This window comes from Aythya fuligula, chromosome 5, assembly GCF_009819795.1.
Source record: "Aythya fuligula isolate bAytFul2 chromosome 5, bAytFul2.pri, whole genome shotgun sequence".
Taxonomy (NCBI): domain Eukaryota; kingdom Metazoa; phylum Chordata; class Aves; order Anseriformes; family Anatidae; genus Aythya; species Aythya fuligula.
This window is the reverse complement of record NC_045563.1, coordinates 61,871,088-61,991,012: the sequence shown is the minus strand read 5'-3', so window position 1 is coordinate 61,991,012 and position 119,925 is coordinate 61,871,088. Positions and strand designations below refer to the sequence as shown.

At 41.2% G+C, this 119,925-nt stretch overlaps 2 protein-coding genes across 7 annotated transcripts; one reads left to right on the top strand and one right to left on the bottom strand.

Annotated features, from left to right (window-relative positions):
- Positions 1-28,951: 28,951 nt before the first annotated feature.
- On the top strand, positions 28,952-42,159 carry RIC3 (RIC3 acetylcholine receptor chaperone). Of its 2 annotated transcripts, none has more exons than XM_032189191.1 (6): positions 28,952-29,086; positions 32,563-32,786; positions 34,093-34,171; positions 36,032-36,125; positions 40,107-40,252; positions 41,358-42,159. In XM_032189191.1, exons 1-6 carry the CDS (start codon positions 28,954-28,956, stop codon positions 41,849-41,851), a joined length of 1,170 nt encoding a protein of 389 aa, XP_032045082.1. In that variant the 5' UTR covers positions 28,952-28,953; the 3' UTR covers positions 41,852-42,159. The 2 variants fall into 2 exon arrangements, with proteins under 2 accessions (XP_032045082.1, XP_032045083.1); XM_032189192.1 differs by lacking the exon at positions 28,952-29,086 and adding an exon at positions 29,925-29,932.
- Positions 42,160-52,499: 10,340 nt separating this feature from the next.
- TUB (TUB bipartite transcription factor) lies at positions 52,500-115,454 on the bottom strand. Of its 5 annotated transcripts, XM_032187694.1 has the most exons (13): positions 115,349-115,454; positions 93,837-93,888; positions 92,170-92,332; positions 82,310-82,444; positions 72,200-72,367; positions 68,591-68,662; positions 67,562-67,683; positions 66,500-66,691; positions 65,847-65,959; positions 64,624-64,738; positions 59,859-59,957; positions 59,282-59,453; positions 52,500-58,034 (listed from the first exon to the last, which is right to left on the bottom strand). In XM_032187694.1, the coding sequence occupies exons 1-13, from the start codon at positions 115,384-115,386 to the stop codon at positions 57,901-57,903; spliced, it is 1,575 nt and encodes a 524-aa protein (XP_032043585.1). In that variant the 5' UTR covers positions 115,387-115,454; the 3' UTR covers positions 52,500-57,900. The 5 variants fall into 5 exon arrangements, with proteins under 5 accessions (XP_032043585.1, XP_032043586.1, XP_032043587.1 ...); XM_032187695.1 differs by lacking the exon at positions 68,591-68,662 and having other exon boundaries at positions 82,310-82,447; XM_032187696.1 differs by lacking the exon at positions 68,591-68,662.
- Positions 115,455-119,925: the final 4,471 nt, after the last annotated feature.

The window sequence follows — 119,925 nt, the reverse complement described above, 5'->3', positions numbered from 1 at the left end:
ACAATGATTTCAAGGCTTGGACATGCAGTGAGGTTTTTCCTGTGGGGCAATGCTTGTCCAGGTCTGTCCAAGGGCTGATGTCCAGGCTGAACGCAGCCCGGCACGGCTGCGGCATTCCCTGCCCCGCAGCACTCCTCGCTTACTCCCTGCTGGAGGCTTTGACCTCAGGCAGAACAAAAGCGGGCGGCTTTGAAACATCTCCCGCAGAAAAGCTCTGACCTGTGTTCCTGCTGCGATGCTTTGTGCAGTGATTTTTAAGGTTATGCAGCTCGTGTGCAGGGCCCTGGGCTATACCAAACAAATTTCTTCATACGGCAAGTGTCACTTCAGTGCAGTGCACCAGGAGCTGTAAAAGGTGGCTGCAATCCCATCCACTTTGTTGTCTTGCTTTTTCTTTGTGTTTTCCTCCTTCCCTCAAATAAATAGACACCGACAGAGAGCTGAGCGAGCCCTCCTCATGCAGAGGTTTCCACAGCTGGCCGTGCTGGGGCCGCAGCAGGAGCAGCAGCCGGGTGCCCAGGGCTCGAGCACCCTGCTGGGAGCAGCCTGCTGGCCCCTCGCCATCTGCGCACCCTAATGCTGGCTAACAGCTCCTCAGCTGCCACATTTCCCTCACACAGCTGGAGGAGGCACAGCGACATTATCCCAAAGCCAGGCACCTGCTGGAGAAGGGGGTCACATAAGCAGGAAATCCCAATTCTGAGCCACTGGATGAGTGCAAATGGTCCTGGTGTGTGTGAGCAGGGCCTTGGTACATCCACAAGTCCCCAGATGGACCTGGGCTGGCTGGGGTGTCATCCAGTGACCCAAGGGGCTATGATTCTGGCTGGCATCGACACAGCAAGCACATAAGCAAAGTGAAGGCATTTTCTTTGAGAGTTTTTCCTCCCTGGACTTTTTTCCCACTGAAATTTTTATTTTATTGACAGCATAGTGGCAAAGCTTTAAGATCAAAGTAAGGGGATCTACAGCTTGCTGGTCAAAACTGCTCCAGGCACAGGTTTCATGGTCATAATGTTAAGGATAACATGTTTTTTTTTCCCTTTGCCATAAAGCAAAAACAGGAGCAGGGAGTGGAGCAGGCACCTTTCCCCAGCCCCTCCTAGACCCCAAGTTTTGGTTAAATCCTGGGTGGGTTCACACAAAATGCAAGGCAGAAATTGTGCAGCATCTGTGTCACCCTCTCCCGTGTCTGTGCCGCAGACACAACCCACCTCTGGCAGTGTGTGCCCTTGGGAGTGTTGGAAGTACAAGTTCTTTAAAAATAAAAATCCCAGGAGGGTGATGCAATTGTGATTTTTTTTTTTTTTTGTCTGAACACTGCAAATTTGCTTAATAGAAACAAGTGCTGGAGTGCAGACCTGCTGTTGAATAATCACTTCCACTCTAAAGAACAGAGCAGGAAAACCTTTTGATGGTGTTAGAGTCATCACTTGGCATAAATATTCATTCAAGGAATCAGAGCAGAGTAAATGGCATTTTAGACCCTAATCATTTAGTATTAGCAGATCGCCTTTTTACTGCTAAAGATAACCACTGCTTAATCAGTTTAGTGACCACTGGCATACACTGTGACATTAAAGCTTTTGCCTCGGTCCCCACGTTGCAGCTGTGGGTGAGCCCTCTGCCCAAGCCTCTGTCACTCCAAAGTCATCCCGGAGCACATGCAGCTGGCTCTAACTTCTGAATTATCTGCCATTTGCCTCCTTATCTCAGATCAAAGAGGTATCTTATGTCCCTACTGCAAATGTTGGAATCTGGGATCTTTTTCTCTGTCTCTCTTTTTCAGTTAGGCCTAATGGCTGATCACAGCACAGTCTGATTTTAAGATTAAAACAAGCCAGTATTTAAAGGCAATCAAAAATCTCAACCCTCTTCTCTATTCATCTTTAATGCTGGTGTAATTGCTGTACTGATTCTGGCTCTTCCTCCAGTCTTAATTTTTTTTGTGCATGCATCTGTACTTCAGAGGGATGTCATACTTCCCTGAACAGCATTAGCGTTATTGAACGCTCGGCTATCAACAATTCAGCTCCCCCGATTTCACATCTTGCCAAACAAGTTAATCTAATATTAACAGCGCTTTGTTACCACATTGTTAGCTTAATTTACCTCACAAGAAACACTGTATTTGCATTTCAGCCCTCTTTTACGGCCTTACCAGCTGTGTGTCCCAACGCCAAGCAGCGCTTGCTCATGCCATGCTCTGCATGGCTTTGCTGCAGGCTGATGGGCACGGCCCTAATAGCCACGGAGACAGGCCTGTGCTGTATGAGGGAGTGTTTCAAAAAACATATAGCAGGTCCTGGAAATGCAACAATCAGAGCAGCACAAACACAGTTGCTGCTCTTCCAGTAATGTAGCTGAGCCGTAGACAGCGGTTTTCCCCAGTGGCCGACCCGTACAGTAAATGGCTTCAGTACGGAGAGCAGCAGACATAGGGCCGGCAGTGGGCCCCTCTGACACCAGCAGCTTCCCCGGCCCCTCTGCAGGCACAGGGATGGCAGCAGGGTGCTGCTGCTTGTCCCCATTCCATCTGCCTCCCGTTTTATCCCCCAGCCCTCCTGCTGTCCCCAGGGATCAGGGGGCCAAGCCCTCCTTGTGGCTGCAGCCCCATGTGGTGCCTGACAGGGGATCCTCCCCAGGGACCCCCAGCACCTGCTGCCCCTCGTGTCTGTGTGGTGTGGGGGGGACTGCTCAGGGCTGGTCTCTGAAGGTCTTGGCACCCCTGCAGAGACCGCAGGAGCTGGCGGTGATATTTCACAAAAACCTCGCTGTTTAAAGATGGCCTGGCTGGGCAGCTGCCTCGTGTCTGCCTTCAGCACAGAAGCAGGCAAAGTGCTTGGTCCCTTGGGGCCTGCCCAGGCTGTCTCTCCCTGCTTTTTCACCCCATAAAACATTTTTCTGTGTGCTTTCCATGAGTGTCTATCCCCAGCCTTCATCAGCAGTATAGTTATTAGGGTGTGAATGGGAAAAAGCTCAGAAATGGGTTTCCACCTTCCAAGGCCAGACCACGGGGCTGCCTCCACTGACAGATCGGTGCCCTGGTGATGCTCAACGCTCAGGTCCTCCTGTGTTCCTGTCAGTGCCGAAATTTAACTGAAGGCAAAAGCCATGGTGGGATGCCTCTGCTTGTGCTGTGTTTTTGTCTGGAAAGAGCAGCACGCCTTTGCCATAACTTTCTTCTTCTTACTCTTATTTCTTAATATTGTTTTGTCCTGTAGGGGGGAAGGTCTCACAGGAGTGCAGACGGGCACACAAAGGGCCAGGACACAGCATCCTTCAAAGCAGGGTGCCCTGCCTGTGGGCCCTAGAGGAGGCTCTGGAGAACCCCAGCCTTTTCCCAGAAGAAATGCCAAAATGCCTGCTGGGCTGCGGCGGCTCCAGCCGGCCCGCGGGCTGCTGCGTAACCTCACCCCACCGGGGAACAGCAGCTTCATAAATAATTCCTTGGTGTAATGGCTGTGTTGTAAAACATGAATATTTAGTGCGTGCGTAACACTTGTTTATTCATACTTAAATGTCAGCTGGTGAAAACATATTTAGAAGCCCTCGTTCCCTGCGACAAAGCAAGCTGCTGGAGGAGATAGGCTGCAGCGACAGCCCTGGGAAGGGGACCTGGTGCCATGGAGGCTCCCACCCATCCACCCATGCTCACTGGTGCCAGTTGGCGTCGTGGGACCACGGCCATTGGACGGGGCCATTGCGATGCCAAGCATGGACAAGGGATCCCACACGGGCTCTGGCTCACCAGCACTTGGGAAGGGGGAAAAGTAAAATAAAAGGAGAGAGGGAATGAGAAATAAATTAGTGGTGAAGTAAAGCAATGCAAAGTTATGAAGGACAATCTTTTTTTTTTTTTTTTTTTTTTTTTTTTTCTGTCAATACACACAAAGGGGGAAAAATTGGAAGCTTTTGAGGAAAAGAAATGCGTCTGAACTTCTGAGTAAATGAGAAAGTATTGAAAAGCCCTGTATTTCTGAGCTCCTCTGAGGTAACTTCTGTGCTCCGAGAGAATATTTCAGAAGACATTTTATTCTTTAGAAGATGCCAAAAATGCAAGACTTGGCACTTTAACAAAACAGAAAAAGGAAAACACATAATCTTCTTAACTAGTAAGTCTTTGAGCCCAGGATCACATTGTTGCCATATAATAAAAAGGAATGTTATGCAGTAATTTGGGCAGTTAAGGATTCTGTGCATACTCAAAATCATGACATTTCAAGGACAATAAAGTTGGCTGGCTCTTGGCCATTGGCCATACGAAGAGAAAACACAAAACTGGATTGTCAGCTGGTTATTCATACCGCATTACAAAACAAGCCTCCCAACAGGCAAACACTCTTTATTGCTTGTGTTTTTGCTCTAGAAATATATTTTTTAATTAAAAAAAAAAGTTCTTACAGCATTCATCTTACAAATGTTAACCCCTTAACAGACAATTCTGACATACTTTGCCGCTGGCTTCTTCACTTTATAAATGTTCAACAGACAATGAGAAAAAATCAGAAGGAAAAAAATTATTTCTCACACGGCACAAGCTGGCTGCTTCTTTTTGAGAAAGAAAAAAAAAAAAAAAAAAAAAGAAGTCAAGGCATGCAAGGCAACTTTTACACAATTAACCTTGGGCGATGCTTTGCTTGTGGGGATGTCTGACTTGAAATAACATCTCGGGAGGGTGTTTCCCAGGAGCACTGCTCCCCGCAGCCCCTCTGGGACCACCCCAGTTTTGCAGTGCCCCACACAGGGGACGTGGGCTTGGTCTTGCCTTGCAGTGCACAGTTGAGAGGCAGAGATCAGGTATGGGAGTCACAGGGCATCTTCCCCACCTTACCAGTCCCTGCACTTCCCCCTCACCTCCCAAACATTTGACCATCTTTATCCAGTGATATTTGCTCAACCTCTTCTCTGGTTTGTGTCCCTAACCTCCACTGGTCTCCCCTGTGGGTCTGCCTGTGCTTGGTCCCCATATTTACCCTGTCCCGACTGCCAGCTCTCCCAGGCAAAGCCTAATTAGCCCCTTCTGCGGGTAATTACACGTGCTGAGCTGCACGGCAGCCAGCGGGACGACCCTCGCTGCTATAAACTTGCTGGATATGAAGTGCTCGGATTTGCATGCGGAGGCTGTAATTTGTTGTGAATCACTTCGCCATGCTTTTGCCTGAGAGAAGCTGTTTAAAAATAAATTGTATTGTATTAGAGTAATGGAGGACAATAAATTTTGTTGGCCTTTTAGCTTAAAATTCATCACTGTTGGGACTTGGGGGGAGCTAGAGGACATCGAGCCCCTGGAAGCAAGTGGCCGGGAACGCAGCACTCACGGGGCAGCTCAAGCACCCAGCCCTTTCTGAGAATATAAAATGAACAAATCAGTTCACCAAATATCCCTTCCCCAAAACCTGCTCTAATTTGCTCTGTGCAAAGCGGTTACTGCCAGATCAAAAGCCTCTGAGCTATTGAAGCCTCTCAGCCTTGATGGTGTTTCCTGCTCCCTGCACTATGGCAGCAAGAGACCCCTTTTTTGGCTGTAATTCCCCCAAGACTGGGACACAGTGGCTCTGCTCTGGTTTTGGCAAGCAGTGTGGGACAGAGGCACCAGGATCAAGACTGAAGCAGGCTGTGAGTCACCTCTGCATGGCTTGCCATGTCCTGACAGTGCTCCTGGGCAGGTGCCACCTCACAGCCCCCAACAGCATGTGTGTAGGGGTACGACGGGAAAGGTTTGAGATCTGTAGGGCAGGATTGGGTACAAGCTTTGAGACAGCGCTTCTGATGGCAAGGCCCTGGAAAGGCAAAGCCCTTATTGCTGGCAGTGTGGTTGAGCTGCACTCCTGCCGGCCACCTTCCCCAAGCCCCAGAGCACTGCAATTAGAGAAAGATAAATGCTGTGGTTAGATAAGGGCCATAAGAAAGTCGCAAGTATAGCGATGGCTTGGTGTGAGCTGCTGCTGTCTCTCCTTGCACACTGCTCTAAGCACAGTCAGCAGGAGTTGACGCTGCCCATTGATGCAAACCCTGTCCCAAAACAGGGGCCAAACCTGGACAGGCACTTCTTCAGCAGGGAGCTTTGATGAGCGACATACACCTGACGAGATGGCCATGTCCCCGCCACAGCTGCAGGGTGTTTGGGAGCAGGGGGGCTGTTCCCTCTGTCCTGCCCTGCAGCCACCCTCCCCATCACCTCGTCCCTCCCTTGGATTCTGCACAGCTTTCTTGCTGCTGCCATCCAGCTCCCATAAGCAGCGCCTCTGCACGTCTGCATCTAGACGCGTGTGTGCAGAGAAAGAAATACCTCGAGTTTTGTTCAGCACTGTGCAGCGGATAAATCTGTGCCCTTGGCAGCAGGGACAGACATAGGTATCGCTGCCATGCTAAATCCTGCTGCTCAGCAGTTCCGCAGATTAACTTTTAGTCATCCCAGGTCTTTTGAAGGGCCCTGCTTTTCTTTACCTAATTAACTATACATGCTAATAAGAAATTTTCTTATAAAACCAAGAAATTTTCCTTCTGTGCCTCCAGTGACATAAATAGCCCTTTTCATGTACAGCTTCAGTGTCCTGGGACTGACTCATGGATATATATTGCTGCTTAGAAAGATTATAATTTACAGGTGATTGTTTGGAGGGCTTCAAATTACCACCACTCATATATATGGATATATAAATAAAAAATGAAGCTTCTCAGGAGATTCTGCATAAACAATTTTCTTGGGAAGAAAAAGGATTCTCAATAAAAAAAAAAAAAAAAAAAAAAGTATTTCTTATATCTATGCCACTGCATAAAGTATGGGTAGATTATTTCAGTCCTTCATTTCTATTTCAGCATTTCTGGGCCATTTCCTCTAACATTTTATCTTTTTTCTTCCATCGTATAAATCCTCATATATTCCACTCCCGGCGGAGGCGAGCAAGTTTGCAGTCTCCAGGCAGAGGGAGTCCTGGTGCCCGAGCCCTGCCTCGTGCAGCCGCTGTGTGAGTGCCAGAGAAATGGGAGCGGACAGGATCAGCGCCAGCGGCCTGGGTGAAATACCATTTGAGTTCCCGAGTCTCTCCCAGCCTGGGGACTGGACGCTCAACAGTCCTTGTTTCACTTTGGAAGATGGTTATATAAAGTTTTTGGCACCTTTTTAATCTACTGAAACCTTTTTATTTTTATTTTTTCATTGTCTACAAGTCCTGGCCCACTACAGGGACATGGCTTATCCACACCAAGACCATGGGCTGGAGCAGCGCGGTGTGTCCCCGGTGTTGTCTGTGTCTCCATGGTGGTTTTTCCAGCCTCCAGTAACCTGTGCTTTGGCGACAGCTATGAAGGGCAGTCCCAGCATAGCCTTTGAGTGAACATTTCTGCCACAACTCTGTCCCATCACTTTTTTGAACTCCCATGAACTTTCAGGAATCTTCCATGCTTTTACAAGATTATTTTCAGTTATATATACTTCAATGCAATCTTAGAGTGCTTCACGTGACCTGAAAATTGATCATTTGGTGGTACTTAACACTCCTTCCTGCTCATCAGAAAACAGTATTTTTTCTAGTCCTTTTATTAAAGCTAGTGGTGAAGTCTGTCTTGAGCTACTAGCCTGCATTTTCGATATAATTAAGGGGTTTAAGAATCAGCATAACTTGTGTGGAGGAAAAGGGATATCTACATAAGAAGAACACGCTTTTAATTGAGATTAGTTGATGCATATTCCATTAACAAAATGCTGTCCGCTACCTACGTTCCCCTTGCAGCATCGCAGGATTTATGCAGAGCCTCTTGTGCTGCGAAGGGCAATTGCTGGGCTGCTGCTCGCCAGGTAGCAGCAGGAGAGCGGGATGAGCTGCTGTATATCACTGATCTCCTGCTCTCCAAATGATGATTCAGATCCACACAGAGATCTATAAAAGTCAATGGTTTATTACTGTCTTGTATTTCTGTATTAACCACCTCATTATCATCCCAAATGGAGTATAAATCCGACGGTATCCAGTTGTTCAAACCTGCGTGCTAGCGCTTAGCCCCCTTGCCGCGTAAATCTTCTGCTACGCAACGTCAGGGACCGTATGATTTCTGAGTTTGTGAGCGGGAGACATCTGCAAAGGACAAGTTGAACCCGAATGGTTTGTCGTTGGGTTTGGGGGCTTTCCATGTGCATGGTGTGGGCTTGCTGGTTGGTTTTGTCATGAAGACAGCAGAGGGGATACATCAGCCGGGGTGCTGTCAGTACACTGTCATTGGCACAGTGGCAGCTTCCAAATGGTTGCAAACCCACAGAGCTGTGCTCAGTGGCCTCACAGCACTCTTCCTGCTCCAGGCACATGGTATCCTGCTGCTGTGATGAAGAAAGCCTAAATTAAATTGATAGGCAGGGCTAGGTTGTATTAGATAACATCACAAGCGATGGCAAACGTCCATGGCTAAAACAGGGACCTCTGCAGGGTGCCCTGGGGGATGCACAGGGGCATTTGCTGCTTGGGGGGACCCTGAAGATGTGCAGTCAGGGCAGGCAACAATGAGATGGCCAAGCAGGGCACTGACTTGTTCACCATGATGTCCACATCCCTGAGTGTGCTCAGGTGACCAGGTACAAAATCGAGCCCTCCTGGGCAGCTAGCCTTGGGCTGGCCACCAGGTGACATGGTGTTCCCTGACTGTTTTAGGGTTAAGAAAGAAGGGTAAAAAAAAGGATCAAGACCCTATTATGCATTGAAAAGAGCTTTTATGCCATGTCCATAGTTCACTGTTAGTCAGAGTCAAATTATTGCCAAAAGAGGCTTATGATCATCTGAGTTTTGCCACGTTCATGAGGTCTCATCCCTAGGCACACGTGCCACTAGCAGGAGCTGGTTTCTCGAATTCCAGCCTAACAAACATGCTTTTAAGCAGTGTTACTCTTAACAATGAGTTACCATTTACCTAAATGCAGAAATTAAGTCAAAAAAAAAAAAAAAAAAAAAAAAAAAGCAACCTTTTGACCAAGGTCTCCCAGACACAGAGGCTCTGCTGGCCTCAGTACGGTGACATAGATGAGCATCAGCCAGGGTGCTGGTCCCACAGATCATGTCTTGCATTTATGACTTAGCTACAGACTTTGTAAGGACAGTCCAGTTTAGACTATTATGAATTTGGGTGGCTCAGATGGAGTTAATGCAGACTGGCATCACTGTTTTGTATTTTGTTTGTGTCTGGGCTCAACAGCAATTCCCTGCATTTTACTAAACAAATTGTTTTTTTCTATCCTGTTTTCATTATGAAAGAATGAGCTCATTACTTAATGTCTCCAAAGTACTTCAACAGAGCCATCCTAACTCTGATGCAAATCTTAAAATTGCTTTTAAAAAATCCCCCTCTTCTCCGTGAAATGTGTAGCTTTTCCCTTTGCATTAGTGCTAACTGCTGAGAAACGTGTGTATGAGCAGAAGCCTGGTTGTTGTCCCTCTGCCCACCCGTCTGCCCAATGTCTGCACTACCACAGTGCTACGTGGAAGAAGTTCCTCCAGGGTTACGGATGGAGAATAAAAGCTGAGAAGAGTGGGGAGATTTTTAGAGCAACATGGATGTTTGAATGTTAATGCCAATTTTTGAAAATAAGAGACTAAAATTGCTGGCATTAAAATTATAATAATCTATATGATTCTCTACATAAATATTGGGCCAAGCCATGTTGCTTTTGTCAAAAAGCTTGCCTTTTTTATTTGTCTAGTTCTAGCGGGAAGAGACCAAATGAATGCTGAGGAGAGCAAACTTACAATATCTAGGCATGTAAGGCAACACTATTAATGATGGGGGACACTTTGCCTTTGGGGGCATCTGAATTGATATAATGTCTGGGGAGCCAGCACATGGTGTAACCACATAACTTTAGCCTCCTGAAGCCAGTTCAGCATAGATAAAGGGATAATCTAAAGGGATCAATAAAGGGATGTAATCAGAAATGAAGAAATTTTTTCACCGTGTTCGCCGATCTTTTGGGCATATGTTTGCTGGAGGGTCCCTGCCAGCATACTCAGCTTTGGTATGGTCACTGAAGGCTCTTCTAGATGAAGACGGCTTACCCCAACTTTGAAGCTGTAGCAAACGAAAGGCACTTAACAAATGCTTCTGCAACAAGAAAACCTCTGTACTCCTCTCCTTGTCATTCATTTCCAAATTGATAAGTTAAATACTGTACTCCAGCATAAACATTTCTCAGGGACAAAGTATAAACATTTCTAGTGGAGTGCACTTAATACAATTTTGTTTGCCAAGTGGCGCTGTCTCCTCCCCAGCTATGACTATGAGAGGGCTTTATTTAAATGGAGATATAAATTAATTGCACTCAGCACAGCCTCTCATCCCAGCACTCTTCTGCATCCATACCATCGGACTACTGGAAGGAAAGGGCAGGTCAGAACTGCTGGAGCATTCTTGCTGAAATGCTGGCAGGACACCACCGCAGCCACTCCTCTGGCTGCTCAGTCCTGAATCTCTCTTAGATAAATATATATTTTTTTTACATCGGAAGAGATGTGACTGGATTTGCTTTAATTAGATGGATGCATATGCAACCATATTAAGAGACCTTTATGTTTGTCTAGGCACTTTTCACAGCTTGACATTTGCAATTGTACAGGTGCCTGGTATCAGAAGTAGGTTTGAACTGATCTTTTCAGTATTGGGGTGCAACAGTGGGGGCAGTGGCATGTCCTACAAACACCTCTTGTGATACACTGAAGGCATCCCTGGCCACCAAACTGCCCTCCCACCCTTCTCCTGCAGGGATGCCTCTTACTACATGACCTTCTCCCTTTTTGTCATCCTGGAAAGATGTGAGCTGTTGCCAAGATGACTATTACTGCATGGGGTTTTGTAGGCTAACATTTTTATTCTTTCAAATGTTTCTGAGACCTGACCATAGTGTAGCCTCCTTATTCCCAAGGGAAGGGCTAACACAATGTTTTGCCACTTGCCAATTTGGTGTGGAAGCTACGAAGTCTTGAAGAGCTGGATTAGATTAATATACATTGAATATTCTCATTCAAGAGAAGAAAGCCTAATTTTAGGCTTTGATTGAAAGTCCATCTTCATAACAGCACAGCTAATTTCCTTTCAAAATTGGCAAAATTTGTGTTGACGTCTTAAACTGGTCCCAGCTACTAACAAGTCTCCTCATGTCTGTTCATCTCTGTGTCTTTTCTTTAGCTGAATTCCATAGTTTACATGGAAATTGTGCAAAATCTGGTGAAACCTGGCTTACCCCAGGTTCATTTTCAGTTATATATTTTGCTTATCCCTGAAATATTTTGGAAGAAAATGAAGTGAAGTGACCTCCTTTCTGTGAATAGAAATCAATTCTGCCCGTTGACTAAAATTTATGTGTTTCCCAAAGAACTTTTTACTATCAAACCCTAAGTCAGGTGCAGCATGCCACAACAAAGCCTTTCTTCCTAGGCTGCTGCCAAAGGAAGGAAAGCAGTTCTGCAGTCACTGACGGTATTGGGGTAGGTTTTTTGTTTACTGCGAGATGCTGAAATTCCTACGTGGATGATGTTGATAGAAAGGCTTCCTCCACAGCACTTTGATCTGCTCATCATGACAGACACGGGGCGGGAGGCTGAGGGTGGCCTGGTGGGATGGGGACTAGGCCAAGCACTGGAGGCTGCGGCCATGCCCGGCCTACTCGCAGCCATGCCCGGCGCCAGCTTCACTCCTCCCTGCGAGGCAATGCAATTTGTCAGGTCTGCAGGAGCAAACTTCTCCTCATAAAACATGCAGTAGTGATTTAGTGGTGCGAGAGAAGAGAGATACAGCCAGGGTCTGGCTGCGCATCAGAAAATGGCAGCTACCTCGCGTCTGACTACTGTGTTCTTTCAGGTTTTTTTCTTTTTTGTTTCCTTCCTTTTTTTTTTTTTTTTTTTTCTTAACCTTTAAGATTAAAAACCTGAAGAAGGCTCACAAAGTTTATGGCAGAGGTATACAAGAAGCAAATTAAAATTCCATAAATATATTTGCTGGCTAAAATTTATATATCCTGTATTCCTTGGGTATCTAATTAGAACCAGAAGAAAATAGCCCTGCAAAGGATACACATTTTGTTCAAATAATTTTAAAAAATTGAGCTAAATAATGGCCATTTTATACTGCACACAATATAATTGTTCTTCTTGTATTGGGGAGCAGTTATAAATTATCTAGTATCCCATTCAGTCCTGTTGCCATGCCGAGTACCAAACAATTGTGAATGTAGTTACTGGGCACGTAAATTCACGGCTTTCTGACAGCTATACCGTTATTGCTGCTCCTAACTAACCTTCTGCATAAAAAATGCAATCCCTAGGAAAGAACGAGCATTTATCCAAGTGCTGACATTGAAACATTCTGAATAACTCTTTGAATCATTTGTACTATTATGGGTAGAAAATGTAATTATTGTAATCAGCCTTGAGTCTGAGGCCACGTTGTTTCAAAAAAAAAAAAAAAAAAAAAAAAAAAAAAAAAAGAAAGAGAGAGGGGGAAACCAGATCTGAACAACGAAAATGAACCTTGATAATGGAGCAGCCTTGAATTCCACTTCATTTATCACACTAATGGATGTCAAGATGACCTCAATCAAACATTTTGTTTTCCAGTTTTAAGCAATAGAAAATGCTTTTTTTTTTTTTTTGGAAAAAAAAAAAAAGTAAGTTATTTAAATTGTTCCTAGTAATTACATTAGAGTAGAAGGTCAAAGTCAATATGAAATAATATCCACCAACCTTTTGATGAGTCTAGTACAGGCTCTTTACTGACACAGTTCACATATCTCTATAATCCTAGTGCAAGCTTTATGCTTCTCCTTGCCTATTCCTTATATTTTTATATGTAAGTAGAAATCACATCTCTCGGTGATTTGCTTATTTTCGTTTGGAGCCCAAGTAATATTTCATCTAGCATTTTAAAGTAAAAGATTGGGTGGTTTAAATACTGTCTTCCTGACTAGCATGTTTCAGAACAGGATACAGCTGTGAAAAAGGTGCAAAAACAAATAAAAAGAAGCTTGTGCCAGCAGCACTTCATTAAAATGTCTTGATTCACCCAGGCCAATCTTGAGAACATTGCATAGGACTCAAGGTATTTCACTGAGATCTTGTGTAGGTACCCACGTACAACAGTATCATCTGAGGTAGGTCCCAGCCAACACATTGTGAGTAAGGAACCCAAATCCAGATTTGAATATTTTGGCTCAGTTTTCTCTCTGTGATGAACAAAAACATCTGTATACAAACACTTTTGCTCTCTGTAATTGGTAAAATAATTGTAGTCAGGGCTCAGATTTGACTCTGGTGGCTTTTCTTCTTCAAGTTAGTTCTGGACACTGAGTGAAGCAATGCATATCTACCCCTCATAAATGTGGGATGTGAAGAAATGCTATTATTTCTTTGTCATTGTGCAGTATTTTCTAGAGTCTGGGCCAGTATCACCTGTAACACTTGAAAGAGATTCTTGATGGATGTATTTTGACTTGTTTAATTTCACAGAACAGCATTTCTGTGACTCCACGTTGGCTTAAGTCATTGAGAAACTTTTTCACAGGTCTCCAAACACAACTGTGAGCTGTAGAAATCGGAATTGTTTGGAAGCTACTGATGAATTATTTGATGGAACATCTGCAGATTGGTTATAAAGAAAAAGAAAAATAACAAAAAATCAACAGTCTGAGGGGAAAACCAAGGAGGAACTCTGTGAGCATTCATGGGCCTTAATTTAGATTGAACACACCTGTAGCTGTGGTAGGTACAAGAAGGAGACCTCTTGCAGTCAGTCTCCTCTGTCTGTGGAGGAACAGGTGAGTGGAGCTTCACTTCTGCAGACACCAGAGTTTTTTTGAGGGTCTGTTTACTACAGCGTGAAGCTCTTCAGAAAGTTTGCACAAAACACACTTATTTGAAATTGTCAGAAATCATCCATACAGTAAAATAGCATCTGGTCTCTCTTTACCAATCGTTCAGCATTTTGAAAAATGCTTTGCTTTCTTAGGAGTCACCTGTGGAGACAAAAATGTGCTGAGGGAAAAAATATGGTTCACGCAAGAGGCCCTGCTGCAAGGAGGATGGAGACTGGCAGAAAGCCCCTTGCCCTCCCCAGCTGGGCAGAAAACAGTTTCATGGTGGAAAAGCCCCAGAATAAACAGGTAAGAAGAGAAGCAAGATGCACAATATTTAAAAGGATGTATAAAGAGAGGCGGGGAACAGACTTCAGTCGCTTTGCTGGGAATAATAGTGCACTTGTAGTCACCTCAGGCTAAAAGATAGACCAGTGAATCATAACAGGAATTAAAAAAAAAGTGTGGACATTTTTAAGTTAAGCTTTTAAGAATAAATCTCTAGACTGTGACATAAATCAGCTGCCTCTTTCCCACTCCCTCCCACCCCAAGCACTAACTAAAGCGATTGGAAACATTTGGGTCTGGAAAAAAAGGGAAAGCTATAAGTGCTTTTTCTTTCTTTTTTTTGCCAAATCATGCAGAAGATGCTGGCAGCTGCAAAGATTCAATTATACACAATGCAAAAAATAATTTAAAAAAATAATGGCACTTGAAAAAAAATTGCCTCTCCAGAAATTGCGTGGAACAATAAATCTGTTAATTAGCTAATTAATATTCAATTGGGGTCAGTGGGCTTAATAGAACCTTTTTCTGAGACCCAAGAAATTTTCAAATCACAATGTTAAGTCTGCCCACTTTCATTATCATCTAAGTGCAGGCAGCCCTTATCTCGCCGCCAGGCGCCCAGGAACAATGCGGCACCATTATCACCCCGGCGCAGTGGGTGCGGATACTACATGTGGATGTTGCAGGCTGTGAAGTAAAAATGCTTGAGCATTTAGGGTAATTGATATATGGTTTCTGCTGTATTGTTTAGGGCTGTTTGTTTGCTCTACTGGTATTTAAGGCAGCCGAGCATCAGAAGATTGATTTTCATTGGTTGCCATTTTTTTATTTTATTTTATTATTTATTTTTTTTTTTTTTTTTTACAAAGTCGCCGACAAGTTGTCAGTGTGGAGCCCTGACCAACAGGCTCCGCCAAGTCATCCTGACGGTGCAAGGTTTGCTTTGCAAAGCCGCTGGCAGAGGTGGTGGGGCCACACGCTCCTTTTGCCTTCATCTGGACTTACCACAGAAATGCTCGCCTCTCTTAGCCAGATATTTAAACCAACATCACTAAAAGGGACAAAATGCAAGACCTGCGTCAGCAATGGTGGTAGCTGCTTTTATTTATTTTCCAAGGATTGCAGCTTTCTTGCTGTAAGACCTCCTACCCATTTTGTCCTTTAATATCAAAGTATGGGATTGGGGGCTGTTGTGTTTGGGTCCTCCTGTTCCCCCCACGTAAATAAAAATCTGTAGATTGCAACTCCTGGAGTCCACTGGACTGAAAACAGCTGCCTATGGTATTCCACATTTTTATAAAATAGCTTGTGATCAAAATTACATTTTTTTTTTGCTTATCTGGTAGTAAATCCTCCAAGTTAGCTAAGAAAGGCCACCCAGGTCCAAGTGGTTTGACACAGACTCATTAAATCATCATCATGGGCCCCTGACACGTGCTATACTCTTCTGATGATTAGATTGTAAGTGAAAAATACAGTTAGCGTTCACACCACAGCACGTGGATGGGACCTACATGCCCATCTGCTTCTTCATTGTGCTTCATCTCCACGCAGGGCTATAAACGACACCCAAAAGTGGAACAGTTGCCTGAATACTTCGCGGTTGCCTGGTTCAGCTGGTAAAAGTTTTTCCAAGGAGTTCTCCATGGAGGAGCAATTATTTCCCCTCTCTACATGGCTCCCTAAGCTGGTCTGAGAGAGAATCTTGGCCAGCTGAAGAGCTGGGAAAGAGCTTTTCACTGAAAGTGAAGCAGCGGGTAAGTGACTTACAGGTGTTGGCTTTTTGTGGCTCCTCTGTCTTGTGCACCCCAAGGACATTTTCTTCCTGAACTGCTATAAGCGTATGGGTGTTCCTCGGACTGGGACATTTCTAAAAGATGTTTTGTGGGGGTGGCTCTGTGAGCCATCCTAAAGCTGGGAACCGGATGCTTGTATTTTTATTTTGTTTGCTGTGTTCCTTAGCTGTTTTTTTCATCCCAATGTCATAGAGCTCATTTACTTTATTTTAGTGGCATGGGTGGAAAATTGGATGGAAAATCCTTTTTTTTTTTTTTTTTTTCCTCCTTCAACTTTCTTGCAAGTCACTGGACTTGTGCATTTATTTTCTGCGTAGCCTATGTGCAATTCTTCTGATTAGATCCCAGCTGCCACCCCTCTGCTGTAGCGCACGCGTACCCTGAACCTTAAAGCAAAATAAAAGCTGCAATTTCATAATTCCATAAATGAAAAGATGCTTCAAGTATTGGGAAACACTGAAAGAAATTCTGCAGTTTGAAGATACTTCAACTTAACTACTAATTGCAGAGGACCAGTGGGCGTAATTTTGGCACTATATTAGCTTTGCCACTCCATGAATAATTTGCATACAAAATGCTTTATTTTGGCAATCTATTAAAGAGCTATACAGTATTTGTGGCTTATCGCATTCACGCAGGAAGCAGGATCCTTGGCCATCTCGTTAAATTCTGTTGATGCATAACAATTTAAAGCATGGCACAAGCTGGTATGACATTTAAAGATGCCTTCACTTAATTATATTACACAAATATTGGGTTGTTTATCCTTGGGAATAAAGTCTTTTTGAAGTCAAAGTTGGCATGTGTATAAAGGAGTAAATTTTAACTGATCCCTCAAGTGGGCCTCCTAGCTGCAAATTGGGGTTCTTGCATTTTTTAAATTATTTGTGATAAGAAGCATTACACTTTGAATACAGCCACTGGAGTTTGTTTGGTACTCCTCCCACCTCCCCCTCCTTTGCTATAATGGAAAATATGTTGTTTAGTAATAAATCATCACACAAAACTAGAGGGGTAAGTGTAGGTTGTGGGGAGAAATGGGACAAAAAATGCCATTTGTGGCTGCAAAAATTCCTCACTATGATCTTCATGAAGAGGAAGAAATCATATAATGGTATCTAGGGAATATCTTCATAGACCAGGGGAAATAAATGTAAAAGAAAAATTGACGGGTTTTGTGGTTCTCTTTTTTTTTTTTTTTGGTTGTTTGTTTTTATCCACTAGAAGGACAATTGGCATGAAGCAAAAAAAGGAGTTTGAGTTTCACTGTAAAAAAAATAAATAGGAAAACTGCAAATCTAAAATTTACATTGTTCACTTCTAGTGGGGTGATTCAATTTTCTCAGTGGTCAAAATAATTTTATACAGCACATGCAGAGGCTGAAAGGGAAAAGACCAGGGATGGGTTGGCCAGAGGGTTTCCATCCCATTGAAAGTCACATTCAAGGAGGTGGTAAATGAGGAAAATGAAACCATCTGTTTCCTATTCTTGGGAAGAAAGTCTGATAATTTTGCTCTGTAGATGATGTTAGAGAGAATAGATCAAATTCTGGGTCACCGAACAGTTAAAGGGAAGATCAGTGTATAAAAAAAATACTGGATTGGAGCATGAGCTTCTCCTGTTTCCTGCCCCACTTAGATCAGAAACAAAAAACACAAACAGAAAAAAACAACAGATCCCAATCCTATATAGCCTTACTTTGAAATAAATAGGATGACTGGGATGACCTCCAGGTATGGACTTAGCAGGCCTTGCACATCAGTGGAGCTGCGTTAAGTGGCCTTGTGTCCTTTTCTGGGCTTATTTTGGAAGCACAATGGTGCTTAGGCCTAGGCCTCTGTTTTAGAAGCAGTCGTGTGAAATACCTTTGCGTTTGTTGGGCTGAGTAGTCCAAAACATTCAGTTCACTTGATTCCTGCATACGGTAGGAAAAGTATTTGGTATTTCATTCTTACTGAAAACTGACATACGGAGTGAGCATTCACTAAGTGCAACTCCGAGAGCTTGTTTGGGTAGTTAGAAATAATTTTCCTCCTGGTTCTCATCATAAAATTGCTTCGTATCCCCTTTCTTAGTACACTCACTCAGCTAGTTAGTGGTGGTGGTTGTTTCTGTTGCCTTTTTAAGGCTGAGATGTATGTTAGTTTTAATCTTATAGTTTCTCTTATCCTGCTGTCCACTGTAGATCTGCAGCACCAGAGGTCTCACCAAACCTGCAGCGGTAACAACAGCTCCGCGATGCGGTTTATCTGGGAACTCCTTTGCTCCTAAAGTTCAAAAAAGAACAAAAGGAAGGCTGATCCTAGAGTGGTGGCCTAATTTCCCTCTAAGTTGTATTTCACAAAGCTGCACTGCTGCAAATAAATAACCCCAAAAACATGTAGGCCAGCTGGGGCTGCTCCTTTCACTCAGGGAGAAGCTTGGGTCCTCCATCTGCTTTTGGCTTCATTCTTTTTCTTTCTCCCCATGTAATTAATCAACTAATGAGCTGATATGGAGTAATTTTATTTATCATGGACTATTGATAACATCAGTGTTCAATATATTAGCAATTAGGAAAGTAAGAGGATGTTAGGAAGCCTTGTGTCCAATTAGGTACCATGATCTACGTTACCGCCCACCCGCTACCTCCTGTTTCAATCCATAAAGTGTCCCATATTGATGAGGGATGTGAATTGTCCTGGTGGTGCTGGAGAAACAGCATCGTGGCTTGGAACATCTACCAGATTAGTTGGCCAGACCCGTGCATCTGGCGACAAGGCTGTGGTCCTCAGCGTGGCGTGGCACCTGCCTTGCTGACTGTTTCTACGAAGTGCAGCCCTAATATCTGCGTTATACTTCCTACTGATCGTGAGATGCGGTTGAATGGATTTTAGCTCCATAATAAGAATCTCTAGGAGTTAATGGACCAGCAGAGGCTGCTGAGCTCCAAGTCCCACCAGCAACGCCAAGGGCTCCCGTGGAATTATTTGCAGGTGCAGACACTGGACAATGCCCGGCCTTTGCCAAATTCATGCAGCAACGACCGGAATAAAAAGTTTGGCGGCTGCCTTAGAATAACTGGGCTGGCAGCAAGGGCAGGGCTCTCTCTCTCTCTTTTTGTTTTAGAAAAAAAAAATGTGAAATTGAGATCACCAGCACATTGTGAGCTGGGTCAGGAGCTGCGTGGGGCTGGTAGGACACGCGTGACTTTTGGGGGGTTGGCTATGCAGGGAAGAGAAGCGTGGCACAAATTGGTTTTCTTTCCTGGCTCAATCAACGCCTGCTTCGTGCCCGAGTCCCCCACCCAACAAACTCAGATTTATTCATGGCTTCTCTGAATCTGCTCTCACACTGTTTAGGGCTCTTCAATTTCAGCAGACGATGCCTGATTTGGAGGTAGAGTTTGGGCCTTTGGGCTAATTTTATTTAGTCTTACAAGATCTCTTGAGAGATTTTTAATGGGAATTCTGCATTAACTGTCCCCACAGCAGCACTGCCAAAGATTATTTAATCTTGAATGCCTTTTCAGTATTTTTCATCGAAGATCACGAGCCACGCTTTCTACCCAAGCCCTTGATTCTGCCTTCATCTGTATGCTGCCGTGTGCTCCATGAGCTTGGTGGATGTTCTCCTCTTTGGTCTTCCTGATTTGTGTCGATCACGGCTAGCTGGTGCCACAGAGCTGCCCAGGAAGATGTGCTGCATGCAGCTGGGCCATCCACGCATCCCTTACATGAGGAGAAAGGCATCTGAATAACATATAGCAGGCTGCGCCGAGCTTACCTGGGATGGGCACATCTCTTCAGAGGCGTAGGGCTTGACTTCTGAAACGTAATTTCATGATAAAGAATGACTACTAAGATGCTAATAATCTTACAGATTGCATTGAGCTTCTTTTTTCTTTCCTTTTTTCCTTTTTTAATTAATTAATTTATTTATTTATTTTTGCCTTTAGGGGGAATGGTTTCAATGGGCTCTTGTTGGAGTTGTATGCTCTGTGCGTTTGCACGCTGCCACGTTTTTTTTTTTCATGAGAAGTGTTTTACTCCTGATACTTGGCTGCTCCTCATGTTGTGCTCCTTTTTCCTGTTTCTGATGCCTCACACCTCACCTACACCTGGCCTGCTCAGTTTTCACACTGAGATGTGCTCTGGTATTAGCGTGCTGTTGCTCACGTGTGTAGAGTCACGTCTCTGAACAAGAAGCACAAACGTGTAATTAATGCAAACGGTATAGGTTTTGTCCTGTTGGGTACAATTCCCTGGTGTTGAAATCACTAGGATGGCATAGGTGAGGGTTTTGCAGGTGTAAATGAGAACAGCTTTTGGTCCACTGCATATTCCAGCCATGTTGACAAAATGCATGAAGGTTTCTCAGCACAATTTCCCCTGCTGAAGCACTTGGAAGAAATACAACTTTCCCTGTGTGCTCGCCTGCTCTGGGCAGAGCTGCTGGTCCAGGCTCTGTGCTCCTCCTGGTTTCCACCTCTGTTGACCAGCCACTTATATTATATTATATTACCACTGACAATGAAAGAAGGATCTAATCCAAATCTCACTGATGCTAATGAACACTTTTATATTGACTTCAAAAGGTGCTGCTGGATTAAGCAGCAAATTATTTTCCTCCAGGGTGTTTAAATCTTGATTGTCCCCCACAAAACTGGAATCTCAAAGGTACAGTGAGCAGTACGTAAGTTTTGCCCTATTGCAAGGGAAATGTGGAGGCTAACACTGGTGCAACAAGGTGATCCTTTCCTTCTGCTGGCTATTTGACAGCTGCAACAATTTGTCTTCTGTCATGAGTTCCTGCAAGCGACTCAGCTGTTGGTATGGAGGGCAGGGTCAGCACTAAAATCTTTCAGAGCTTCAAAAAAAAAAATAAAAAAAAAATCACAAGGTGTTTCTGTAAAGCATGCATTTCTGGCCTACTTGAATCCAGCTGTGTGACTTTCAGGTCAGGAAGAGGAATTATAATACAATCTTCACTAACTTTTGATTCTCCACAAAAGGTCTTAACAAAATTGGATGAGTTTTCTGTGAATATGTTAGCAGGGTGTAGAATAACTCTTTGCTTGCCTTCTTCTCACTGAACTGGTAGGTAGCCTTTCTAGTGTGAATAGACTCTTTTTTTTTTTTTCAATGAAAGACTCACGAAAATATAATAAATGAATGGAAAGAGAAGCACAGTAAGCTCTGCATCTTTTCATTGATCTGTTATTTTTAGTAAATCACCTGTAATCATAACACAAAATCCCCGAAATACGATGTAATGAAAACAATCAGGAATCAAGCTCAACCCGAGAATTAAAGGCATCAGCTCACGCAGTTCATGAAAGCATGAATCTATTGTAGATGGCCTGGCTATCATAGTGCAATCTATTTAGCAATGTAGTCAGCATACCGCTGCATCTGGTGCAGTGCTGTGATCCTTATTAATTCTCCATACATCTATTTGCCTCTTTTATTCTTCAGGTCTTGTGGGTGCTGCCAGATGTGCTGGGATTGAAGGCGGTGTTTAATATCTACCTCCTTGCCACTGCAACACCTGTGACTGCCCCAGGTAGGAGCACAAGAGGTGGATGTTAGGAGGGCAGTTCAACATCCAGCGTGAACGCGTGTGGCCAAAAATAATTATAGCGTACACGACATGTGATGGAAATGAGTTACTGCCTAATTACGTCTCCTGTATCCATTCGGATAAATTAACGTTTGTTGTGAGCCCTTGGGAAGCCAGACACACTTTAAAGTTGTAATGAGTGCTATCATTATTGCTTTTGACAGTCATTGAAGTATAATTATCTGATCATCTATTTAAGAAAAAAAAAAAATCAAAACTTGCTATATATGTGTTCTGAGCTGGCAAATTACAGAGCAGTCACCTTCGGAGCGCAACCGCTCTGCTATTTTCTGTAGTGGCACTGCCATCTTCTGGAAAAACCGAAGTTGTGCTTCCAAATTTTTCACCTTGAGATGAAAAACTTTTCCAGAGCAAGAGGTTAAGTGCAAAAGCCAACTATCCCTTAGATGGAGGGAGTTCAGAGTTGCTGAAATATTGGGTTTTAATGTTAGAAAAGGCAGTTTTCCAAGGATTTTTAGGATACGTACATGCCAAGGTCAGTGACTTTGCAGTCTCTTCCTGCAACCTGTATGCCTGAAGGATCAGGCACATCTGTATCTCTGCAAGTAGATGAGGCAACAGACTTTTTAATTTTCCATCTTTTTCTGAACATATTTATTCCCTTCATAAGCCAATGCGTTTCTCTCATGCTTAGGACAACGTTTGATATCAGTTTCCCAATAAGCCTGTCTGGATCAAACATCAGCAATGCAGAGTTCTTGCCCAAGACAGATGGCAAAACCAAATTGTTTCTGTTTTTCTAAGTATTCACACAGGCATCTGCCAAGATTCCTTAGTCATGAGCTACTGCGAGAGGCGTAGCTTGAACCAACCTCGTAACTGGAGCCAGGAGTTCCTACAACAGTTCTAAAATTCATTTTCAGAGAACTTGGATTTTCCTAGCAAGCCATTATCCTCTCATTTTTCCTGTATTCAGAAGCCACTGGTGGCCCCACGGCAAAAACACTAACCAGAACGATCTTCAGCTCTGAAACTACGACAGTTCATGCCGCCGACCATTACAGCAGCTCCTTTCTCTCTTTCCAAAGCCTTTCTGAAGACTGCCAATCCTAAAAATGTGTTTTCTGTAATAGCAACAGAATCCAGCCAAATTCAGATTTCCGTGAGTCTCAGGTACAGGCTACTTACCTATTAATTTACTTTTTTTGGCACTAGAAGTTTTCCCTGGTGTATGGATCACTGTTGCCTCCATGTTTAGTTCCAATTCAGGAGCTTGAAGCTTAGTGAAGGCTGTCAGACAGTATTGTTATTTCTCAAACCAATACTCTATCTTGCACAAAGATAACACTCTGATAAAACAAAATGATGGCACATGGCATCTTTTTCAAAATTAAATTTGTTGATATAGCAAATTTCTTAAGAAGCTGAAAGTTTCAGTCCTAGACCACCACTACTTTTCAAATCAAGCTAGAGGTTTTCCTGTATAATTTTGGCATTGAACTTTTTTTCACTCATTGCACCCTCAATACCTGTCTTCACTTGAAATTTTTCTTTTCCTTACTGCTAATTTCTCTCCAAATTAATGATTTTTCTTTAACGCATAAATTGCATGAGTTGTCTTAGCAGCCTCTTTTCTATCACGTATACATATATCGAGAGATTGATGCTGGAATACATTGCAGATGGTTATCCTTCTTTGTAAACAATGTTCCTCAGTGAAATATCTGTCTTCAGTCCTGAAGACACACCGGCCTGTGAGGGACACACTCTGCTGGCAAGCTGGGCAAGCTGAGCCTACAAAACAGCTGATTGATTTTCTTAGAAGCTCTTTCTCTCTTTCCTGGCTTCCAGTAATGCTTTTTTTTTTTTTTTTTTTTTTTTCCTGGAAGCAAAGACCCTGAAAGGTGTGGCAGCTTTATAATGGACCTGCTTGCAGATACAGCAGCCTGAAGTTGTGTTCTCCAAGTCTCGGTGGCAGTTGTGCTCTGGTAAGTTCAGCCTGGTGGCTAGACCGAGCCATACGTCAAGAGCTCGTGCTAATCAAGTGACAAACTACCTCTGCCAGCAGTGCCATCTCTGAGACACCAACAGAAGGGTCAGACATGCTTGCTCTCAGGAATTACCTTTTCTGTTATTTTGCCAGATTGTCATTTGTTGAGCTTATTGAGGAATTTCCATTTCCATTCCTTTCTCTATTTTTTGTTTGTTTGTTTGTTTGTTTTTGTTGTTTGTTTGATTGATTGATTGCTATTATTATTATTATTATTACTATTATTATTATTGTTATCTTTTAACACAACATTCAGCTGGTTTTCTGGATTTTCAGACATCCAGAAAAGCAAAACTTAGATTCTCAACTGGCTAATAATACTGCTATTATCTTTTCCACTTCCTAAGTAAATCAATGTGCTCCATGTTGGTGGCATTCATCTAAGTCAGTATTCTCTTCTACAGGGTGCCCATCTATCTCTGGGCAAGGCACCCTGTGCACCCTTTATCATTAAGGGGAGGAAATATGGTGTGATCCATCATGTCTGAGAGCAGATTTCCACCTATGATCAGACGAATTACTCCTTAAAACTACCTATTTCCCACAACACAACAAAAACGTGTCTCAGATGTAAGCGTCTATGTCACAGGTGTCTGAAACTAACAACACTACTTCTCCAGTCTTACACAACCCCTAGCTTTTCCATTGTTTTGTTCTCTTTGACTTCCCATTCAACAGCACGAGAAGACAATGTTTTTGAATTTACCTGTACCCCAAGCATAATTAACTCCTAAATGAACTCTGTCTGAGCCACAACGAAATCAAGACGCAGAATGCAGAACTTTTATTTATAAGTAAAGTGAAAGTTTTGCCCAGCGATGGACAAAATTACCATCTAACTAGCTCTAAAGGTGGCAGGCATGTAGCAAAGAGGCCATGTTCTCTGGTTCCTACTGTACTAAAAGCATCCTCAAGCTGAAAGAAAACACTGATTATCAGAAAGTCAATTGTCATTCTGCCTCTTTAGAAAAATTCCCATTAAAGATAAAGCCAATTTTAATTAGATTAAGTATCCAATTACTGTAATTACATTTTTTAAAAATTCACATCATGAGGATGACCCTTTTAAAAAGGGTTACAAGAATAATTAGTGTATTCATATTAACCAAAATGTATTGGATAATATTTATACCCAGAAGGCAAAGTACATTACACGTATTTCACCTTTGGGGAAAGCTTGCAAATGTTTTGGCAGTGGTATGAATATTTATAGGCAAGAGCGTGCTTTAGCAAGATTATATGAGAAAGCATTTATATGCTCACAAATTTTTACCCAAGGGTAAAGTATACATAAAATGTAGTGCAGAGATTACGGATATGCAAAGTACGGTTTAAGCGGGGAATTTATATCAGTTTGTTTAATTAATTGGAGCAGAAGACTACTTCCTTTATATTTTTTTTTTGTGACAGGATGGCCCAAAGAATTCAAGTTTGAGCTTTCTTTCTGCTGATTAATGACAGCGAGAAGGATGCAGAGAAAGGGTCTTCCCTCTGTAAGGCATCACCTGGACTACGGGTTTAGCCATCCCCTCTAACGCGTTCCTGATCACAAGGGTTGACGGTTAAGGTGGAAGCCACTTCATCTGTCACCTTGTGAGACCATAAATACACCACGGAGTTGGAAAACATGTAGCCAGCCTCTAGTTTTAGCCACTCCTCATTTACGGGCCACTTTTGAGCCACTCCTCATTTAGGGGCAAACCCTCCAGTTGTCAGCATGTGGAAGACTTGGAGGTATGCCTCATGCGACGAAGACAAGACACCACAGCCTTGCTCCAGGCTACCTGGGAAGCACCAACACTGCCACATAGGATGTGAGCCATATTTCACTGCTTAGAATCAGAGAATCGTTAAGGTCGGAAAAGACCTCCAAGAACATCTGGTCCAGCCATCACCTATGGCCAAAATCACCTACTAGACCGTGTCCCTTAGCACCACATCCAACCTTTCCTTAAGCGCCCCCAGGGATGGTGATGCCACTACTTCCCTGAGCAACCCATTCCAATGCCTGACTGCTCTTTCTGAGAAGAAAATTATCTTAATTTCCAACCTAAACCTCCTCTGGCGCAACTTGAGGCCATTCCCTCTGGTCCTATCACTAATTATCTGTGAGAAGAGGCCGACCCCCCCACCTTCCTTTCAGGCAGTTGTAGAGAGCAATAAGGCCTTCCCTTCCCCCAGACTAAGCTGCTCCTCACAGGACTCACAGGACACAGGGGGCTCTCCTGGTCCCCCTGAAGGCATAGCACTGACAGTGCACTGTAAAAGTCTACCAGCTACACCCTCGAGCAGTGCACAAAAATCTTCTCTCAAGACTAGCATGTGCGATATACCATGGAGGTCTTCCCAGCCAACAGTGCAGATGTAGCGTAACTATTAATTCGTGTTCGCTTCACAGTGAACCTACAGATTTGGGAACTACATGGGTATCACAGTCTTCCTCAGAAAAAAGCTCCCAGGCTTTCCGCTGGTGTTTGAATTTACCTAATACAGCAGCATTTGGGCTTTACTACTACGATACTCTGCAATGAGAAGCAAGCACATAAACACCTTCCAAAGCTAGGGGAGAGAGGCAGTGATGGCACATATTTTGGCAAGGGCTAGATATATGAGGAGGCTTTTAAGTAATTTGTTAGTTTGATTAAGAAACTGGTTCCTAATTTATATTTATATCAAGGATTGTTCATTTTACAGCAATTTATGTGTCCACTCAAGAATGAGTTTAAAAAGGCTTAAAATGATTCATTCATCTTCTTTCACATTACTTTTCCCATGATAAGGAGAAACTGGGAGAGGTGGTAAGCATGGTATAACAAAGAGAGATAGTAGATAAGTGGAAGAATATCAGGGTAAAATAAATAAGGAGAAAATGAAATTCTTTTCCAATGCTCCTTTCCAGAAGTTCAAAATAAATCATTTGTAGGAGATTGTTATCAATACCTGCTGAATACCTATTATACTACCTAGAAAGTATTTTGCTATGTACGTGTTGTTTCTGAATACTGTAAAGTCTGTGTTTATATCAGTTTGGAACTATAAATCAAACCACATATTTATGAACACTACCATGTATGCAGACATCATTCTGTGAAAACATAACTTTCTATGTGACAGCAAACAAAACTCAAGGCAACCCAACCAGCGCAAAGTCCGCTTCATGAGGCTGGCCTTTTTGAGGTCAGAACACATTTATGGTATTTTACTTAAACAGAAGGTTAAATTATCTAAAACATGCTCTTGATCTTCTTTGGGAGGTTCTGTTTTTATAGTGTTTTGTTGTTGTTTGTGGTTTTTTTTTTTTTTGTTTGTTTGTGTTTGTTTTTTTTTTTTTTTTTTGTGTTTGTTTTTTGTTTGTTTATATGAGTACAGTTAAATTCCACGGCAACCTAAATCAGAAGGATTTCACCTGTGACTTCCACAAAGGACACGACTCATGGTTTTTGTGAAGTCCAAGACCCATGCCTCAGTCTTTCACTGCAGGAACTCTATGTTTGGCTGGAGAAGAAAAATGGACTTTATGAAGTCCTTTTATTTTTTCCCATATATCTCTTGATGACTGAATACCTCACAAAGAGCCATTGCATTTATGCTGTCTCTACATACAATCCCAGAATCAAATTTGTTGCTTTGCCTTTGAGCTCCTGTCAGCCTCTTGAGGGGCCATGGACCGGCTGCCATACTGACGTTAGAAAGCTGGTAATTACATGTGGAAAGTTAGTTTTCAAGCATTGATCTCTCTATTCTTCCTTGGTTTTGAATGGCATGGGGAAAACGCTCAGAAATAGCTATAAGTGTTTCTTTCTTCCAGTGACCTTCCTAGGAACAAGGTAGGGCAATCTACTCCATCCAGACCTCATCACCGAAGAAGCCTCCAAACATCATTGTTTTGGATCAACTGCCTTGACAACACTCACAGCATTTCTATGGTGAAATCACTCTTTGAGGCCTAAAAGACTCCAGTGGTGCTGCTGGTCTCTTAGTTGTTCTCTGTCCTTTTTGTGCTTCCCAAGAGTTAAAATGGAAACAGAAGTGATCCACGAGTGCTCTGACAGGCCAGTCATGTTCTCCCTGGTGGTAACCAGAGAACAACGACAACATATTGAGTGAATTATTTGTTTTTAGTGGATTCAACCACATTTCTGGTCAGGGCGAGGCTCGTTTTGATGCTCCTACCTGCTAACTTTGCCACATCGGGCATCAAGAGCTGGTGGAAAGCTTAGGAGAGAGACCTAATTGGACACTGAACAGATGGTACCCACAACTCTTATTTTCGGGAGCAGTGGTGAGGAGTGCCAGAAGTACTCCTGTGAGGAACCCGAGAGCTGGTGAATGACTGATGGGCAAAGGAACTGTGTAAGGAGACGGTCCAGCCAGGTTAATCCGATAATGGCTGGTGGGAACGTGGCCAAGGGCTGCCACGTCCCTAGGGCTGAGGTATTCAATAAGAACAATTACTGGAATCGTCAGTCCAGTTCCAGCTGTCCAGACAGTGGATATCTCTTCTGTAGTAATTTTAGAGCCTGTGGTATTCTGCTGCTGTAGTAGTCTGCAGTGCTAGTCAAAGTAATTCTTTTCCCAGCTCAAGTCTAATTAAGGGGAACTCTTGCGTAAAGTGAGTTAAATTCGGTAGTCACAGCCCAGGCCCCATGGAAAATAGTCTAATTCAACTACAGTAATATACTGTAATATAAATATAATGGAAATACAAAACCATATAATTTAATTTGACATGACTGGCAGTTTTTTGCTAAAGTCGGTGAAAATGAACGAGTACAAACAATGAACTTCCCTCTTTGCTTTGATCTTTTATTCTCCGTACGGCGGGAAGGTGGTTTCTGGATGACTTTGTGCCGCAGCGCCCTAAACAAATGCACTGACAACATGCAAATTCCGAGCTCTCTCTTGAAACTGTAATTTTTAAATTTCAGAGGATAGTTGTAGCACACCGAAGCAATTTTAAATACGTTCTGGACTTTCCCACACCCACCCTTTGTGCTCCAAGGTGGATGAGCCCATCCGGGGAACCCAAGCTGCTCAGGGCCTAGAAAGGCTATTTCTGGTATGACTTTTTTCTAACCCTAGGAGCCCAACAGCCCGAACAACAGCAGCAGCCCTACTGCAGGAGGAGGGACACCCATTTACAGCCACCGCCCTGCTGGGATGCCACAGAGGGCTGCGGGCTCCTTCCTCCCTTCACCACCACCCGCACAGGCGGTGCGAAAAAAAAAACCTCCGGGGGAGGAAAAAAGGGGCAGTGTACGGTTCTTTTATTCGTTTTATGTTTGTTTGGGGTTGTTTTTCCCCTGTGGTAAGCGCGTACTTCGCTGTGACGGGCTCACGGCGGCCCTGTGGGCAGCCCCACCGCCTCCCGCCCAGCGCACGCGCGGCCGCCGGCGCCTGCGCGGAGCCCCGCGGCCGCCTCAGGGCCGCCATGGCGCCGGCGGCGGGCTGCGGGCGGGTGGCGGCCGTGTCGTGCCTGGTGCTCTGCGCCTCCCTCCTGCTGCCGCGGGCCCTGCTGCCAAGGGGCGGCGGGAGGACGGAGCCCGGGGCCGCGCCGCCCGACGGTAAGAGCCCGATGAGGGCCGCCGGGGCGAGAACGGGGCTGCCCGGGGCTACCCGGGGCTGCCGGGGGCTGCCCGGGGCTGCAGGGGGCTGAGGGGCCGCCCGCTGAGGGAGCCGAGCGGGGCTGAGCGTTTCGTGCCTCCCCCGGCCCTGCCCCCGGTTTTCTCGGCCCTTCTCTCTCTCAGAAGCTTGTTCGCGGTGTTGGGGTCGCGTTTTGTTTCTCCTCTCCCTCAGCGTGCTGCCAGCGTTGCCGAAAGCCAACGTTTTCCTGCGGCGTTTCGTTTCAAGGCTTCATCCTTCTGTCGCTGGAGCGCTGCCGGTGTTTTCGTAAGAAATAAAAGCTCGGTGAAACCATCCTCGTCGCTCAGTTTCCCAGTGCCGTGTCCACGCACCACGCTCCTGTGGTCAGCGTGCCCCCCGTCCTCCCGCCTGCATGGCCTCAGCTCTGAAGGTGTCCAAAATCCTCCGAAAAACAAGCTGCCACCGGTTTTAAAAGCGCTTCTAATGTCAGCCCTCACACACAGATGTCATGCGTTTCATAAAACCACGTTGGCAGTTCACGAAGCCTTACGGATGACGGCACCAGATCTGCGGTCAGTTTGCACTGTCACAAGGAATAAAGCTCCTACAAGGAAAGCACACGGGTGCTCAGGCGGCTCCTTTGCCCAGCTGGGCGTTGTGCAGGGCACGCTTTGGCTGCTGGCAGGTGTCCTTACGTGAAGGAAAGTGAGATGGCCCCGTTTTGGGTGGTCTGTGTGGTTTCCTCCTTCACCTCCGCCTGCAAAAATCAATGAAAATGTTAAAGCTTTTGATTGTGCCCCTTAAAAACAGCTGTGTGGTGATACAAAGTAAGCATTCCAAAATTATTTATAAAATCATTCTTCCTGACCTTTTTTGAGCAGGTTTCTAACGCTGTGACTTCTAGGAACGCAGCTAGAGCCATTTTGTAAATGCCAGCAGGAATGCACGATGTTTGTCCAGCTCATCCTGATGTCACACTGCCAGGTTCAGAAGTATTCATTTATAAAAAAAAGAGTCAGAACAGAAAAATACAAATGACTACGTGCGGAAAATAAATCTAAAATACATGTCTAGTGATAGGTTTTAATAGAAATGGAGTGATCTCAACAACAAACTGGATGTGAGTTTGTAGTGTTATAAAAAGGACTAATTGGGGAGTTAGAAGGTGTTAAAGAAAAGCACCAGTGTGACATTGTCTTGAAAAAGAATAGGTTAACTGTGAAGAAAACATTTCTTTATAAATTATTCTAAACTATCATACCAAACACGTAGGCTATGCAAGAATATCTAGAAGGCAGATACTTCTAGTTTAGGGAAGATAATTAAGAAGATCGTGGAGTCCATGTGTCTTTCCATCTGTTAATATTTCCAGCCTGAGAACCCTTTACCCAAGTCATCTCTTTGACAGAAAGAAAAAAGTTTTATGAAAATAGGCTGCTAAGAGCAAAAGATTTTATTTTTTTTATTTATTTTTTGAAGCCCAAGATGGAGAATTCAGTGTTAACACCTTGCTGGTTGTCAGAGGGAAATCTCACATGTCCTGCTTAGCATGAGCTTTGCTTCGAGCCCGTCTCTTCTTCAAATAAAGTCCAGCAGAGCACAGGAGAAAAATGTATAAAACTCTTGAGTTTTGGTTCTCACAGCAGCTCTTTCAATTTGAATTCCCACGACGGTCGGAAAAAGAGGTTGCTTTTTCATTCACTCAGCACACAAGCACCTAACACGTGCCTGTCTGTGGTCAGATGGAGGCGTCGCTTGATTTTTTCGATGAAGGGTGTGCCACCCGCTCCATCTGGGAGTGGTTCGTACCTGGAAATGCAGAATCTGGACAAACATCACCTACCAGCGTGTTAGGGTATTAGTATTTTTTTAAGTAGCACCAGTTAGGCTGTTTAATGGGCAGTGGCATCCACATCTCTGCACGTTTCCATTTATGTACCATGTATTCGACAGCTGTTCTGCACATCTGACTTGCCTCTGCTGTTTGTGTGGGCTCAACAGGGAAGGTTTAGCACCAGAAGCCGTGAAACTCCAACATTCCTTGGATGACGAAATGACTTGCACGTGTCCCCTTGGCCTGATTATTTTTGGCTGAATTGAATCTTTTAAAGCAGAAAGGAAGCCTCATGAAAAATGAGAAAACGAATCCCTTTAAATACAGCATCGCCTTTGCCGGTTGTTTTCTGTGCTCTTCCCTTTCTTTTTAATTAATAAAGAATGGCTGCACGAATGTAAAATGCTTTACAAAGGCCTACAAGACATTGCTACTGTAGCAATGGGACTTTCTTGTAAATAAGATGCTCTTATTTCCATCACAGGCCTTGAATAATTCACTAAATTAAAATGCTCAATAACAGCTTCCTCAAAGTTAAGCCTGAGCTCGCCTGAGAGCATTTTTGGTCGGAGGGGCATTCCTGCTCAGTGTCATTAAAGCCTACAGCAGTCAAAAAATCCATGTCATCACCTACAAGAAAAATGTTTTAGTAGCAGGCCTTCACAAATTATTGATACAGCTTCCTAATATGTTTACTGTAATTTTCTGTGCTCGGGAATTTAGCTGTGATGGTGTTTCCTAGCAAGAGCAAATGCTAATTTAATCTAATCTTCTGTTGTCTCGCTTCCAATAAAGGTACCTGCAGCCGGGTGCTTCCAGGGGTTAGCTGGTTATTTGCTGCGTGGTTCCAGACCTGCTTTCTGCTTTCCTGGCAGAGGTGGCCACTCAGCAGCCGGCCTGGGGCAGCGTGGCCACGGGCTCACTTCTGCCCCCTTAGCGGACAGAGGTGGAGAGCAGGATGTCAAGTACAGCGGGCAGTAACACTGTGAATTTCAGAGAAAAATTGGTGAACTGGTGGCAGCGAGCAGATTTAATAACTGTGTGAGCTTCAGTGAGATTCTGCCACCTCTGTGTTGAGTGAAGCCAATTTTAACAACAATAGCTGAAAATCTGTACTGGGCTAGCACTGCAGTCACGTATCAGTACTGCAGCTGGGTTTATGCGTTAGCACACCTTTGCATCCTAGTGAAAAAAAAAAAAAAAGAAAAAAAAAAAAAACAAAAACAGGCTGTTGTGGTGATTTTTTGAGCAGAGGAGCAGAAGTACAAATGTTGGTGGTCACCCTGCTAGGGGTGGTGATCCGTGGTGTCTTTGGACAGGTACATATGCTTGGTAAACTCTGTGCTTTGTTAATTGCCCTGCCAGCTTCTTCTCTTCCTAAAATAACAGATTAATTGTGCTCACCTAACTCCTAGCACATAGTAAATGACTGAGGACTGACTCTGCAGACTTAGTAATGGTCCAGTGGGTTGCCTTTTTCATCAGCGGTGGTGCATTTAAAATTAGAGAAGAGAGACCAGCTGTACCTGCTCCAGTTTTAGGCTGCGTGTAAACGGGTGAAAATTATTAGTAGAAAAATAATTGCTGTGTTTCTGTTTTGTTTTGTGTTGTTTTTTTTTTCAGGGAAGCCTGGTCGCTTTCCACCCAGGATGCATTACCAGGCGACCCCCGACAGCCGAGCTACCCCTCATTTCCCAAGGTCTCACCTCGCCGAAGCAGTTGCCAAAGCCAAGGCCGGTGGAGGTGGTGGCGGAAGCACTGGTGGAACTGGGAGAGGTCTTGTGGGGCAAATTATCCCTATATATGGATTTGGCATCTTCTTATATATCTTGTACATTTTATTTAAGGTAAGACCAACATACATTGAAAAGTCAAGGATATATCAACTGAAAAAAAAAATGTTAGTCCCATTTCTGTACCAGATTTCATCTCAGCTTTGCTCAAAAAAAATGTTTAAGCTGGACCTTTGACTGCTACTTGAAAGATTGGCGTATCCTGTGCTTTTTGCCATTTAAATACTGTAACTGAGTGCAGCAAAGGGTTGCTGTGATCCTGCATTGGCCTCTGAGCTGTGAAAATTTTAAAGGATTTATTTTTCCTACTGGAAAATCCAGATGTCTTTTCTTATGTTAGATTGATTTTGAATACACACATAGTATTCTTTTATATCATGGATTATTACACATTCCTTATACTGTATATGTCATGAATTTTGTTATGCATTTAAAGTGGGGGAGATGGAGTACCATTATGGGATACCTTGTGGAAGAAAAGCACCATGTTGGTGGAAAGGGGGAGTTTGTAAGGTTGCTGTGACCACTGGAACCAGCAAGGAGCTGGCTGAGGAATAAAAGTACAGCCCAAGTCCCACTCAAATATTTCACACGTATTTTGAACTTCTAGCTTTCTGTGGCACAGATGTGACATATATGATTACAGAGAGCTGCTGTGGAAGGAAGGAGAAAGGGACAAGCTCTTGCAGATTTTTATTTTTTTTTCCCTGTTTGAGCTGGGGCTTAAGGCAGACTGACCAATGTCCAAATAGTTGAGCCTGCTCTGGAGAGAGAGTTCCAGGCTGACTCAAGGAAACATGGTAAATTGGGTAAACTGATCAAATAGAGAGAAAAGGAAAGAAATAGGGAGCCTGCAGCTTCTATACAGAGCCAGCAGTATAGAGCCACATTTCCTGCAAGTACAAAGTTGGTAAGGAATAGATGGCAGAAAACGTTGCAAGAGAGACAAGTGGGGTCACATATAAGTCCTTCAGAACCTTTCACTTTCTTTCACAATTATTTCAGAATAATAATTTCTTGCCTCCTATACACAGAATAATTACAAGATCAGGCCATTTGATGTTACAGATAAATGTTCTAAAATTAAGTTATTATTAGTGAGTTATACTTTCATTATGTTTCAATATAAAATTCCAGGTAACCTCAGGTAACATATTCCGAGTATCTTTTAGGAGTTTTCAGATGGGAAGATTCTAGGTCTCATTCACAGTTGCCTGTTTTTGCTGCTGGGGATATTATTCTGTGATTAGTTCCTAGCAGAATTTTAGCTTTCTGTCCTTTTCTTTACTCTTTTGCCCTGGGGCCTTACATGTTGCTATTGCTGTAACTCATACAGGGGTCAACTTTTTTCACTTAACAGCTGGCTTCCAAGGGAAAAACTACAGCTGGAGAACGGAAATGCCCTACTGCTGCACCTGGAAACATGAAGAGGAAAATCAGTAAGTGCTGTTTCTAAGTTGTATCTGAGTAGCTGTTCACTGTAGAGCCCCAGTCTCACTGGGGTCTTCACGTTCTGGACACATTGTAAAGCTGCTGTTGCACTGTGTTAGCAGCAAGCCAGGACTCTGTGCTGGAAGGAACAAGTGTTAAAGTGAATTACTGCACCATTACGTTCTAATCTTATTTTGCTAATAAGAATGTACAATAGCAGCTTGGAAGACCCCTTGGAAGCAGTGTGTTTTCATGAGGTTTTCTGAATTAACTGCACCTATGTGTTGAAAAGCAAATATAACTTATAATTAACAAATGGCCAATAGGATGCCCATCTGTAATTATTCTATAATCTGTAGTATTCTAGTAACGGTACATAAAGATATTGTTAAAAGCTAGCTTCATTATTACTTTTTTTTTAATTTATAAATTCTTAGCCATCAGCAGGCTTGTGCCCATTTTTTAATTTCCTGTTTGCAATGTTCAAAGTTTTGATGAGCACAATGTAAAGAAAGCAGACAGTATCTGAAATGTTACTGTGATTTTAGCTAAACATCACTGAGTTAAGAGATTTATCTATTTGTAGGCATTTATTAGATAAATTAATAAACTTACTTTTAAAGATTGTATTAGTTACCGTATTGGTATTTAAATGTGTTGTGTTTAGCTGGCTAAATTGTGATAGGAAAGAAAAGCACTTCAGGTTTTATAGAAAGTGCTCGCAGCAAGGTAATGCTCTTAACATAGCTGTAATTATCTTGACATGAAGGTGTGTATTAGCAATACCTAACACACTCAGTACTATGCATTGTATTTTCAGTGCGCTTGTGCTGCGCTGTGCCTGCCAGTTTTGTGCAATTAGCAGCAGCAATTGTAATTTTTTCTCTAATGCTTGGTAAGAGAAATGAGCTGTGCAGTAGGTTAAACATTTACCACCATGACAGCTCAGAGAACTAGTGATGAAAACGGTTCTGCCTTTTTCTAGAGCTCTTCATTTGTATTCCAGAAGCATTCGCTGCGGTCAGCAGCAGAGCAGGGGACCCATTGCTAGACTAGGAACCTAAGACAGTCACTACTTAGTTACTTGGACAGAGTAATTTCCTTTCTCTTTGCCAAGTTCCCTTCACCTATTTTTAAAGTCTTTGGAATCCAAAATAATAACCGCATTCTTCGCAGAACAAAGATCTCTGCAAAATCAGGATGTTTGTGGATGGTTTTCTCCATTGCTACCATGTCAGAGTTTCACTGTGCCTTTGTGCTGCTTAACTAGGTGTGTCTGTAGCATCTGAATCGTTAACCTACCCAGCATTTGTTTTGCAGCCAGTAACAATGGCATCTCAGCTACAGGATTTTCAGCATAAGCTACGCATGCCAAAAAGGAGCTCGAGCTCAAGCATTTTTGTTGAAGTCCATGCTGTGGTATCTTTACAGTTAACCCTGTAGACTAGAATAAAGCCAGTGCACACTATTGTACTACGGACACATGTTTAGAAAAAGGTGCAACCACAAAAAAATGGTGCTTTGCTCTCCATAGTCATGTGGCTAGTTGATAAGCAGCCCAGTAAGCCTGACCAACGTTTAGCCCTTGCTGCCTACCCTGGAAAACCTTTACAGAGTCAGATGCCACCAAGCCCGTGAACATTACTCTATTTGACAAAGATGTGATTTCTCAAACTTTAGGCTCATTAAAAAATGCTCAAGTGACCTCTGTTCCCAAAGACTTTACAGGTAAATTCCACAAGAACTATTGATTTTGCACCACTTAGCTGACCTACCTTTGGTTGCCTTAGAAAAAAAAAATACATATATATACATGTACATTTTGAAAGCTCCTACTGACAGATCTTGGGACTTTCTTTGTTTTACAGCTGACTATGAGCTCACCCAGCTCCAGGAAAAACTGAGAGAGACCGAAGAAGCTATGGAAAAATTAATCAACAGAGTAGGCCCTAACTGTGACAGGTATGTTTCAAAATACAGCGTATTAAGGTACAATTCTTCCCTGACTTAAAATTGAACTTTCTTACATTGGCTATATTAAAATAGCATTATTATTTCTGCTTCAAACTGTAGAAAATTGATTTTAAACATCATGCATTTTTGTTCAGCAGTCTTTCTCTTTTCAGGGCCTATATTTATAATAAATCATTCTTTCCAACTACACTTTCCTTAAGCAGAAGAGCAACCATCTCTCTCCTCCCACTTTTGTATACGGCAGTATTTGGAAAATAATGATAGCTACGTCTAAACAGAAAATGAAATGTCTGTATTTGAGGTGCAAAAAACAACCTGTTTTATCTGGCCAATGTAATTTTCTGAATGATACCCAAGAGAGCCATTTGTTTTAGGGTATTTTCCAGTGCAATGGATTACTATTTTTTTTTTATAAATAGAAATGATGTGATAATCTATATAAATGTCTGTTAATATCTCCATAAAATATTTGTTTAGGGTCGGAATTGTGTAATAACCTGATTTCATAACCAGTAAATCCATGCATTTCCTTAGAAATACAGAAGAGTTGTAAAATCGGGATTTAAACATTTGTTTATTCTTGTTTGCCATAAATCTGAGATCACTAGCCAACATTATAAAGAAGCACTGAGAGCAAATTGACCACGTTCTTTGGATCAGTCAATGCCTCTATTTTAAACCATTCTGTAGAAACAATTCTGTGCTGAACTTGTACGTTATATCCATTTTGCTTCAAAAAATGACCTCCGTGAGCACGTAGTTTCGTCCACGTTGCATCTTGAGCTCTGTTGTGGCTGTAGTAATTTCAGCACGGCGAGGTGCCAAACTTGCCTGGTTTAGGCAAAGTTGCAGTGGGAGAACCCCTAAACCAGCAAGTGAAACACAAGGACGCTGTTTCCACTATCCTTACTCAGCTCTGTTTTGAAGAGCTAATGCAGGGCTTTATGCTTACCTTTAAGCTGCCAGAAAGGCTTATGTTCTGCCCAGATATAGGGGCATATAGCTCAGTATAGGACATTTTTTACTGATAAAATGGGTTTAGGGCCTGATCCAGTATTTGTTCCTCTCCGTGCAATTGGCCGAGAGCCTTTATTTAGTAGAACTTCCCTTCTTTGTTCACCCGAACTATTTATATACACGGATCTAGAGAACTCAGGGAAAATCAGAAACTGAACCTAATAGTGAATTTTGTGTATAGCCTCCCTTTAAAAGAGGGGGGCAAGCACCTCTAAATGGAGCTGTTTTTCAAATACAGCCAAGCTTTGAAGCTTTTGAGAGAGAAAGATCGTATTCTGTAGGATGCAATTTTGGGTGCCATTTTAAAATGCAATATAGTGCATTTTAATAATGATTATTTGAAGATCATGAAGAAAGATAAAACAAAAACCCATGAAACAGTTGACATGTCTGAGATAGCACCTTAGATTGTGGATATTCACTACAGTCATAAGAGCTCCATAGGAAATGCTCTGTTTCAGTGTAAGAATAAGAGAACTTTACCTGCTAGTGAGTACTTTGGGATTCAGTGTAAGCACTGACACTATGAAAACAGCTTTGCTGGAGATACAAAGGGCAAAAACGACGGCCTTTTCTTAAGCTGTAAACGTTGTGCATCTGTCCTGTTAGTTTTTAAGAGTACATCATATCCTGGTAAATCTCCTGCATGCAGGCAGCCAGATGTCTTACACGTTGCCAGCATCCTCCAGTTCCTGAAGACTTTAACTGAAGTAGAAATACTGCACGGGCTTTGGTTTTCCCTATCTACAGGGAAATTCTTCTTTTAAGCAAGGTATCTGGAGTCGGAATGGAGCTGTGACGTACTCACAGAGACCTTGTGTTGCAGAAAGCAAGCAGGGCTTTCTGGTGGGAATATCCAGCTTGTTACGAATTCCTGCATGAAATGCCCCTGTTAGGCAGCTGCATTGATTGAGCCTATTATTTGAGCTAGTGCCAAACAGACAGATCTGTCTGTCTTTATGCAGGTGATATATATTCAAATTACATACACTTTTGTCTAGGAAAGGAGGAGAAGTTTGGCAGTTCTATTACAGCTTCTGTCAGAGGCAGCTAGCTGATGAAACCACTTCTTTTCATGTGCCAGTTAATTCACATCTCAGATTCTTCATCTGCATAACCCAGGCTTTTGGGAAGATGCCATCTCACACCGCTGCTTGTTCTGCGCCAGGAACTGCCACACACCTTGATGGGACTCAGGGCAGCCTCCATACAGCGCCGGGACTGCGTCACCTTCACAAACTGGGAGGCAACCCCCTCGGGGGAAGCACGGAGAGGTGGCAAGAACCAGATTTCTGGCATTTCAGCCTTGCTCTGCCTCAAACAAATGTCTGGATAGCTGCTAGTGATACAAGAGAGCCGGCTCCCGAGCTACAGTCTGTTACCAGACAAGGGTGGGTGGGACTGCACAAAAACCAGCCCATGCTCCACACGTGGATCACCACTGCACAAACCAGCAGCACGATGCTAATGTCTTTGGCTTTACACCAGAATGGCACTACTGCCTCCAGCGGAGCAACTATTGTGTGTCATCATCATTCCTGTGTATGCAGAGTAGCATGAATACCTGTTAAGGTGCTGCTCTATTCTAACAAGAGGAAAAACTGAATATGGATGCTGCAGGTTTTCAAGTTTAGGAGAATTTTGGCACCTGACACAAGGTTTACATAGAAATTTGTACCTAAATCCAAAATCATTTATCAGTTTCCACGTCCACCTCCCCATCTCACCCCTAAGATTCACTAAGCAGCTGTCTACTCTAGATAAAATCATCTTGGAGATTATCTGTCCGGTCTGGAGATCATCAGAAATCATCTGTCCACCCTCACATACCACCTACAGCTGAACACTGTGCGTGTCCAAAGCCAGCCCTTCTGAACTTCCCCCTATAGGGGCTATATGGATCCTGCCTAAAACACAGCAGGATTCAGAAAAGAGCTCGAGCAACGTCTCGGTTCCATGATGGGTTTGAGTTAGTACTTACAGAGAGATCAAACACCCTCTCAAGAACAACATGAAACACAAGATGAAACAAGCAAAACAGTCAGAACCATTTTCTCCCCAAAGTACAGCCACTGATCTTTCTTACTGTAACCTCCTGAGGGCTTGGTAGAGCTCAGGCCTACTACCCTCCAAATCTTTTTTTGCCTGTAAGATTTTCATGAGATTTTTGCTTTTCAGTGAAAACAGGATGTAATAACTACATAATCTTACCTGTTGGAATCATTTTGTTATAACAGTGATTGTATTGCCTATCATTTTGGAATCATTTTGTTATGACTCGTAGTAATCACTAGGATCATCCGTGTAAAACCAGTCAAAATTATACTTTGCTTTTAATCTGATAAAAAACCTCCCTCTGATTCTTAAGGGCAAGTTAAAACTAAGTGTAACACACTCTTAGCATTTTTAAACCTGCTCCTCCAAATCAGGCATTATTGTTGAATCTGTTTGATTTAACGTCTATCTAATCTTCGGGTCTATCTGTAACAACTGGCTTATTTCTCAGTGAGGCCTTGCAAATTTAATCCCTTTAATGGTCATAATTAGGGCAGCGTTAGACTCTTCAGACTAATGTTTGTGTGAGACATTTTGATTAGGCCCACATTCTATGATTTTATTTAAAATGTTGCTTAGGTTCTGATTTACATTTTCCTACAACGCTTCAAACGTCTCTAATTCTCACTTAAAGACCAGGAATTTCTGTAGTGTCTTCTGTATCATAACTCTTGAATAATTTCTTCCAAGTTGCTTATCTAAATCTACCCTTTTTTAGTTTAAAACCATTCCCCCTTGTCCTACCACAGCACTCCCTGATAAAGAGTCAGGGAGTCCCAGCTTTCCTGTAGGCCCCCTTTAAGCACTGGCAGGCCCCTGTAAGGTGCCCCCAAGGCCTTCTCTTCTCCAGGCTGAATAACAGCAGTCTGAATTCTCTTGTCTGATGTTTTCTACCAGGACCCAAAATGTTACAACAGAGCAGGAAAAAAGGTTACTTCAGCAACTGCGAGAAATTACTAGAGTGATGAAAGAAGGCAAATTCGTAGATGGCACCTCTCCGGAGAAAGAAGCTGAAGAAGCTCCTTACATGGAGGACTGGGAAGGTAAGCAAGAGGCTTTCTAACCACTACCCCGATGAGAAAAACTGAGCAAATTTTACTTTTTTACTTTAAATCCAAAATCCTTTCAAAATCTAGCTTCATTCTTCCTATTCAGAAAGTGCTTCTCAGAACTTTGCAAGAGGTGATTTGTTTTCCCAACCACAATAGAAAAAAGGAAAAAAAAAGAAAAAAAGAAAAAAAAAAAGCTTCTGAGTCAGCCAGCGTTTTCTTTAGTGTAAAGACTACACTGTCTGCTGTCAAAAGTGGCATGTGAATATTCACATATGCTTCATTTGCTGCTGAGTCTTGGCTGCTGTGGGTTTATCTTTCCCTTTATTTGATAGATTTCACAGAAAATCCTAAAACCCTTGGAAATTTGAACCAATATGTTTTGGATAACTTACAATTTTTATTTTCGATTTGTTTGCTCCAGTATTGTAAAAGTCACCTCCAGGAAGCCTGTCTTTTAAAGATTCCTCATTGTAACGTCCTTTCTGTTCCTTGCTGTTTACTTGTCACATGAATGTGTTTTCAAGACATCCTAGCTGAGCTGTTTGCTTTCCGAATTCTAAATGCATCTTTATGCAGACTTAATTCTGTGCTCCTTAGGAAGCTTTCAAAAATGATTCAAAGTATAAAGCATAAACAGCTGCCTCAAGCGCTGTTTTCTTAAATCAAGTTCATGATCCATTCTATAAAATGAAATGCACAAAGGCATTGACTCATATCTGGTTTCCAACTTTATAAATAATATGCCATTTATTGCAAGAGTCTTAAAAATCTGTAGACGGGAAAAACAACAAAAAAAGAATATATTTAAAGATCTAAACCACAATTTTCACCTGTTAGCTGCCACAGCTTTCATCAAAGCTCGGATAGTCATTCCTGAAAAACTGGGTTGAAATCCTGGCTCCCTACAAGTCAGCGGGGTTTTGTCATCATCTTCCAAGGAGTCACGTTTCGCACGTTCTTGCCATGCAATTAAATAGATGCCACTTATACTGTCAGTGCTAAAAACAATTGGTATAACACTTCGGCATCCATCACTGAAATCAGTACTATTGTAAAACTCTGTTAATGTTTCAAACCACGTCACTTTATTCCTCAGGTTACCCAGAAGAGACCTATCCCATCTACGATCATTCCGATTGCTTCAAGCGCAAGCGGGAAACAATCCTGGTAGATTATCCCGATCTCAGCCAGCCCTCTGCAGAAGAACTGGCCGAAAGAATGGAGGGCATGGAAGATGAGGATTACCTGTGCCATGAAACCCTACTCTCTGGCCTCACCGTGGGGAGGGACAGCCATGATTTAACGCAGAAAAAGGATGAGGGAACTGGCATCAGTGAAGAGGAGAGGGACCATCCTGACAGCCAGAGCACTGAGGAGTGTTGTTACTGCTACGAGGAGGAGGAGGATCCTGCTGTTATAGCGGAGAATGCTGTATTCCACTCAGAGAGCTGCAGTGAAGCAGAAGAGCCAGCCTCAGAGGACCTGTTCATGGAGTCTGACAATGAAAATGCAGCACTGAAAAAGCAAAAAGCTGGCGATTCAGGTGAAACAGGCATGCTGAGAAAGCGCAACACAAAAGGACATGAGTAACAGTGACAATATGTGAATGTCATCCAGGTGGTGACACTAAAGGTCATAAACTGTCAGTTTGTGTGATTTTTGCTTCTGAAGAAGAGAATTCTTTATTCATCTCTGTGTACGAATTCGATTCCCACAGTAACAATCACATCATCCACCCCAACTGCAAGCCAACACCCTTTTTCATGCAGTCGTGTCAACTTAATACTACCTTGCCAGGAGCACTTTGTCCTTCCTTTTGGAAACTGATACCTCGAAGAAGATTATTCCATTCCTATATTTGTGTGGTTTTGTTTTTTTTTTTTCTGATTTCTGAACAAGCAGGGTTTGTGTTTTTTTGTTTGTTTGTTTTTGTTTTTGTTTTTGTTTTTTTGTTTTTTGTTTTTTTGCCAAGAGTAAATCAGATATCTTTTTCCTAAAAAAAAGTTACTTTTAGCTGCTGGAAGCCCAAGAAACTGCTGTTACTATGATTTATAAAACTTAAATGCTACCACAACCCACAGCCCGTTTCCCAGTCTATTTAATGCTGTAAGACCAGTAGCGTAACGTTTTTCGCGTCCCAAGAAAAGCATAAGCAAGACTGAAGCATAATGTGTTTTCTTTGTCTTCGCCACAGCCATGGTGAAATGACTTGCTGAAACTCCCAGATGGGCACAGGAATCAGCCCGTGCATCGTGTTACAGAACATTTAAAATATCCCTGGTGATTTGCTCTTCAACTTTGGAAGTACTGGAAGTACACTGAGCGGCTCATTTGAATCCGTGCATATCTACGTTTAACAAAACACGCGTGTACCACGTGTACCACTATGTGCCAGCTGTACCCCCAGATCACCAGGGCGTATCTGGAGTATAAAAAAAGCATTTTGCCCTGCACACTCAGATTGGGTTTGTTGTTCGGTGGATGTCTGCCTTTGAGGCATCTCTTTTGGTTTTGTTAGCACTGATTTGTTTTCCAGGTAACAACTGTGGCCTGATGTCTACATCGTATTGTCTTATTCGTAAAGAATTCCTGCTTAGAGAATTAAGGAATAAAGACCAAAAATATGTTCATAGTAATGGAAGACTGAAAATAGAGGAAATATATTGAGTACTCTGTTTTACTAGGAGTGTATGTCTTTTAAAATCATTCTGTAGACCAACTTTTATTTTTTGTTTCCTGGAGCCCCTCAACACTGTCCTTCTCTCTTCACTGTGTCAGTAGTTCGAGCCCTGTCTCTGAGCTGAGCTCGTGTCGCTGGGAATCCCTGCTGGGCCTTCACAACACCCATGAGTGCAGTGCTTCTGTCCAAACCAGAATCTCTGCAGGTGAGAATAGCAATTGATAATTTTTCTGCCCTAGTCAGTGCCCTTGAGATAGAGCACTAACATCGACCGATACCGGGCACTGGCAGGGACGGCTATTTTCACAGTCCTTGCCTGCTAATAGAGTCATATACTTTGCAAAAGATGACTTTTATCACCATCTTGTCCAGCCAAATACATGCACTGGCAAGGGACCTTGTCCTCATTTGAAAACCACATTTCATTTAGAAAATCCATTCATACCAAAGACAGCTGTTAAAGGACTGTATTCATTCCACTGCAAGTAACAGTGTCTGTCTGTCCTATGAACAACTCTCTCACCGTATAAACACTCCTAGGAGTTGCATGAGTGAAGAGACAGAGTGCAAATGCTAAGATAATGGACATTTCTACTCTTCTGTAGAGGCAGTCAAGCTGGATGACTTGCCAGCATACAGCCTTTATTTGTTACTTACAGTTGTTAAGAGAGAGACGTTTGTGCAGGCTGCTGTGGGCGTAGCAGTAGCCCAACCCCTTGCCCTGAGAAACAAGGGTGCCACCTTAACTCTGCTGCAGCTCATAGAAATACGGACTTAGAAGATTTTACCTGTCTATATAAATATGTGCTCATGTCGTGCTTCAAATGCCAACAGCTTATAAAGGTATATGAAATTTTAACAAGTCATTGCTTCCTTTAAATTTGTCCATTTAACTTTGTGCAATATATTGTAAACACGTGAAAAAGTGGTGTGACACATAAAGCGTAGGGTAGAATTTTTAGCTGTTTTCATACTTTAAGAAGCTAAAACATGGTAAATTGTTGTGAACAACAAAGCCCGCACTCCAAAGTGCGTTAATTGTGAAACTCCTGCCGACTGCATCCAAATGCTCCTGCTCCTAAGGACAGTTCAACTCCGGACAATATCCAGCGAGTCACTATTTGTGTGCATTGTGCTGGATTATGCACACTCATGTGGGATACAGCTAAGTAGTCCCGTGGCCTTCTGATGGCCAGTGTTTCTGCTACCACAACCCACAGCCCATTTCCCAGTCTATTTAATGCTGTAAGACCAGTAGCGTAACCTTTTTCATGTCCCAAGAAAAGCATAAGAAAGACTGAAGCATAGTGAGGCCCCTGCTGCCACACACAGCCTGGCTAAGCAGAGAGCTGCTTTGGCCAAACACCAGGAATGCCAAAGGGAAGACTTGCCCCTAGAACAATTAATTCTAGACTTGGAGGTCACTCAGTTTATAAATGTCAGTAGGAATTCGTCAAGCACTTTCAGGGCTGTCCCAGCCTTTCCTTGTAGAAGCTAGGGATAAAGGCGGCCTGTGATAATGACACTCACTACAGTAGTGGGAGGCATTTATAAATCCTCACACTGACCTGGAGCAAGGACCATGAACCTCAGCCGTCCCCCAGGGGTGGCCTAACCAAGTCATACATCCTTTGGAGCTGTTCCACTTTGCCCTGGTAGTTAAATTATCCTTGTATTGGCAGCATAAATATCAAGAAACTGACGTGTGACATACTAATCTTTGAAACTAATAAAAAAACATTTAACTCCTACATCCAGTCTGGTTTTTGACCTTGGTCCTTCCACCCTCCCACAGTCCTTGCTGACAGAGGCGGGCCAGCAGCTCTCTGCAGGCCCCTTACCACGGGTAACAGCAGAACTCCGACCTCTCCTGGGCACTACTCCGGCAGGGCACCGTGGGCACTACAGGGACACCAAGCACGTTGCGCCGGAGCGTGGGAAGAGAACGAATTCCATCACAGCACCAGTGTTTAAAAATAATAATAACCAAAGGTTCCCCTCCGAGCACAGAGACCAGTTGTCAGGACTCCTTTCAATGCCCATGAGACAAATTGCTTCATATTCCTTTGCAGCACCAACAGGCAAAAATGAGAGTAATGCAGGTTGACAGTGCGGTGCCAAAGAGCCTGAACAGCTCAATCTTGAGGTCCTGATTAGCTTGGCAGCCCCGTGGAGAGTACCAGTAAGTGCTCTTAGGGTGTGGGCAGTGATACATCATGGCTTACCAGGAGCCTTCAAACTAATACTGCCCCTGTTTATCTGACGCTTCCTTTCCTTTGCTTCAGCTCCCCTACCCGCCCTGAAACAGAAGCGTGTGTTTATACGTTTTAGAAAGGCATCACCTCTGAAGCACGCCCAGCATTCTCAATTATTAATTGCTCATTTTTAGCAGAGAGCAGTTGTAATTTGAAGAAGAGTTTATTTAAATAAAATTAGGATTCTGCCAAGGAATTCTATTAAATCAAAATCGCGGGTCAGAAAATGATCAAACCTGGGACACAGGAAAAAATATGGAAGCTCTGATGGAATCCCACTGAAAGCAGTTGGGCTGATTAACAGCACATGCTCCTCTACTTGCAGTATTTCTTAAAAAAGAAATAAGTGGTTGTACTTTTTATTAGTGCTAACATAAATAGCACACTGTTCAAATTAAATGTCTGATAAAACTTTCACTAACACAGAAGTGCTAATTATTCCTGGGTATTTGTTAATGGTTACAAGTAATTACAGGCGTTCTATGGGATCAAAAAATAAACTATGAAATATAAGATCAGTGCTGGTCCCCAAAATGCTGTAAACAAGATTATTAATTAAATAATACTTGTGTAAGAGATAAACATGTAAGAAGTTTATTAGACTCTTTGCATCAAAAATCAGCGATCTATTAATGATCTATTTTGCAATGTTTTTTATATATCAAATATATATTTTATATATCATATTTCAAAGAAACTTAATACAACGTCAGATGACACAGACCAAGTATCCAATGTACAAATACAGCTGGAAAAATTGGTCTAGTCAGGTAATTTTTATCAGCTTTGGAGCATCACCAATTTTAGAGAGGGGCAGATTCCTAGAAAGCAAATAGACACCTGACAGTAGGCTCATTTTTCTCAATGATTTTTCCAGGATATCTTAAATACAGCCTAGACACCTCTCTGCTGGTAACTACTGTTGCGATCAACCACCTGTCAAAATGCAAGATTACCCCAAACATATATTGGGTAATATGAGAAATTTCTTGAAAATGAGTACGAGAAGGATTTCTACAGTGTGTACCAATTTCAAGTCTTTAAGAACACAGTTCAAGGAAAACTGACAGGCTGAAAACGTGTATGGATCTGGTGAAGTTGGATTTGACGCGTCACTTTTTATGGTTATCATTTTGGTTTGGAATTTGTATTAGCATTAAAGGTAAAAATTCAGCTAAAACAACACTGGAAACTCCTTATGTTAAAAACCTCCATATTCTGTGTAGGGAATTTATTAAGGTATCTCTGACACGGGGTATGGAAAGACATAGTTGTTTCAAACTAATTAAGTTTAATATTTTTGCACAATGTTCAGTATTGACACACACTGGAAACTATATGACAGAAATAATGGAAATTATATGAATTATGTAAATTATGTGAAAGTAAGAAATCAGTCATTGTACATACTGGTAAATAAACATGTACTCCAGAATACCAAAGAGTTTCTATTAAAAAAAAAAAATACTTCAAAAAACACATTCTTGCAGGTTTATCTAAGACTCCATATAGACCTGAACCAAAGTGAGACACTTAACTACTCAAAAAAGAACAAGACAATCTGGTGCAAACAGTCCTAACATATTACAGGTTTTATGAAAAAAAAAAAAAACACAACATGGTTCACAAAATTAAGACAATTTTTGCCAACTTTGTTGTTTTCCAGTTTTTAAACCGCATATAATTTAAAGGAAAACAAGACCATAACATACTCAAATGTTACTGTATATCATCGGTTTATTTAAGAAAGGCAAAGGGATGAATTAGAAAGTGTTTACTGTGGGGATAAAAAACAACTAATGGAACTGCTTTTTTGTTGTGTGGGTACAGAAGCATCCATGTAGCACCTCCATTTTCTATTTCTATTTCTATTTTCTATTTAATTTCTATTCATTTAAATAATTCAGAATCAAAGCTGCATTTTTCTTCACAGACAGATACAGTTCCAACGAATTCTCAAATGTGTATTTCTACAGTTGCTCCAAACACTGCATCTTTCAGACCATCACTTGTTGGATGGAGACAGTGTTGGGAAACATAACAACAGTTCAGTGTCTACCAGGAACTCTCACAAAGTAACCGCATCACAAGTATTTACTTTCTGAGATGCTTCTGAAGATGCATCGCGTTATAAAACATCCTCCACAGATGTATCTTCTCTTGTTGCCCTACTCTTGAGTGTAAAAAACTATTTGAAATGGAGAGACAAAAGCCCCAATCTTGTACTGATGGGGTATGGTTGGACTCATTGCCTGGGTCAGTCTGACTGAAAAGTCAGCTCAAAGGAAAAAGGAAAAGCAGACAGTTACCTATATTAAATACGGACATCTGTATGAAGAAATTTAAGAGATTTTTTTAGCCTTGTCCACATATGATTTCAATTACTCAAAATTATTTTAAAAGGGACTTCAAAAGACAGTCTGTTAGAGATATCTTGCAATAATTAACTCCGAGACAAATTAATATAAGAGTTTATGCTGACAGTGTGCACAGTGGGAATGAAGACTGGTTAAACCCTAGATATAACTAACAGAAATTTGTTTAGCCTATGTAATGTACATGTGCACATGGCACATATAAATAAACTGTTAATTTCAACCACAAAAAGAATTTTACACTTTTAAGAGACTAACAAAATTAACAAAGCTCCAATATTTATCTTTTTTTTTTTTTTATTTATATATGTGTTTTACACTAACCCACTGAATGAGGTTTGTTTCTTACTGACCTTATTTCTTAGGGAAACTTTGCATGTGCTTTGCCAATTGTTGTGCAGGGTCAGTTGTTTGGTATTATTCCTTAAAACATGGACAACTATTATCAACTTTTTTTTTTTTTTTTTTTTTTTTTTTTCCCTGTTTGGTTGTAATAACGACATTCTTAATTATGTGTCATATTTAATAGAAAAGGTCAGCTTCTTCACTGACAAACAGTTTGGCATGAACAAAGTACGGGCAGAATCTGGTCACATTTCTAAATCCACTTTCAGAAGTATCCATGCCAATAATGTCCAATTTCTATGAATTCAGATAAGTCCATATAGAAAGAAAAGAAAGCATTAGGACTCTTGTAGAGATGTGCACACAAGGGATTACGGCGAGACAACTGAAATTAAAGAGAAACTTTCAGTTACAGCAGGCTTCGGATTAAGCCCTAAACAGAAATAAATGGGTAAAAATGTCATCACGATGAAATCCATGCACAAATAACGCTGTTTAGGAGAAAAACAATTGGTATGGGCACAGTTCTTACAATATAATGCAACATAACCAGTGACCATGAGAGTCTATCAACACATACTAAAATCTGTTACTCGCTCCAAGGGATGCCAAGCAGGATGCCAATTTTCTGCCAAGAAATATCCTACTGCCTGGCATTCCCCAGCACATAATCACTGCTCCACTTGCATGCTGGAGCTGCTCCGTACCTGTAAATGGAGCCTCTTTTCACTTTTGTTTTCTGTAGCTGCACTCCTTTAATTTATTATTTCTTTTTTAATTATTTTTTTTCTGGGCTTAGAAGCAAGCATAATAAAGAACTTTTATTCTTATATGCAAACACCTGAAAAGTTCAAACAACTTAAAGAGCCACAGATCCCATTCTTTGCCTTCAGGAGGAGCTATTTCTTCACTATAAGGAGAACTGGATCTTAAGGACTTCGGTTCTGCAGCTGCTTTTCAAAGTTTCCATGCACACCTTTGCAGTAGTGTCTTCCAGCTGGTGACAAGCACACAGGGTGGGAAGCACACACGGGAAAACATGCATGATTACACAGCAGAATGGCAGCGAGCATTGCTTAGGGATAAACTCAGCCATAACAAACACGGTGTGCGTGGTTTTCTGTACGGGGTAGGTGCTTGCATGAATGCCAAAATGGGCGCTCATCCTCCAGATCTGGGCAGATGTAATGAAAAAGAGAAAGGAAGATTATTTTCTCACTGAGAAACAAGCACATCTGTGATGGGCCCTGTAAAAACAAACCTGACTATACTGGTATACTTGTACCATGTTCTGCTATACGACTAAATCTGTCTCTTTCAGCGTATAGTCCACAGATCCCTGGCTTGCACAGAATCCAAAAAAGAAAGCACGTGGTTGTCAGGAAGCTTAAATTCACTGTGCAGGTGTCAATTATTCAGAGAGGGCTGAAAAATGCCAGAGTAAAAAAAAAAAAAAAAAAAAAGAGACTTCAGAAATGCAGCCTCTGGTGTGTAGGTGCTGAGCTTTGTGACTACAATGCAAAGAGCTGACTGCTAGAAGTGCTGTGCTGTGTATGGTGATTGCCACCCTGAGAATATGGAAAGGTGAATCCCTTTACTCCAATATCTTGGCCAGAAACCTCTTCAGTGCTTTAAAATTCACTAACAACCTTGAACTGTGTGCTATGATGAATACTCCCACTGAGGATTATGCAACCAGCATTAAAGGCCACCCTACTTTGAAATGAGAACATATACACAGGGATTTAACACACTTTAATTCACAGACAAACTTTTTAGGTTTCACTAACTTCGCTTTCTTGAGTATCCTCATATGGAAAAACCTGTGCAAGCTTGAAACAAGAAAGTTATAGATGAATAAAAATCAGCGAGCTTAGAGTAAAATGAGGAAATTGTAGTACCACCGATTAGTAAAATGCTGGAAAGCATCTGCCACCTGCAAGAAAGGATTCAAAGTGATATCAAAGAAGAATTCTTCCTCATGGACTTGTGCTACATCGTCAAAAAGAGAATAGCGCTGTTGAAAACAAGCATAGGAGTGGTCATCACAGATCCTTGGGTTGATTAAAAAACACAACCATCACAGCATCATTAAATTCACTGTCTCTTGGGAAACCCTAACAGCTGAAGAGCCACCTTCCACAATCAGGTTTTTAAGACCACATTGTTACAACCCTTACAAGGGTAGCATCACTGCTGGAGCCCTACTTTAAACCATAAGTTTGAATTGCAATCCATAGCTCCAGCCTGCGTTAAAAAGCACTGAATCTTCAAATAAATAGAGGTAGAAATGAAAAGTTACCTCACTGCCTTTCACTTAGCAAAACCCTGTGGGCCCAATTTAAGTTATGTGCTGAGCAACTTTTCAGTTCCTGACAGGCAGCACCCTCGTCTTTGTTCTGAACCATCCTTAGAAATTAACATGCGTGAAACTTGATTTTAGTGTAATTTCGACTGCTTGATGAGAACACTCCAGAACATGGGTTTCGGGATGAAGAACTTAGTTCTAGTGCCTGCTCTGAAAATGACTTCTTGTTTGTTTGTTTTCATAAACTGCAAACTTCAGCATCACTGCCACTAAAAGCACAACACGTACCTGCTGCTCCTGGACTGCTGTAGGGCTTTCCTAACAGATGTGCATCATCTTTGTGAAGAGTTGGTTTTAGTTGCTGGGTGTTTATTAAGGCTGATATTTACCGACCTACTTACAGACTGGCCCCGAGATGTACTAGAAGCTACTGCAATAAGAAAAAAAGCATCAAGCCCCCTGAAGGAGAAGGTGCTGCCATTTAGGTGAAAGAGGTCTGTACGGTAGGACCAGGTCCTAATGCTGAATCCCAGATGTAGTACGGAGCAAGGTATCACAAGGTATTTCATGGCACGCACTGCTCTGTCAGTAATAAGATTCCTGTTTGAAAACAAGCCCTCTGTCAATCCAAATAGCTGAAAACAAAACAAAACCAAAAATAAACAAAAAAAAAAACAACACTATGTTTAAAGACACACAAAGAGCAATATAATTCTATTTCTAGACAGCGAGGGCAGGAGATGCTCCCTAAGGAAGGGAACAAGATGGTAATAATCGGGTTATCTTCTGATGTCCCCAGTCTGCAATGGAAATCTGCTGTTACGAGGTGCCACAGCTCATGAACGTGTTTGAACACTGAGCTTTATAGCAGGAGCAGTGCCAGAAGCCCAGTGTCACAGAGCTTGCTCCAGTTTTGTGTCCATACAAGATCTTCTGCACTGGCAAAATAAACAATCTCATGAAATAATCTTCCAAGACATAAAGACTAAAATGTCTGATCAAATTATACTTGCTTAGACACTAAGAAGTTTTTAAGCCTTGAAAAAAAAATATAAAAAATGAAAATAAATAAAAAACCAACAAAGGGAATTAATCTATTTCTGATGTCATTTGGTAAGTTAACACAGCAAAGGTACGTGACTTCTTACGGGATACTCCAAAGTGGTTAAAAGAATTAGGAAGCGCAGTCTTGTGAGGAGTTTGGAAATCCCATCACTTACTGTGTCCTGATCACCCTGACAGATACCTGCAGCCAAACTCCAGGGGTCTGCACCAGGCCCGGCTGTATTCTGCTTGCACAGGCAGAACTGCAGGACCAGGAGCTGGCTGCTTACACGAGAGCTCAAACTATGAAACACGCTTGAGGAAAGAAAATTCTGAGCAAATGATTTCCTTAGAATTTCATCCAATCTTGGAGCTTTAAAATTATCTTGATTTTAATGTTAAAAATCTAGAAGCACATTTATAGCTTACATTCTGTTTGAGAAAGTTCACTTTATAAATTCCCGGTACTTTTAATGGCACTGTGCCAACTGGAATAACCTCAGTTTAAAAAAAAAATAATGCAGTTATGGGGTCAAATGTGGGAAATAGCTTGCACTGTAAACATCCCATGCGAGTCCAAAGGTAGTCAGAAATCACGAGACTCATTGTTTTTAAATCAGAGGTGCGTGGCAGAGTCAAAGACTGCAGCAACAACAGTTTTGAACAGCTGAGTCACATCCAAGGAAAAAAAAAAAAGTACAAAAAGGCAATTCGCAGCACAGTCACCAAGTTGTCTCAGTTTGCTACATAAAAGCCTAAGGAGGCAGTTTGATGATCTGAATCACTGCAACGTGCTCAGGAATAGCAGTTTCAAACAACGGATGGGGCAAACTAAAACACAACCAACACAATATTGTGAAAGGGCAGTGTATCCGATGGTTTTTCTTTCCTGTTTTTTTCTGCATATTTGGTGATTAAAAATGACACAAGGTAAAAAATTCAATCCTCACTGAAAGCGTTGGCAAGATCTCCACTGAATTCAGCAGTGTCGAGACTTCACCCTAAGTGACTGGTTGGCCGTTCGGTTTCTACATGGGTTGCAGAGAGTTGCTCATACCTTACTGGAGTTCCTTGAGTGAGGACTGATCTGCTTCCTCAGCACACCAGCCGTGCCCGTCAGCAGAACAGGGATGTGGGCAGGTCCAAAAAGTAGCATTTCCATTCAGCTCACTAGAACTGAGGCACAGGGAGGGACCGGGTTTGCACAAAAAACGAATAAAGGTGCACTCAATGAAAAAGAGGAATCTCCAATTTCTAGACAGTTAAATAAAATACAACATATAAAATAAGTTTTAATGCATTTTCATCCAGTACACAGGCATTTGTGAGTATCAGCTACTGAGCTATCATTCACAGCAAAATACCAAAACACTGAGATAGCTGTGCAAATCCTTTTCTTAGTTCCTTGGCAAGCAACAGAAAGAACTGACGAGTAGCTACACAATTAATTTTGAACACTTACAGAGCAGAAACCTAGAAGGTACATTGCATACATAAAGAACAACAGAAACACAGGTTCATGAAGTAGCACATAATCTGTAGTTAGATAGCTCAAGATTTATATGTAGAATTACTTTCTTCTAGTAATCAAAATGAGGCCTTTTGAGAAATCTGAAAGCCATCGGCCCATAATTCTACCTCAGGTGCCTGCTGCTCTGTCACGCGCTGTCCTTATTTGACAAGCAAAGATATGTTATTGGTGAGTGCATGCTTCTCTAAAACCAGGAAAAAGCCTGCAGATATTGTTTTAGGAGAGCAGTGAGAGCACAGGGGAACTCGTTAGAATTCCACAGGATCAAGTCCAAAATTTTCTCTGACACCCATCAAACATCAGCAGAAATGTTCTGCCTAAATCACCATGTAACCCAGCTTACTGCCCTAGCTTACTGAAATAATCGAAGACAAAATATTCCGATATTGATCTGGAGTCTTCATCCCTTCAGAGGAAGAACTCCAGATTGCTGTGTGACATTCAGTCCTTGTTGTATCCTTATACATAAGATTAATACTAAATGAATAATAAAATTTGCAAAAAGCTAAGATTCAAGACCTGGGAATGCATTTGTTTAGTATGGACTGGATCGATCTCATTCTTTTTTACTGGGCAGCACTCAGGCAGGGGTCAGATATTTACAGGTAAAAACCCATCTCCAATGGTCGTTGCTTTTACAGACCTCACTGACGTCTATGCTTGTTGAAAGTCCCTCTTTCTTCTTTTGTTCATCAAAAGGGAGCAGAAGCCAGAAAGTTTGAATTGATGGCACTGGTTCATCATGACAGGTATCATCTGAGTTCACAACCATGTTTTTTGATCGTGCAGCTACAAGTTTTTATTAGCAGAGCTCTTTTCACTAGAGGTCCTTTAGTTGTAGTACTTCACGAAGCCAGCTAGCTGCAAACTCCGGCACTATTGTAAGGCAACTTGAATAGCGAAAGATTTGCCCAGTATTTATTACAAAACCATTCTCATAAACTTCTTAGCATCAGAATTTGTAACAATGGCTTATGACATGGCTATGTTATGGGACGAATGCACCTATGTGTGCCGTATTTTATCCTACAAAAGGAGCAGAGTGATGTTTAGCTTTTGGGAAATAAACTCTCTCTTAGGGCACCCACACATTTTAGTCCACAAAATCTCTTTCAGCCTTTTGAAAAGAAAAATAAGGCAGCGCTACAAAGTGGATTTGTGTGACAGTTTGCCTCTGGGCTTGCGGACAGTTTTGCTCATTGATTTGCAACCCACGGTTTGGAACCTCTGGCTCCTGAACAGTTACTGAGAGAAATTGTGCTTACATTTTAGGCAAGCTTTTTTATCTGCTTCCTTTTAATGTGTTAATTTACTCCACCGCAAAGCCAAAGGGCCAAATTCACCCCTCTGATAAGGCTTCTATTGTAGGAGCATCACTGGATATGCACTGAAGGCATTACTCAGCTGTGGAGAGATCACCGAGTAATATTGTCAGAATAAACACTTTTGAGTTGCACATCCTTGAAGGAAAGATAAAGGGATTGTGAAGAGAACGAGAAGGAACAGAACATCAGAGATGAAGAAAATTAGATAAAGGGCCAGGAAGAAACTGTTTGATGTAAACAGAGTGACAAGTTAGATTAAGAACTCTCATTAAAGCGTGCAGGATTTGCCTACAAGCAATTCAGGCAGGGAATTTGTTTACAACGCTCTGCCAAAAACAACAGCAGATGAAAAAAAAAAATCATCAGTAGGGGGATTTTAAATAATACTAAGTCTGCTGTATCCAAACACTCACTAGGACTATGCTCAGTACCATTACATTCTTTGACCCACTGAGTGAACAAGGCTATGCCCTGTTGCACATTAATGTGCAGCCCCTCCAGAAGCCACTACTAATAAGAGTGTGTCACTAATTACTCCTAGGTTACTTTAGTATGCATCTCTCTCTGAAATTATATACCGGTACTAAGATTTTGTTGCTAGTGTGGAGGAAAATCTACCTGCGAGGACTGTGCAATCTCAGGCATGATTGTATACTGAGAGCCCGCCGTGCCTTTACCAAGTTAGCAAAACAAAATTTGGAGAAGTGCTGGAAACTTGGAACATCACCTTGCATCGTTAAGTAGCAGTGCCCTTCACTAGAAAGGGTCCAGCAGAAATACAGGTGCCAGTCTGTATTAAAAGCAACTTCTTCTGGAGCAGATGGCAATGGCCAAGTGAATCAACAGAACACAGCACCTTGCTCAACAACAGTGAGGAATTAGGGGCTTGGCAAAAGCCACTCCGTGTAAATCCTATTGCGACTGAACCAGATTTAAGGAGAGCTCCTCGTCGTTAGCCCCAGGTTAACGTCCCCCTCTAGCGACCTCAATTTATGGTAGGGATTTATTTTTTTTTTTTCCAGCAGCATGTTGGCTGATGTCCCTGTATGATTCTGATAAGATTATGGGAATTTGAGTCACCACTTTCCTCCTGGCATGCTTACAGGCTACAAAAAAATACCTGGCCTGGAAAGAACACGCAGCAAGGGTGAAGTTACACAATGTGCTGGCAGCAATCCTCACCCAAGAAGCTGATCTCTCTGCCTTTTCCCAGCCCCTCATTCTCACCCTTGTGCAAGAGTTCACTGCACATGAGCTTCCTTTTCAGACCAATTCCCTGTGGGGCCATGATGCAAGTCAGACCATTGTTATCACCCGGGTTAAAAATAACCCATCCTAAACCAACTCGACTACTAAAGATTGTGTATTTGCACCAGCAGATGCTTAGTTCCTTTAACACAGCTTTGTGTGCAGAGAGAGCCAGAAAACTGTGTCAGGTGCCACTTTCTCAGGCTGTACAGACGACCTATGACTGGTGATCCACAAAATTAAAGCCGCACAGATTCACCATTCCTGTGCTGCAGAGCTCTTGAGACCCAGATCAGATGTAAATATCAGAACTCAGAATAAATATCAGGATATCAGAATTCCTGTCTAGTTTTGCAGTAGTCCAAACAAAAATGCTGGTTATCACTGGAGCTAGTTTTTAAAGACTGACAGGAGGTACCAAAGGCTTAAGGGCTCCGTTAAAATCCGAAGTGTGATCACAGGTAGGAATGTGAGGTGGTGGGAAACCACCAAGCAGAGGGGAAAAGAAAGCACCCATGCGCAAAGCGATCAGTATCAGCCTGCAGCTCATGATTCATCATTTTGATCATTCTTTGAGGGAGCTGACTGCTCATTTCTTTCAAATAAAAGGCGTCGTTCCATTTTATCCCATTGTGCAGAAACGCTTCTTGCCAAAGATCAGAAAAAAATTGCAGAGCCTCCTGTTATTTAAAGATCACATTTGACAGGCTGAGTCTATCAACAAAACACTGTTCAAAGTCAGCAGACTTTTCTGACAGAGATTTCAAAAGGATTAGAAAAAATGCTGGCAATTACTTATTTCCATCTCTTATCTGAAATTTCCTTGCCTGTATACTGGGAAGGAGACCTGAAGGCAAATATGAAAAAGAGAGTATATTTCTTTTATTAGTTGAAATTAAACAGTCCAGATGGCACAACCTCGCCTTGTGGCCTGTCCCCTGTAGTCAAAAAGGGACTGACAGCTATGAGACAAGCAGATTTGATCTCCCTTTCTTATTATGTAAACTTTGGTTGTGCAACATGAGTCTATGAAGATAAAAAGGAGAATCTGCATACACACAGTATAAAATACAACTACTTTTTCACTTTACACACCTTTCAATACCCTTCTGGTGAACTACATACTAAATTCTGTTATGTTGTGTGCCTTTGGCAACAGCATTGTATGGAACAATGTCAGAAAGATTCATTATTTTTAAATCTGTTTTATGCTGTGCTTTCAGTTGCAGCTCTTGGATTTTGAGATGTTTGGAAAAGAAGAGAAGAGAAGCTTGTTCTTTCCTTGGGTTTTGAAAAGGTACTTGTTTATATATTCCATACAAATCAGAAAAAATGAAACAAACTTCACACTATTTTTATGCTATTCAGTGTCCTGCCAATGTCTCATTTGTATGCAGCATACACTAGATTTGCCTAGAAGGATTTAGCTCAGTAGCTGGCACATTTACATTACAGAACAACATACACAGTTTCAGTCGATTTCATTGTTCTTACAATGGGAAATAAATATGAAAAGTGATTGTTGCTGAAAGTTCAAAAATGCAGTCAACAAATTGTGAAATTGCAAAAGGTCAGACAAATTTAATAAAATATTTCCATTTACCTTCCTCAGCTTTACACAGCCCGCTTAAAATAATAAGATTATCTGTGGAAAGCCTTTACCCAACTGTTTATATCACTTCATACAAAATATGTTTGAATTACCACAGCAATACAAGGCTATAAATTCCCAACACGCAACATGCCAAATTCAGCATAAGTTATGCTTTCTTGGCACCTAGAGGTTTCCCTTTTCCTTCCTGTACTCCCAATACGTTTTCATTTGAAAAAATTAAAAAGCATATAGATGTTAAAACATAATGACAGCTTAGAATTCAAGTGACTTGTGCAACATTATTTTGTGCTTTCTACTTCATTTCCTCCTACTGCGATTAAAATTCATCATGCCCTTCTACATATACAATAGTAATGCATCAAATTCAGTCCAATATAGGTTTTCAACCCTTAAACTTGGCTTTAAACTACACGAGATCCTTGCAAATTCAAAAAGGTGCTTTTTCTGTGATCTTTCTTTCCTGTTGGACGATGTCAAGTTCTGATTATTCAAGGTAGGAATGCAACCTTGAGGTATGATTGCAGCCTCCGAATCAATCTTAAACGTAAAAAGAAATTTTTCAAGAGCGCACTTTCTGGATTTAAAAAAGACACACCGTCATAATGGTGCTACTAGAGCCACGGTACAGTACATCATGGCACATCTCCATAACATAATCAAGAACATGAGACAGAACCTCTATTTACACAAACTTGATGCCACTTCCAGAAAAATATGACAGAAAAAAAGGAAAACATTTCCTGAATGTCCTGATTTTTTAGAAGGTTCCTTTCACTTTCTCTCCAGCGATCCAGTGGTCCTCCGCAATTGCATTTTCCCTGACCTGTTTAGTACGGACCATGGGTGACACCAGCAAGAATTAGGAATCGTACGGCAAACGGCTTCCTCTGAGAGGATGCTCTCCCATACCCCCTTACTCACAAGCCAGCTTGCTGTCAAAACTAGAAAGGGCAATAGCAAAGGCTTGTAGCGCGCACATTGGGTAGTTGTAGTCCATGGTGAACACATCCTCAGCCACACGGCCAAACTGCATCACTATATAGTCAGCTGCAAGAAAGGTCAAAAAAAGACAAAGCATTATTTTTTGTTCACAGCCCTCACTCAATAAGCATCCATACAGACATCCTCCTCTGACCCAGCTGAACAAAGTACAAATGAAACATGCTCACACATCAAACTTCACTACGCTTACTCACGAGAGTGGGTGTACTGGTATCTGATAGGGAGTAGCAAGTTGAGTGAGGAATATTTAAGTGGTTAAGGACTGCAAGACTTGTTACTGACTTTCAGAGAAATTACATAGATTAAAATGTTTTTTGTTTTTTTAAACAGAGGTAAAATTATTTCTCCATAAAATGCTCAAGCTTCTTACAGAGAGCTAGTACAGGGTTTCACGTGCCACAAGAATCAATTAATTCTATTCCTACTTAACTGAAGGCAAGTGGACAATTAAGCATAAGGTAGAAAGGGAATGTATGATTGTCATTTAGATGTTGTCATGCATCCATGTTATATCATATTCAAAATTTTTTCCTTTTTGTACTCTTTGGCAGCAAGAGGAAGTGTCAGCCTCATTCACAGTCTGAAACAACCTGTTTCGTTGAAGATGCAGATCTAACTGTTTTCCCTTAGAAAACGCATCAAATGCATGCACTGCTGTTTCAAACAGCGTTGCTTCTGGAGACTGGCACAGTCACTTTTACCACAGTTTCCTGTACTCCCTGGCTGTCTAAGCATGACACTGTCCTAATCCAGTGTGGTCCAGCACCAGTGACTATTTATGCATTCCTGAAGCGAGTGCAAAGTGGGGCAGCCCCACACTGCTCAAGCACTTGTCTTTTGCCCTGCTCCAACAATTGTACCTAAGCCTGTGAAAAAAAGAGGGCCCTGCGTGGCTGATGGAATGCAGCATGCAGGTACGGAGCCAGAGGTGGTGTGAAAGGCAGTCCTGACGTTTTCTAGTCCTGATGTTTTCAGGATGCTTGGTAGGGCTAATGCTACAAAGAGTAGTTATGGTGAAGTGGATGCAGAATGAGACCAGTCAGAGCACCACCAGTTGGACAGTGTATGGAGACCAGAGCACACAAAAAAATCAAGGAAGGGCAATGTGATTGAAGTGATTGAGTGAAGTGATGCTGCCCCATGGTCCTGCTGAACGGGGGTACATGATGCAGTGAGTTGGACCCACACAACTAAACTAAACTCATCCAGGTAACAACAGTAAGGGCAGAATCACTGCCAGGCTGGGTATGTAGTACTGTTTCTACACACTAAAAAGAGACAGACAAACTTACGATCGTTATCGTGAATAATTTGGAAGTTCTTCACTGAGGCCTGTGTGACTCGACCATGGAAATTTAAAACATAGGACTGAGTGTCATCATTCCACACTGGAGTTTTGTTGTGCAGCTCGATGACACTCTCTGTATTTTTGTTCTGCCATCTTGCAAGCAGTGTCTCATGTTCCTGCACACACCAAAGATAAGCACTTCAGTTTAACAATCACAAAAGATGAAAAAGTAAATTCACACACACACACAAATGTCCATAAATCCAAGCCAAAACACTTAACTGTCACTGTCAACTCTCAGCACAGCATCATCAAATAAAATAGAGAAATCAGAGTATCTTAATAAGGCTATGCAGTCGAGTCCTTTTTGCAGCTTGGAAAAGGTTAGCTGCATCTTTTGTTATCAAAATACATTATTATTTGTAGTGCTGTTGTGAGTCACAGAACTAGTCACACATCCCATTGTTCTGAAACTGTTCTAACATATTTTTTTTAAATCTCTAAATCTCCAGAAATGCAAAAAACTAACTCTATCTGAAAAAAAAAAAAAAGTAATTTTTATTGTTGACTGATGGACTTACATTTCGTGGTCTGATGGAAACTCGTTCATGATCCATATTCATTCCTGGTATGATCACACTCATTTTACGAGGTCCTTTAAACCCCAAGACATTTGTTTCCTAAATGTAATTAGAAAAGAGCTCATCATGTTCTGTATTTTTAAAGTTAATTTCTTCAACAGAAAGATACAGCAATAGCCCAGGAAACTTTTGTTAGTGAACTCTTAAGACATCTTGAACTCCCACCTTCACTGGCACTGCCAAACTCTAGCTTTTGTCTGAGAAGCTCTGACAACAGGAAAAATAGAAATAGAGAGGTTTCCAAAAACACTCCTAGCACTGGCTGCCAGCAACCTGAATACAATTTAAGAAATAAAAAAATAATTCCTCTGTTAAAAAAAAGATAGGAACTAACCAAATTGCTTGGATACTGCTAGATCTGAAAATACAGTAGTTTTATTTTAAAAATCATAAAACGCAGTCACACATTTTGATGAGAGACTAAATTAAATATATGGGACCAACTCCATTTATTCCAGAGCCAGTACAAGAGCAAACAAGAAGAAGCTGCCAGTAAGAGCATCTGTTACCAGTGCTGTGGTTTTCAGTCTTCAGATATATTATGCTTAAAGATGAGCATGGCAAAAAACAAACACATTAGCATGAAGGCAGATTTTTGAGCTATGGAGGCAGAGAAAGTAAAGAAATAACATGGGCACCAACAACAAATCCATGGAAAGTACAAGTTCTTCCATTAAGCATGATTTGAGGCATTTCTGACCAGTTTTTCACAAAAGCATCCAAGTACTGCACTATCCTCTCAAAATACAACCACACGAGACAGTGACACCTCTAAAGGTCCAACTCCACCCCTTGTGTTTTGTAGGTTTTTTTTTTTTTTCCTCACATACATATTTCCCCTTCACCATTCACAAATGAAGGGGGCCGTGCAATTTTTACTTGTACGGAATATTTTTCATTTATCAGACCTTTGAAATAATTTTGGCTGTGTCAGCAAACCATCTGGAGATTTTACACAACTCATTGATGACTTGAATGCATGCTAGGAAAACTCCACTGAGACATTTTAATAAATACTCTTGAAGCAATCTAGGTATATTTATATACGTCCATGGCTATATACTTTAATGGGAAAGATTCAACCTCTTTCCCAAATCACTTGTATCAAGGGCCCTGGCAAAGTAAACCAATGTTTTCAGTTCAGTTGGAAGCATTACTTGGTTTTGTATCGTGACAAGACTCAGACTAAAATGACTGCCAGCAGATTTTATAAGCAGGAGAGACTCAGCAGAGCAGAAGTCAATTTCTAAGAAAAGATTCATACTTATGCTTATTTTCCACTAACTGCTGACAATTTTGGTCTTCTCTGCAATGCCTTACAAGCTTTTCTTCTCATCAAGCTGCTGTTACGCTATCCACAATTCATTTAGATGCTGACTGGTTGAAGACATTGTTCAAGGTAAAATTAAATAATAGTGCTGAATCACTTCCCTCCCAAGAAGCAGTGCTATCACTCTGAAACAACAGTACTGTATTCTTGGGATTTATTCAGAAACGTAAACTCAGTCTTTCTGCCAAATGCTAAAGGAATGGTTTCTAGCTGCACATTGTATCAATCACCAATTACACCAAACATTTATTGGCAAACGTGAGCCTTTTGCTAAACTCAAGATACAGAATTAAAACTCTACAAGCATAGAATAGATGAGGAAAACAGTGTGCATAAAAGAGGAGCTTAAATTAAGAGCAGACCTTTCCAATCTGCGTTGCACCAACCAAAATTATTTTCCCTTGTCTCCCGGGTTCTCTACTTGCGTGTGCAAATTCAAGACTACCAACAGCACTATTAGGGAACATAGGGAACATTTCACACCATTTTAATGTCACTGGCAGTCTTGAGTTACATGGGAGCTCCACATAATTGCTGTTAGCTGGCAGAGCTCTACAGATTTAAATCAGCTACGGTCTTGGCCCAGCAGTGTTGCTGAGAAGCTGCACTCTCTGCCTGTGTCCAACCAGCAAAGCTGCTCCTGCAGGCATGGGTCACAACAAACTGGACTGAAAGAGTGCAGACCCTCTCCCCGGTGTTGCTTTTAAACTATTATACACTTTCGTAAAACTATGGCAGCTATTCACTGTGTTGGGAATAGCTGCCACGATAAAAGCTGTACGCTGTATATGCCAGCAGCTCCCAGGAGACTCGCAATTTCATTATCCCATATTTGTCTTTACTTCAGCAACTTTCCTCTCCGGACTTGGATTTGCACAGGCATGCCTTCTCCTTAATATATTCTGTAGAAACACAGATTGTCAGAGAAAACCCAAAACCACAAAACCCCACTACATGAGAGTATAATGCAAGTGATTGAGGCCTAATCATGAATACGTAGTTTTATTCTGGCTTTATTGAAACCTGAGTCACACCTCACAATGCCAGCTGAGCTCCCTGCCTGTAGAATCTGATGCCAACTGAATTGTGCGATCCTATGGCTATAAAGGAACCTGGAGCAGAAAATCCTGGTACAAAAAGGTACAGTTAGGTCTCCTTGTTTCTTGATAAATTCTGCCAAGCGATGCTGAAATCAGCCATTAGGTGCTGCTGCAGATTTATTAGTGTGCTAGCCTGCCATCATCGAGAAAGGTAAAAATGGGTAAGAGCACCTGATGAAACTCAGTCTTTGCACTAACATTACTCACGTTGCTTGAAACACATCTTAAGGTGAACTCCACAATGAGAGCTCTCTGTTTATCCCACAATTAATGACAGATATTGCTACCTTCTGCCTGCATAAACGAGACCTGCCGAAGATTCAGCAGGTCAGGCTCGGTGAATTGGTGGGAGCGAGTACAGCTTGCTCTCCAGATGGGTACTTGATTGGATGAGTTGAGACACAGTGAACTGCATAGTGGCACTTTCAAGATACTGCTTACTAAAATTTTTTGCTGCAGGAAAAATCTCAAGGCAAGAATTAAGTTACCTTAGGACAAGGGTGTTTCAGGAGTGCTCTTTACGGCATTCTTTGCTGTGGTTCTGCTGCTTTCAGGAACATTATCTCACCTTAGCAAACCTAACTATTAATGAAACTTAATTTAGATTTCCTTTTGTCCTCTGGACATAGCACACCGGCAAGCCTGCTGCCTTTTGCCATGAGTATTAAGACATCAGTGGAATGAGTCATTTTCTTATACAAATGTACAAGTTTTAAACTGCTGATCTGCAAACAGGCATATAAAACCAGCCTTAGTCTTATCCACATTCTCCAAACAGGGACTGTGGTTCTGTTCTTTCCAACACGTGCGCTGCAACTTCTCATTACCTCTGCTGACTGCAACTGAGTTTCTTATTTGGTATTTTTAATTGTTCAAATATCAGTGTTGCTCCCTTATACAAACAGTGCCCGAATTTTTCAATATATAACTTTTTAAAACTGTTTTTGTTTTCTATTTCCATTTCCATTTTGCACCAAATGATTAGTTACCCAGTGCTAGAGAATGCCCTCCTGTGTAAACTAGTAAAATTACCTTTTTTAAATATGGAAATTCTTCTAGGTTCCTACTGAAACTTCAGTTGACCTACAAACTGACATCAAATCCTGGACTCTGTTGTTAAATCCTGCTATCTGGATTTTCTGAAGTTCTCAGAGTTTCAAATCCAACCGGTACAGAGGGACCATGCTGAGCACTTGTGTGCATGCAGAGACCACGTGCCCAAATAAGTGCATATGAAGAAATGCACAATTTATAAAATATTCACATAAAAAACTACAAACTAAGCAGCAGAAAAAGAACACTAAAAGTTAATACTGTCACCTCGGTGCTCTCAGCACTTTACATGGTAAGGATGGGTCTCTGCTTTCCTTTTCCTTTCTTGCTTAAAGCTACCAGGCGCACTGCTTCTTGCATCCCGAAGCTGACCTTTCCAGGGACACATTCTGTGCATATGCTGGTGAAATGCTGTGACAGCTAGACCTTGAACTGGCATTCTTGATTAGAATTAGATAAGAACTTTTCAGAAAGTGATTCCTGAATATTTTGGTCAGTTGTTGATTTAGGAAAACAGAAAATTTTCTATAGGACTGCATATACAAATCAGAAGAGTTACTTGGACCCAGAGATTTCTGGGCAGAACACTCTCAGCAAAGCAGTTAGTCATCCTGTAGCCATTCCACAACACCAACTGTGCTCCAAGTCCTAGTTGTCTGCATTGCTTCTGACAAAAGCTATTTACTCTCCTATAAGAAGCAGTTTTCTCTCGTTCAAACGTATTTTGAAAAACAAATTTGATTTGTTTTGTTTTGCTTTCCAGGTAAAAAGGATTTTTAGAGCTTTTATGCCAGTCTCTTAGCCACTGCTGCAGACCCAACTGTCCAGCTATGTGTTTTGGATCAGAGGGGCCTCCCCCAAAATGTCATTATAAATGATCATGACTTAGTTCAGCAACTCCAGGTACACAACTTCTCCCAGTTCAGGAGGCTCCCCCAGATGGTGCCTGCAGTCTGTGAAGCATCCTACTTTTGGGGGGTTATGTAAGAGCTCCAACGTCTTCTGATCAAAAGTGAGAACTGGGCAACCTGGTTCTATGCACGACATTTTTCACCTCTACTTTCTACCGAATTTCCCGGTTTCTCTGGTGAAGATCAGGTGTTTCATTACGTCAAAGCATAAATGTTGACTTACATAATCTTAAGTGAGAAGGAAATTCAGTGTGTTATTTCAGAAACTGAGCTGCCCTTTCTTGCATATTTTGCCTGTGAGCAGTACTTACATAACAAATAGCAGCTAGCTCCTGACGCAGGATACTCGCTTCCAGGCTTGATGTTGTTTTCATTGGATTTACTCCATTGTCATAAACTGTAAACTTAGTTCCCATAAGATTTGATCTATCAAAAAAATGGAAAATCCAATCACCATTTGTCAATTACACTGCCTCAAACATCTATCCTTTACTGCACTGTAGCCCCAGAGAAAAGACAAATAATATGAAGTACAAATAGTTGTTAACTCTAATCCCAACTGAATGGCACCTCCTGAATTAAAGGCCATAACAAAAATGTCAAGGTAGCGCAGAGCACAGCAAAGGTTCCTATCATTACACTGAAGACTTCTCATCACATCTCGTAAACTAGTAAATTCAAGAAGGCAATAAGGTGGGGTTAGGGTTATTTGTTTGATTTTTTTTCTCTTTTTTTTTCTTTTTTCAGTATGCTTACTCTCTACAAAACCATCTGCCTTCTTACCTAATTACGAGCTCCACTAGACTACAGACAGTGATTTTCGTAAGGTTAGAAATAAGATTGGTCTTTACTATTTAAATGGAAATCATACCAAGAAGTGCAAAATACGATTTAGAAAACATTAACACTGCTTTATCCTCCTTCTGTGTTTGCATTGCAGCAGTACATTAAGTTCTGAGATTCACACAGGCAAACAGCAATTAGGGGTACGGTCCCTCTCCTCCGGCACAGACAATCTAAGCATACATTGAGAGGCACCGTATCGGTATCAACAAGACTGATGTATGATGGGGTGACAGACAGAAAAGAAGCATGTGATTCCGAGCAAATTCCAGTACATGTAAATAACTCTAATTAAGATCTTAAGGAATGAGCAAAACTCAGGAGATTTTCAAATTATTTAAGACAGAACTCCCGAAATATCAACAGCAGCTAGTTATAATCTGCTCATGTACTTCTTTAAATTCCATTAAGATAACTTGTCTGTATCTTTGGATGCCCATACACCCTTGGGAATCTGGCCTATGAGCATTTAGGAGCCCCAGTCTGCTGACTTTTAATAAAACGTGGCTTCATAAGTACTTGAGAAATTCCAAAGATATGACTTGAAAAATGGTAAACTGTAAAACCATTTATCACATGATGTAGTCAAAACTCCAATTACGAAGTCACGATGATTAAAGACTTCTTTATTTCAAATGAATGTTATACTCTCTCTCTATGTATATAAATTCTTAGATGTATCAGTGTTTACCTCAGTTTTCCAATAAAACTCTCTCCACCCCGAGACAGGTCAGTTGGGTCTATGGAGATGAGGTAATTAGAGGTTTTACTCTTCTTTCGCTTCCTTCCAGCTAACAGAAAAACCTAAGCAGTGCAAAAAAACACCATGTTCTAGAATGCCAAAGGGGTTAGCACACACCACATCCTGCTTTGATATAAGGAAACCATAGGCAATTTTTCTGTCTTCCAGCACCATTAGCAAACAGAAGATCTCCTGGGACTTAGCAAAAACAGATAAAAATCAGGAAGAGAAAGTAACTTCTCAACCACTCAGTCCATTACTTATGGTTTAAATAATTAAATCCAACCTATTTTGTTAAATGTTTAATTCTAGGTTGCACTCCCTTCCACTGGTATTGAAATAGATGCTTTTCAGGCCACAGAATGCAGCTGTCACATTAAGGTGCCATGCATGGATTATTTAAGGCCAAAGATTAGGCATGTGAAGACAGGCAGCAGAACAAACTGATACTGTTGTTTTGCTTTTGAAAGACAGTAGGGCAGAACTTAGTGAGAAGGCATATAAAATACAAGATTATATTTTCCTTGTAAACTTCTTCAGACTTTTTATATATATATATATATTCAGATGCAACTGATATGCCATTCAAGGTATTTTATGACCTTTTTACCATGCTCCCTTTCCAAATGGAGGTAATAGGTAGGGTACATCCCTCGATCCATTCCTTTCTTGTCTCTTGTGATTCTGCATTTGACGGTGACACCCTGTGGAGCAGGTCTGACAGCAAATTCCTCCAGGTCATCGACATCTATGAGAGGCTCATTTGTGGAAGGACTAGGGGCTGAGGCCGCTTCCTAAAACAGAAAGCAAAGCTCAGGTTTCCTCAGCTTTGAGTTACAAGGTTTTAGGTACAAAGGAGTGGCAGTTGATGACAGCTGCACTAAAAACAAACAAACAAACAAACGGGACATATTGTCTTTTCTGTTCTGATAGCTCGGTGGCTTCAAGGCAATTTACCAAGCTAAGTACCTCTCCCTATCCAATTGGTTGAGTTCTTGGCTACCAAAGGCCCATAGGGAATTTCTCTATCCTACTGACGTTGAGCAAACAGACACATCTGGCAAAGAACAGGGCAGCTGCACGATCAGATTGCTGTAATGTTACAAAGCAGACCCTGGCTCACACTTTCCCATCTCAACGTATTTCTCTTTTGAGAAGGCTCATATCCAAGAACAGTGATGGTCTTTGATTAAAGGAAGAAATGGGATGGTGAGAGATGGATTAAGCTAGAGAGAACTCCAAAAGGGACGAGAATTTGGTGCAGTACATAAAAGAGTCAGCCACCATCCACTGGTTTAGCAAGAGCTCGTGATGTAGAATATTTGAAGCCTTATTTTACCTTTAGATAGTAGCAGCAAGAGCAGGGTGGGAAAATGATGAGAAAAAGGCAGTAGACCCTTCTGGGCACCCACAAGAGGCAGAAAGGTAAATATTTACTGTTTACCTTTCTCTTCATTTAAGTTCAGAAAATATTTGCTATTCATTACTCCTAGTCATTATTTTCATTGCTTCTGTGAACTGAGAACTATCACAGTAAATCACTTCAGAGATGCTTTAGTGTATACTGAGAACAAAACAGGAAAGCCAGGCCTGTCCTGAGTGTTCTCTGAAGTGATGCAGTACACAGAAACCAACATGCTCCTGCTTTGGTACTGACTCCTTACCTTATTGGATTTCTTGCTTGTGGCAGAACCAGGCCGGGTGTTACTGTTTAGCTGTGAAGAGCTGGAGCTGTCTTCGTCTTCCTCATCCTCTTCCTCATCAAAATTCATGCTGCTTGAAATGCCTGCGGAGAAAGCAGCGCCCTATGAAATACTAACACGCTGAATCTGCCCATACGTGATGTAGAACACCATTTATGCTGTTGCACCTTTAGGCTCACAGGTGAGAGAGGGTGTGTGCGTGGGGGGGGTCGCTATATGAGGCGCTGTACAAATAATACGTGGCTGAGACAGCACCTGCATGAGAAGCCAACACATTTCAGCAAATGAGAAAGGAAATAGCAAGGTTTCCATTCCACAGGGAGGACTGAGGTACACATTGATACAAGAACAATATACAGCTAGAAAATAAATTCAAATCTTCTAAATCCCATCAAGGACTTCAAACACAACGAAAATCTTAAACCTGAAATTGAAGCTGAGTGGACAACCTATGGCAGCCATTTGGAAACCGTACCAATTAAAATACAAACCCTTCTACAGCACACTTTTAACTGTTCCTAGGAGATCGGATAAAGCACAGATCTTAACAGTGAGAGGAAAACATTCACATCAAGGAAGTGTTCTTATGCATATTTATTCCATGTAAAAAGCGGTATCAGTGCAGGCCATAGGAACTGCCTTAGAGCACTTAAAAATTTGACTTTAAAAGAAGAATTCAAAACCTCAGACATTTCAAAGGGGAACAAAACTTTGAACATCAAACAGGATTTGGCAGCAGAAAGTGTCAATGGTGGGACATTTGCCAGGCCTAGTTTTTCAAGGAGTATCATGCAGATGAAGCCACCCTGTACTCAGGTTTCACATATCAGAGGCAACCTACGCAGCATTTTTTTCTCCCCCCAAAAAATAGAAAAAACTTGGTCCTGAATTTCCACTGTTGGTAAGTCTGATGCAGAAGGATAAACGAAATGCAAAGATTTCCAGAGCTAAAAAGCATGGGCATAATTAACTTTTTCCTTCTGTACTTACCAGGAACATGATCCAGGGCGACAAGACTGGATTGGGAGGTGGAAGAGGACCAGGATGTATTTGCATGGGGATCTGGGAAAGGAAAAAATCCATGGGCTTGATTCTGCAAACCCTTAAGTGTGTGAACAAGCCTGACTCCTCACAGGACTAAAGGCTTACTCAGTGGGACAAAATAACTGCTGCCACAATTTTCAATTAGGGACATCGTGTCTTTCTGCATAATCAAATTCACCTTCCACCTGCTTATACCTGCTGTCACTTTCTTTGGTGTGTTTTGAATAAAGTCATAAAGCCCTCATTCAGAGCTCAAGCTTACCAGCCGTGCTAAAACACTTCTGTGAATGGCGTGCCCTTCACGGTAAGTTTTTGGCCTATTTTTGAATATGCACAAAATAAGCTGATAAACACACCTGATATACACAGATTTTACACAAATATTTATTCAGGAACATTGAAAAAAGTATTCAGACTCATAGTTGGATGGCCTAAATTCTACTTAAAGCCCTGTGCCTCCTAATTATATTACTCAGGCTATCTAAATGGTTCTTCTGTGACTTCACGAGCACGCATCAGACGTTGCTGCAACTTAGTCTCTGGAATATGAGCTCGGTCTGCAACAAGCAGAGGCTGAACCAAACCAAACTAATGTAAGAAATATAAATATTGGAGACAGTATCCATAATGGTTTTCCTCACTTCAAATTTTGGAGCTGTATGAAGAAAATAGACATCAAAGAGCACTTCTTCTTTAAATGTTATTGCTGCTTCTAATAACTTGAATGCATATCCCTTTAAAACAGCTTTTGACACTAGATGCATACTGCATAATAAAACAACACCAAAGCAGTAAGAGCGAATAGAAGTGAAATAGAAGCACATGCAATTTTTGTTTTTCATTCAGTTGCACTGCAAATGGTCTCATTATCTACTTCTTCAGTTCCCCCAGTCTGCACGTACACCATCCAGCATGACAGCAAAAAGTTTCAATAGGATCGGGTTATGCAGGATAAGGCTGAGTTCACAGGTCAAGAGGTATTTTTAAAGCCTGCAGAACTCACTCATTATTAATCACACGCTCATTAATTGCAAACATTAGTTCTTAATAACGACAGCCGATGTTCTAGTCAAATATGCATGGTTAACAGAGGCAATCCATTTCTTCAGCTGGCATCTGTGCAGAAAAGCCACGCTTGGATATGCTAGCATGGACAGACAAAGAGTTTATTTCTACATTCATGCTATGTATTTCACCACCAATATTTTGCTGGTGAAAATTCTGTGCCTGTCTTAGAAAGTCTGCACTCAGGACCTGTGGGGGAGAATGCTTCAAAGAGCTCCTGTGTTGTTCTTGAGCCCAGAAATTAAATCTATTCCTTCCCTAAGTTTCAAAACAGCTGTAACTTCACGTGGCAAAGAACTACAACCAAATTGTTCATTCCAAGTCTTTACAGAGAAATGGAGGAAACTGATAAACATGAAGACTGAATGTTAATTATTCAGTGTTAAAACTTACAGAAGTCTGGCTCTGTCCTAGTGACTCATTTGCCAGCAATGACTTCTATGTATTAAGACTCCTGAAATCTAAATCTAAAATCTAAAAATCTAAATCTGAAATCTAAAGGATGAATATTTCCTGCAAGAAGAAAATGATTCTAGCTATGCCAACTTCCAACAGATGGAGAAATCAAATAAAATGTTTGGCATTTTCTTGCAAGCAGCATATTCTCTTCACATTCAAGTAGCCTATGGCCTCTTTGTCTTGTAACTGAACCTGCAGGGTGAACCTCAGTGAGGAGAAATACACATATTGAGAGAGGCTTCTCTCCACAAAGTTAGAATCAAAGAGCAGAACAGGCACAGATCAGAGCTAAACAAACCTAATGGGGCTTGACCTGCCCTTTCCCATCAGGACACTTAGCAGCCACCTCTGTGATTTTCTCCTTTTGCTCCTATTCCATGCAAGAGGACCACCAATGCGAGACAGCAATTCTAAAGGTTTTTTCAAACCAATGGGGATACGCCGATAAAGACATGCCAGAAGCACGAAGCAAAAGTGAGAAACTAACGAAAAGCTCTAGTTCTGCGTAAAGGTTCCCATGACTTCTGGGATGCTCAAAACAGTCTATCAAGCCTCCTTTATCAGTACCACGTGGCAAACCACATATGCAAAGTAAAAAATATTTTCTAGAAATACTACTAGTTGGAGTCTTGTCTTAATACCTTTGTGTCCCACAGACGATAGCTCTGTTCTCAAAAATAAGTAAACCCCAACATTTCCACTTAAAAAAAAAAAGAAAAGCCCCTCCATAGGTTTGAAGCATAGCAGTCTACCAGCCTTAGCAGTGTTGTGTTCTAATCAGGAGTATCCTCAAAGAGGGGTTAAAAAAGGTCATACTATTTACTGATTTTATTGGGGAAATAAAGGAGAGAATAAAAATATACGTTAACCTGGAAAAAACATCAAAAATAGAAACGTACCCCAGAGTAAAAACCTGAGTGCTCTGACCTAATTTGAGAAGTCTGTTGATAATCTTTTTTTTTTAAAGTCAACCAGCCTTAGCAAGTAGTGTGCCTGGCTATTAAAAATTCTGAGCCATGGTCTAAGGCAACACAATCACCACACAGATCAGCACTAGTTAGTCATGCCAACATCCCTCTGACTCAAATGCCCAGGAAGTGCCCCACTTGGATAAAACCTGCCCATTTCAGTTGAAGCTGCTCACATCTGCAGAGTAATGTCCCAGAAAAAACGAATCATAGTGAGAACTGCTCTGCAGACAAGAAGCGTGCTTTTAGGTATGAATAGTCTATTTTAGATGAGTCAAGTTTGCACTTATATTTTGCTCTTTATACACAAGGAGTTTATTCTTAAAGCGTCAGAGTACTCTTGGCTCAGGCCATCCTAGCTTCAAAAGCTATACACTGAAGAAGAACAACCCCTAAGTAAATGCCTTCAGTAAAAGCTTTGTGAAGATTTTAGGATTTTTTCCTTCCTACAGTTAATGTCTAACAAGACATAATAGCACTGCAGGAAGGAAGGCATAGATGCATGAATGCGTACATACACAATCTAGCTCCCAAATCATGCATGCCTTCAGAAAAAAAAAAATAAAAAAATCCAGAGCATTTCAGAACTGTGCGTGAGAAATGCTGCAGAATGCACAGTTTTGTAATTTTCACCTCTGCAAGCATGAACACACATTGTGAAACTATGAAGAGTTTAGCTGACAGCAAAATTAAAATTAATATTCTAGTTTAAATGTTGTTATTCCATACTCTTCTTCAGCCCTCAAGTATGTGATTTTGAGAGTCATATCAAAACGCAGCAGATGGATATGAGTATTAGCATCTGCTTGGTGCTTCAAAAGCAGCACTGCACTGCAGATGGGAACGCCGCATCCCTGAGAGTCTGGAGGGCTCTTGTTCCTTGGGACAAGAGAGAACTTCATTATTTTCACGGACAGAATAGGACAAAGCCTAAAAGGCTTGGAAAGGGAGAAGCACAGAGTACCGATCTCTGCTTAGGCTAGGGCTGAGCCTGAGAATAGGAAGAGGAGTCAACATACATAAAACAAGCATTGAGAATCCAAAGGTGGCTTTGGCTACTTACCCTTCTTCTGCATTGCTGTTCTAAGATCCTGTTTGCTTTGCTGTTGTTGGCCACTGGCCATCTTCTCTCCATCATCTTCATCATGGCTAGATTGCCCAATAGTGAGAATCTGCACTTGACTTCCTGTCTTCTGAACATCATCTTGAAAAGCAGCTGGGCCATCAATTCCTGTCAGACAACAGCAAAAGCCTTGGTTATCATTGTGTCAAGAAGTTACTGCAAAGATAATCCTTCCCTCATAAAAAGCATCTTTTCTAAGAAATGAAGATCACATGCTCATATTTAATAATATTTTATAGACTTAAACAAGACTACAACAACCCCCAAGGCAAAAGTCTCATTCCCCACTTGCCACACTTTAGAATCTCCAAGAGGTGATCAAAATGTCACTGCTGCACTCCTCATCCTGAAAGCAACACATCCATGCACCAGAGGCACTGAATACTAAACAGAAATCAATTGGAGAGGATAGGCAAAGCAAACGGATGCAGCTTTCCTAGCAGGTCACAACTGGTTCAGAAATAGATAAACCTGAGCCCCATATTATGCCCTCTAAGACACAAAGGCTACCATTATGAACTCATTCTTCAAAGTTTCAGAAACATAGAAAATTCACCTGCTGATCTAACAGCACATATGACAGGAAGATCAGCAGATTACCGAGACTAACTATGCCAACTAAGTTAGTAAATTGCCATACAGATAAAAGACCAGAATGAAACTCTTTGAAGATAATAAATATTGCTTCAAACCGGATTGGGCATGCCCCTAGGCAAGCTGCTCTGAGCAGGGGTGTGGGACCAGACTGTCCCAGAGGCATTTTCCATCCTCAGCCTGGCTGCCACTCTAGGAGTTCTGGTGATAGCCAGAAACGTTTATTTTTTATTTATTTATTTTTACCTCCTTACTGCTATAATTAGCCTCTGGGGGAAAAAAAAATAAAATAAAATAAAAAATGGGGTGGGGAAGGAGTATTCTTATCACAAGCTAACTTCGTTTCCTTCTTCAGGACAGCAGACTGAAATAGCAGATTGCAAGTGTGCCACTCTTAGCTAAAATGAAGTGATGATAAATAAAATAAACCAGCTATATAGAAATGCATTTGGGCACCGATAGAAATGGTACTATCATCATTTACAGACAGAGTAAATAACTTAAGCCTGTATGCTGCTGCTGTTCTAAAAGCTTTGTTAATAAGCAACGTGATGGAGAATTAGCAAGCATTACAAAGAGCTATTTCAGTAAAAGAATATGGTGCTCCTCAGACCAAATGGAGCAGAATAAATCCCGTACGAAGGGGCACTACATGTTGGGCTACGTTTTCAGCCTGTGATATGTAGCAGAGGTCTCCAAGATTACCATTTCAACCCTTTTTGCCAGCAGCTGTCAACTTGCGTTAAAAGACAACTGGATTACACATTAGCATGCTTAACTGTACTTCACCATACTTACTGTTACTGCCACTGTGGTGCGAAGCCCTGCTGGAAAATAAAGTGGTCCACTTTATCAGCAGCAGCACTAACCGTGCTACCATCTAACAAGACTGCAGAGGTATTTAAAAACTTTCAGGTTAGGTGGAAAAGAGAGGGACAAAACCAAAGCAGACGTGACTGACACTTCACACATTCAGATTTCAAGGTCTGAAGGAATTATTGACCCCGCTGCATCATGCAGAACCTCTTCTGGCAAATTCTACACCTACCCTGTAAGTCCTGATTTAGTTACCATAAAACTAACAACAAATAAACCATCCAACCTTGAACACCTAAATAAAGTAGATGGAAATGTTTCTATCACCTTTGTAGAAGGAGAGTTTCAGGCTCTCGTTGTGATGCAGAATGCGCTGCAACCCCACAAGCGTTGCTCTAATGATAAATTACCCCCCGTGTTCAGCACCAGTGACTCCGTCTGAACTGGCCTAAGGAGTTCTGGCTACCTGATTATTTTTACACCTTCATCAGCTAGGCAATAGACCTCCTATACTATCAAGTGCCTTGCCCTTTCAGAAGTCAGTCCTCATCAAAGCACCTCTTAACCTTATCTTTGATCAATTAAAGGAACTGAAGTTTCTGTCTCCACATGTTTTCCTGGCCTTCAGATCCCCCACTCTTCAAATCATTCCAAATTCTTCAAAAGTTTCAGTATCCCCTTTGAAGTTTGGAACGCCATTAGTTTAGTGTTGGCCTTTTATGCCGTTTGCTGCCTAAGAGCTCCTGCTCTTCTCTCCTCGGTTGTCATCTTTCAGGAGCTGTTGCGGCTTGGCAGACTCCATCCTGGGCAACAAGTGCAATCCACAATCTTCACTACTAAATTACTAAAAACTAAATATAAAATCTGCATTCAGCTTTACAGAAATTCATGCTGTCTGAAGGAATTCTAGTTTACCGGACAACCAGATTGCTACGTCAAAGAGTCTGACAATTTACAACACAAATCTGTTCACTGTTGACATTTTTCTTAGCTAACATTCTAACTCACACAGCGTGACACAGATGTTGCATACACCCACGCTTGAATCTTACACAGGCTAAGTTAAATAAAGCACATGGAATGGCTTGGGTTGGAAGGGACCTGAAAGATTCTAGTTCCAAAAGAGGTTAAAAAAAAACAAACAAAACTAAACAAAACAAAACACTGAAAGCTATGGATAAGGTAAACTTAACATGCTATTTATCTCCCCTTACAGTACAACCATAAGGAATTTCATCAGGTCATTTATTGTACAGAACAACAACAAAGGCAAACCCTATAAAAGCAATGACTGCAGTTAACTAAGCAGTGAAACTGAGAAAAGCACTAACACATGGAAACGTAAAGAGTTTATGGCATCCCAAAATTTGCATACATATTTGGGCAATAAAAACACTCTTCATTACAGTACATTAGCAGGGACAAATTATACATTGAACAGCGTAATTCCCGATGTTGCAGGTATAATACGGCAGTGAACAGAACAGCATTTTTACTGACAGTGAGTTATTTCAGGATACGTACTACAGCAAAGGTGCTCTAGAACAGACACAAGAGCTGCTCAGATCCACTGCAGTATTTTTAACAGCTTTATCCATCAACTTTAAGGTGACTGCCTCAAGTCAGGTTCTCACTATAATACTCCGAATTTCAAGCATTAAGCACCCATAAATTTAACAAAAGGCTCATACCTTGTGCATATCTACTCCCTTATTAAGCTTTGGACACTAGAAACCTCATTTTGAGAACCCATTCCAAAGGGAACAAACCATCTTAATTATTCTTCTTCAAAGCAAACACTGATCTGCGGCAAGGAAATGCCTCTGACGGCATGAGACACTGCACTGAGGCTGCTGCTTTCTGATGCCTGCAGCACAGCTGCGCTCACATCCCGTGCTGTCAGGAACATCGCGTACCATGAGGCAGTAGGACAAAGGCTACCCTGGCAGGTCACACTTTTCAAGAAGAAAAATCAATTTCAGCATTCTGCGGAGTGCATCGCTGGTGGAGTGTGTTATTAAGCATTACGAATGGTTCTGCTGCTGACCCCATTTAAGAGAATGGGCGATATAGCCAGAGAGAGAAAAAAAAAAAGAAAATAGCATCTGCTGTATTATAGTTTTGTATAAAAAAAACAGCAAATATATTTGGTGCTATAGATGGTTCACAGCAAATGCAGGATGAACTATTTAATATTTGTGTGTGTGCATGCATTCATGCAGCTATATACGCATGTGTAAAATTGTATTAAATGCAAGCAGATATACACATTTCTTTTATATTTATCACGTTATGTCTATTTGGAAAGTGATAATTCAAAAGACATTTTTAGCATAATTAACACAATGTCTGAAAGCACTTTCAAGCCTGCACAATTATGATACTTGAGGTGGATCTCTGTCCGTGTTCTCACTTTCTTTGCCTCACTGACTTCTCGTCCTTCCACACACCTACAGGACAGACAGTTCACTGTGCAATAAAAGCAAACCATCACGCCTATAGCTATAAGCTTCCTTGTTTAAGAACGGTGTCAGAAAAGGCAAAGATGAGCAGGCTGTGCCAAAAAGAAAAAGTTTATAGCTAGATTCATGATTTTCAAACATTTTTTCCCAAAAGTCAGGTAAAGAAAAACCAATGGTGATGTCTTTGAATACCTGTTAAGAAGAAAAGGAATTATTTATATTTTCCTCTAGGCAACTGTGAAGGAGAGCAGGGGAGAAAGAGGGAGACTGAAAATACCCCCAGAATATCAGTCCCTTCAGTAAGAGCCTTCCGGTAAACTCTAACATAGTCATGTCTCAGAGGAAACCCAGAGATAGCAAAAATAAATAAATAATAATAATATACTGGCATTCAGTGGCATTTCCATCCTACAAACTACTATTATCAACACCTGCATTATGTTAGCACCTGAAATCTTACAGACAGTATTGATAATAGGCAAAATCTTTCATTGCTCAAGAGGTAATAAAAAAAAATGACATTTTAAAACTTTTACTTGGAGAGGGAAGCAGAGAGAGTGGACAGAAAAGCAGAAAGGACTACATATTAACAAGCTATGTATTTATGTATGACCAGGGAAAGCTTAGAGAGGCAACTGATAAGCAACCACTGCCTATAGATGAGTACCAGAACAAACATGAAGAAAGGTACTGCTGATAAACAGTAGCGGACAATGCCCAGTATTAGTCTTGAATAAGTTAGGAATTCAAAATTTGACAACCTGACAACAAGCTATAGGCATAAAAGCATTTGACTGTATATTACACGAATCCCCAATAACTGGATCTTTCAAGAAAAGAATCAAATTGTATTTATATACATCACATTCCTGCATGTATTTATACATGCAAACATCTTGCTACGAAATTCAGCAAACGTTATTTACTCTTGGTTCTTTTAAAAGAGGTTATAAGTACAGGAAAGAATGATTAACTGATTATTTGCAAAGAATCTATGCTGTACCTATGACAACACAAAAAGACAGATTTCTAAATTGTTTGAAGATAATCATTATTGTAAATTAAGTACTTCTTCACAGGACATCTGCAAATTAGGAAAGAAACTAAAAAGAACCGTATCATCAGAGACAATTAATTGAGTTCAGTGACTAAATAACAAATGAGAATACATATAAGGAAAGGTACATGGCATAGAAAACAAGTATTTCTGTCCCCACTGTACAAAGTAGATCTGCAGGAAAGAAAAAATCCTGTTTTCGTTTGATAGGGTACTTAAGACAAATTCAACATTGGAGATCAGCTCTATTGCTCACACACTAAGGTTTAAGAATGTATTTAAGCCTTTTGAGTATCAGACCCACAAAGGTGGCTGAAGCAGGCAGGAGGTCTCTGGAAGACCAAGACCTCAAGCCACATTTTCTGACTTCAGCAGCTGTACGCAGGGGTTCGGCAACAGGCATGTCCTTCCTCTGCAAACATGCTGACAGCAAATGCAGTTGACACTGGAGAAATTTTTCTTCATTTCTGATTTTAAATGTGCCCTCAAAGGCATGACACCAGGTTAGACAAAACACTGGTCTGCACCAGAAGTCATATCGACACAGATAACACTCAAGGCTGCAGCCAGCGGCAAAGCTGCAGTTGCAAATTGCAGAGCAGCGCTTCCTCCAGCTTAGGGGTGGTAGCACAAATGCTGCAAAAGACAAGGACTTTATCCTCAGGAAAAAACTACTTTTATTAAACTGACACCAAAACAAACAGAACTTCCAGCCTTTAAAGAATGTAGCTGAAAGCAAAACCTTCTGCTTTTATTGTCTCAAGAGATCTTTTTATGTTAAAAAGACGAAAACAAGAGTTGATTACATTTTTGAAATCCACACCTATCCAGACGTTAGAACACCGAGTATGATAAGGTTTACCTCTGGAACAGTGGTACAGCAGAGGAAAGTAATACTGTAAAAATCAATAAATGAAAAAGGTTATTTCTCAGAATGTTTGCTTAGGAAGCTCTAATAAAATAGCTAGGATGAAGGATCAGGAAATTACAGCTTTTAGGAATTTAGAACTCTATTGCTTAAAAAAAGAAAGAGAGAGAGAAAAATCCCTGTTGGGTGTTAACTCTCCTCAAAAGAGAAAATGTTTGTGGGGAGTGGGGGGCATTTCTGTTATACTTTTAGGCCCACATAACCTGAAGTATACTGCAGTTGTTAATATTTTATAAGCCATTTCCCAGTATATACCTGTTCTCTTAGGGGCTGTGCAACCATCAATATGGGTTCAAGCAAATGCAAAACCACAAAGGTATTTGCTTGTTAAGGAAAGGGGAGAAAAACAAAACAAAACAAAACAAATTTTGTTAAGAAAGGACATCTGGAGGTGATTTAGTCCAAATTTTAGTTAAAGGAAGGGCTCTCGCTAACACAGCATCAGGTCACTTAAAAGCAAGTACTTGAGCACCAAGCATCTACATTTAATTTGAAAACTAGAGAACTGTGCTTTCATAAATTTCTGTCTTGTGGAGGCCAAATGATGTCTTCCCCGTCAAGTTCACGCGTTGCCAAAGCATTGCCTGAACAGGCTGTCAGATCTGGAAACAACTGGGCTTTTCTTGGTGGAAACAAATTTGTTCCTCCTACTACCCCTTCTCTTTAATGCAGGGGGAAGCCAAGATAAATCTACTCTACACAAACTCTTTTATTCCCATCAGAAAAGGAAGTCTTATAGTGAGAAAAAATGTTGCTTATCCAACCAATGGTGCTGCTTTCTGAGTCGGCCAGCATTAATGTAGTTGCTTGTTACATATGAAAATGAGACAGGATGCACAAATCAAAACAGACGAGCAGGCGTGAAAGAGAGAAAAGAAACATGGAAGAAGCCAGCCAAATCAAAACATGAAATAGCCATCCTGGCAGAAGAAGTGCTGTGTTTCAGAGCAGCTCATTTGCTTTCTGACTCTCATAAATGGAGTACTTACATGCTGCAAGTGCAAGGGGTTCAGCTAGAAAAAAAACTTCAGGGAATGATTTCTGAATTTTCATAACAGATTCACTTTGAATTAGGTCCTGGCTTTGCCTAGTTTTCTGCATATTTTTTTTTAAGGTTCTTTTTATCTTCCTGATTTGTTTCTGCTCAATTCACTGCACAAAGCCAAAAATACACTCTACCAGATAGCTTTAATTCACAAACATGTACTGGGGAAAAAAAGAACAAGAAACAAACAAAAAAACAAACCACCCCACACATGTGCCTACATGTGCCCACATGTGCCTACAATACTTTCAGGAATCTTAATTCTGAAAGAATACTCTAAAGATGCTCAGGTTTGTATTCGTACTACTATGCAGGGTGCCTGTTGTAACCGTTTTCACTCGTTTGCATTACTTTTCTGTTGGACTATCTAATAACACTGTACACCAGGTTCACTAATATCCTTATTCACCCTTCCTAGCATCTCAAAAGTCACAAATGAAGCCGGAGTTCAGTCCTCTATTTTCACCGTTTTACACATCGATTTGTTTCATTTTGTATTTTTCCCAATACTGAATATTATGTCCAACAATAAACTTGGAGACCAAACCTTCCAGAAATACCAATTTAATGAGCTGAGCTACTATAAAATACAATCAATTTACTGCGTTTGCAGGCTTCTTCCCACAAAAAGGATGTTCCTTTCTAAAAATAGGCGCAGATTATATTGGATATGTCATTAAGAGCGAGATACCAGTACTAATCACAGATTTAGGAAGAGTTGATAAGTGCCACGCTACCCATCACAGAATTACAAAATGCACTGACCCCTAACTCAGGAGGAACAATCAGCTACATGAGCAATTAGCCACATCCTTCTCTTGCCTTATGTCAGTGTAACCTCATTAAACCTAATATTTCCCTCGCGTTTATCTTTAGCACGTTGTTCTGATCACAGCTTCATCATTCTTCAAGCCACTTAAAAAGGCATTACACATCTAAGACCAGAGTACAATCATTACACTACAGCTTCAAGAGCTATTCATGTATAATTCAATGATTTTTGGTCTGACTTCGCTTACTATTCATAGAATCTGGTCTAAAGACTCTTTTTTCTTCGAGCACAAAGAGCTCTGCTCTGCTCAGAAAAGTAATACTCACTATAGCTAAATACTAACGGAAACCTTTAAAATGCTGTCTTCGCATATAAAGTGCATTCATCCCTCTGCATCCAGCCTGTTCCTTTACAGAACACACTGAAGTTTCAGCATGAAACGTCTAGATTGCTGAAATGTTAACACAAGTGGTCATCTTGCCCCTCCACCCCTCAGATAATCCACAGGCACAAACATAAATCTCTTCTCAAGCAGCTAATGGTGATGGAAGGGATTTTAAAGATTCGGGCAGCTACACGACCCACAACCTCTCAAGAAAACTCCACTACTTCACTCCCTAAGCCTCCAGGGCAGCGTCCATACAGGTGATAAAACACACCGTAGGAGATAAAAACCTTAACATTCATGTAGGAGATAAAAACCTTAAACTTCATGCTGGCCCCCAAAAAAACTTCTGAGGCTACTCCTTTATTATGGGACTGAAACATCGACATGGCTGCCCTCGAAAGCAATTTCCTATTGCTTCAGCCTCAGGGCTTCCCAGATTTCTTGTGTCAAAGCTGCTGTGTGGACTCACTCTTCCCATGATATACAGCAGTGCACAGGCCACACTACCTAAGCAGCTTTCCTTCATGATTTTGATTTTCCCCTCTCAGGAAACGCTGGTATAATGGCAACACAAGTGCTACAGAGGACGTTGTCCAGGCTTTTTGCATCCAAACATTTTTCTCTTATGTTTATTGTGGGTAGGGTCATGCAAAAGCCTGAGTGAAACCTGAAGACTGACTCTAGCTCCCAGTGGAAGTCAAAATACAACAGCACCTAAAAAGGACACTGTGGCACCCTACACGGCTCAGCTGAAATGTCAAACCGGAGAACTCTCCTTGCTACTACCTTTGTCACAGTTACTAAACTCCAGGGAAAGTCTCAAAGTCATACAGCAATGTTTTAAATATTACCCCACACAATGCTCAGTTACAGCCTAAGACAGGTTTTCCTTTAAGCTAGCAAGAGGATTTTTATTCTCCCTTATAATGTACTTCAGAATAAAACCTGGTTTCCGTATTACTGTGCTTTTCATGACCAGTTCAGAAGCATTAGCTTTCTGTTCACTTATTTTGCCGACAATTTTTACATTCAGTTAATTTTCCCCTTGACTTTCACTTATTATTTTAAGCCTAGGTATCAGTACACGCCAACTTCTTTTATTTTTCTCCTTCAAATAAATAAATAAATTCATTACCTCGGGGCCAGACACTAAAGCCTGTCTCACCGAGTCCCGGAGGGACTACAGACATAGAGAAGCTGTGGATTCAGATCTCAAGAATTAAGCTGCAATACGGTTTAATGAATTTTAATAAGACAGGCTCTGGTCCTGCAAAATTCCTATATATAGCCCCTATACTATGACCTCAAGAATTCCCTTTGTTAGTCATTACTATCATTAAACAGACTGATCAATGACAGTCATTACTTTCTTCAATATTTTTTTTTTTGTCTACCTAATCCGACCCAAAGTCACCGCAGAAAATTTTTCATACGAGCACCTTACATACATTTGCCAGGTAGGATAGAGTAACCCTGAAGGAACAACTTGAAGAAACCCTTTGAGGATGTTACCTTGGTTTTGTTGAATTTATTTTCAAAACGCTCACTTAACCCCTACGCTGTGCAGCATGAAGCCCAGTAAGAGCCTGGACAGAATGACTGCAATTTAAGGCCATTCCTCCAAATTACATCGTGTGCAGATTGAAAAAAAACATCTTGGTTTACGGTGATTCTCGGTTCTTTAACACTGCAGGAAAACATCAGCATCTGTTCCATCAGGACACTTTTACTCCTCTAGTGTTTTAATAAATATGCTCCTTTGGAGATACTTGGTTTACAAATTTCAGCCCTCCTTCACACATGCTGAGATAGGTCCAAGTCACACACATTTTCCAATCTCATAGAAATTTCAATATATCAGTTCCAGACAATTTTCAGAAAAATATTGATGTTCAAAGAATTTAAAAATGACAAAAAAAAAAAAAAAAAAAAAAAAAAAGCATTTTGCAGTCAATTGAACATCTGACATTGAGCAGCATGCAGCTAACCTTTGTGTTTCCCTTTTTTCTCCTTTCTGGTGCTGCCAGTCTGACAGCTTGCAGCTGCTGCCTTGGCTTTTTTAGTTGATTTCGGAGCTTGGGCATCCACTACCACTTTTACATCTTCCTGTTCGGCCTCCTGCACTGCTTGGGAGATTCAGGGCACCCCACCAAAAAAAAAAACAACAGAGAGACAAGAGAGAGAGAGAAAGAGAGAGAGAGAGAAAAAAAGAAAGAGAGTGAATTGAGAACTCTTTGAAGGCAAAAGAAGTAAGCAGACGTCACAGAATTTAGCATTTCAGGTAATTCATGCAGAGAAGGGATTCAAATAAACCAGAAATTGCTAAGTTACAGTAAAAAAAAAAATAAAAGTGTTAGGTTAACTGGGAGGTATTTCCTAACTTTTTTCCTCCTTCCAATAATATATCAGCTCCTAACTTTCAGTCCAAAAATAACATCAGAATATTAATGTGTTGCTGAGCTATTGCAGGAAGCACATTTCCTTACACTAAAGCTCTGCCAGACTGATCAACAGTGGCAGCATGAAGGCTGAATAGCTTTATTTAGATTTCGTAGTGCCTATGCTTAAAACTATATCCTAAAACCATAAACAAGGAATCATCAGTTTTATTTTCAAAACATATTTACACAGCCATATATACCAGAGTATCATGAGTAGGACAGCCATGCATTTTATGGAAGAAACTATAGCCCAAGCTAAAAAACTCCTCCTCCTTTGTTCCGTACAAATTAATTTTGAGAAGTCTCAGCATATTATGCATAGCACAAACTACGAATGTCAGCATTAATTCACACAATCTTGGTTGTTTTCAAAGTAAAATGAGGCTTTATCTCTTTCTAAACGCATGACACACTTTGAGGTCAATATTTCAATCTGTGAAAGCAATGCCCAGAGCAGCTCTTTGCTCTGGCCAGACCAAGGCTTGAAGTCAAGTAACACTGCGTTTATAATGATATAAAAGCAATCACCCTTGTGAAATACAGAAAGAAATCATCAAACCTCATACCCCAAGCAAAACAACCGGTAGGCGAGCACTAAGAAATCTTAGCATCAGCTGCTGGTTGCTGTTAATTTCACTGCCCCCAGCTTCGTGTGGTCACTGTGGCGTATCTCAGAGGAATATCACCCTGGCACTTGATGCCAGCATCCTATCATCCTTTTCTTTTCCCCAAATTAAAGTGCTTTCTTTAAAATAATAATAATAAAAAAATAAAGTCCACTAAGGATCCTAACTGGAAAGAAATGGCTGCCAATAAAATTTCTTCAAAAACATCCCTGACAAAAGTCATAAACCCTGAAAAACCCTGACCTAACGATGCCCCATGATGCGTGGACAGCCGGAAACCTCCCCTTGAGGAAGGAAATTCTCTCCAAGCTTCTGGTCTATGAGGCAACTTTCCCATTCACCAAATCCTTCAGGCACATGAATGGCAACCACAACACCAAGGGGATCCTCAGAGGAACAAGACGACATGGATTTAGCCATGTCTATGTTAACTGCAGCATACAAACCCACAGCTGCCCTCCCCAGCTCAGCAGTCCCGTATGAACAGCATTACACAATGAGCATCCGAGGCGCTCACTAAACACATACCCCTGTTTCACTACACAGAGGAAGAGCTCAAGTTTTATAGAGTAAATACATTAAATCAGTAGAGGCATGAGTGATTAACAGCCTAGAAAAATGACTTGTTGCTGCCCAACTCCTCAGTTCCATCTTTACTGAACACAAATCACAGGACTGCAGTACTTTTGCTGAGCACCACAGAGCACTGAGAAAACGAACAAGACAGAACCAAAGGAGCCTTGGACTAAGCAGGGAAGCAAAGTATCCCTGCTGAACAGTCTTTAAATAGGTAGGACTGGTCAGCCCAGCAATCTGTCCTATATTTATAGCTTAGTCTCTCTTTAAAAATGAGGATATGTTCTTTTCATTGTTTTAAAGATGATAATCCTCCATGTAACTGAAATTCAGTACTTTACAAATGACCAACATTAAATGACCAGTCAGGTCTCTAAATCCTTTTAAATACAGCCATATTCATTCATTCAGATGAAACTTAATCTACTTGGCCAAAAGGAATGATTAAACAGCAAGGGATGAAATGTTCTGACATTGTTCATTGAAAAATTAAAGACTTATCTGCACCATCTTGTCAGCTGTCTTTTGATCTAACAAGTAAAAGCCTAAAGCTTTGTGAATTAATTTTGTCCCGTAACTTCCAGCAAGAGATATCTGATTGTAAGCACAGTAATAGGTACTCCAAGTGCCAGAGAAGAAAATATTTGCATTACTTTAATCTATAAGGTAAGATTTCAGCCCAGTAGCCATTCTGAGCATATACCATCACTGCTCTATATGGTAAACAGAACTTTCATACATAAGTGGTGGAGGCTGCAAAATAAAATTTAACCCATAAATGTGCTGATACTACAGCTGTGTTCATGAAAGAATTAGCACGGAATTTCCTGTTTCTAAAGGATGCTTTTTTGACCTGCAACATTACATTTAAATCACTACCTCTGGAATAAATCCAGATCTAATCCCAAAATACTGCCTCATGCACAAAAACCCACCATTTTATTCTTAGCTATTAATTACTCAAAAAACAGCAGACTTTGGCTAAGGCTCGTCCAGTCACTAATGTTTTCTTTGGTCTCCCTGGATAATATTCACTGACAATATGATTATGTCCTTAATTGGATATTAAGAAGTTAAAAATAATGATAGCAGTAGCACAGAACCAATAAATTAAGAATTTTACATGCAGCCACAGGGAAGGACTTTCCACAAATGTCATTCAAAAATGCATTCATTTCAATAAAAAAGGGAACTTTAAAAATCCCAATTGATCTTTATCTTAAACACTAGGAGACTACATTTGAAAATCCACTCAATTGCCCCGTATTTCCAACTCCAAATTATTAAAATCTTCACTCAAAAAAAAAAAAGACATTTTTTTCAATTTCTATTAGATTTGTTTGTACTAGGATTTGCATTTAGACAAGACAGAAATGAGAGCAGGATGCACTGTGTCGAGACAGAATTCCAAACAGCAAATAATACTGGACTGTCAGACCTGTTGTTTCATTCTCTTTTGGTCCCATAAATTGCAAAAAAATGACTTTGAGATAAATGGCAAGCTTTCAAATAATACAGTGACATGGTTTGAACTCTAGTGTTGTTCATCCATGGTTGTTCAATCCAGTGCTGATTACTAACCTCAATATGGTATTACTGAAAATACTTTTGGGGAGACAGAAAAGAGCAAAAGTTACTATATTTAGGTTAGGTTCCATAAAATTATTTCAGAATCTGAGCTAAGAGGAAAAGGTGAACAACTAACAAGTAGGCTACTAACACAGTACCGGATGAGTGAAAAATGACTGCACATCAAAGTGGAAAAGGGCTGTGTCCTTGGCAATGGTCTAACTGCTAAAAGTGTGGAAAAGAAGTCTCTCTCATTAAACAGTTCGGTGCTGGACAGCAAAGCATGTTACAGGGGCAGAGCTACAACCCACATCTAAAGAAAATTATGCAATTTCTAAGTGAGTGAATAATCTGTAATGCAGACAACACAGGACTGAAAAAAGAAAAAAAAAAAAAAACAAACAACAACTCTTGAAAGATAGTTATCCACACATATTCAAGTGAATGAAAATGAAAAGCATGCTTTTCCATCTGGCCTTTATGAACGTAAGTTCACACAGGAAATTAGTTTCAAAGTACCAAGCAATGGAAATGCAGATTTTTTCTTTTCATTTGCATGCCCATTTGTCTTGATATGAGTACTTTGTACACTCTTCCAATCTTAGAGGAAGAAACAAAAACTATCAATCAAAACTTACCAATCCCTCTCACATAAAAATGCCGTGCACTAAAAGAAAACAATATTTTTGATTGGCACCTTATACGTAGAATGAAAAACTTGAAAAATCACACACACAGAGAAATGGATACATTAAAACACTGCACAATCTGCCTGGAAAACACGTTAGGTAGAAAGAGGCTGAACTAGACGGATAAGTTATGTGGTGTACATCATTGGCTCAGTTCAATAAAGCAAATATCCACTCTTTTTATTAATGTCCTCTCATGGTAAAAGTGAAATCCAGAATGAGTGCCATGCAAAGAACGCTAAAACACAGTTCAGTCAAGAGCAAATTTTAACAAATCAGTGCAAATTAGTTGTCCTTTTCCTACTGTTGTCTGAGACGCTCTTCCATCTCACCATAGAAATGTCTTGCTACTTTTCTTTGTAATGTTAGCTTTAGTGAATATTAATGCTTAATTGAGCTGTCATTCTTTTTTTTTTTTTTTTAAATCTATTTAGATTACGATACTAACTTAGCATTTTTACGCTCATTTAGAAGTCAATGGATCCTATAAGAAGTATCCAGAAGATGGGCAATACCACCATATTTTAGAGTAAAATGAAATATTTTATCAGTTTTTATAGAAGGCCTACAAACAAAAACAAAAAACATTGATGATAAAATCAAATAAATACAGGGGCCTGAATTAGGGCGAGGATGCTAGTGTGTTAGGCACTATTTGATTACTTAACAAATATTTGCTTTCTTATTCAAAATGCTTACAATCAAAGGCATTGCCCCTGCAACTAGCACTTTACTGTCAGGTTCCAGACTCAGAATATTTTATCACTCGTAAAGTCCCTGTGACTCCTTGCAGTTTCTGTAGCTAACACTGATGCACTGACCTGGCTGATTTTACAAAGGTGAAAATACTCTAAGTGAAGGTGCACGTGAACGGGCTGAGAGAAAAAGAACAAGTGCACAGGAGAACTTGCTGGTGCTTGAGGACATTATCAAGAGCTCATTGCCATAAGGAGACTTTCTTTGAAAGAACAAAGGAATGAATTAAACAAAAGCTTCCTCTCAACTCCCAGGCATCTGCTGTCTGACCACTGAGCAGAGAAGAAAAGGCAGCATGTGAAATGGAGAGCTAATAGCAATGAATCAGACTCTTTGGGGAAGTAGACAACTAATAAGGAAAGATAAAATTATCCATGAAAAGCCTCTACCAGGCAGATTAAGGACAGCAAGAAATAACATCATTATTTTGAGTACCAGGGCCCTGAGGCACTAATAGGCTTTCATTGCCCTGACCAGCCTCCCTCGTGGCCTCCACCCACTCCCTGCCCACAGAGGGATCGATCTCAGCTCAGCCAGATCCATGGCGTTGGTCTCTAGCTGTGGTTCCTGGGATGAGCCTGGTGGCACGCTGTAGGTAGCTCATCCACTCAGTAGGCCCCTCGCGTGTACGCTGCAGCCTCGACTCCCGGCCCCATCCCCTTCCACCCTGTCTGGCACTCTGGGGGGACCCCGGTTCATCCCTTGCTGCATCTGGGATTGCCGAGGATGCTGTTGGCAGCAGCCAGCTCTGCCAGCTGTGTTCAGACCCGGTGGGATGGTGCCTCAGGGCACTGCCTGTGCTGGGGTCACCCTTGTGACCAGGCTCCCTGTCCCTTTGGGACCTGCAGGCTCCTGCTCCTTCCCTGACGCTGAACTGTAACACGTAAATATATTTTAAGTAGAAGTTTAAAGCAAAGAGAAGGGTGTTTTTCAAGCAGCTTCTCTCAGTTACCTCTAAACTTTCTTAAATTTTCCAGTGCCAAGAACCACAAAAAGACTTCTAAACCACCTGCTACCTGCTGTTCTCTGCTGCTACGGGGTTAGTTTATTTTGGAAATGTACTAGCACGGTAATGACTGCTGATAAATTAAGAAGATGCTTTAAAGGATGAATGGTAAAGAGACTGCGGCCAAAAGGGAGATTTCAGAATATATGCTTATTGGGAGTTAAGTGTTTTGCCCACATGATACTTGGAGTGCTGCCCGATCTCTCAATATTAATAGTCTTGTGCACAGAACATTCCTGGCTGTCTTCAAAAAATAAACTAACACCTCATTTCAAGGTCAGTGAAACGCAGGGATGCAACACACAGATTTGATGAACACTCAAATACGTGTGTTTGTAAAAGAATGGTTAATCAATGCCATCTTGTAGGTTGGCAGCCTGGCACCCATCGGAAAACCCCCTCTCAGCATTCATGGCGTAAGAGCAGAATGACACACCAAACTTAACACTCCAGAGCTATGACTTTTACCTAAAGTCTGTTCTTCAAGAAACGAGACAACCATTACACCTAGATGTGCTGCCAAATGTCAAAAAAGAGAAGTAAGGAAGTAATTTTGCTTTTTAACACACGGTTAATCGAAATCTCTAAATTGGAAGTTGCCATGAAAATTATTCAAGAGAGTTTCTAATTGAAAACATTTTTAATTCCAAGTTAAAAAGAAAAAGCCACAGCTGCAACAAAATATGTTAATATTAATGAAAGCATATCTGGCACTTGTTCAAATCTCTGCCTTCCTCAGAGCTGCAAAAAGAAAAGTCTCTCCCCAGTGGAAATTCACCATTTTCATAGAAATAAAATTACTCTTCCCTGTTAAAATGGTCTTTCATCATTTGCATTAAATGTAATTAAATAGTGTAATTAAACTGTTTCAGTAAACAGCGTATCTCTGCATGTTACTTGGTTTTAGGAAGGCTTGGTATGTATTTGCAATCCAGACTGAAAAAGCTGTACTTCTAGCAGAGTTTTGCAAGGCCGTATCACACTAAAATGTTTGTTCAAATTTTTAAAAGAAAATCAAAATAAGGGGTGCAAAGATATATGAAAACAAACTAGCAGATGTGACTGGAAGGCATTACAAAATAGCAAGCAACATTTAATAAAACCTTGAAACAAGCAAGTAGCAATATGCCTTCTGAAGGACACTGAACTGAAAATAAACTAGGACACAAGAAAGAAGACAAAGCAATTTGCTATTTATCTTACACTGGATTAAATTTACTCCACTGAATAAATGACTTTGTCTTCTTTTATATACAATATAAAGTTAATTGCAATACAAAACATTGTTATTAGTTCTTATTTAGCTATTCGTAATGATGAAATAGTGTCAAAGTTGTATTTGGTATTGCAATAGTAACAAAGAGTGGCTTTATTTGAGAGTGCAAGAATACCAAGGAGTTCCAAAGAGAGGCTTTGTTTGTAATAGTAGAAATTGGAGCCAAATATCACAGAAAGTAATGGAAGGATATTTATTGCTTGAAATAGCAGACAGATAATTTAGAGTCTAACCTACAAGTATGGTCCCCAAACTATATTAACAACTTAATTTCAGTGCAAATAAAAAAGGCCACTATACTAATTTTACATGAAAACTTTCTGCTACCTTTACATACTCAGTTTTGTCATGGACTTACCTAGAAATGCTGTCATGAAAGTATTTCTTCTGTAAGATTGCCTGTGTTCCAAGGTGCACAGATTATATAACGAGAGGTTCTTTTCCCGTTAAGTATATCCCTATAACCCCTTCCAAATAATTAAAGCAATTTCCTGCATGCTTGGTCCTATTGATCTACGGATGCTGCCACATTTCCCAGTACTTATCTGGCAAGCTGGCATTACCTCTGGCTAATATTCCAGCTCAAACCAACCACTCATGTACTGGAGTGTCAAGGATCCATTTTAATTTTGGTGGGCCTGTTCAACCTAATCAATGTCACTTTCTGCAGATAACACAAATACTGTTACTGTTATTGGTTTATTATTTGTTACTGTTATTGGGTTTATACCAATAACCCAAAGGTTTTAAGAGGAAATGTTACAACATGCCAGTCATTTGCATGCTGCAGGATCTGAAAATTCTTACTTGTAGGTGAAACACAAGCAGGAACTGAAAAGCAAGAACTGAGAAGAAATTATTTCTGTGAACAGTGAATTCTGCAGAACTGATCCACTTCTTCAGTGGAAGGGCAACTGTCTCCTTGAGAAGCATGTGGCACCCAGAGGAATCACTAATAATACTCAGCAGGGAACATAAACCATCTCATCCCACCACCTTGCCACCTCTCTGTTCCGAAAGGATCTAGGAAAAAGTATGGTGATGCTGGCAATGCTCTTCCTCACTCTGTGACGACAGGCTTTCAGCAGAGCCATTTCCTTATTTATTGAAGTAGATAAAACGAAACTTGAAAGAGCCCTGTAACTGCTCTGTTTATTACTGAATGAAACTGATTCCAGCATCTTCAATCCTGAGCAACACAAGTATAGAAAAGCCACATCTGTATTATCCCACTGCTCCAGCTGAGCTCGGTCGCTGCCTGTAACTAATATCCCTCCATCCTATTGCATCTTAGATTTATGTGTACTTCAAGCTAGGTGAAGCAAAATGCACGTGCACCCAGAGGACTAGCAGCAATCACCATGCAACTCCCTGCAGAGAATCAGAATCAGCTAAGAGCTCTTCCATACAGAAAAACTTGTGATCAGCTTAACTAGCCAAGTATGTTGTCCCACTATATCTACTTACAAATGGCTGCCCAGGCCAATGATCTATTCCAGAACAAAAGTGACCTTGAGTTTTTACTCATCTCTCTGATAATTATTCTGGAATGAAATCAGTTTTTACTCCAGTATAGAGTTGCCCATCAGGGAACCACTGCAGCACAGATAACTGCATCAGAATAAGCTACGGGAGCGTATGAAAGAGAATTTCCTAGTGCAGAAAACCAAACATCTCAGAATTGCTGAGACGTTATCTCTGACCTACTTTGAGTAAAGTACCATAGAGATATCAGCATACAGGCATCCAATTATTTGTTGAAATCAACAAGTGCTTTTGTGCTATGCAGAATCAATACAAGGAAAAAAGAGTGGAGGAGGAGGAGGAGGATAGGTAGAAATAAGTGTTCTTTTTGTAGCATTTGCAGTACAGGAATTGATTTAACAAACACGCTCATCCAAGCAATGTAGTTCATTCAGAAGGCCGTTAAATCCCATCAAAGAGTCATTCTTAACTTAAAATCTGCATGCCCATAACAGAAACAAATGAACGGAAAAGAGCAGAATAGTTCTTTAGAAACAGCCCAGATGTCTCATGCATCTGACACTCCCACATACAAATGTTTTCATTGAAGGGGGGAAAAAAAAGTGCCAACCCCGAAGCTGAATACTGTAGTTAAAAATGGTCGTTAAAACCTAACTACATACCATGCAAACACTGTATCCTAAGACACTAAGCACATGCCCAGAGAAGACCACACCAAAAAAGGATACTTCTGGAGTTCTTATAATATTTTCAAGAGCAACGTTCCTAACAAAGGGTTTTACAAGGTGATAAAACACTTTATTAAGTAACTAAATTCTCCTAAATTGGCTTTTGCTAACTGCACAGTTTATTGCAAGGACAGCTATCCCCAAAAGATTAACAAACTAGGTTGAATATGAGAAATGTTACCGTATCTTTTTGCTTCTCTGAAAGCTTGTGAAATATTGAAAGGGTTTGAGATAAAAATGTAGAACCAACTGATTTAAGGAGAAGAGATTAGTAAGTATTCCAGTAAATGGTGTGCTATAACATAACAGGAAGGGTCATGTTTTACCTTAAGAGAACAGTTAATCTCACTTAAGTCAGAAAGTCCACTATGGTGCAAACTGTTGCAACATCTAGTTCAATTAATGTAGATAAGAAATATGTTACCATTTATAGCATGACAATGTCTGTTTTTCCAAGCTGTGAAAATTAAAACTTCACTCTACTGAAAGGACAGTACCTCTGTACCATACAATACTATTTCTTAGATAACATTTCAGTACCTTTGATAAGCTATTATGAGTGAAAAGCAAGGAGAGGAAATTTGTTTTGTTGATTTATTTAAAATACCCCTTTGTCCTTATAGCATAAACTTAACTTAGAGAGCGTTATACTACGACTTGCAGTAACTATGCATGCAGTAGGTCATATTCATATACCATGATATATGGTGCTGCTGTTGCTGTTAAGATATGACTCAACCAATGGCGCTTGTTCTTCTGAATGTTTCGTTCTGCGTGTTCTTGTGCGACTGTCCACGTTGGACTGAACCATTAATGGCTCCTGGCGCTTTTTTTTCTGCTTCTGTTCCAGCAGTGCTCGCTGAGGGAAATATAAAGAAAAGCACCTGTTACTGGACTCTGAACAACAGCAAGCTGTGATTAAAAACAATGGATATCTTTACACCTTCTAAGTTTTGAAGTGGTGGGAATTGGCAAGTGGGATATTGGGTTATATTGGGTTATAGGAAATCTTTCCAAAAAAACAACACACCAACCCACTGCTAAAACACCTTCTGCTGGAAACAGCAAATAATTAAAATAGATCTTTCTGAGCAGTCCACCAGCTGTCAGAGCTTGCTTGGAAATAACCCCTGGGAAAACAACAGTGTGAGAGTACTGGCTGTGAAGCAATGCGAGGGTAAGCAAGGGCATGAGGCGTGCAGATGCCAGTTTAAGTTTCTGTAAATCAACAGCAGAATCTGCAAACTAGAATCAAATGATAATGCTGGACATGAGCCTAGCCTAACAAGTATACAAGACAAACTTTAATTAAACACTTGAATTTCCTAGTTACACCTGTGGAAAACCAAAGCAATACTGATGGGAAGCAAGGAATTATCCTAGCAGCCTACAAGTCTCTTCTCCCAGATGCTTTGTTCAGCATCCAGTGGCACCACGGGCACCTGTCTGTTTGAGACCTCTTCCACAACCCCTGAGACCAGAGCTATTAATTTTACGTATCCATTTCCTTGCCATCTCCCTGCTCCTACACAGTGATTTTTTTTGCTTTTAGAAGGGAGAGGCAATAAAACTAAAGAACAAGAATGGAGACTGGAGTCTTTCAGCTCCATAAGTTGTCTGGAACACTCTAACATGACTCCAGAAAGGTCAGAATCTGGTGCAGGATTATGGCATAAGTACAAAGAATTTGAAAATAAGATTCTGGTAGACATGCAAGCTAATAAAATGATGGGAGAAAAAATGGATGTAACAACATACAATTAAACTCACAAGATTTGACTATAAACATGACAAAGGTTCATGGAAAAGGCACCACAAAATAATCAAAGGTGAAATGGAAACCCCAAACCCCATTAAAATTTAATGGCAAAATTCCCAGAGATTTCAGGGAAGAGATTCCGAATCACTTTATGTATGCATCATGTCGGAAAACAGTAGCAAAAGAGACAACATGGCACATAATGCCACTAGCTTACTAATTACACAAGGGTTAAATCCATAGAACAAAAAGGAAAAGATGTTAAAACTCTATGGTAAACCTCTGCTAGCTGACATGTCTGCCAGAACCTCTTGTCCTTTCTGGTCCATCAGATGGATAACACATTGTAAGTCAGCTTGAAACAAGTCCAAGATGGTGGAAATGATAATCACTCAAACTGTGGTCATAAGAAAAATCTCAGTAGAAGTTCTACACAAAACTTCTCCATAAGCTGTAACCTCCACAGACTTCTCATTTGCATTCCCTAATCAGAGGATATAATTTTCTTGCAGGATGTATCTATTGATTACCAGATATGCGTGTTGCAGATTTCAGCACTCCAAGTTTTAGACTTAAAGCGAGAAGGTCCCCTCCAAAATCTTACCTGCCTGTCAAGCTTCTGCTGACGCAGGCTGCTTCCCTCATCATCCAAAACACTGCAAAGACAACAAGTACGTAATTAGAACAAATTTATCACTCAAAATAAACACCAAACAGCAATCACTGAAGCCAATGCTCTCAAGAGTTATTTATGTAAAACTTCCACTGGGCTCAACAGAAGTTTGCCTGTCCCAACTTGCAAAAGTTGGTTCAAGAGAACTTAAATGCAGTCCAGGAAAAAAACAAGAAAAACTCTGGTTCACATGAGCCTCAATAAAAAGTTTATAATCAGCCAGATCACATAGAAATGCAAAATCCACAGTTTTGTTTTCTTCTCCACTGTCTTCTAATGAAAATGTCAATGTATACCGCAATGGGGTTTGATTAAAAATGTGCATATAAAGCATATAAAGAGTGAAGAGTGTTAGAGAACTGCTCAGAAGTACTTAAAATTGCCTTAGGAAAATTAACCGTCTAATTTTTGCACACTGAAAATCAGAATTTATTCCCGAATATCTGAAAAGTCGCACTTATTGCCATGCACTCAACTTTTAGAGACTGTTGAGACAAACAGTATTGTGCCACTGCCTTATTTCTTCCTGCTAATTGTTACTAGTTGGCAGATTAGCTCCGGTGCATTCAATTGTTTTCATTAATTAGATATTAAAAACTAATGGCATTGCAATCAGAAAATTATTTGTGTGAGATATTTTATCAAACTACTGACTACACTTTATTTTTCTGGATAAGAAAGGTTTCTATTGTAAGAACGTTATGGTTAAACTTTGAACATAGAGAATTAAACCTTGTAAACAGTAATATGTCACCTACAAGGAACATAGTGCTATAGAACAACAACAACTAGCCTTACAAGTAGATTTAATTTCCTCTTACAGCACTTACAAATAAAATTAATAATAATAATAATAATAATAATAATAATAATAATAATAATAATAATAATAATAATAATAACAATAACAATAACAATAATATAATAAAGCCTCTTTCTTATAATAATTCTTAACAATTAAAAAGAAAAAAAAGCAACCCAGGACAAATAAACCTGGATTCTGACATACATACAACCAAATTGTATTGCAATGGAAATACCAAAAAATGTGACTTGCCACTCATTAATATATACTCTTTAGGAGACAATCACCATTATAAGAGTTAGCAGAGCTAATATGGGCATTCAAATGGTCACCCTTCCAATACCAGCTTTATCAAGACCTATAATTAGGCACTATTGGTAATATCAGCCTTTAAAGATTATACAGCGGCTGTATCTTGCAAAGGCTGGTGTTCTGAAAAATGAAACTACACTGTACAAGCACCTGGGGAAGGAAATTATGCAATTATTCTCTTCTAGAAGTAGTGCACTAGAATAAAAAACAAACAAAAACCTACAACATTCTCATGAAAGTGTTCTGCTTTATAGCAAGCATTCTTCATTAAGAAAGTAAAACTACCCAAAGAGATACCTTTGGACTAACAGTTGAGTAAGAGATGCCGAGTATAAACTTTCAGGCCTAATGGCCTGAACAAATCCTCCTCATTTAAGATAATGTTTGAAAGAAGCCCCAAACTTGTAATGATGATAGTACAGATCCTAAGAACTACAGAGGCAGCAACGCAGACAGCTGTAATAGTCAGAGAGGTCAAGGGCCAATACTGCTCCACTCCACCAGTCATTTGCAGAGCTAAGGATAAAACTGTGATCTCTTCTCATCTCCTGCTTTATAAATCAGGCTGTGCTGACTCCCTCAGATACATTAAACGAGATATATATAAACTTCTCAGACATTCCCATAAAGCACCGGTTCAGTAATTATCTTTATGTGAATGTGATGGTTTCAGTACCACGCTAGATCGGCGATCATTTTTAAATTTCTATCACAGACCGGGTGTCTAAGCACTCATGTCTCAGGCTTCCTCTGCTTTCCCATTGTAGCTCATCCTGGCACAGCACACTGCCTGGAAGCTGAGCCTTCACAGGAAAGGTGGCCCCGTGAGCAACACCACAGCAACCAGCAGGCAGAGGAAGGGGGTGATCTGCACTGATCCGGCATTCCGGGAATGCAAAGCAACTATCAGACATGCTGAAGGCCTGCCAAAGAAATGAGCCTCCATCCAAAAACTCGGGATGCCACAACACGAAAACACCTCTCCGTATAAGCCTTTTACTTCAAGGCACAGTTTTATAGCCTCTGAATACGTGCAATCGAAGCTGACACCAAGAGCAGCAACGCCTTCAGAACCAGCTGGGAAGTTCTTCTGCAACTTCTGTCTCTCCTTGCATGACTCGATATTTTATAAAGTTCTGGGTTGTCTTCCACAATCTTTCTGTGAATATACACGTAACTACAAGCCTTACCCTCACATTATTTAAGCTGCAGTGCTCAACAACGAGAACTGACTTCCAGCTTTCTTCACAGATCCCAACATTTGTTGGAGCACAGTTATTTCATCAGTTCCCTCCCTTCAGCTGGCTGGAATTGTGCTAGAATGCCGTGCTGCCACCAGAGAGCTGCAGCCCCCTCCTGCATCCTTCACAGCGTAGACGGGACCTTAAAAGTAATCAAATTACCAAGTTACTTAATGGCAGCATCACTGAAAACCTGAAGTTGTGCCCTTCAGTGATGTCTAAATAATACTTATGCAGGCCCAAGGAAGAAAAGGATCCAGTGTAGTTTAAATGTTCTTCATTTATAATAGCAGAACACTCTCGTTTGAGACTCTGCTCTTTGTTATTATTTTCCACGGGACTAATGAACCTTGGAATTGCTGATTAACAGCCAGTATTTCACATCCCCTGATTTTCAGTGAAAGAACTCTCCTGAGACTGGGCAACTTCCAAGATTTACCATAAAGGGCTGTTAGGCTTAAAACAAACAAACAAAACACTTTATTTATTTCTAGATCAATTCCGTCAGGCCCTCTTGGTGCTTTAAAAACAACTGCAGCAGACTCCGAGGTGCAGGAGTGTTGCCATCACTGCAGTGCCCCTTCCTCACTCAGCAAAGCCTTGCAGAAAGATCCAGCAGATGATCCTGCCCCTGCATCTGGCAGTTCACGTACTCTGGCAGACGCTCCAGGAGCTGAAATACAGCAAATTTACCCTTTCCTTTCTTTGGAAAACACCAAAGTCTAGGAGCAGCAGCAGTCTTTGCCCCTTCTGGTCTTTGAAAAGAACAGAAACCCTTTGTTCTTCCTCCTGGAAGAAGGGGAGCAGGGCAACAGCATTTTCTGCACCCCAGGTTGTGTGCATGGAGAGGACCCAGACCATCCTGCACAGATTCGGAAGCAGCAGTGGTTTTATTGCTCCATGGTCAAAATAATGCGATGGCCACAGACCAAAGGCCAGCGCAGTGCGAAAACTACAGCTGCAACACAGCGGGATCACTACAGGAAATAATGTCATCGAGATCGAAGCAGTTACAACAGTTCTGCCTACATGTTTGGTGGGATGCTAGAAAATCCCAGCAGCAGCATGAAACTCAGTCAGTCTTAACAGAGAAATAAACTTTATAACTCATGGAAACTACGTTGCTGAAGAGAACTCACGCATGTTAACAATCCACTGAGCATCCTGAAGCATCCTGCAGATCCAGAAAACTCATTTTTCCTTCTATTTGATCAAGTATCCTATCATCTTCGCCATTACTTTGACCCCATTTAAAAAGGAAAAGCAATTTAACAGTGTGGATTACATTGTTTAAAGTATTTCAGGTCTGCAGTAATACAGTCTAGTCCAAATTCAGTTAACAAATCTGAGCGAGTATGTATTTCCTTGTAGATAGTGATTCAAACAAAATTCATCCATCTATACTCAAATCGAGCAACTTACCCTTTATGGCTTACTGGATGTTGGGCTTCAGAAGAAGTTAAGCCTACAGCTATATATTGTAGAGATACATACTGGCAGCCAGGTCCAAGACCCACAGGACTTGAGCACATTAAAATATAGAGAGCATTATTTTCAAATTTTAACACGGCATTTGAATCAAATGTCCCCCACCCTATTTTCTAAAGGGAACCACATTACATGATAAATTGCCTTTTTGTCAAAGTATTACTTTTTATACCATTTTTTAAGACAAACAGGCTTTCTAAACTGCTGCATGTCATAAAGAAGAAAAAATATAAGAACACTTTTTAGTATACCAACCTCTTCATAAATGATACTCCTTTAAAAACATTAGAAAGAAACTTGAAAACAATCGGTTTTAAGGATGAAGGCTAAAAATGATTATGTGAAGACCCTCAACTTACTTGCTATGTTTTCATGTAATTTCACATGAGCTGATGTTGATTTAAATAGAATTGGAAAAGCCTTAGCTCAAATATAAAATTTCACAGTGAGTACTTCAACTTTTCTCCTTGAACGTGGAAACTGCTCACATTTCAGTAAGCCAAGGCCAGGAAAAAGAACTAATGAGAAATGTTTTTGATTAAAACTTGCCAAACACATGTAGTCACTAATTTATTCATATATTATTTTTTAAGAATAAGCCTGACATCGTAAAGCAGCTCTATTGTTTCTGCCTCACAAAGGAGGCAATGTTTTTCTTCCTTCCTGACACTGTTTCATGAAGGAACATTTTCCACGACAATAACTTTTTACCAGGCCAAAGGTCCAAAACCATATCACGACTCTGCAGTCCAGCACTAATTGCAATGAGAAAAGTTCCTGTATTGACAAACACACATACTACCACTAAACTTCCCTATACTGTTTAAAAGCATCACTCTTACATTTTCTTTTTCTGCTATTTCATGGCAATATATTACTAACTATAGCACCCCAAAACTCCATGTGAAATCCTTTGTACGAGCAAAATGAACACGCATGATCAGGGAAAATTCCTAAACCGAAGAGCTTACATTTTAAAAAGATGAGGGTTTGGGTAAGAAATTATTACTCCCATTTACAACACTAAACCAGAAGCAATAGAAAATTAGTTATGTTCAGCTGGAATTCAAAAACTATGGGTGATCAAAACAAATAGAAAACAAAACAAAACAAAAAAAAACATCATAGCACACTAATCATCAAGATCACCCAGACCTTTTCCATGCACTCTTACTGTGAAGAAACCCGGTATGTTGCTGCGTCAAGAGAAGTAGGTTATGGGATCTTTGAGAATAAAGCTGACTCAAAAGGATATGAATGGGTGTAATGTGCCATTTGAGCATTCAAGTCTCCAAAGACGTGAAATGAAAGCACGCAAAGAGACAGCCCTTGGCTCATAGGATACCATCTGTCATGTTCAGCCAATTACACTTCTCTGTAATCTCCATACCTCGATAAAATCTCTGCAGTTCCATAAAACCCAACTGCTCTGAATAACGTTACTGTGAAGCCTTTAGGAGCCAGCTTTCCAGCAGCACTGAAGGCTGGGGAACCTGCAGGCTGCAGTCCTGCTCCAGACGGAGTGGCACACGCTTGGGTTCCTCAAACCACTGACATTCAGTGAATTCCCTACCAGAATTTTCTCTGTAAAATCACAACACTGCAAATTCCTGCATTAACTAAGATCTGCTCTCCCAAGAGAGCAGCCAAGGAGGCCAGGGGCTGGAGTACTTACCCTGTGAGAAGTAAAGGGAGCTGCTCTTGTTCAGCCTTGGAAGAGTCAGCTTTGGGGAGAGACCTAATCATAACCTACCTTGGCACTTTGCAAGACCTAACTAAGTCAAGTCCTGAGCAACCTGGTCTGACCTCACAGCAGCCCCTGCTTTGAGGAAAACGTTAGACGGGAGACCTACAGAGGTCCCTTACAGTGTGAAAGATTCTGTGAAGTGCTTTTTCAGATGTCACACAGAAATAAAACATCAGTGGCCCATCTCAGCAACACAGCAAATTACATAAATGGATTTACTGAAAGGAAACGTAACAACAGGAACATACACTCAGAGCTACTTCAAGTCCACATAGGCAATTGCAAAACTAAATTTCAGCCAAATCCTCAGCATAGCCACATAATTTACATTTTTGTTATGTTTTAATTTGCACAGTTCATTAAAACTGACCTCTGTTATGATTTCAGAGGCACGTGACATCAACAGAAATTGTAGAGACTGTCCTCTAAACATTTCATTCAGAAAACAGCAAAATAAAAAGAACATCAGAGTCAGGTAAACGTATATTGGAAGAAAGGTGTACTGCACTACAGGACATACAGAACCGAGCACCAGCCAAGGGCAAAGCGGTCCCGCAGAATCTGAGGGCCGCCGGAAACACCAGGAGCTCCACGGATGCTGTAGGTACAACTTTGTATTAATGAGATCGGGCTTTGAGCTCAGTCAGAAAACTGCAACTCACCTTCCAAGAACAAAAGCGTAGTCACTGGGAAAAAGAAGCTGCGGTTTAGGATCTGAAACGTCTAGGCTGACAGCTTTTGGTGAGGATGCTAAGAAACCAGGAAAAGATCTAACGAGAGGAAAAGCAAAACTATTCCCTAAAGCACACTGCGTGTTTTAAATAACCTGAACTACAGGGTTGCCACTATTGGCCTGGAAAGATCAGTTGAACTAATATTTGTACAGATTCATTCCGGGCAATTACAAAGCGGTGAGTAAGATAGCACACAGCAGTAAATTGCAGGTAATGAAAACAACACCTGAGGGAAGAGTAGATGGCTGGGCTATTTCCTCCCCTCCCTGAACATGCACAAACCCTGAACGCAATGCTAGAAAGAAAATCTATGTCCCATAAGGGAGAGGCGAATTTAATAAACATGAATGATGGAGCACAAACACAGGATAGCCTTTGGGCATGATGGGAGCTACACTAAAATTATATTTAAAGAAGATCAATGAGAAGTGCCTGAATAGGAGCAAACTGGGAGGGAAAAAAAAGAAAAACAACTGATCTGGAGATATACTGCTGGCAATGTAGACTGATCCAGATGACAAAGGACAGGACTTTGAGGAAGTGCCTTTATTGCAAACACATTGCTGCCTGCCACAGGACACGTCCAGCTCTCACAGTCAGGCTGACCTCTATTTCAGTCCCAAAATTCAACCAAGCTTAATCGTTAAAGCAGTAAAATACATGGAAAAAAGGAAATCAACCCTGTAAATATGCACAGCACCCTGCCACAACAAACAGAAAATTAAATGAGCAGAGACTAGGGAAAAAGTACTGTCTGGATAAGGAGACTGCACTCAGACCTACAGGGTAGAACCAGAGCTCTCAGCCTGGACCTCGGAGGAGCACGAGGCCAGTTGTGCTGCACTGCAAAAGGATGCTGCCCAAAAGAGACCTCTGTGATTGCAGTTAAAGAAACTGTGATCAAGAGCAAACCTGCATTAGATGACTGCTGGCTCCTTTTTCTCCCTCTCTTTTGGCTGTTCCATTAACCATGTTTTTGTCCAGCCACGCTGGACCTATTTTACACCAATTGGTATAACAGTCCAAGACACCTATAAAACAAGGTTAGCAGGTCCCAATTCCCCTTGGAAACAGCTTCATGAGACAAGGATGAAGCATTACAGGTACAGTCACTAAAACAATGCTGGCCTTTAAAGTAATTAAACTAGTGTTTAATGTGTTCTCGTTAAATGTTTAACGGAGAAGACACTGATCCCAGCTGTGTGCTGCGGGATTTTACCTGCAATAGGCGAGTAAACACAGGCACAAATACGTAGGTCCACTACCCTGCTGCTGAAAGCTGTCGGAGGCAATTCATTAACGCGGCGTCTCACTACCAGATCCCACCGCCCACCTCTGCATGTACGGCAGGAAAAGATAGGGATGTATTTATTGGATTCTTAAAGGAATAATCAAACTAAGTGAGCAGTTTCTTGAAAACGTGAAGGCGAAGAGACTGGCTAGTCTCCCTTAGCTGCTCAACCATCAAAACTGAAGAAAAACATGGCAAGAATTATGACTGATAGTACGAGTAAGTCAAGTGAAAAAGCCAAGCTCCTTTTTCCTTGTTACAGGTGCTTTTACAGTTTCTGTAGAATAAACTTTTTAAGGGAATACATGTCACCTTATGATAAAATACTAACCCTGAAGCAAAATATTTTGTCACTTTTTCCCACACACATACTATCTTTATCATCCAGTCGAGGGATTTTTTTTTTTTTTTTCCTGGAACTGAAGAAAATAGATTTTTCATTTGGGTTTGAGTTTTTTGTCTGTAATTAACTTTAGTAGAAGTAGAAAAGTGTATGAAGTTACGATGCTATATAGAATCTTATGTCATAGGACACATCAGAAAAAGTAAGAAATCCTGCTTTTTAGCACATTTTAGGGGAAAAAAAAAGCTAACTTATGCTGTTACTGTATTACCCTGTGTTACTGGGACCATACTTTAATTCCACCTATGCTGGCACGTATTTCTATGTTATAGCCCTCATAAGAGCAAAATGCATTCACTACATGTACAAGGGCAGGGAAGTGTCACATCAAGTAACATTGCTATGCAACATCCTTCTTGTTGTTGCTCAGATATGTGCATTACATACCCTTTAACCATCATCTTTGATTTTTGGAAATTTTACCTGTACGCACTAATTTGAATTCACGTACCTAGTCTGGCATACCAGCTTTAAATATTTCCAATAAATTAGACAAATTTAAAACACATGAAACATTTGCCATGAGAGTATTTCTTTATTGTTATTTCCATCTTAATTCATCTTCGTTGCGAATCAGAACAGTCCTGGCTCCACTTCGTGGAGGACTCCTCTGGATTTGCAGCTGCAAACCTCTCCTCCGAAAGAATTTCTCTGTGGTTAACATGGTATGCTTTTTCAAATAACCTTTTCATTCCTCTCTCACTCCAAAATTACCCTATTTTAACTGTAAAATTCCCAGAATATGTTGAAAATGCTTAACAATAACATTTTGCACTAAATTATCTGTGCAATATGTATCACATGATTTAAGAGCTGTAAAGCTTGATGGATCTGTGGTTAAGAATTCAGCAATACACAGCTTATCGTGGACACAGCTGTCAATTTAATGGAAAATTAGGAGTTATCATGACTCAACTCATTTATATTTCTAACTGCAAATAACCTTTCCAAATTACTGCTCTAGGTCTGAAAACATCTTTACATAAATAGCCTGAGTGGTACTGTATGAGGCACTCCATCAGTCCCCCAAGCAAGACATTTCAGGCTCCAGATCATTATTTTCATTATATTTGAAAACAACTGAAAATTGTCTGATGCATTCACACCACTTAAATAAGTTTCAGGGTTCTGATCCTCTACAGACTAATAAAACTTCTTACTGCTGGACATAAATATTGCCACTGGAGACAGCGGACTGCTCAAACGGATAAGTATTTGCAAAATACATGCTTATAGCATGTGAAATTGTGAACGCACACAAAAAAGATGGTAATAAATTGTTCATTTTTATCTTTGTTTTGTAAACTGCATATCAAATACTCACAAGTTGTCAAGTATTCACCAGTTTCATCAAACAGTCATGAAAAAGGGAGAAAAATTGAAACAAACCAAACTAAATCAGCAAGATTTTTTTATGATTGTTTCAAGATCTTCCAAGATTTGCACATATATTTAGATGCAAAAAGAGTAGGCATTTCTTTAAAATAAGGCATGCACAAAATAATTAGATTAACGAGGGTGTGCCAACTTCAGGGTTGTTTGTTTTAAATTGGCAAGCAGCTGTCATCCATAAATTGTAACAAAAATATCCAAAGGCTTCAGAACAAATGGGATTTCAGCACTTACCCAATCTACCATTTCTACACTGTTCTTACCAGAGCTGAGCATTATTTTTCTTTCATTGTGTGACAAGTGCTAAGCCAATAGAGCACCAGGTTTTATAAAACAAAGGAGAGCTATCACATAAACTACGTGCATATTTTGCCAGTCATAGAGTACTACAAATTTCAGTAAAATGTGGCCTGTCAAAATATAGGATATAATACCGCCACGATATCCAAGGAATTAAGAAGCATAATTCTCATTAAGGTTGTGCCACTAATCCCGGCACACAGCGGATTGAAAACTCACACTTAAACGATGTATTTCTAGATATTAGTAGAAATTACAGTCCTCCAGAATCAGATTATAATTGCATAGCATTGCAAATTGTACATTTGTCAGTTCCTAGAAACAAATGGAAAGCAAAATCTGCAGTTTTAATGGGTGCTTTCGTGCTAAATACAGATACTGAAAACATTGCAGTTCATTTATCAATTAGACAAAACTCGTTTCCCTTATCATCTTCTTCTCTTTTCGGTACATTCTGGGCATATTATGAAACCACAAAAAGACAGATACAAATTTAAGGGTAGAAATAACATGGGGAAATCTACTGAATCTTTACTTACTATATAGAACAAAAAACCTCTCCTTTTGAAAACTTAAATTAGGCATACAGAATATTGGGTGTCACCATTTGGGGTTTTCTTGTTTCTTATTCCTTTTTTTCTTTTTTTTTTTAATGAAGGATGAATAATAGTCCTACATTGTATTTCAACCTGTGGATTCAGGAAACAGACCTTACACAAATCTTCCCTACTCCGTTATATCGTGAGAAGTACTGTTTCCAATGTGTTTAACTTCTTGCCAATAATAGCTTCAAGATAGAAAGAATACCAAGAATCAAGATTTTTGTAAATGTCACTTTCCACGTATTCAGAAGACGTTCAAACAGTTTCCCAGCCCAAATATTTTAATTAAAAACAAGCCTTAATAAAACCATCTCTACTTCTAATCTTAGCAACTAGGTGGCTTTAGAGAGAGATCACTCACACCAGTCATGCTCGTTGTAGCAAGTTTTTTTAAGCATGACAGAAACAGGTCCTGAGGTAATTCAAGATACTACAGGTCCTTGATTTTGTGCTTTCCATTTTCCAACAAAGGAAAGGAGCGGAATTTAATTTGCTACTGTGCTGTTTTTTTAAAAAAAGCCTAAAGATAAACCGTCTTTGGTTTTGTGTAACTAACCAGATCACAGCCAAAGTAGATCAGATTAACTGCTACCGAAAGATTGTGTTGACAAACGGAACAGAAAAGACTCTCAACACTTCTTGTGGATAGAAAAAGCACAATAAAACGTACAAAGCTACTTGCCAGCAAGCTTGTGTTTAACCTGTTGCAAGCAAAGGGTGGAGGAATAAGATGTAAAGGGCTTTTATTGATCAAAGATATTCAGATGCTGTGACATCAAATGCAAAGCATTACGGGCAAGGGCCTTTCACTGCCCTTTTCATATGTATATATTTTTAATACGTGGCTGAAGTTGTCGTTTTAATTATTCCACTTCAGCTGCTCTAATGCCTGTTAGCAACAATTATGGCAAAAGCAATCTCCACTGGGGACTGAAGCACCACAGCCAGGCTTGTCAGCGCGCACAGCTCAGCCTGCTGACTCCCTCATAGGAAACATTTTCAATTAAAATGTGGGCAAAATCTGGATAGAAACGTGTGATTATCAGACTCATTGCTGATTTCCTAGAACAGGAAGCAAATCACACCATGCAAGTAAAAATACATTCAAAACATTTAGTTATCGGAGGGTTAGGTTTTCTCCTGGGAAGCACGGATCTCAGTGCTGCATTTCGCAGAAGGATGGTAGGCAGAAAGCAGCCAACAAGTGCATCTCTGGGAGTTTCTGGAAGATTTCTCCTTTCCACAGCGGTTCTGTAATAAAATTTGACCAAAGCACTGGAACTTCAAATTCCTTCCCTGGCAATTCACTACCTGGATATTGAGATTTTGTTTGGTTTCTTAAGGAAGCAAGACTTAGGTGTTCATAAATTTTTATTTTTTGTCTGGTTGATTAACTTCAACTCAAATTGGAGAGGGGGAAATTCCTCAAAAACACCAAGTTGAACCGGTCTCATGGAAAAGGTGGTGGCTACGTGGAGGCAAAGACCTTAAATAGCCTCAACTCAACAGTGTTAGGGGAGTAATGAGAATCTGCAAAGATGTTATGAGCACCAGCTGGAGGAGTCCTGGCTGCAGGAGCTATGCTGATCCTCGGACCACTTGGTACAGGCATACACAGACCACGGCACCCCCTCACAGTGCAGCCAGGTCATGGGGTAACACTGAACTCACAAGTCACGGCCACACCAAAAGTCACCTGGTGCGTGCCTCAGAAAGGAGGCAATGGTAGAAATAACAGGCAAGCACGTACTCTGAGACAGAAAAAGCCATAACCGACGAAGCTGGAGAGCTCTTTTAACCATTTCAGGTGTCATTAAGCCACTTCTGGCACTGTGGGAAGCTATTTCTAAATGCATTTGAGTAAGGCTGAAAGTATCATTTTAGATATTGGATCACTGGGGAAAAAAAAAAAAAAAAAAAGAATGACAAAAGGGAAATAAGATTCCCCTTTGGGTCTAATCAACATTCGCACATCAGCAGATGTTTTTCGACTCCTCTCAAATAAAAACATACGATGGCATACCTTCTGGTTCCTTTATGGAACACTAATTACCAACTGCACAAAAAGTCTAATCAATGTAGCACGTGACGGCTCTTCTTCACACGTTCTTCACTCACAACCTGAGTTTGTATTTATTGGGATATAAATATCCCAGCAAACTGGGAGTCAGCAAACTGGGAGCATGGCGCGTGTTTCTCTGCCTTGCAAGCCCCACAACAGCGACCACAGGGGCAATCAGTGTCTGCTTGACCGCGTGGCTGAAGCCACGTGTGTTTGCAAGCCATGCTGCTCCCCTGGGAACTTGTCTGCTCTCCCCTGTGTCCACGTGCTGACAGCAGGACCTCGGCTTGAATCTGAAATCTATTTTAGAAGTGATTATGGTGACAGTTCCTGAATGGGAGCACAGACCTGAAATCCTCATCAAATATTTATCTGCTTTATCACCATTCAAAGATAATTTTAAAAGAGATGGGAGATTATAAGGAAATACTGCTACCGACTTACTGATAAATTTAATCCATCCCATGTTATCTCCAGGCACTATCTCAGTGGCACATAGGTGGCCCTCCCCAAAACCAATACCAGCAATTTGACAGCTCACCAGACAAACGCTACAGATCCAATTTCCAGATACAGAGGACACACACAAAAGGGAGAGAGCCACAGAAAGAAGCTGAATAATTTCCTTAAGTATGGAGTATCGTTAGCGTACGCAGGTAGGCATTTTGTGATGCAAAAAGAAAACACAGGCCGTTCATTTCACAAAGCAAATAACTTAGGAAATGATTAACAGGAAATCAATCGTTGTTAGTTATAGATCTATTCTAATGGATGGAAAATAAAAAATAAGGAAACAAAATCATAGCCATTTTGATGAAAAATTAGATAGGAGTTATTGAAGACAAAACAAAGAGCAAAATCATACACAACCCCATCTTTCTAATTGCTGCTTATTGCAATACGCAGTCATGTTTAGCATCGTTAGTCCAAGCGCCTGTCCATATTGCAGAGTTGGATGTAAACTAAAATCCTCTGGGCTGAGTTTTCATTTCAAAACACAGAGAATTACTTCGAGGACTACTAGCACTGTTCATTGGGTGTATTTACAAATCATAGTGCAATGCAGGGAAAACTTCTATGCCTGTAAGACATCTTAAGTTTTTCTTCAGAATAAGCTTTTCCAGATGAGAATGAGTTGTTCTGGCCGCACACGGCATACAAACTGCGACGTGTTATATGCTGCTCATCTTTTTGACTGGGCACCGCAATAGTTATTCTCCTACCTTCTCTCTCCACCACACTGGATTTTCCACAGAATCTTCAGATTTCTGAAGAGGCTCGTGATTAGGAAATAACAGGAGCAGAGAATCAGAGTCACCTCAGCAGTCTTAAAAATCCAGCCATAAACTCTTCGAGTCTTACTACGTAGTACTATTCTCTATCCTTTGCAGGCCTACAGCAGCCTGATGCTAAAACACACCTATTCTGCACATATTCTTAAATCTTCTATTTCAAACTGGTTCTAGTTTAGTGGGATGCAGAAAACAGATGGTAAACCCAAAGTGCAGCAATGGAGTGGTCATTTCCAATGAGCTCCTAGTTGCCTTACTAATTCCTTTAATTCCTTTCTTTTCCTTTTTTTTTTTTTTTAAATGGTTTACATTAGTCGGTATCACTTCAATGAAATGTTGGCTTTCAGAAACTACAATTTAAGCAAAATTAATCTTTAAGACGTAAAATCTTTCATATCGAGTCTAGAGTTCACCGGGTTTTTGGCCAGAAGTCTTTGCAAAATGAATGCCAATTTATCAAACCTAAATCTTGCAAACTCAATGACCTCCAGAGTTTCTGGGTAAAATTTCTGAGACAGAAAAAGGAAAGGACAAGCCCACCTCCCCACCACCAAATAACCTCAAAGTCCAGGCACTCATGCAGGCTATTAGAAATCCTTCCTAATGAAGGCAAAACACCAGGCAGAGACTTGAACTTGCACATCCCACCTTCCAGCCTATGCAAACATAGACATCACATTTTCAACAGAATAACCTTAGAAATCATTCTGATGCGGGGTGCACAGAATGGGAAAATTCTTTTTTCCCTTCCAGTACCACTCAGTACAACCTCTATCTTGCAAAGCCTCATAAATAGAGCATCACATGAATAAGTAACAGAAAGTGCAACAGAATCAAAACAGGAAGAAAAAATGGAAGGAAGAGAGAAAGGAAGAACCATTCATTTCAGTTTAACTTCCCCTGTGTTGTTTTTGGTTGATCTTTAAAATCTGTGAGTGATATTCAAGCTGAACTAAGTAATTACCAATTTTTTGAGATGCTTCAATAGTGCCAGAATACTATTCTATATTGTGTTTAGTAGCTAGCATCCATCTTGGGGGACGCCTCAAGCATCTAGCAATGTGTTGATATTTGATCTTTTTTGCACTGACACGATGGCTTAGTTTCTCTGGGTATTAATGTATCGTTCCATAATTAATATACCTGGCATATCCAAAAAGAATTAACCTCGTATTCTGAAAAGCCAGAGCCTAGATTAGGTAGATCATGATAGGGTTCTTAAGAGCCAAAAAATTAACATTCCCAGTTTAAACCAACTAATGAATTTTAAATTAAAAGTTACACCGATGTTGTGATCTGTGCTCTGATAGACACTGAGCTAGCTGAAAACAACCTAAGACATACTGGGAACAGTTTAAGTACTGTACTCCATAGCTCCTGACGGGTGGAACTGCATTGCTCCTCAAAGGAGTAAATCACTTCTGCCTTTTGATGTTGTGCAGCTTTAAGGTCTGCGTTAGTTCACACGCAGCCCGTCCAAGTGCCTCCCTGCTGCAGTGCAGTATGCAGCATGGACATACCACAGAGATAGGCGGAAGGGAAGAATTTAACCAATTCTCCACCAAGCAAAGCAATAGGGTTATTCACAGCTATATCGTCGCGGAGATCTAACGATGCACCAAATGCAGAGGCACCGGAGCTCTGCCTTAAGGGCAGCCCATAAAACAAAGCTAGAGTTATTCTAGGGCCAGCACAAAACTTTCTCTAAGACCTTGTACTTCATTTTTTAAATCTGCAGCAACAGCCAGTGAAGTGATTTACAGTTCAGGACCTTTGAAGAATCAGTTACCAGAGCCTGATTCACTGGTGTGCACAGATGTCTTCAATGTCACTTACCATTGCTCTACAGGTGCAGTGTCCCAAAAGATGGATTATTTCCCCGTATGCCTGCCCTAAAATTTTAGGTAGACATATAAGACTTCACCTAGGTCTGGAAAAGCTTGTTTAAAGGAGATTCATACTCCTGGCTTGAGTCTTGGCATTTACCTCTGCCAAAATTGGTAGGATGCATTCCAAGGTACAGTAAGTGTCTCAGTTTGTCAGCTGCCGCTCAGCCTGACCTAGGCAATTAGTCCGAGTCATCATCCAGACAAGTTACCTGTTAATTTCCACAAGACATCCAATATTTTCCTCAAGTTTGCAGAAGTGAGAATTGCGACACCTTGCAGTATTTTTTTTATTACTGCAGTCAAGTGAAAATGCTGCCGTATTAGAATCAGTTAGCAACAAACTACTCTGAAAAAAAAAAAAAAAAAGATTAATTTTCCTTACACTTGGTGCTGTAGCACAGGTATGCATTCATGGAAATACCTCGCCTTTAGCTTTATTCATTTTGCTTTCAAACCGATATCCAATTTGAAAGAGAGATGTTTTGATCCTTCTGCTAAACATGGATCAAACCCTGTATTTCACTTGCAGATACAATTTCCAACTTAGTCGTCATTTGAAGTTAATCAAGGCATTTCCTCATCTTGTAATTTCTCACCTGCAGGTAGTTAGAACTATGATTACAATTAAAATTACCATTAAAAACTTCACACTGTGGTTTCATTACCTATGTCAAAGGAGTTATATTAATTATGAATTACAATATTCACCGAGTTGTGTTAACACGCATCTCAACAGGAATCATGAGATTTCCACTGAAATTTGCAGTTCGAGGCTAAATTTGGGTAAACACCTGAGAACTCAAGTTAAAACTCCACTTAATCAGAGAATGACTCGGCCACTCGAGTTGTCAGAGAGACAGATCAGTACATCGGCCATGAACACACTGACATCAGTGCCTTGCAGGCTGCTGCTCGTTACTCGCTCAGGAAAAGGTCTGGGAACCAACGCAGTTCCCTTCAAAGTCAACTGAAAGACTCTCACAGCACCTCTGTGACTCCTTCCAGCAAGTAACCAGGTGTAATTACATGCAAGGCCGAGGGTGGTGTGCGATACATGGCATTCCTATCTCTGGATATAAAGGCAGCAGTCTGGCTGCACAGAGACAGCGTCCAAGATCTGCACAGTTCTTGCACTGGCAGAAGCAGCCACTGTTCTCCTGCACAGGGCCATCCTGCATTTCCCCAAAGGAAGCCTTTTAAATTGGGTCACTTGTTCCTTTTAAGGGTAAGTAACAGATAAATTGGAAATCTCCCAGTTTATTTGCAATCTGAAAATATGAGAGCCATCTCTGCTATAACCTCTGAAAGGGAAGGTAAAAATATATTTTATTTTCTTATTAATGTAAAAGAATAAATAGGTATACATGGAGTAAATTAGCTACAAAGTAAAGCAAGCATTTGAGCCTTCATACATGTCACAAAGCTGGACGATGTAGAAATAAGCAAAAATTATTCATAGATGACCCACAATATATCCACAGTTACTGCATATATATAAATCTAAGTCAAAGTGTTAGATAAAACAAGCTGATGTCAGCAAAAGAAACTGGTCCCATCTTTTATCAACCTTCACACTTTTCCAAAATAATTACTCATCTTTCCACCTTGTCCTATAGTTACACGTGTGTGCTCTATATACCCTTCTCTGGGAGAACTTTTCTTTATCTATTTAGGTGACCATTCTCTTCCTTCCTATTTTCTTAAGATCAGAACAGACAGTCAAAAGAAGCTGATGATCGTATAACAAATATGAAAGCAAATAGAAGCATTTGCACAGTGCTGACCATCACTGCGAAGGGCATCTCCTGATCCCAAGTACTGACCATCGCATATCACAGCGACAAGAGCTTCAGCAGCAAGTGAGATATAAACTAAACACCGATTTCACAGACATGCTTACAGCAAGGACCTTAGAATAACTTGCTGCAAATACTGAAATTAATTCTTAATAATCTGGAAAAAAAAAAAGTAAACTTAAAAAAATTGCAAGCAGTACTAACTACTTAGGTGATACAATGAGAAGTTGGGGTGGATTTATTCAGAAGTCACAAATAATGAAATACAAATTGAATAAAGACATTTACAGAGAAGGAGATTTGCAGGCAGCATGCAGCTGGCAAGACAGAATTCTATTGACATGAATAAGCTGGAAGTGGGAAAGAGAGAAGGAAACAAAGATAGTCAAGGACAGCAAGATTTAGGGACAAATGGCACAAAGAAATCTGTTCATAAAGAGAAAGAACAGAAAACAATGAATTAAAAAATAAAGTCATGAAGGAAAGAGGAACAAGGAGGATGTGTGAGGAGAATCCAGCTCTCTAGAAGGGCAATTTTTAGTTACTAATGGAAGTACCACCTTCCAGAAAAGCTGCTGCTTGCACGTCTAAATGCAAGCAGCTTTAAGGGAAGTCCAAAAACCCTCAGGCATAAGAGTCAAAACTGTCTGACTTGGGGAGCTGAGAGAAGAGACATAACATTTCATATCCATTTTCCGTCTGCAACCCAAATCTGGCACAGATGGCTCGCAAATGATTGTCACTGCCAGAAATCTGCGAGCGATTGTCACCACCAGAAACCCCTTGGCCTGGGAGGAGGTGAGTTTTGCTCTCGGCCTGGATGCTGACACCGCAAAGGTGGCCGGAGGGCAGAACCCCGCGAGGCAGCCGGGCGGTCAGTGCCTGTCTCCCAGCCCAAAGCGTTCCCTGCTCGAGGCAGAGCGGTCCCTTCAGCCTCACCCCCCGACTCCGATCCCCCTCCGGCCCTCTGCAAAGCACAGGGCGCCTCGGCTGCGCTCCCAGCTCCCTTGCTGATCTCCCTTGAGCTGTGCCCCATTTCCTTGCAAGCCAATTCCCTCCAACTTCCATTGGTCTTCATTTCCCTCTCTGGCAGAACTGAAGTGATATTTTATTTCCCTCCCCCTGCTCCCTGCCTGGCTGATGTAGGCTATCGGCAGCAGGGCAGCAGCTGCCTCTGAAGATGTGCTTGTACAGCTCCTGCCACTGATGCTGGGCACAACAGGGCTTTGATCTCAGCTGCAGCCTCTACGTGCTGTAGGAGTAACACCTATACACGAGCACAGACCCCCGCTAAGAGAGCTCTAACTTCAATGCATTAACAGCCCATGACCAGGCTGATTTTATACATAGCAATAACCTGAGACAAGACAGCCTAATTCAGAGCAGAGCAGACACATGTTCTTTGTACCTTTTCCTTCGGAAAAAGCAAAGCTCTTATAAATTATCCATGCCGTTCCCCACAGGAGGCAGCTGAGAGCAAGCTCGCCTGCGCTGTGATGCGCTCACCATCACAAACTGCACCTTGCAGGGGGGGCGAGCACTTTACCTGTGCTGCTGCCCCTAGGATAGATGATATGCCAGCATTTCAAAAAGCCCGGAGAAACAAGCGTGGGACACCCTTCATCTTCATGCGCATTCCCGTTCCAGAACTTGTTTACGCATCACGCTTTCAGCAATCTTCTTAGCTGCTCTAATTGCTATGATTCAGGAATTTACAACACAGCTCTGCTCCCAACACAATTTTCATCCCACTGCAGTCCCTCACCTTGCAAATAAACACGCAGCGACTCTTTATAGCTGCAATTTCTAAGCACAACCTCAAAACTTCAGAGCAAATTCATGAAAGCTAGGAAAATTGAGCCTCCTAAAAAATGTCCCGCATAAAATAACGAATATTATTACCATCACCCTGTATATATCAAGAGGCACGATGCCACTGCGTAAGCAGGCTGTGGATCGCTTTATCTGCGCCTTCCACTCAACGTGTACCCAGGGCATAGCCCACGGGGTCCTGCCGGCCACAGCAGCTCCATCCCTACAAATCCTCCCAGAAGCAGGCATCTGTGCAGCGGTCCCGGGGGGCTGGCGGCAAAGTTACTCCTATGGGTACTGATTGCAGCTGAAAGTCTCTATACATTTCTCATTAAACAGGTTGGATAGTTCTATGAAGGCTGCTTTAAAAGGTATAGTATGAAAACTTATTGCTAAAGAAGTAAGAATGTAACAATAATAGGCACTAGGACCTTACTCCAAGCACATTGATGCTTTTATCTTAGGCAGCAGCTTAGCAACAGTTTCTTTTCACTGCAGTTAAGTAGCATGGGGAATGTCCTTACTTCTCTGAGGCACAACAGCATAAAATAAAAACGAGTATCTTGATTTCAGGGATTCCCTGCATTAAAAATGAGCTCAGGAAAACAATGTGAAACTGGAACATATTTCTAAACTAAAAAAAAATTAACTTCTCTGAATCGGTAACAATTCCATTCATTTTTGCTTTTTATTTTCTACTGGAAACTGCCAAAGGATCCCCAAGCAAAATACCCCTGTGCTTGAGAATGTGAATCCTAAGGAAGTTCTCCCTTACTCCCAATGGCCATCCGGAGTCACCTTTTTGGAAGGGAGAAGGAGGGAGGAGTACATGAGCTGCAAATGATTTTTTACTTAAGTCTAAACTATTTTGATTCTTTGTAATAAATGACAGAGATATTATTAAAATGGGTTCAGTTTTGTGTTTGTTTCTTTAAAGAAAGCTGTAGGCAAGTATACCGGGCATGTAGTCATATAAGTAAGGACTTAATCATATGCTTGAATTTCTATCTATGAAATACGTTTTTTTGAAGATGAATGCAATGTATTTACATTAAAAATCACTTCCCAATTATATTTCATAACGTTAGCAAACTTGAATCTCCTCATCCTATGACTATTAGTGTTTCAAAAACACAATACGGAAGAGAAGAAGAAGAAAAGGCATTTAAGGCAAAATGCTGAAACCCACAAATAATATGAACCTTTCATACACCTTAGTATGAAAATACTTGCACCGACGCTGAAAGAATTGTTTCGTGTTTTTTTGTTAACTCACCCAAAATGTTCTCAGCATCTTAAGAGCAGAAGCGTAATCTGCTGTGTGAGTTTGGGACGTGCAGAGTGCTTAAAGAGTTGTGCAAGACACCCAGAACTGACTCCCTCTGGATCGTGCCACTGTAAGGAAAACTGTGACGTTTTGCTGAAGGAAAAAACACTTCTCTGAGTTAATTCAGGTACATAGCTGTGCATACACTCAAGGGGGCAAGGAACAGGCCCCTGAACTCTGAGGGTGCAGCTGTGGGACTCGCTACAACAAGCAGGAATGTGAAGCAACAGGGCAGGTAAGGACGGGGCTGTTTGCTCCCAGAGAGAAGACGAAGTATCCCAAGGGGTGCACACCCGGCTGCTCCCTCACTTCGCACGTTTCACTTCCACAAAAGGCGACTTTGACCTAACTTACAAATAAAACATTTTCAGACATAACATTGGGAGGCTGCTGTTTCCCAGACGGGCACGTTTAGGGGCTCCTGGAAGCAAGATTTGCACAGACCAACCTCTGCCTCTGGAATTAGCTCTCTGGAGACGGCAAAATAAGTCAACTCCCTTGAGAGAGCCCAAATTATAGGAGCCTAACCCAGACCCGTCAGAGCAGAAGCTCGGTGTGTTCGCCTTGTGGTTTGGGGGCACTGCTGGCTGTAAGCACACGGTTAACACTCACGAACACCGTGTTGGAAACGGCACAGCTACTGTCACACCAGCGTTTCCCTCAAGATCCAGGGCTTTGTCTCTGCTCGCTTCCCTGAACCACGAGGAATAAAAAAAAGAGAAAAAGCGGCTTTATCCCCTTCTTCTGCTGCTCTGTGTGTGGCGTTTCCCCGCGGCGGCCCGCGGGCTGCGCTGACGCACGGGGCCGGCGGGCAGCGGCCGCGGTCGCTCCTGGCAACGGCGGCGCCAATGGCAGCCGGGCGCTGCCGGGCGCTGCCATGGCGATCCCGGGGCTCGCCATGGCGGCAGCGGGCCCCGTCCCGTCCCGTCGCGTCCCGTCCCTCTCCTCACCTGTAAGGGATCCAGTCCGCCTGGTGCCTCGAACTCATCTCTCCACGGCGGCGGTGCCCGGAGCCGGGGGGTGAAGGAGAGGGAGAGGAGGGAGAGGAGGGGACGCGGCGGCTGCTGCTGCCCGAGTCGGATCCCGCCGCCGCGCCGCGGGCAGCATCCTCCGTCCGGGGCGCCGGTTATCCCGGCAGCGGCCGCCGATACCTCCCCCCGGGGAGGGCTGCCGGCAGCAGCAGCACCAGCGGCGGTGGCGGCGGCGGGCAGGGCTGCATGGGGAGCGGCAGCGGGGCGGGGGGCGAAGGAGGGGGCGGAGGGCGGGCAGGGAGAGGGAGAGGAGGGAGAGGAGGGAGAGGAGGCAGCGCCGCGGCCCCGCTGCCCGCCCGCCCCCCGCTGCCGCCGCCGCCGCGCTGAGGCAGCGCCCGGGCAGGGCGAGGAGCGGGGCCGCCCCCCGAGCCGGGACCGCCCCTGCCCCGGCAGCCGCAACGCCTCCGGTCACGGTGACGGCCGAGCCCTGAGGCGGCCGACGGGCGGGCAGCGCTCGCGGGTTCGAGCCGCGCCTCAGCAGCAGCCCGAAATGCCCGCGATTCGACCCAAAATGGCTGAGGCGGCGCGGGCTGAGGGCTGGGAGGGGAAAGGGAGGGCAAGGGCGGCTCTGCTACAGCCCTGCAGGCGCGGCAGCAGCGTTAAGGGGTGTTTGAACTGCCGGCCCTGCCATGGAGACCGCTGCTCCGCCAGCTGCCGTCAGCTTCTGGCTCCACGCTTGTTTGCTCACCGAGTGGATAAAGCAGAAGGGTGCCTGTATGCTTCACTCGCATGAAATGTTGAAAAGCTGTTTCCTATAAAGGCAGAACCCTGAGTATTAACAGAATCACGGAATCGTCTAGGTTGGAAGAGACCTCAAGATCATCGAGTCCAACCTCTGACCTAACGCTAGCAGTCCCCACTAAACCATTTCCCTAAGCTCTACATCTAAACGTCTTTTAAAGACCTCCAGGGATGGTGACTCCACCACTTCCCTGGGCAGCCCGTTCCAATGCCTCACAACCCTCTCGGTAATAAACACGGTCTGAAGAAAGAAAGAATTAAAGAAAAATATAATCTCTCCTCTTTGCTCTGAATAATTGCCATCAGACACCTAATATCTGTTTTGTTTTTGTTTGTTTTCTGTTTTGTGTATGGAAGAGATTTAAAGAAAAAGGTTAGCTGGAGCCACCTTTGTGCACAGAATGGGCAGCGGGGAAATAAACCATCAGGAAGCTCGGTGTGGCACCCACTGCAGCCTGGAAAGAGGTAGAATATATAGAGAGAAAAGAGAAAGGAGCGCCTAAGTGAGGGAGACACGAAGCTCTGACTTGCTAAGCCAGCCCCAAATCACAGTGTTGGTCCTCTACAAGGTGGTGTGAACTCATGCAGAAGGATGCAGGTTATCCCACCTCAAGGTACTGCAGGATGAATCATTAAGAGTGCGGAAAGGTGCACGTCTGAGCAGAGAGTGGAAAAAAACTTCACCTAAGAAAACAGAGACAAGGAGTTTAAAAGTAAGTGTCTAGAAAAAAAATAGAGAAGAACAGCAATTCTGGGTCTCCTGTTTTCATAGCGTAAAAAAACAAGGAGGCACTTAATGACATTATAATTTAGAAAATTAAACACAGATTGAAAGAGATACTTTTTCAACCAATGTAATTGTATGGTAGTTCACTACCAAAGAACATGTCTAGTAGGGCCAGGAAACCAGCAAGAGCCAACAAAGCATGCTTAGCAGATACCAGAAATGTTACTGCATCATTCACTCTCCAGAGCTTTTGAAAAGGTGTTTTATTTAAAGCCAAGACCCTGAATTTAAACATCTCCCAGAAGCCAAAATGAGATCTGCCATTAAGGAAGAGTTCTCCCAAATCCGCGTGGATAAGGTAACTTGCTATTGCTTGACCAGCATCAAACACCAGACTTGGCAGACCCCAGTTCCCACTGGGCACAATCTGGAACCATAAAACAACATGCCTCACCAGCCTCAACACCCGTGTTACAAACATGAGGAGGCAGCTGCAGGAGAGAGATGCCTATCTCCTGCTACCATGCTGCCGAGGCTTCTGTAGAAAAGAAGAAATAAGAGTCAAAAGCTCTCAAGACTGGTAATTAGAATATCCATTTTCAAAAAGCCCTAAGTGCAAAGTCTGATAGATGAGGTAGTGCACACAGAGGGATCAAAAAGATCCCTCTGAACCTTTGAGCTATATGAATCGTGGAAGTGCTTACTGTCATTTAAACAGCCCAAGACCATGTTTGTATTAAATACAAAACATACAGGGTTTCTAGATATTCAAAAAATGGAAGACCATCAGGGTGTCCTGGAAGATGGGAGTACACAGCAATTAGCTTCCATCTAGGGAAAGCTGACACAGGGAAGAAGACATATCAGGAAAAGTGTGTGGGGAGAAGCAGAAAGAAAAAAAGTTTTCTTTGCCATTTTATCTCCTTTTGTAGTGTTTACTTACCTTCCCAACCCTCCTTTTAATCCTCCCCCACACTAATTCTCCCTCAGCCAATTTACGTCCCAGGTCACTTGCTTCAGTACTGCCTCACTCTTTCTTACCAGCAATACTCTGTCCCTGCTTCTGAATTGTGTGAGCTGAACAGAAAGCCCACCACAGCTAGTGGCATCAGGGCAGGGTTTCTGCCTAAAGCATACATTTTGCTGTGGAACAAGCCTCAGAATTGCCCTTGAGGTGCAGACCCATTCACTTACATTTCAGATAACTTTCAGCAGCTCAGAGACCTGGCTTTTGCAAGTGACAGTTTCCCCAAGTACTAATACTAAAAATAAAAAATAAAAAAAGAATAGGGAAAAACAGCAGGTAGCAAATAGCCCTTATATGCAATAATGATTTCCAGATGCTATCTGTAAAGAGAATTGTACTTCTCAAAAGCCATACTTAGTTTCAGACACCAGCACGATGGGCAATGTAGTCCCTTAGAAAGTGCTTTAAAGGTTAAATGTATATATATAAATCACAGAAAGCAACAATGTAGATGCAAACCTATCTCCTCCATTGACAAATGTATCTCATCATCTTCACGTATGTTGTGCTACCTTGCCATTTATTCCTGTTTTGTTCTCTATGTAAAATAAGTGCTGTCCTAATACGCTTTTGATTGAAATGATAACACAACTCCATAGAACAGCTGAAAACTCCTGCATTTGCAACTGAAAGTCTTCTGGCAACCTGGGCAGAGAGCATGACATCAAAGCAGGAGGACTCTTTTGAAAGGGGTGGGCAGAACCTAAGCAAGCTCTAAAATAAGAGCCGGTTCTAAGCCCTTTCCTAACAGTACAGAAAAAGTGGCATAATGAACTCCATGGCTTTCATTTGTGGACCCATCCTGGTTCTATACTGTGGTGTAACACACATCCAAATTCACACTTCCTAAGTCATTCATAAGACAGCCACAAGATTTATTTGATCTTTCCTTTTTAGGTCTTTGAGAAGGACAAAGCTGACAGTTTGTCATCTCTGGGTTAGCTCAAGCATAGCACAGAAAACACTTCTATTCAGATTTCTAAATCATATGATATCACAAACAGGACAGATTTCACATAATTGTGTAAACCTTCTGGGTTTTCCTTTATCAGTTTGGATATTTCTAACTTTAAGCTCCAAATGACAAGGATTAGTGATGTGTTTGTGCTGGCATAACTTCAGAAGTGGTTGTGTGTAGATTTTTCCATTCCTATATATCTAAAAATTAAGCCATCATATTTGAAGCAAAACCGTGCCAAGTAAAACTTATCTGCATTCATTACAAAATTAGAGCTCCTAGCAAGGTTCATGAACTTTCCTGCAGTAAGCTCAGGTCAGGTGCAAACGTATCTAGGATATTTTGTTTGTTTTAAAAGTCAAGCTGCACCTATCCAGGGCCAGATGCAAAATGCAAGGTTTAGTATAATGAAGCAAAATTCAGCAGGTTCAGCGGATTTCTTCCCAAGCAGTGAGTTTCGGAATGTGTTTAAACAAGTTCAGCATAAACTCCAGGGAGCAGATTAAGAGTGTTAAAATTTTCACAAATCAAAACAAAGAAAAAGCTCACAAAGCGAATAAAATCAAAGTGTTGAATGGCAATTTTATGCTCCTTGTTGTGGACTTTGGATGAGGCTTACGCCAAGTTCACATTTCTTGTGACTTTGGACAGAAAAAAAATTCAAGTTATATCTTCTTGTTTCTTGAGTAAAACAAAAATGCTTTATTTTTTATATCCCAATTTCAACCATAGCAAGAAAATTATGTCGTAAAGGTGAGCAATTTGGAGATAAAACTCTGCAAAGGAGACAAATTTTTGTATGAAAGATTTATTGCAGCCTTTACATGGCTGATCTTCTCTCTCAGCTCACTTTTCCTTACTGTATTTCATCTATTCTCATCCCAGTAAGTACATTTGTGTTTCTTTATTGTGAGGCTGTGAAGCATAAATACCAATTGGTAAGACACTGAAATGAAATCTGTTCTGCAGTATCAGAGTAGGGTTCCCTAGCTTCCCAAACAGTATGTTTGCACTTCAGTCTCTTCAGTTTGAACCTGTCTAGC

What these genes read in the sequence shown, in the direction of transcription:
- RIC3 (XM_032189191.1), top strand. Translation starts at nt 28,954, where the DNA reads ATGGCGCCGGCGGCGGGCTGCGGGCGGGTGGCGGCCGTGTCGTGCCTG. An exon ending in CGGGGCCGCGCCGCCCGACG is followed by an intron (nt 29,087 to 32,562) that starts GTAAGAGCCCGA and finishes TTTTTTTTTCAG; the next exon opens with GGAAGCCTGGTCGCTTTCCA. An exon ending in AAACATGAAGAGGAAAATCA is followed by an intron (nt 34,172 to 36,031) that starts GTAAGTGCTGTT and finishes TTTGTTTTACAG; the next exon opens with CTGACTATGAGCTCACCCAG.
- TUB (XM_032187694.1), bottom strand. Translation starts at nt 115,386, where the DNA reads ATGAGTTCGAGGCACCAGGCGGACTGGATCCCTTACAG. An exon ending in AACAGCAATGCAGAAGAAGG is followed by an intron (nt 68,663 to 72,199) that starts GTAAGTAGCCAA and finishes TTCCTTTCCCAG; the next exon opens with ATCCCCATGCAAATACATCC. An exon ending in AATTATTCACGATAACGATC is followed by an intron (nt 58,035 to 59,281) that starts GTAAGTTTGTCT and finishes CCTTTCTTGCAG; the next exon opens with CTGACTATATAGTGATGCAG.